The following is a 143,705-nucleotide window of genomic DNA, read 5'->3' as shown; positions in this document are numbered from 1 at the left end:
GTGGCTGTGAGGATGTGGCACTGAAATACCCACCTAAGGCAGCAGAGGTCACAGGGGAGAAATTTTAGCAGGGGAAGAACGAGAGGTGGTGAGAGAATGGGAAAGAAAAAATTCTTGGTTCTGGACAGAGCGGTCAGTCCCCCTAATTCCAAGCAAACATTCCATTGCCAAGCAACTATTCAGTTGCCAGGGGCAGTTGTGGTCGTTGGGGTGGCCACAGGGTCTGTTATGGTGGTTTGAGCAGCCATAGGGCCTGTCTGCAGGGCTTGGGTAGCCGCAGGGCCTGGAACAGGGGTTGGAGTAGCCTCAGGGCCACAGGGCTGCAGAAGCCACAGGTCACGGAAAGTCTCAGGAAAGCAGAGGGGCTCATCCCGTGCCCGGTGCTTCCCACGCTCCTCCGGGCCCTCAGGCTTGCAGGGCAGCTCCCGGGCTGACCTGGGAGAGGGGCACTGCCAGCAGGGCCTGGGCTCTCTCTGTCCTGCTGGTGGCTGCAGCCATGGATACCTGGAGCAATGGGAAGATGGCAGCCCGTTTCCTCACCCTGTACAAGGTGGAAATCCCATACTTGCTCAGGTGAGGGGGCTCTTCCACCAGCATCCACCCTCTTCTCCTGTCTTCTCCATCCCTCCTTTCCCTGCCATGGCAAACTCCCATCCCTTATCTCCATCGCTTCTGTCTCCTCCTGTATCTCCCTTCCCCAGCCCTGTTCCTCCCTGTAACACCCCCGTGCTCTGCCAGGGGGATCCCCACTGGGGAGGGGGGGGATGCCATACTGCCAGATGGGGTCTGAGATGGTGTTGGATTGCTCTGCCCTGTTCCCCCACCTGGGACACAGTCCAACACCCAGAACAATCCAACACCCTGCCAAGGAACCGGACCCAGCATGTAACCTTGAGGAAAACTTCTGTGGCAGGGAACTCAAAGTGAGAGAGGAGGAATCTCGATGTTCACTTATGCAGCTTCTGAAGACTAAGAGGGAAGCCCGACTGATGCAAAAGACTCTGGCAGAGAAAGATGAGGTGAGAAAGATGAGAGGGTGCTGTGGCATGGCTGGGAGGGTTTGTGGTTTTTTGGATGAGGGCACCAGCAGGCAGGTGACTGGTTCTGGGTGAGGGCAGCCGTGCCACCCTCACTCTGGTGCTTCAGACCTTCAGGGAGAAGATGAAAGTCATCACTGACCGATGGAGGGCCCTGCACGCCAAGAGGGTTCAGCTGAAAGACCACGTGAAGAAGTCTGGGAGAATTATACAGGTACACCAGATGACATGACCTTGAGCCACACCACCCACTTCTCCTCTCCCTTGGGGAAGAGAGTCTTGGGCCAGTACTCCTGTTCAAGCCTGCCTTGAACCTGGAGGTGTAAGGAAGAGGAATTGCATGGCACGAGGTTTTGTACCACAGACATGGAAAGCCCTGATAGGGCTTGGGTGAGAGAGAGCTTGTCCAGTACCATCTGAGGGCACCAAATGTCCCCCAGGAAGGCTCTCAGCCTTGTCACTATTTGTTGGCATTCAGCTGTCTTCCAGGAACAGATACAAGTAGGTCTGAAAATCAGAGTGCCCTCCCAGGCGCCTGTCTCTAAAACCAAAGGGTCGATGCAAGAGGGATCGCCCTGTGAAACAGGGAGGGAAAATATTCCTGGAGTGCTCCAGTACTGGTCTCTACTCTGTGAAAGTATGTCCTTCCAGTGCTGTTAAGTGATCCATCCCTATCTTTCCTTGCCTTCCTTTCCCTCTCTCTATATGTGAATGCATGTGTGCTGGTGGGGGAAACCACCAGGAAAATGAAGAGGTACGAATCCTAGCTCTGAAGATAGACAGCAAAGAGAGAGAGGAGAATATGCAAAAGGACAGTGAGCTTTTGAGGGCTAAGATGAAATTGGAAGACCTCAGAAAAGAGCACTGGAAACTCTGCAAAAAAGTACAGAAGTATTCTGTCTTCAAGAAATACCTGGAGGACGTGGTGAAGGTCTCACAGGTGAGTTTGGACGTGAGAGAGACAGGTCATGGTCTTGGGAAGACCCTTGCATAGGTGTTGAAACTAAAAGAGATAAGGCAAACCCACTGGATACTTGATCAATCCCAGAGACCTCAGATGGAATGGTAAGAGGTTCCCTGCAAACAAGGTGAGCCACAGGGAGGAGAGTTAGGGTAGGAGAACCAGACCGGGAAGGGAATGTCTTTGAGAATCGGACCTCAGAATAGTTAGAGCTGGGGAAGAAGTGAAGATCTTTAATCTGGGGGAGGTGTTGGCCCTGATAAGGGCAGGGTGCCAAATGAAACAAGCCCTGCAGCTCGTGAGGGGAGGGCATGGGGTTACTAACACCAGGAATCCTGTGCTGTAGTTTGAGGACATCCCAGAAGTCGCTTCACGGTACAAGTTGCTGGTGAGAACACACAAAGACCTTCTGCAGTCACAACAGGGGCACAAGGAACTGACTGAGCAAGACAAGCTGCTCCTGGAACAGTACAGGGCAGAGAAAGAAGCTGAGATGCTTCAGTACAAAAGGGAGCTGGTGCAGCTCAAACAACGTTTTGACCAGGCTCAGAGAGACATCCTCCTCTGGGTAAGGCACTGTGGGGTGGGCAGGGGAAGATCTACAAGGCCTGTCTCTGTCAAGACCGGCTGATGGCTCATCCTTCAGCCATGAGGTCATGGCAGAGCCCAGTACCATCTTTGTGATGGGAGGAGGTTCATGATTTCATCCCTCCATGGAGTTGCAGAAGGAAGAATGACAGACCAGGTCTGGAGCCAGTTTACCATCAGGCAAAGCTGAAAAGCACCTGGTCTGGGAGGGTGGCAGTGGCATGTGTTGCTGCCAGGGTATCAGCAACCCTGCTGAGGGTAGCAATGAATAGGGTCTGTGGAGAGCCAGAGTGAGGACTGCAGGAGTGGAAAAGAGACAGGGAGGTTCCTGGGGCAAGGAGCAGCTGTGGTGTTACCTGGGTCTGCCCCCATCACACCAGGCTGAACCACCTCCAGCACAGCCTGGTTTTTCCTAGGCAGGCAGATGAGTGTGGAAGTTAGGGTCTCCAAGCCAGGAGTCCAGTGCTGCAGCAGCACCTTTGCTGGGGCACATCCCCATGCTGTGTATCTCCTCTCCTGCCAGGAGGCTCGCTGGGCTGACATCCAGAACAGGACTTCCAGGAAAACCAGGAAGTTTTGGACCATCAAGCTGGCCATCCATGACCTTTTCCAGTCCACCAACATGCGGCTGAATGCTGAGTGTAATGTGTCAGCGGATGACAGCCTCAAACAGCTGGACATGGTAAGGCCAAGCCAGAGCCCTACTCCCTGCCCAGAAAGAGGAGCAGTAGTGACTCTCAGCTGCCCAAAGGAGGGGAGAGCCCACAGGCTCAACAGACACATTCCTGTCTCTCTCGGGCGTGGGGAATGGGCAGGGGATACCAGGCAAACCTGTCTCATCTGAGGAGGCAGAGCAAGGTGTGGAGCCAGGCAAAAGGAGTGGGAGCCAGGCAGGCTGGGGCAGGAGATGCAGGGTATGCAGATCAGGCCACAGCCAAGGCTGGGTTTCATTCACCCATGCCCTGAACTCAGACTCGCCTACAAAACTCCATTCTGGTGGTGCAGATCCAGCAAGGCAAATGCTTTATCCCCCTGTTCAGTTTGATTTGTGACATTTGGGGCCAACGAACCTCCCTTTGCTTCCTGTTCCCATCCCTGTGCTGAGCTCTGCCATCTCTCTTTCCCACCCTAGATAAAGCAGTTTATCCAGCACCTCGAAGACATCCATCTCTATGGGGGACAAGAAGAAGCACCAGTGAGCAGCTACACTGATGAAGCCAAAGGAAACCTGACTTGCCCTGACAAAGAAGGTTCAGTAGGTTGGGAAGGGAAAGAGGAGAACCCTAGAGATACTGTAGACTAAAGAAAAAAACACAAAGAAACAAACTGTTTTAAGGTGTCTCTTCATTTTCTGGGAGGATTGGACATGTCAGACCAACTCCATCCCACAGCTTCACCCCAGACACCATTGGGGTGCCTCCTCTGGCAGATGGGGTTCTGGTTGCAGGAGACAGTGTTCCTGCAAAACATGCAATATCATGAGAGCAGGCTGGGACAGGAATATAGGCTCCAACAGGGATCAGTACAAGTGTTCACATTTGGATGTCCCACTCAGACTAAGCTCTTTTATATTTGAGAGAGGTGTCACAACAGGGTGGGGAGACTGTGCTTCAGGAGACCTTCAGAAAGTTTCCACCACACCCAGCACATCAGTGAATATGGATTTCTCTGCACAGCCATGTGTTGTGGACTAAAGCTCACCTTCCCCCTCAAGGTGCTAGGGAAAGTGTGGAGAACAGACACAGGTGATGGATGAACCAGCCAAAGCTACCACACCAAGCATTTAGCTGTTCACCACATGTGCTCTCATGAGAAATGCAAAGTAAGAGGACTAGCAGTGGCTCCAGGGGCACACTGTGGAATTCAGGTCAGGCCCCCCAGCCTTTTGTGGAGGACCTTTTAATGGACCAAGGACCCAATGACATAAGCTTACAGATTTTGAGGCAAGAGACCATTGATCCCATGCTCTTGCTCTCTGCTCTCCAGTAGTTATTCCTGTCCTGAGACAAAGGATTTCCTGGAGGAAGAAGAGCTTCCAGGAGGAAATAAAATTCTCTGAGACTGGTGAAAGGTTGCACAGCGCAATGCAGAAATGATGCTCGGCTCTTCCCAGGCTTCGGGTGAGATTTGGGAGAAGGAGGTCTGGAAATGGAGCATCTGGAGATGAGTGATGGAGCTTTGCGGACATGTCTCCAAACACTCATTCAAAAGTTTTTCCATCTTCCTTATCCTCACCATGGCACAGTGTCCTTGCAATTTCTGGTTTTTTTAGGGCATGGCCTAGACATAATTTGGAAGAATTAAAAACTGGGGGGAAAAAAGCAATTCAAATGCTTCAGCATAGTGAGCATGAGTCCCAAAAGGGTGATCTTTTTAGCTAGACAGGTTCTGCCATCTACGCTTGGTTTGATCTTCCAAAATAACAGGGTGTGAACTTTGATATTTCCACGTTGTATGGCAAGAAATAACATGCCTGTAACAGTTTTAATCCTGGGTATTACCTCTCCTCCAAACTTCAGAGATGTACTGATATACACACCCTGCCTTCCCGCATGCGGGCGGGTAATTAGGAAGAAAAAAATCCTCTTTGTGTGTTGGTACACGTCCTTCTAAGCAATCCCAATTTCCATAGGGATCACATGTGGCTAAAATGCAGCTGTTGTTGGTATCCTGTGTGCTTTGCAGTGCGCTGTGCTCATAAATAAAAAGTGAGACAAATTTCAGTACCTGATGTTTTACACAAGAGAACTAGATGAGGGTTCCAGAGCCCTGTGCCAACACGGGAATGAATGTCTGACTTTCCTTACAGGAAATTTCAGGATGGTATAAATTTAATATATTGGATTGAATGGTCATGTGATTTGTTACCTTTGTGGCTTTTTTTTTTTTTTTAATCTTTTCGTGATAAAGGTAAAATCAACAAGTTAAATCCTTTAATTAAAATCCTCTTGGCTGAGGATGTGAATATTATGGAAATTATTTCCATTTTTTAACCAGGCTTTTAAAATGAGGATACAGAAATAAAGAACTTACACCTCCAAAACATGGCATTTCTTACTCTATCTTGACATCAGCCTGGTGCAGTTTTCTGCACCTTCCCGTGTCACACTGCCGTGAGTCAGGAAATAAAGCTTAAATCTAAGGTAGTTATAGAGAATCTTGTTTCTTGGGATTTATTTGGTTTGGTTTAGTTTGGTTTTTTTAAATGAATTCATAAATGTGTCTCTTTCAATTAAAAAAAAAAAATAAAGAAAAAGGAAGGAAAGAAAAGCCATGCACCTTTTTCCAGGTGAATATTGACTATTGACTGAGACAAGACAGTGTAATGCCTCTGTTTCTGCTTTAAATTATAATATAACTGATATAACTGAGTTTTTGTGACATTAGTTGGGTTACTAAGAGTGCTGGACACAGGCTGAAATCTGAGTGCATAACAGGAATCCATACAGTGGTTAAGGAAATCGGAGAAAAGTTATACTTGGAGCTACAAGGAAAGAATTCCAAAGTATCTTCACTGAAACTAATGAGTTTATTTTGGATTCGTTCACTTGTAAGTAGGAGGTTGGCAATAGCAGGGATAAGAAAGTGGCTTTCTCTGAAATAGGAGAGAGAAAGAAAAGAATGCAATCTAGGAAATGACACAGCATTGGTCTCTTAAGAAAAGCCTTCTCTTTCTATGAATTTTTTGCATTATTGGACATTTTTGGGAAGAAACAGCTGTAAAAATTAAATGGAGTGGTAGAGAGCTGTGTGTGAGGGAGACAAGGCTGCTTTGGTTAAACTTGGAGATTATTCATGTGATCTTCTCTGGTGACATCAAATTTTAAAAATTGGGAAAAAAGCCCAAAATAGGTGAGGGAGAGTACCCCAACCCTGTCTCCACCAGTCCTCAGCAATGCAGATCTTCCTCATGGATTCGGGCAGCCACTTGGATGGATCATGTACAAATGTAAGACCAACATTGCTGTTCCCAGGTTGGCCTTGGGGTCACTCTTCCATTAGGGAGCTCAAACCCTGGTGCGTGCAGCAAATCCTTCACTGTTACGGGGAATTGCAGCAAGCGCAAGTGTAACCCAGTCATTTCGTGTGAGTAAATCAGGATAAACTCCCAGGATTACTTTGATTACATGATGTTTATCTCATGTTACATCCTGGGCTGCAGGGTGAGGTGGTCCCAGTGCCCCACTACACATGCAGCTGTGCCCTGCTAGAGCCCCAGAGGTCTGGGGTTCCTGTGGGCCATGATGTATTTGGGGTGAAGCACAGCCTTTTGTGCCCCCCCAACAAGAATTCAGCTCAAGAATTCAGGAAAGGACAACTTTCACGTAATGCCAGTCTGATGGCTCTTGCTCTTCTAAACCACAGTACAGAAAGAGTTGAAGACAGGGTTGCAAAATTGCAAAAAAAATTCACAGTATCACTTTTGCATAATATCTTAATATGAGGGATCACAAGAACCTCTTGTTCTGGGGAAAGACTGATAAGAGACTAGAGTTTAGCATTCTGCTAGGCCTAAGGAAATAGTAGCTGTAAATTAGCATAACAAATATAAAGTTGCATAATGGTCTCCATTCTAATGTGTTTTAGGTTAACAATTTGTTACAATTTTCAGCTTTTGGTATGAAATCTTCCGGGCTGGTTTTCCAACTGGGAAAAAAGTACACAAATATATGTAAACTTACTTAAGACAAATACTACTAAATAATCTCTTCATCTAAGGAAAGATAGGAAGCTTTTCTCCCATTATTACTTCTTATAATTCCTTCAGTGAATGTTGATAGAGCAGACACAGCTGGTTTTACACATTGAACTGTGGGCTGGGAATGGTCCTTGCAAAGCAGTGTCTGTCTGTTACATGAGAATCACAGACTGACAGAATCATTAGTGATGAAAAAGACCTCTGAAATCATTTAGTACAACCATTAACCTAACACTGAAAGGTCTAGCACTAAACCATGTCCCTAAGTGTCTCATCTGCATGTTTTTTAAATGTTTCCAAGGATGTTGATTCCACCAGTTCCCTGGGCAGCCTATTCTGAAGCTTGACCCCCCTTTCAGTGCAGAAATTTTTCCTAATAGCCAATCTAAACCTTCCCTGGAGCACCTTGAGGCTGTTTCCTCTTGTCCTATCATTTTTTAAGAGTGCCATAAATCTTTTACGACGTTTTAAGTTTGTGGTGCAGTTAAGTTACCATCAGACAGCTGAGCTAGAAATGACTTCTGGAGCACAGCTCTTTACGTAGAGGCATCTGCAAAAAGCTCCTGTACAGAGCAAAAGTGCTTAAAAACTTGGTTTGTGCTGAGCCCGTGAAGGCTTCAGCCAAGGAAGGCTTGGTATTGATGCCTAGTGAAAAGCATAGTAATGTTGTTGCTGTAAGTCTCTTGGAAACCTCTGAGGTGGAGGGAAGAGATTCTTTCGAGGAGCTGAAAAGCTGAGCCCTCGTTCCTGACACATTATATAGGGTGAGTAGCTTGGGGCTGTGACAATATCCTTGCCTGAGCCTCTGCATGGGGCACCTACACCTTCTACACCTGCAAGATAAAGAGGAGCTTTATCTCATCTCCCAGAACTGCCTAGTGGGGGTCATTGTTTGCTGCATGAGGTAACCTGTGGGTGAGGTGGTCCTCAGTCCTCACAATAGCATGGCCAAACACACTTGATTTCATACCACCTATTTCTGTTCTTTTTGGTCTCATGATTTTTTGAAGGTTTTCTTTTTTTTTTTTTTTTTTCATTTCAGGTCTGCAAAGCTAACAAGTTTCATCAGACAAAACTCTGGTTTCAGAATTGCTTCAATTGCTCAGGGTTTTTCCTTGCTATTATTTATATTTCAAAGACTAACCCCAGGAAATTCTCGCCCCATTTCCTTGTGCCTCTGCTCCTCCTTTGGATGCAGAGAGGAGCTGCTGATCTGTCTTGTCCCAGAGAGGTCTGGCAGCCCTGTGGCACTGGAAATGCTCATTTTTGCCAGCTCAAGCTAAAAGTTTGCTTTATAACTACCAGCAACATGTCAGCAAGTAAGAAGAGACACAGAACTAAACTTGGTCACTGGGGTTGAAGGTGACCTTTAAAGGTCCTTTCCAACCCAAACTACTTCTGTGAGCTATTGTGTGTTGGTGGATTTGTTCACATGGCGCAAAAAGTTGTCTAATAGACACTGGAACCCCACTATGAGCCTCTACAGGTTACAGATACACTGACACGTATCTGGAGAGCTGACTGGAGAGGTGCAGGGTAGGAATACTGATGAAGCCTCCAGTTCTCATATGTTCTAGCTAAAAACCCTTTTGCTGGTAAAAGTGCTCACTGAAAGCCCTCCCTGTACAGTGTGTAGCCATGCACACAGCATGTCTGATGGGAGAGGTTTTGCTCCAAGGTCCAGAGCTTTCTCAGTACACACAGCATAGCATGTTTCTTTCTGAATCTCAAAAACAACAACAAAAAACCAACACCCCCCCCCCCCCCAACAACAAAAAAGTCAAACCCCAAAAAATCATATCCTGGAAGCTTGAGAGATCACCAGGCAGCTGTTAAGTGTCCTTCAGCTGCCCTGCAATGCTTGCACAGAGCTGCAGCCTGGAAGGGGACAAGCTGCAGGTGTCTGTCCATGCAAAGTAACATAAAACTTACTTAAATAATTGAATAATTCATGAGATTGTCAAAGTGCTGAAAACCCCAGCAACAGAGGCTTTCATAGGGATGCTCCTGGAGCATCCCTGCTGGCTGGACTCTGCAGCAGCCCCTCACACACCAGCTCTGCGTGATGGAAATCCCGATTCTGCACCCACAGCCAAGCCTTGCCAATGATGACCTGCTCGTTTTGCATTTTATTTTAAGCAAAGAATTTTTACAAAAAGCATTTGTGTGAGTTAATCTCCCATTTGACTACCTGGGGACCCATGTCCCATCGCAACCAAGTGTCAGACTGTATCTCTGCTTGCCTGTGTCCCCACATGCAGCAGAACTGGCATTAACTCATCTCCTGCACTGAGGCTCAGTGAGGCACTGAGGTGTGTGTCTGCATTAATATAAAGATAATGTCATTGTTCTGCTATAGTGCAGCAGATTTATGTCTGCACCAGGTATATTTTCCAGTGCATCATATCCAGTCAGAATTAATTTAATGAGTTTATTGCACTCTTAGGGCCAGAGTTTTAAACTATGATGTTCAAAGGGCAATGGTAAAAACAGTGAAAGCAGGTTTGAAATTCAGCCCCCTATTGCTTATATTGCATTTATATAGAGATCCTGATATTTGAGCCTGTGGAATTTTCCAGCGATACATAAAATTAGACCTTTGTATTTGTTTTTATTTTCTATCTGCCATTCATTTTGTTTGCCTTGGTTAAGTTTCCAATTTTCCTTTTATACAGACTCTGCATACTGGTTCAACATACTTGGTGGGAACATCCTTGCTGGTGCCTGGTTTGTAGGAAGACGCCTTGCTAAGCAGGACCTGCATGGATCCCAGACTGTAAATAGCTGCCTTCACTGGAAGCTTGGGATATATTTTCCCTCTTGGAATCAAGTCCACCAGCAAATATCACAGCCTAATATCACACCACATAGAGCTAGGGTAATAACCTGACTGCCCCGTTTAATGGCTAAAAATGCAGGTCTGTGAACTTTATTTTTTCCTCTGCCAGTGACAGTTTCATGCATTTCAACACATCATATACTTCCCTGTGCCCACTTGAGTGATGGGGATTCGTCTCTCCATGCTGACATGCACCTCATTTAGCTCAGCCTTGCACATCTTAAAATCCTCAAACAACTCAAAAAGCTGCTTCAGCACAGATCATGCTCCTACATGGCTGTTTTGATCTTCACAGCATCTTTTACTGTTGCTGAAGGTACTTTTTTTTCATAAGCACAAACTTTTTACCAGCTGAAAAATTTTGCTGTTTGGTCAAGAAATGGATTCTTAACCCCCACTGTAATATATTAGTGAAGCTACTGACACTGCAGGTGCAACCCTGCTCCTGGCCTTAGAAGCTCTGTTGGCAGAAGAAAATGAGCTTTGAGAAATAAAATGCTTGCTTCTGTTCTAATTATCTCATGTTCAAAGCCCAGAACTACTGCAGGAGTTCGTTTGAATGATCTTTATAGATTAGATAAAGCTGATCTTGGTTCCAATTCATATCTACCCCGTGGTGAGTGGATAGCAAGGATATTCCCAAGTGCTTGCACAATCCAGTGACTTTCCATTTAATTTGAGAGTGTTTTTCTGGCTTCTGATGTGCTCAGAAGCTTCTCTCATTTCCACTCTGAACATTAATATTCGTACAGTTTAATGTTTTATACAGATTGTGTCATCCATTCCTAAAAATAACACATCCATTTGATTATAGAAAGCTAATATGTCATTCTGGAAGATTACAGGTATCCTAATACTTTAGAGGACATGAGCTGTTTTCATGAAGAGTTAAAAGCAAAAAGGCGTTTTCCCCATTAAGGCAGGCAACCCTCTGCTCAAGGCAAATTCCTGGGGAAAGGAGGATTTTTCCCTCCAAACCAGCCCTGGAACCATCATGGTGAGCTGCAGTTTCATTCACAGAGGAGGTCAAACGACCAAGTAAACCCTTCTGTGCTTTAAGAAGTGTCCAGTGTTAGGGAAGCTGGGCTGTCAGTGCAGTAGGAGACTTGCCTGGCACCAGCTCCCAGCTGTGGGATCAGCGCTTCCTGCAGAAATTAATAGACTGGCAGACTTTGGGCAGAGAGCAGGCACCATCTGTAGGAAAGAGCTCCCAGCACTGCTAACAGGTCTGCACCCATCACTCAGAGTGCCACGGGAGATTTGCTTTCCACAAGTTGGCCCACCTTTCCCCTGGCAGCCATGGAAGTTATTTGGGGCGAATAAATAGCTGGAAGCAAGAACGGAAGGGAGAGGATGTGGTCAACTGATGGAGAGACGCAAGTTTTCATGGTAAAAGACATCAGAAGTAACTTCCTTGCAGGCAGCAGTACTGAGAAGAGCCTGGCACGAGTATTGCCAACCGATCTGTGTCTCAGAGTCCCAGATTCCAAGCTCTGCTTCAGCCACTCACCCCAGCTGGCACCTTGTGCCTGCAACCTGGGCACAGCATGGAGACATGGGAACAGCAGAAGGGGATCAGGTGCTTTTCTGCTAGGCTTTTTGCAGTTGTTTGTAGAAGGATGGTGGTCACCTTGTCAAGACAAGGGAGTGACTGTCTCATCCATGGGGTAACAGTCTATTCTTGTGCAGCATAAAGTAGATTTTGGTATTTGCTTAATGTTAGGGTATTGCCCTTACAAAACTTGAACCTGTATTGAACCTGCTGAAGGGACAGGAGAGTGATGGTTATCTGGCTTCAATGCTTAGGCTTTAAATCATGCATTTAGTAGGAGCTGTCCATGCTGTATAACAAATCTGGAGTTATGAGATTTGTCCAGCAAAAAACACTAGGTCTGTGGAAGAGAGAAACACCTGGGACATCTCTCCATGTGTTGGTCTTTCAAACCACTGAAATAAAACTGATTGTCCAAAAGATCCTGGATAGCTGGAAGTTCCCAGGGGAGCTGAGTGAGATGCCAACAGCAGTGAGGGCCCTTCAGCATGTCACCCCAGGAGAAGCCAAGTGCAGTCCAAACTGCACTGCAGTGTAAAAAGACCATAAAGATGTTTAGGGAATGAATGAACCAGTCATTCAGGTCTCCATACCTGTAAAGGGGTGAAACAACTATAAAAAATTACTAAAGCCACAGGAATGAAAAAGCTGAATATGATGACATGAGAAGGTCTGGTTAGTGCAGGTCATGAAAAGCATTTTCAATGACTGCTTTAACCAGGAAAGGGTTGTAGGCAAGGAAAAGCTTTGCTCTCTGTGTTTCATCAGTTGGGAAAACAAATAGAGGTGAGGGAAAGGAATGAGGTGGAGACTAAAGAGGGAGAATATTGTATTACGAGTAGGATGAGTGGCATGGTCTCATTTAGCCCAGAGCCTGGCATGCTGACCTCAGACAGAGGGCTGAGGGGAATCACCCTGGTAGGAAGATGAAGAAAAGGGAACATCATGATCACGAAAGAGTTTTTGCTTTTCCTTTTAGTGCAGGCGAAGAGAAGCAAGGAAAATGGGATAGTGAGTAATTAAAACCCAACAGGAAGGTAGATGCTTTCTTGCAGCATGAACCTGCTGGATCACAAATACCTATCCCTGCCTCTCATCCTGGCCTGGCAAGCGTGGGATAAAGCAAATCAGGAGCTGCACTGAGAATACTTTGTTTGCTCATATTTTGTATTCATTAATCCACTCATTCATTCATGATCTGCCTTAAGGTATTGCTAGAGTTAAATCCTGAAAAGGGTACACAAACAAAGCCAGCATGCAGGGCCCTTCCTCGAAGGGCTGTGCAGCAAGCAAGCCCCAGGGAATGCTGAGAGGAATGCAGCAATCAGAGCATAACTCACTCTGTTAGTAATTTTTTTGCCTCTATCTCACGGAGAGTTTATTTTGGCAACTGTGGAGCATGAAAAAACCTCAAGTGTTCCAGTTGTGAGTATTGCATATCTTTCCTGATCTGGAGAGAACTGCCTGGATGGGATAGGACAAGGTCATTCACCATGGATGGAGTCCATAGATGGAAGGACAAGACATTCCTGACAAAAGCAAGGGAAAACTTTCTAGCTTGACAGCAGGCAGAAAATTGCAGACAGGTATTTGCTAGTGGAACTAATCCTGGTGGAAGATCTGGGTAGATCTTGAGAGTGAATGTGAAGCTATATTCAGTTCCAGAAGGGATGGAGTTGTTTCTACAGGGAAATAACTTACGTGTGTCAGAGAAATTGCTGCAAGATCCTTTAGGAGACAAGGCACAGATGTGGTTTTTGGAGAGGCAGCAAGGAAAGGCAGCTGTGGGTTGGGTGATAATTGACAACAAACATCTACTCACCTACCTATCAGGTGGGAAAACCTGCAGAACGTAGTACAGCTCCCACCATACCTAGGTACTCATAAGGGACAAACATCAAGCTCAAAGAGAAATGCAACACCAAAATAATCCTTCTCTTACCACCCTTTATTGATGTGCAAAGAATGAGTTTCCTGCAAAGGTCTTTTGAAGAACCAACACAAACTAACAGTTACTTCTAGCATGTTGTTGCAAAAGCTTGTGGGAGTGCTGTGGAGACAGAATTATCTACTTTCCTCTTTTCATGTCCCTTTATGTGGCAAAGGAGTTGAGAGGGTGTTGGTATCAGCCCTGCTTGCTTGGGCCACAGTAGCACAGATGATGTAGCAGGAAGCATCCAACAGTCCTTTAGATATCCCCAGTGCATTTGTGCCCCTGGAGCAGGCAGGACAGGCCAGACCATGCCATCCTTTGTGTCAGGGACCAAATTATGAGCAAACCTCAGATTCTTTCTTCACCTGGATATGCAGCTCCATAGAGCAACTACATGACCTGCATGTCTGCAAATGTGTGTGCTCCTGCTCTACAACAGCAGGTTAACTTACATTTTCTGGTCATCTAACTGGCAGGTTCTATTGAAGTCCTTGAGGCTGATTAACCTCAACAGAGGAATAAAAGGTGGTGGGTTGAAAAGCACACTGTGGTCAGTCTGCTTGTCCTGTGAGTGATTGCATGCTGGAATCTTTGCTCCCCAAAGCTTGTCTTGAACCTGATCATGAGCTGGATCTGTGCAATCAAGACGAGTGGTGAGCTTGGGGTTGTGTGGTCTTCAGCCTGTGCTGGGTACCCAGCTGAAACACAGGTGTAGGACCTGACTGAAGGTACAGTGAAGCTAATGAAAATACAGATTCCACTGGTACTTAGTGTCCCCAGAAAAGACCCACGGGGTTGGTCCTCAGAGGAGAAGTTGGTTCGAGCCAGTGTCTCTTGATTTACCTTGCATCAGAAGTTGAAATTCATCAAGCCCACTAGATATCCCACTACAGTTAGAGATATTGCTTTACCTTAGGCTTTGGTCAGTGTGGAGAGCAGTTCCCATGGTCATCTTATTGGTTAAACTATCTCCTGCCCTAAAGCTCTCCTGCCCACCTTGTCCCACAGCCCTTTAAACCCTCAGTCTTGTAAGGCACATCGGCTGCAAAGAAGGAATCAATAATCTTTGCAGGCCAACTCCTTTCAGCCAAACTTGAATAACTGTTTAGTTACAGTCCTCTCCTATGACTGAGATATTTTCTTCTACAGATGGTCAGAAAATTTGTCCCCTTAGAAGAGATTTTGGCTGAGCTCTCAAGTAATTTTATTTCTCATGACTGCAGAATAAACTTTTGTTTTGGCAGCTGTGGTGTCCAGCTTTGTTAATTTACCTCTTGTGAGCTCTGAAAAGCTTGGATTAAGCTCCATTAAGTGGTGACCATAGCAAACACGAGAGAAGAGCACGTCTCTTGTTTTCGTCTTCCTTGTCTCTCTGATCCTGGGGGCTGCATCAGGGTTTGGTGCTGCAGAAACATCTCCCGCCCCCACGCAGATGTTCAAGCGATTAACCTTTCCTACTTCTTGTCCATGGAGTATCTGAGGATGGATGGAGATCTCCTATAGGGTCAGACCTACGTGTATTTCAGTCGTTCAGGCTTCTTCCTGATTTTGGAGGGTCACGGTAGGCTGAAGAGTACAGGTACACAGCAGAGGAATAGGCTACAAGAGGGATATAAAACACGAGAGTTTTGGTGGGCTTGTTCTGTTTATCATTCAATGAAACATCTGTTTCTTTTCAACAGTAGTAACCGGCTGGACGTTGCTTTGATCCTTTGCTGCAATTCCTATTTGTGTTATTGTAAGGGCTATGGTTAATGGTGATGCCTCTCCTGATCTCTCTGCAAGTTGTTGCTCTCTGGCCCTGACACCAGTAGCAAAACGTTCCAGTGTGACTGGCAAATCTACCAGATCTCCACTGCTCACAAAGCAGCTCTGAGAGCTGCCATCCCCTGGGAATGCCCACGTGCTTGAATTTATGGGGCTGCCTTGAATAAAGGCCTGAAAACGCTGCTGTGGAGAAGAAAGCTGTAGTTTTCTTTGAGATGTGTTTTGTGGTCTTATTTTTCTCCAACAGGGCAAATCCTGCAAGCCTCTCCTTATAATTTCTCTCCCCAGTGACTACGTTGTTTTGGCAGGAACTTTCATTTTGCCTTTTCTTGGCAATATTATCGTGATACCAATGCCATGAGCAAAGACTTTGGTGGAGAGTCACAAGGAGCACCGGCATCACTCCAGTAGTGAACAGCAAATGGTTAATTATGTTCAGTTTGCTTGTATGTTTTATATCAGAATAGCATGTTAACTGCCAAATAACTTATACTCCATGGACTACTACAATTGCACACAAAAGCTATAAGAATGCCTCTGATAAGCTTTATCTTGGTCAATGTTTATGCAAAGAAAGCCACTTCAAATGAATAATTGCAGGTTTCCTCCTTCCCTGAGTAAATTACTGCATTCACTGTAAATTAAGTCCCTGTGATTTTGAATGATTTGTGTTCCAGTGAAAAGATTTTTCCTCTGTACACTTTTTTTTTGTATTTCCTATGTGTTCAGAGGGTTCCTTTCCAGTGACTGGACTCACTCTGAACAAGTCTGTGACCTGTGATGAAAACTGATCATAGTAAATACTGAAATGGTTTCAGCTGTATTTCTCTGCGTGTGTTTATCCTGAACTTGGCTGAACATTAATACAAATGAAATGGAGATGGTTTGTTTTCCTTTGACTGCATCCATTCCATGGATACTTCCATGTCTTGTAGATTTGACTTTGGTGGAGTATTTTATTGAACTAAGAACTGATGAATGTGCTATTTTTAGAAGAACCTACCAAAGTAATAGATCATTGCATACACCCACATATGAAATAAAACCTGTGTTGTAAATACCACCTGTGATTATCAGAAACAAAAACATATTACAAATTTAATTAATTTGTTGCTGTTTAGTGCTATTATAATAATATATGTTTCTATTCTTGATTTTTGTTGATTATTGTGAACACCACAATAATTTGGCTTTACACAGGACAAGGAAACAGTAAAATGGAGAACTGTGCAATTTCTAAAACCTGTCATGAAAATACTTCCAGTCAGTAGTGGGTGGCCAAATAAAAAGATATTTAGTAAACTTGAAAACAATCATTTAAGGGCATGCCTGCATGCATGGATGCAAACAGATGTGAACTCCTCTCTTGCTCTCCAAGCCAGCTGGGCACAAGCCAGCTTCACCAAGAAGCCATGAAACCATGAAACCATGTTCATGTAGTGCTGGGCTTAAATATTCCACCCTGCCTGTTTTAGCTCCCCTCAAGTAGCCAGATAGCTCATGTGAGCATGGTATGATGCTGAAGCTAGCTCAAGTCAAGCTGGCTTGAAAGGCAGACAGAGGAGATCGTGTGTGTCTGCACCCATCTGTGTAGACATGCCCTAAGCCAGACTGGGTGAAATTTGGAACCTTAATTAAAAACTAAGCTAATTAATTCAATAGGCCAAAATTTTGTCTGCTGTTGGCATGGATCTCTATTGGACAAGAAGAATGTTTTTCCGCTTCCCAAGCAGACAAAATATTGGAGTTTCTATCTTTGAAGTTGGAGATGACAAAACTGACTTAGATTATTTCTGTTTGAAAATGTGTTTTCTTTGTGTTTTCATCTCAGGTTGGGTGCTCATGTGGTTCCCATCCCCACGGTGCCTGGACACCTTGTGTTCTTTGATGTACAACCATAACAACCCCTATGGGAAGGGAACATGCTGGTTTTCCCATTGGTTAGGTGGGGAACAGAGTTTCCAAGGAATGAAAAGGGAGATTTTCCAAGGCTACATGCTGCCTCATGCAGTGGCATCCTGGAACAGCTCCACCAAGGAGTCATGAAGGGTCTCCAGACTTTTTAGAACTTCTCTTTGGGTCTTTTTCATACAGCAAGTGTGGTGCCTTTGCTTTTCTAAACTCTGTGTCTAACAAGTCACACACTGACCTGGCAGCATGAGGTCAGCATGGGCAGGTCCCACTCTTCTGTGGCCACCAGTAGACACAAGTGGCCAAAACATGGCCTTGTGCCCTGGCCTGTGATCATCCACACAGTTTCAGTGTTAGCAAATTGTTAGCAAATTTCAGTGTTAGCAAACCTGTTAGCACAAATTTGATCTGCATTAACTCACACTCTCCAAGACAGTGCCTTGGCACCATCCGGAGAACACACGAGCTGTTCCCAGAACTCATCCTCTTGGGATGGGGAGAACATTCGCTCAGCCAGCTTCTCCTGTGTGCCTAAGTTGGGGGAACTGCCCCTTGCCCTGTTTTGTTTGGACTTTTAGGCATCATATCACTTCATTTGCAAAATGCCCCCATGGACTTCCTAGGGAAACGAGGACGCTGCTTGACCTCACTCTCGGGGGGGACAGGATGTGGGGAGGAACACCACACGGTGGGAAAACATGGGAATTACAAGCCCCTTTGGGGCTGAGTGACTTCATACTGATAACCTACGAGCAGCAAAGCAGGCTGAATTAGTGCAGTGAAGTATTAATTAGGAGGAGAATGCCATAATGTTACAAAAGCATTTCTGTGCTGTTTTTCTACCACTGCTCTCAGGGAAGCTGAACTATCAAGCCGTGCATCCTAGACAGGATTATGCCTTTATTCAGGTAAAGGCTGTGGACTGACACAGTTTTTGTGGCATTACACAGTGGGAAGAGCTGGGATGGGATGTGGAATAGCAGGGACTCCGACATTTGCTGTTGGCAAACAGGGCACAGGCATTCATCTCATCTCAGGCAGCACGGATGGGTCTCCAGTGCTTTGCAGGTGCAGATGGGAGGTGTGTTTTTAGGGCACTTCTTAATTCCCAAGGTAGGCAGATGTGCTTTGAAGCAGCTGAGGTTTCTGGGCTGTTCTCATGGCTCCTCCACTTGCCTAAGGACAGGGAATGGGGCTGGGCTTCAGATGATGAGTTGAATCCTGCCCTCTTTGAAGTCACTGGCAGAAATTCCCAGTACCAGCTATGAGGTCTGTGTGTCTGAAGGGGCTACAGTAAGGCAAAGTGCCTTGTCTCTGGCTGGTCAGTTTAACTGGAGAGCCTGGGTCTGCTTGGTCTCAGGGGACACTAAGGGGCACACAAGCTAGGTCAGTCAGGCTGAGGTGCAGCAAGCTTCATGAACTCGTGCCCAGAGGGCTCATTAAAGCACCCTGTTAGCATTTAATACAACTCATCCCTATCTGCTTCTCCCTTGAGAGTCCATACTTTACTGCTGTGACCAGCCCTGAGTCCCAGAGTGTATGGAAACAGCTTAAAGGGCTTCAGGCAGGGTTTTCTGAAAATCAGAAAAATAAAATATCTCATAGAAACAGAGCCAATTGGATCTGGAAGCCATGAAAGAGAGAAAAATGACATTATCAGCCTCTTGGCATGGGGATATCTGCATGTGTGTTTGCTTGGCTGTGCTTCTGATAGATGCCTTGGGCTTCTTCACATGGTGCCTGGCACAGCTGGAGCAGTGAGATGCAACAGTCAGAGAAACTCATGTGAGTAATAGTGGTTGACCTTGATTTTTTGGATAGGTAAAGTGGCCCTGCAACCTCCATCTGCTTCTGCAAGCTTGTCCTGTTCTTCAGTTTGCATGGTCTGACACAAAACTGTGTATAGGTGGCAATAGGCACTGAGCAGTGGGCTGCAGCCCTGACAAAATGGGAATCACAGCCCTGTGGATACATTCCACTGGCCTAAATGCATGAAAATGGTTGTAAAAATTCACTTTATTCTGTAGTCACTGGTGACACCAATCAAGCACTCCAGATGTTGAGCTGATCCCCTGGCTGTCCGCATGCCCTTGAATACGAAGGACACCAACAAGGTCCAGAATTGGATGCTACCCAAGTTTGCCCTCATTTCCCAGGGCTGCAATGGCACGGGCTGCCCTGGGTCCCTGCTGCCCAGCATTTGCTCCAGCAGCAGCTGTGTGCTAGTGCTGCTGCTGAGGGGTGTCTCTGCTTCATCAGCTGGATGGATGGTCCCAGCTGGCTTGAAAGGCAACACCATGGCTGCATGATGCGTCCAATTCTTTTTAGTTTGTTTCCCATCATGCAAAATTTCGGGCATATGTCTGATGCCATCTTACATTTAGACCCATACAGTAGATGTTTGCTGGACTGCAGAGTCTGTGAGACTGCACAGTGAGCACTTTGCCCTCTGCCTGTACGACTGCTGTTACTGTTCCTCTCCATAGTCTGTTCCTCCCCCTGCCAAGACAGATTTGCTGCTATCAAAGTCCTGCAGCTGACATATTTCTAATCATCCCTTCATTGCAGTCTGTCTTCTGTAAACAATTAGTGAACTCTCTTTGGGATTTGGAGTCATTGTGCTAACTTCCTAATTATTTAGCTTTTTTGGCTCTTTTATTGCTTGGCAGGAAAGATTTAGTGGCCAGGAGACATTAATACATTTGCTCTCCAAGTTCCTGGGATTTGGTTAATCACTCCAGCTGAAACCTGTTGACAGTGGATGATTTCTGGGACTTTACTGTGTGAGTCTTTGTAGTACATCTATCAGAAGCACAGCCAAGCAAACAAAGGAGTAATAAAAGAGCTTGGTGGCAGGCATACTTCTGTGATGGAAATTGCTTTCCCCTTTGGGACAGGACCCAAAGACCACTGAAATGAGTGAGATGCTTTGCAGGAACTCTGTAGGTGTTTGCTCTGGTTGCTGACGGAAGTTATTAGGAGGACTCAGTCACCTGTGGTTGAGACTCCTTTGCTCTCACTGAGCCCTTGGTCCTATGATGATCCTGGGCATGAGCTGCTGGTGAAAAGCCTGAGTTGCTGAACCTAGATCTCTTGGGGATGTCGAGATACCAAGTCAATGGGAGCTGTAATCAGTAACTTTGCTTAAGAAGTCCTTTTCCCTGAGGAACCTCAGTATTTTTTTGTTGTTCTAGACTAACTTGTACAAAGCAAAACTAATTTTATTGTTATTTTTATTCCCAGTGCGACTCTGGGAACTTGCACAAAACCAGAGCACAGCCATTAGCCAGGTTTGCTGCATAAGATTGCTCAAGGAATCTCCAGATCACATTTGGTTGATCTCAGGTACATCCACCACAACAAACTGATTCAGACTAGCCTGTTTTGACTGTGCACATTGCACACATTGGCTTTCTCCTTTTATCTCCCTGGGTTGTGCCATCATTATATCTACATGCTGAAAGCTTTCTTTGTTAAACTGGTGAAAACTAGTTACTCAACAGACTTGGAAAGGTTCTGCTGTCCTGTCCTGGCAGGATTCCACTCCAGGGCACCATCTTCTGAACTCTGAGGAAAGGGGATTCATCCCACCATTTTTAAGGCCCTTCAGTGTTAGCATTACATAATTCATGCATGTCCAAGCCATGTTAGCATTGCTCTTTTCCTTGATTACTGCGTATTAAAGTGCTATGTCAGCATATTAGTTTGTTTTCTTTCCCTTTATCTTCCAAGAGCTTGGCTCAGTCCTTTACATATGTTAGTGCTCTCATCTGGCCAGAGTTAAGGGTCACAGTGTGAATAATGTTTATGCACTGAAACCGAGCATCCACACACTGCAACGAGCATTGTACAAGGTGGTATTAATGAATTTCACAAGGGGAGAGGCTGAGGAAACACTGAGATTTAGTGCCCACTTCCTGCTTAGATTTCCCACTTCCAACCCAAGCCATTTGATGATTCTGTGATTCATCCCACTTTGTTTCAGCACCAGAGAATGTTCCTTGCTTTAGTACTCTGCTTACCAGGGATCCCTCTTCTCCAGAGACAGACCCTTCTGGAAGGAAATTTGCATCTTCAGTGGTTTATTTGCCTTCTGGAGAAGCTCATCGCTGGCCACTGACCACAGCAGAAGTTTAATGGGACCTTTATTGCCCTTGTCACCTCAGAGAAGTACCTACTTCTGCCTTTGGAAGTTACTTCTGGGTGCACTAGAGGTGTCTGTTATGACTGGAGGCCCAAAGCCTGGTCTGATGTGCAAGAAGAGTTAATCACTTCTGCCTGTTGAAGAGCTGGAGAAAGTGTAATGCTGTGCATTCCCCACTCCTCCTCATGCCCAGGCCAATAATTAAAGTATTCACTTGGGATATGGGAGACTCCCATGAGTGATTTTCCTCTGCTTGATGGGACTTGAACTTGCTTTTCTCAAAGAAATGTCCAAACACAGCTCTCAAAGCCTCTCCCAGACTCTGAAACTTTTAAAGATGTTCCCATTTGTATAAAATAATTAAATTGCAAGTGGAGCAGTTCAGGTCTCCCCCCTTCCCAGCTGAAAGCCCTAATAACAGGGTGTAGTGGTTCAGGAAACCTGCCCACACAATCTGTGGCTTTTGTTTGAAGGTCTGAGATCTCAAAGCTTACCTGCGTCAAGAAACCCTCTCTGTCCGGGTTTCCAACCCCCACCAGGGCCTGACCCTCAAACAGCAGGGTCTGTTTAGGAGGGGGTGGTCTTCCCTTCAAGCACAGGCATCATGGACAGCAGGTTAAGGCCTGCAGAGAAGTACTGTGTTCAGGGAAGTCACCTTGCCTGTGGGCACTCCAGGCAGTTTTCCATAGTGGATGGCACCCGTTTCAAGGGAAAACTTAAAATAAAGGTGCTGGTGTGGAAGGCAGGCTTTTCCCCACCTCAGGCTCAGAGGAAACTGCCTGGCTCAGCAGTCTCATGAGGACAAAAGGATCCCACCAGGAGGGTGAACTTTGTGTGCTCCATTTCAGTTTTGATTTTCAAGCTTGCACTCAGCGAGGCCACGAGTTTTCCAGACCCTCTGTGCCTTAGGTTTGCTCCTGAGGAGAGCTTGGTGGGCCATGAAGACTTAAGCCCATTCTGCAGCAAGTATAATATTTCACTCCAAATGATATTTTCCTATTAGCAGTGATATAAAAAAACAGTAAAAAATTTGTGTGTAGTCAGTAGAAGCACTGTATTTCATCAGCATTTGAACAGGGATTCATTAATGTTCTAGTTATATTTTAACACGTTTTTCTAAGCATTAAAAAAATCCATTTGCTTTGCAATAAAATTTTTTTTATTTTCTGGTTGGGGGTTTTTATTTTAAACATACACATTGTGTGTGAGTTTATATATTTTTATATACGTATGTATATGTATGTACCTAAAATATGGGCAAGTATGTGTGTGTATTTTATATAACATAGGCCTGTGTGTGTCTATATTGTATTTGGCTTGTTTCCACTCTGGCCTGACTGCCCTGATCTTAGAAACTGAACAGTTGCAGGATGGGCTGGTGCAGGGATGGGGGACCACCTGGGAACCTGGGTGCTGCAGGGACTGGCCAAGGAGTCGTGGTTAAACACGTGGTGAAATTTAGACCGCAAAAATTGCATGAGTGGAAAGACTTCATTTGGCACCATTTTTGCTGTTGAGCTGATGGATGGGAGATTTTTAAAATATATATATATAAAATATATTAAAAAAAAAAAATCCCTCCTCCTCATGGCTGGGTGTGGTGCCTTAGATGTCTGAACAGCAGAGCCTCCCTACCCTCCGGAGCTTACACTCTGAGGCCTTGAACCTGAAAAAATAAAAACAAATATGCTTAATAGTTTGCGTGTAAGAACTTGCATAACTGTTTGCAGGTCTGGGGCCTGGGGGAGGGTTCTGTGTAGGGAGCTGGAGCAATGCTGGCCCTGGGCACCTGGGGAGGCTTCAGTGTGTAGCAGGCTGTCCCCGTGTTTTTTTCTTTTCTGGCTTGAGCGTGGTGAAGACACCACCAGTGCTGGCACTGAGGAGGAAAGGCGAGTCCTTGGAGCTCCTTCTTCTAAGGACTGAAGCTGTTTTTACCTTTTTATATTTATATGCACATATGAGTGTGCCTAATGGGCAGCATGTGCACGTTTCCTGCCATCTCCTGCCCCTTTGCAGGCACCAGGGTAGGAGCACGGAGAAGGGGTGAGAACATCATCCCAGGAGGTTCAGTAGAAGTTTTAGAGAAGAGCTTTGCTTTGGTTTATATCATCCTGGAATGCCTTTTTCATTCCCTGCAGATAGGAGTGTGCCTTCACTCAAAGGAGCTGGGGAACAGCCTGTGAAGATGCTTGCCCTTACCAGTCTCTGGGATACTGCACGTCATCCTGTCACCTCTGGGGTCACTGGGGTGTGCTCTTGGGGATGCTTTCTGGAGCTGGGACCCATCTGCCACGTCTTGGTGAAACCTTTCGCACAACCTGCTGCCAATGCTCTGGCAAGGATGATTTCATACTATACAGCTCACAACTAGTTATTTATAGCTATATACATAGCAGGGGCCGGCCCCGGTGCTGTGTCTGGTGGGTTTCACCCCCAGTGCATTGCCTACAAAGGCCCCCTGGACAAAAGCAGAGATATGAATAAGGGCCAAGGATCATTACCTTGGGCAACAAAAGCTGTGCTGGAGAACAAAAATAGGACAGAAAGAGCCCACAAAAGGCAGAAAATCCTTCCTTCCTGCCAGCTCCTCTCCAGGCCTTGCCTCCAGCGCAGGGGAGTGCAAGGGCAGGCGATACCCTGGGCTGAGGAGCTCCAACAAAGAGCGCATCAGCACAGCCCCGGCCCCGGGCTACCTTCGCAGCCCCGCCGTGCCCTCCCCTGAATGCCGCCCCATTGTGCGGGGACACAATGGCGGAGAACCCCACGGTGACACTGAATGAGTTACAATGCCAACATCTGTGAGACAGTTTCTTTGCCGGGTGATGGAGAAGAGGCAATAAATTCCTGATAGGCTGACTCGGGAGAGCAGTCACCCATGGCAGGGCCGGGGCACGCAGGGATGGAGCCGCCTATTTAGGGCTGCCGCATGTGTCCCCAGCTCCCCGCCCGCCCCTGGAAACGGGGGGTCAAATGCTGCAGACCCCCTCTGACAAGGCGCTGGAGAAAGTCAACAGAGAATTAGGGACACGCAGCAGCCACCGAGCCATTTAACTCATCTTCTTGTTGCCGTCCGTTCTTTGTTCAGCTTAATGTGAATTGACCCAGTGATTGTTAGACTGTCTAATTCTTCAAGCCGGAGCCTAGATGCCTGGTTTTGGTTTCTTGTGGATTTTTTTTTGTCTCTCTATTTTAATTAAATGACTTTCTCCAGCTGCCTCGTCGCCTCTAAAGGAGTGAAGCAGCCTGCAGGGGTGATAGGAAGTATTGACAGTTTGAAGCTTGAGGAATGTGGGATGAAATAAAATTGAATGCAACTTATGTCTGGCAGTAAAGTGCAGATATTTGAGCTCCCCTCTGCTTCTGCACTTGGATATGGAGCAACAGGGAACGGATATTTTCTGTTTAAAGAACAGCTTTTCTTTACCTTAAAATGGACTTTATCTCCTTTTCATAGTTTTGCTCTCTGTCTAATGCAGGCTGTGTGGTATCACACAGTGACTTCTGCATCAGGGCCATCCCACCTGGCTGAGATACAGCAGCTCTTTAATAAGAATGTAAAATTTCAACTTTGGGCTGAGATTGTATATTCTTTTTCTGCCAAACGTCCATTTATTCATTATCAAAGATGAGTTGCCTACTAAAAATAAGCCCTGGCATTTACATTTACCAGTTTACTGAAGATCTTGTAAAGAACATGGAAGTTGATTCATGATCCTGTCACTGATTAATTATCAGACTTTTAAGAGGCCATGCATATACAGACAGCAGCACTATCCCATGTAACATTCTTTCTGCTGTATTATACATCATCCTCTTGGGACTACTCCCCATCTGACTTGGGAAGCATTACAAGTTTCAGCTCTTGCTTTTTGCAAAAACCAACCTCCCTTTTAATGGTTGGACCTGTATAAACTTGTGGGTGAGTTAAAACAAGTTTCCCTTCTGAATTGGAACGTCAGTATTTAGTGATGTGCAAAATTGTTTTTGGCAAAGTTCCTCTCCAGTCAACACGCTATCTCAAGTTAATTATTATAATTTGACCTAAGACTGTTACACATTCTGGAAACTCTCTGAGATTGAAGGGAAATCCTTTGAGTTCTTAATTCCTTAGTGTGCCATCTAAAACCAACTAAAAGCTGATGCATTGATCTGGCTTTTGATCTTTTCTCTCTGAGACTATAATAAAACTGCTGATCCATGATACCCTCAATTTGTCAGCAAAAACACTGCATATTTTTTTATTTGTTGTTATGTGGACCTTTAATTCAGCTTGGTCTCCCTATACCTCTTATCTCCCAGTAAAGATGCAAAAAGAATTGCAGAGAATTCAAAAATAAAAATCACTTCTAAAAAGTCATTCATTACTGAAGTTACAGCCAGCAGGACCAGGAGGGCCCATTAGATCATCCAGGCTCATCTCCACTAAAATACAGGGGTCACAGAACTTCACCCACTTACTTTTGTATTATGTTCAATCCTTTGTGTTTCACTGAATTGTATCTTTCAGAGAAGTATGCAATCTTACTGTTAACATGGCAAGAGAGAGATATTCCCCCTAGGTAAAAGGCTGAGCATGCACAGAAGGTAGAGATGAAAGAAAATATAACCCATCCATTCCCTTCTATTAATATCTAACATGTATTTTGTCTTCTTTCTTCCAGTGTCCATAAAATCTTCTGAAATGTGACTTCTTTAATTTTTCTTTGACAAATTACTCCATTATTAAAGGAACTCTGGAAAGAACAACTGATGTTTGGACTAAATGAGTTATAATTCATCCATTTACCCTAAAATGGCAGTACCTGTTGCTATTACTTTCATTTTATTGCATAAATGCTTATATTTGCTGTTCAGGAATAGGGGCCCCCTGCACTGTAGCGAAATTATGGAATGGTGGGGCCCCACAGGAGTTGCAGTCCCCCTGTACAGCAAAGGAAAAAGATGATCCTTGCTTTAAATAACTCATGCTGTATCATTTTCCTTATTCCACTCCCATAAGTTTCCCTTGCCTTGTCAGCAACTAGACCCTCAATCTACCTGCTTTGGCTCCACCATGTAGACACTGGAGAACACCAAGCCACACAAGCAGCATCTGAAGGGCTTGTTCAGCTCTACCCTAGGAGGCACAGCTTGGCCAGTTGTGCCCTTTGAGGCTCATCCTGCACCTGACACAGCTGTGTGTGATAACGGGGTTTGCCCCTTCTCATGTCCCAGAGTGGTAGATGAGCTGCTTTGCCTTGACACACGGACACAGAGATGACACACTGGCTTTGTCTTGCCTCCTTCGCACATTTTAATCCGTCCCTACATGGCTCAGAAGAACTGCTCGTCTCAGGGGAAGAAGTTCCAGTTATCTGTTTGAGTCACTGGACTTCTGGAGGACCAGTGTGACCTCCTGGGTGGGATTGGTGTTTGGCCTGACTAAATTACCTTCCTGCCACTGACCCACAGTGTATCGTGGTGTGAAGCTCACTCTGTATGATGCATTTAGGCCAAAAAACTCTTTGGAAACTGGGGCTGTGTTCTTCTGGGAATATAATCGATGTGTTTCAGGCTGCCTGGACACTCTGAACTAACGCAGGAGGTCAGAGTGTCTCATCATTCTTGGTAGGGAGGTGGTGCAGGTCTTCTGTCATCATGAACATATTGATGGGTTGGTGTCCATGTTCCAGCTTAGATATTCCTCCTGTAAGGATGAATGTTGGCCTGGATCCATGTCTGAGCTTGCACTGCTATATTGTTACATCTAGGCTCAGGTTGATGGCATGCTTAGATCCTGCTAGGTTTCATTTGCCTCTGAAAAATACATTTTGCTCCTAAAAGACTTCAGAACTGCTGGAAAGTGTTAAGCCCCCAGTACAATCACTGCCTGCTCTCTGAAAACTGCTCTGTGCGTCACCTTTACAAAATATTTCAGGGGATTTGGTGTCTGAGGCACTCGAGGTGTCTGAGTTCCATTAAAAGCACTGCAGTAAAGAACTGATGCTGTCTTATATTTTCCAAAGGGCTGATTTTTAAATTACCCTGATTTCCCTTTTCTTCGGGGCTAAGTACTGCAGTCAGGAGGCTGCAGCCAGCTCTTCCTTTCCTGCTCTCGTTTGTGATGGTCAATTGGCACTTGTCGGCTGCAAGGAGATCTGGCTCCTATGCTGGAGGCTTCTCCCTTAGGATTTTCCGAAGGATGGTGGTCGAAGCAGTCTCATGAGAGCAATATCTGAGTTCACTCACCCTGAGGATGGAGCTGAATCCCAGTTTGCTGTTCCTTGGCCCGATGCCATGGCTGTCATGGTGTTGAGAGTTTCCACCTCTCCTTTGGGATGTGTTTTTGGTGAAGGTGCCAGTGGTTGCTGTGCATCATATTGGCACACCATGTTAAATTGGCCCTGACATCACATGCTGGTAGAATTCCCTGTTCAGGGAACCTGTGTATCTCAAGTGGATTTGGGCAGGAAATTGTTTTTTCCTGTTTTATCCAAGGAGGGGAGAGCTCTGGCCCTGCACAGTAACAGAACTTTGATCACTCGCTTAAATATGATGAAAATGTAATTGATTTCAGCAACTACTTTTTCATCAAGTAGGAAATTAAAAACAAGATGTACCTTCAGAGTTACCCTGTTGTTAATCCAGTATTGTGGCAACACAATTATAGATGACCCAGTGTGGGGTCGGCACAGCAGGATCCGGATACCTGTGGCATAGAGAGTGGAGAGGAAGGTTAGGAGACCTGGCAGTGCTGTGCAGCAAGGCAGGGAAGGCTGCAATGCTTTTGCTTGGGAAACTATGAGCTAATGTAGAGACCTGGAGGAGCAGGCTGGAGTGAAAGCTGCGGTGATAGTAATTAGTGCTGATGCTAATAACCAAAGGGCCATCAGAACCATTCCTATAGTTCTGCTCACTCTGTACATGGTTTAAATATTTCTTTCTGTAACTTGTGGGTTGGAATACAGCTCTAGAAATTTGTCCTAGATACTGAGGCATTGACTTTTACCATTTATTACTTGTAACTCCATTTAGACTTCGAGAATGTGTTTAATAATCTTCCGCTTGAAGTGTCACACTGGGTTTGTTGTGATGGGAGTGGAACCATGGGAAATAGAGCAGAAATCAGAGAATCTCAATTCACAATGTCTTTGCTGCTGTTAGGTGTCTCTGTGGCTTGGGTTTATACCCATCTTTTTGTGCCAAATAGAGAGATAGCTCAAAATATACCAAATCTGATTGCAAGCAGCAGGTTGGGAGCTGGCTTGGGTATTTAGGCATGTCTGCCCAGAGGGAGTGTGGATCCAAGGTATGAGAGCTGTTGTGTTGGAACACTGTCATGAAAATAAATATCTCTGAGTTCCTCAGGGATCAGATTAACTGGTCCCTCGTTTCACATTAAATTGAATTTGTGTATTTCCCCTGCCTTTTTATTGTGTCTCTTCAGGGCTGTATCAGCAGCTGCTTGGGTAAGTGCCAAGTGAATGGGACTGTGTAACCACTATGCACAGAGAAAAACAAGCTGAACAAACCCTGCACTTGAAGTTCTGTCATAGATATTGATGGAGAGACACGAAGATGCCTAGGCTGGGTTTTGGCCTGAGTGTACAGGATCCAAAATGCCAGCTCAGATGCCAAAGCAGCTATAGCAGTGGGGACTAGCACAAGAAAAGCCTGAGCTCTTGGCAGGTGACCTGTTTCTTCTCTGGCTCTGACCACCTGGGTCCAGCTCCTGTAGGGGTCCCACTGCTGCTGAACCCAGTTTAGCTCCTACAATAGCATCAGCCTTAGGAATCCTAATGCAAAAAGACTATGAGGTCTGTTTCAAGCAAGGATCCTCAGACTTTGCGTGGAGCAGGTGTAAAAATGTCAGCAATTGTGAACTCCTTTCCTAAATCCCTTGGTTTTAAAAATGCTCCCATTAGGGGATAGTTGTTATGTCTCCCCTACCCAAAGTATTACAGCACTGGGCTGCCTTCAAAGCATGTTCCACCTCCCTCTCCTTGCTAGTTCATCCATTCTTCTCCTCCAGGGCTTGTCCAGACTTGGCACAAAGGTGCTAACACGCTTGTACTGACACATTTCCAAATGAAAGATGACATATTTTCAAATGAGCAGCTTTATCTTTTCCTACTAACACCTGCTAAAAAGCAGCTCCTTCTGTCCACATTGGGATTTGAAAACCTGCTTGTTCAAATATTTTAGCTGACACATTTCAGAAATGCTCTTTTTGCCGCCTTCAGCCTAGGCACTACACAGTGGGCTGTGTTCTCTCCCCACCTGGGAACATGGGGATAACAACAAAGCCTGGCTGATTTGAATAGTGCAGGATCAGGTTCAAAATGAGTGAAAAGTCTTGTTTGCTTTCACTCAGCATCTGGATTGGGGTGGGAGAGGAAAGCTTCACAAGCCAGGCTGTTAAGCTGCAAACACCAGCCTGCTGCAATTTTAACATTTCAGCTGAGCTTCTAAATGAGAACAATTTGTCCTGACATCTTTCACTTCTGCTCCTTTCTGATGGTGTCTTCAGCTTTGACTCATTTCTCCTTGCCCATCTAAGACTATCTAAACTTAATCAGAAAGATGATTATTTCTTTATTTTCAAAGGAACTGGCATCAGGTACCTCTGGCAAGGCAAACAGCCTCCCAGTCCAATTGGATTGAGCTCCTTCCTCCTACTTTGTGAGTCAGGTCAGGTCAGGATTACCTGAGGTCTCACCCCAAAAATCCTCCAACATCATACACAGGTGGAACAGCTTGTGTAAGTAAAGGAAGAGCTGTGGGAGTGATGACTGCAGTGCTGGGCTCACGAGTTTCAGGCCTTTTGGGTAAGGAATCGACATTCACTGTTTTCTTCACCAGTCACAGGAGTGAACCAGCAGAACAGCTCTGCTAACAAAAGGGGCAAGTTAAGGCTCAGTAATGATGTCCTGTCTGGGCTGAATCCTGCCTGAAGTGAGCTCACTGACAGCACCCCAGTCCTTGGGTGATGGTGTTGAAAGTACCAGGTCTCCTCCTGGGAATAAGGAACAGACCAATGTGAAGGAGAGTCCTGCCATTAGTTAGGGAGTGAGTAATAAGGTCCTCCATTGCTCTTCATGATGCATAACAAATGTAAGATACAAAGCTGGATCCTGGATCCAAAAATTTAGATTTATTTCTGGGTGAAATCTGGTAGAACCTTGTGCAGTTTTCCAGATTGAGCAACACCACCTCTTACCCTCTCCCTGTCCATGCTATGCCCAAATCCACATCTGCCAGGCCTTGCTTTGCTGGCCTGGAGCTGCAGAGCAGCTTGCTTTCATGGGAACTCTGCTGAAGATGAAAGGCTGGACTGGGAGGGGAACCTTGCCAGTGGGAAGTCACAGAATCACAGAATCTTAGAATGGCTTGGGTTGGAAGGGACCTTAAAGATCATCTAGTTTCAACTCCCCTGCTACAGGCAGGAACACCTTCCACACCAGATGAGGTTGCTCAGAGTCCCATCCAAGCTGACCTTGAACATTTCCTAGGATGAAGGTTTTCACAGGTCTCAGGGTAGGTGACAAATAGATACTTTGGATGGTGGGGCCAGGTGGGGTTGTATGTCACTCACTGGTGAACATACCTTCCTTTAAGCCACCCCTTGTATCCCTGTGTTCAGTAGTGGCAAAACACCCTTCACTGTGTAAAATCTACAAAGAGAACTTTACTTTCTTTTTTTTTTCCCCAATATATTTCCTTAAAGGTACTAATGTTCAATAATATTAATAGGGAGAGGAATGAGGAAAAAAAATCCCCTCTAATTACAACTGCAATGAGAGCTGACTGGCATTAGCTGGGTTTGTTGGCCCAGGATGAATTTTCTAACATTGTCCTCTACAGCTATTGATGTCAGCAGATAATTCTGATTAGGTTGTTCAAAGATAGTTTCATCTAGTTCATAGAAAGCTTCAAAGATAGTTTTTATTTTTCATTGGAACAGGATAGAACTGTTTTAAAGTGGTGTCCTAAAATGGAATTTTTTAACATTATTGTGTTTGGGTCAAAAAATTAATTAAAAAACCCCTTTCGTCATACCATTGCATTCCTCTCAAACAGAGATTCCTCAATCTTCCAAAAACTTTCTTCCCCAAATACATTGTCAAACCTGAATGTCTTCACAGGATGGCTGTGCTCTGATATGATGATACATTTTGTGAAAATGGAGATTTTCACGGAATCATAGAATATGCTGAGTAGGAAGGGACCCATTAGCATCATCAAGTCCAACACAGGACACCCCAAGAGTCACACCATGTGCCTGAGAGTGTTGTCCAAACACTTCTTGAACTCAGTCAGGCTTGGTGCTGTGACCACTTCTCTGGGAAGCCTATCGCAGTGCTCAAGTGTTTTCCTTGCAGCCTTGAAGTCCTTCTGTACAACGTTTGAAATCTCACCTCACAAACGTCTATTTCTAGCAAACTTATCCATGGCTCAGCAATCCCTGTGGAGATCCTTGGGTACATCCCCTCACTGGTTTCACTAATCCCTCCCTGAGAAACTGAATCTCTTCTCCTAAACATATCTTAAGGCTGTAAATCCAGTTTAGTCATTTAAAGTAGATCTACTCACAGAGTATATGCATTTTCCAAGCAGATTAATCTTAGTAGGATGACTGTACTCTAGTTAATGGAGCTAAGCCAGTTTGTCCCAGTTGGCCCCTGTTTTAAAATGAAGTGATGAAAATGGGTGACACAAATGGTAATTGCCTGTTGATTTTCATTGCCCTGAGCTCACTGGTTGTTCTGTGTGTTTTATGATCAAAGTGAGGCACGGATGGGAAAGGTCAGCTGTTCCTCAGGTACATTCCTCTCCCAGTTCTCGTGTTTGGTTGGCTTGTTACAGATGCCTCTTTGACTATTCACACCTCATTTCAGATCTGGACACAACTAGAAGTTTTTATTTGATGTGAAAAAGAGCAGCAATCACGGTGCTTGGAAGCAAAAGGCGCTGTTTGTTTTCTGATGCACACAGGGATTCCTGTTTCACAGCTATGATGTGCATATTTCATAGTGTTGCAGACAGCTTCTGTCAATTAACATGAATTATGGCTCCAGAAGCGTTCCTTTACCATGAACCTGCAGTACATTAACTCCTGAGTTTCAGTCCCTGCCAGTGGCAATTAATTGCAATGCAGATAAAAATCATTTTGAAACCTATGACTGGAAAGACTTTTCTCTTATGGGAGTGCTGTTTCTGATGCTGGGGGGGAGCTACCTGGGTTTAGCTCATGACTCTATTGGGGACACTTTGCATATCAGATTCAAGCTACAAGGTCCTCCTGAAGCATGTGGCTTCTTGTCTCCCATTCTGTTCCCATCTAGAGAGGGAAAATCCCTGCCCTTGGCATGGCAATAGCGGCACAGGATGATTAACCTGGCCTATCCATTTGAATGGAAAACAGCTGAAGGGCAAGGAGAGTCCCTCCTAGCACAGCCAGGGATCCCCTCACAGAAGAACCCAAGAGCCCACTCAAAGACAAACCAAAAGCACATCCAAGGATAGCCCAAGAGCTCATTTAGGACAACCCCACAGGTCACTCCCCTCCTTCCTTCCACCTCTGCCTATGTGGTCTTACAGCCCCTTCTGAGCTCTGGGACTTGCCAGCCCTTTCTTTCAGCTGTTCACTCCCAGCAGAGCAGGCTGTTCAAGAGGTAGATTACTCTTCTGCTGGTCAAGTGCATTGAATAGGCTCATGGAATAGTCTGTGTGTGGCTAGGAGATGGGAGATGGGGTGGGGGGTTGTGTGATGCCCCAGGGTTTCAAAGATCATGAGTTAAACTGGCTTCATCTTCTGGCATTGCAACCTGGGAACTCCAGTCTCTCGAGAATTCTGTAGACCTCTTGGTAACATTTGATATCTGTCAGGTGGGAAAAGACTTACAGGTGTAAACAAGAGTTAATCTTAGAGAGCAAAGGAAGATTAATGCCTGCAGGGACTGTATCCATGCAGATAACTAACCTTCTCTTGTCTTTTAATAGAAAGGAATGCAAGGTTTGCTTACCTTTACCAGTAGAAAGAGTTCACAAAGGTGTGGAGAGAACTTTCTCTCCTCTTGGGTCTGCAGATGGGATGCTGGTCTGTAGCAGTACAACCTGTGTGCAGGTATTCAGGCAGTGTCCTCAGGCACTCCACTATGGAGGGCAGATGGATTTCAGGTGAGTGTCCTGAAGTGGTGCTCAGCTGAGCTCCCATCTCCACTCTGTTGCAGGTCCTTTTAGAGTCTTTGGTCCTTTATCCAGTCTACCCAGTGTTTTGATTAGCCATCTTTGAAACAAAGGCAAGATCCAGGCTTATCTTTGCAGAGTACAGATCTTCTGCTTGGGGGGAATCCATAGAAGCACCTGGGGTGGCAAAAAAAGCAAAGGTTGAAACGCTGGTTAGAAATTTCTTCTGACTGTGAGGGGGAGGTAGTTTCTGATGCATGGGCTTTTCAGGCCCAGGCTCCTTGCAACACCATCTCTCTGGCTTTTCTCAAGCCAGAGTAAATCTTTCTGAACTACTGACTTCCATGTCTGCTCCCAGTGTAGAGCTTTCCAAGCAGCTGTAGGAGGCAGTCAGCCAGAGTAGCCATACCAGCTGCTCTGTTCCACTATGGCAATGCAAAGCAAACCAGAAAAACTGGCTAAGCTGCTAAGGGGAAGCGTTTCCATGGACTAGGGAATCCTCTGGCAGGACAGAGCCAGTGCAGGACGATTCCCTCTGCCAGCACGTGGACTGGATTACAGCTGGGTAAAGGGTCAGTAAGTGAAAGTGAGCTTATATAGCTGTAGACCAGATGATGACAGGAACCTTCAGAGACCTTTTGACACACTGGCTGAGTTGACCTTGCCAAAGCCTGTAGCTCATCAAGTGAAGCCCAAATGGATGCAATGGTCACCAGTTGGTCCTCCAGCACTGCTCTAATGCTGCTGTGCTGACTGACACTATGCTGACCTCTGCCATGGCTGAAGAATAGTTTCTTTGCTGCAATAAAGCACTGTTGTAGCTTTTACATCTCCCAAATGGGTCACAGAGTGGGTGTGTGCATTTTGGACCTAACAGGCACTTTTCAGTGTGTGTGTGTGTACGGCCTAAGGAGCAGCTTAAGGAAACATCTTACAGGCCCAGCAAGGTTTGTTAGCTCCTTCTGACCCAGAAACTATTCCTGAGTATGTAGTATATTCAATTGGAGCACTTGCACCTCATCTACTACCTGATTGAACAGGCCTGTAACCACTGGAGATGGGAGCTTATGCTTTTCAAGTGAATAATGTCAGACAGCATTTGCAACTGAAGCATTAACAGCACGAACTTTGAGAAAGCATGACCACAGTGTAAAGAGCACAGTTTGATGGAGACTGGGGTGCAGACAGTTGCCCCCAGGTCTGGAGAAGAGCACAGAGAGGAGAGCTGTGCTTGTGAGCACGGCTGCAGCACATGCACAGGCTGGTCTGGTGTCCAAAAAGCATTTTGTAGCAGCTGGAAACCAGCCTCCAGAAGTTCCCAAGACAGTCTGGAGCTCCCAGCAATGCCCTGCTCTGTGGAATTTTGCTGGGAGTGTACAGAGCTCCTGTTGATGCCAGTGGCAGGGTGCTATAGGGCTTGTTCTGTGTAAAACTACCCATGCTGTGAGAGGTTGCTGCCGGGGTGGGTGTTGACCCAGCCCACACATATATATAACCTCAGAAAGATTTTCATTTATTCAGTGACCACCAAGACTGGTTCCATTGCTATGGCTTGTCTGTTGTGGAGACTGCCTTGTGTTGGAAAGGATATTATCTTAACATGCCTTAACTAGCACTATATTAAATGCTGCTTTGCCCAGCTGTCCTTGTTGCTGCCAAAGGCAAAGTAATATTGAATATTGTGGTGGTGTTGATCTAATCATGCTAACGAATATATTTTCTAAGACGAACTTTTCCAAGATGAACTTTTCCACTGTAGACATAATCTGTAGTTCCAGACAAGTTAAAAAGTACAGAGCTGATTCATCTCTAGTTGGTGTCTCAGCTCATTATGGTTGTAACTACCAGCTGCTTTTACAGAGATTTTTGTCAGAGAGGAGAGCATTTGCCCATTTATCTCAACCACGGGTCAAGGGGAACAGTGGGGGAACTTAGAGAAAAACTTGCTGCTCCCTCAGTTTCTCTTCCAGCATCAGGGCAGGTAGGATGCAGGCATTAAGAAGGTTGTGAAAGCCATTGTGGGCAGAGAGTAAGGAGCTGAGAAGTGTGTTCTTGGCCCTTCGTTGCTTGTTTTGCTGACCTGACCTAGTGCAATGCATACACTTCTGAGGAACCTGGTAAATCTTGTAGCTTTTGAAAATTATTCCACAAAACTCTGACCAAGACCAGCACATGCAGAAGGGTCTCTATGTGCCTCTGCAGTATAAGTTGGTCAACCCACTTTAAGGCTGAAATTTCAGCATTTCCCAGGATGGAGATGTCGTGGATGTCCCATTCCTGGAAGAGTTCAAAGTCAGGTTGGATGGGGCCCTAGGCAACCTGATCTAATGAGTGGCATTTCTGCCAATGGCAGAGAGATTGGAACTACCTGATATTTAAGGTCCTTTCCAACCCAAACCACTCTAGGATTCTGTGATTACCACTCTGGTACCAGGTAAGCTGGAGAGATCCATGTGTAATTACCCATTTAATCTTACAGAGAAATTAGGGGGTTTATGGAGATTATTAAACGTGATAGAAACAGAGCTTGAACTGGATTCAAACACCTCGGTAACAGTTCACTCTTAACTCTCTCCTGCCAGCCAAAATCAGGACATCATTTCCTATGGGAACCACTCCTGAGAGTCACACAGGAAAAGTGTGGCTGATAAGGCTCTGAGGGTGACTGCCCTGTTCCAGGGCAGTCCCTCTGATCACAAAATGCTTTTCCTGAGGTCTGGAATTTGAGAAAGAAATACCCTCTACTCAGCTTCTGTTAGTGACCCAGGGCATTTCAGGAGCTGAAGATGATGGAACAGCGAGTGAGGCAGTTTGGCAAGGTCTGAGGTACCAACATCATTGTACCTGAATGCACTAACTGGTAGGAGACTGGAGGCAAATTTAAATAAAAACACACTGCACAATTATGAGAGATTAGGTCAAGCTGGATTAATTGAAGCTGCATGAGTGAAGGGAAGACATGCACTGCTGCAGTTTGAACAGGTTTTACAGAAGCTTTGTCCAGCAAACCTCCCTGACACTAAAGGTCCCAACAGAGGCAACTCTTGGGTAACCTTGAAGGTGGCTCAACAAATGACCCCGTTAGCTTAACGCTTGGATCAGTCGGGTAACTCTGCAAAGGACTAAGTAAAAGGGTTTGTAGAGATGTAACTAGAGGGGTCTGAAGGTCAGAGCTGGATTTTTTGGATCCTGGATTGCCTATGCTCACTGCCTGATTTCTTTGGTGCTGTCTACAGCCTGATTTTTCATCTCAGCTTGTGCCCCAGCAGCCATTTAGAGGACAGGGGTTGGGTGACATGTATTTTTACACTGCATAATGCCATGAGTTTTCAGCCTTGTGATACTTTAATAAAATAGTGAGATTAAAACCAGGAAGGCTTTCTGCCCATGTCTGCTCACACAGAGACTGTTGTTTTCATCCTGATGAGAAGGACACACAGGAACTGCAGTCTCAAGATGAGTCTCCAAAGAAGAATCATCAAATCATAGGATTAGTTAGGTTGGAAAAGACCTTTAAGGACATCAAGTCCAACCACTGACCTTGCAGTGCCAAGGCCACCACTAAACCATGTCCCTAAGGGCCGTACTTGTGCATCTTTTAAATACCTCCAGGGCTGGTGACTCCACCGCTTCACTCAGCAGCCTGTTCCCATGTCAGAGCACTGGATCATCTGAGAGAAGAAGTTTTAGCAATAAATCCAGCACAACTAGACATGAAGTGTTAAAGTATTACTCACTTGCTTTCATATGGCTGAAGATCAAGCATGAAGCACAGACATGACTGAAACAGCACCTCTCAGAGAGGTTTTAGTGGCCAGTCACCACCACACATCTAAGAGGCTGTTCTACTCCAAGCAGTGTCATCATCAGAGAGAAGGACAGAGGAGTGAGTGCATTCAGAACTGAGCCATTAGCTAGTTTTGCAAAACTTCTAAATATTTTCATGTCTGAAATTGTCTCTAAAAAGAATTAATTTTACATTACACTATCTTAATTGTGAGTGAAGAGCAGAGTTGATAACTGCTATTTGCTTCCTTTCTTTGAAACCTTAGGTCCTGAGGTTGTGATACTAAATAATGTTTAGATGTTGTGAAGAAAAGCTACAAGTGGACCTTGGAAAACACCTTCCAAATTAAACAATGAGAAGTCCAATTAAAAGATCTCCAACTGGTGACTTAGACTGAAAATAATCAGAATTGAAAGTCCTGCTTCTTTGGGCTGGAATTGTGAATGTGTGGGTCTATTAGTATAGAAAACTGCTATTAGTCCCATACCCTGCATCTGTCTGGCACAGCACAGTGTACTCTGCCATGACTACAGAAGCAGGACTCTTCCTCTTCCACAGAAATTCAGTCTTGGTGTCAGAGATGGATCGTCACCAGGGAGATAAAGAGAGTTGTGCTAGTTGGCCAGAAAGCTCATTTCACAAAAGCCAAGGTGGAAGTCCAGATAGAAATCCGTTCTCCAGGCTCTCACTGAGCATGGATTCACACTGGAGGGAGTGCAGTTCCTGGGGTGCTCTACAGCCACCAGGTCCTTCAGTCCAGTATTGACCTGGGTTAATTACCATAAACACTCTTTGAAGCATGTTATGGAGAGGGCATGGCAGATATTTCACCTGAACAGACTCGATTTAGCTTCTTTCCTTTAGCAAACTGTTTCCCAAAGCACAGGAGTGTTAGTTCGCTCCTCTTCATCCTGCAGTGAGAATAATTTACGAGGAACGCGTTTTCCCTCCTGTTAAATACTTTTTCTTAGCATGTCAAGCGTGTACATTGCTGCTGGCAAAAAGCAACCAGACTAGTAGAAAGAAAAATTTCTGAAGAATGTGTGGGGTGTTTGGGTGGAGCACAAATGAGCAGATGTTCCCACAGAACAACAGGGTTTTATGGTGAATGAGCAGAGGTAAAGCCCTGGCTCCAGGGCAGCTAGATGCTTTAGGTGTACTGCAGTGTAAGAGTCACAGATGCAGCAGGACTGCAGGAAAAATAACTACTGGGATGTGACTGAACCCTTGAAATGCTATGTCTGCTATGAGAGAGCTCGTTGGGATGGTTGTATGTGGGGTTACTGGGATAATCTGTGTCCAGTGTACAGCCTCGTCAATAGACAGTGTTTGGCTTTCTGAAGCAAACATTGACTAATGTGAGGTTTAATGTCAGGGAGTAAAATGCCTGTAAAAAGTTTCAAACCTGAGCAGTTGAAAATGAGCCAGCTAAATCCACATGTTAGCTGGAAACAGTAAAATGCCTTTTTTTTGTTTGTTTGTTTGTTTGCTTGTAATTACTTTATTTTTGTAAGTGAGTGGTTGAAAAACATGAAATACCTCTTTCACCTCACCCAGGCAAGACTGAGGAGCCCAGAAACTAATCCTCTACTGCGTGCCAGCGTGGTCCCCATGCGTCAGTTTCCAGGGCTGCTGCTGCAACTCTTTGCATGTACGATCAGATAGTTAATGAAGCTATTAATTTGCACCATATTGGAGCTCTCTACCCTTCTGAAAATAATGTGTCTTAGCTTCACCATCTGTAAACTGTGGTAATTAGCTGTAGAAACTCATCTTTCAAGTTTGACAGCTCTAGCACCAACCTAAAAGATTATGCAGAGAGCTGAAAAGCCCCCCCTGATGCCCCCACTTGTCACTGGACCCTGCCTACCTCTGTGTACCTGGGACACTTGTCACCAACTCACCCTGTTCCTTGAGCTTGAATTACTGTTTTTCTACTAAATTTGCAGAAGTCTTTCTTCTTCAGCACCTGTAAGATGTGAAGATAGAGAGATTAACGATTAACGTGACTGGTTCTGTGATTCTAATAATTTAGTTTGCTGCTGAAATTCCCACTCCCTGCACATTCCCACCCAAAATTTGTTTCATCGGTGCCTGAACTTCAAGGTACCTAAGATGAATGGCTTGAGTTACGCTTCTTGAGTGTAACTGAGAGCTTGGTGATATCTGATTTCCCGTTTTGTTTGTATCTTGCTCAAGCATGCATTCTGCACAGAAATCTGACAAATGTATAGCTGAACTAAACTGAGATGTTTCGCCTCATCTGATATTTAATGTGAACCACTGGCTCCTCTGAGGCTGGAATCAAGTATTAGGTTTCAGTCACTGTAATTAGCAGTTGTTTGAAATGATAGTTAAATCCATTTTCTGAGGCAAATGTATCACTCAGACACTGAGGAAAGAAAAATAAACACAGGTCAGATAGGCAGTGTATTTGATCATTTGGAATTATATGCAAATTAAGCTGGAAACTTTGAAAGGCACGGGGATGTGGAAGATCTGTTCCTTTGTAGCTGCAGATTCTCATTTCTCAAAGGGAGAAGAAAGGTCTCACTATAAGCCATGGGTTTGTGCTTGCCCAGTCCTGAGAGATGATGTGGACTTCATAAAGGAGTATCTGCAGGACCATTTTCAGGTGCTCCTGTGTTTGCAGGAAGAGGCAGTTGCCTGGATATGTGTCAGCTATGAGGAGCATCCTACATCAAGAACCACAAAGCAGCAAATTACTGAGTCAGTAGTGACACAGCTTTCCTGGGAGATGCTGAGTAGGAAAGGTTGGTCTGGTGATGTTTGCAGGGCTGCACAGGCAGTGAGGGGCACTCACCTCCCTAGTGCCCTTCTGCAGAGAAGGCAGGAGCTAAAGTCAGTGGTGATGTATTTATACTCTTATTTGGATGCTGACATCCAGAGTGAAACACTCTGTGGTCAGCTAAGTGACAGTATTATTTTAGGCTTAGTTCTCTCCTGCTGAGAGTATGAAGTGGCCTCCTGCAGCAAGGCAGCAGCCCACACAGACCTGGGGATCAAGGACAAAGCATGGGGCTGTGAGGATGGTGAAGTCTCAAAATGTTGCGCTTTTTTTTGCTTTCTTTTTTTTTTTTTCTCCCTTTGCAGGATAATCACAGGTTGATTTGTCACTGAACAAGCCCAACTACAGCATGTTTCACAGATCTTGGTTATTGCAGGGAGTCGTAGTGATGTGCAAACCCACCATGGAAGTGTTCAAAAGGCATGTGGGTGTGGCACTTGGGATCATGGCCTAGTGGTGAACACGGTGGTGCTGGGTTAATGGTTGGACTCGATGATCTTAGAGGTCTTTTCCATCCTCAGTGATTCTGTGACTCTGTGATCACTGACACCTAAACATCAGGAGGCAACATTACACCTGAGCGCTCACCCCTAACACCGCATTGCTTGACTGCTTCATTTCTCAACTTTAATGTTGCATAAACAGCTGGTTTTCTGCCCTCTACATGCTCACACAGGCACAGAGGCCTTGCTTCTCCAGTCCCTCCCACACAAGCAAGCCTCTCTGGGCTTTGCTGGAGACCTTGCCTAACAACTGAAGCGATGGCCTTTTACGTGGCTCCTTAAGGTTGGCCGTAACAATGAGGATGAGTGTTTCCCTTTTGGGCTTGTAGGGCTGTTATGTTCTTCTCTGTACATAAAATCCATGTGACACACCGACCTGGGCAAGGCAAATATGAGTTAGTACCACTGACAGGAGGATTGTGGTGCATTCAGAAAAATTAACTAGCTGTTGATCAGCTGACCAAAACTCTTTTGGATTCTGACAGCCTCAGAGCTACCCCTTTTGCCAGTAATTTCTTGCCTTTTCTCTACCCTGTAAAAATTTCTTAAATTCTATATTTAAGTACAAGGCTGATGGAAAAGCCATGACTCTTTCTGTGCCAATACAGCTTTGTAATGTTGTAATGAATATAGCACTTACCTGTTCTGTGAATATCCAGTAACAGCCTTGCTTTTGCAAACTCAGTTCCTGAAAATGTCATTAAAATCATTCTCCAAGACTGAAAGCTGATAGTGGGGTTTTGCATGAAATGGACTTGGTATCCAAAGGCTCTCAGTGGCTCATGATTCTTAACTTCTGTTTTGTTTTGTTTTGTTTTTAAGAGAAAAAAATGTGATCACCACAAATAAATAATAATTTGCAATGAAAATAGAATGTGTGTGTATGTCCTACGCTCTGAGACCTTCTCAGTGAAAAATCTCATCACAAGTAATTAACAGTGAGGGGGCACAGGTGGAGGTGGAAGAAAGTGCATCCAGAATGTTTCAGCCCATCTGGGACTTCCTCCAGTTTAAGGCAGAATTACAACCTTAGTGGTAAATACCAATAAAACTGGTAAGCAATACTAAAAGAACTCATTTTCCCAGAATTTTTACCTAAGAGCAGAACTCTTGCTATGCTGAAATTCTAACCAGCAAGCATGTAGATATAACTATGTATTAATAACTATGTATTTGTTAACCAGCAAAAAAAACCACTGTTGCAGAGAAAAGGGGAGTGATGCCCACCTGGCACAGCTCCAGGTACATTCTCCTTCCCTCTCCACAGACACTGATCTCAGAAGAAACACCATTTTTTTGCTATTATGAGGCTGGAGGAGTTCCAGAGCTTGGTCAGCTCCACTCATCCACCATAAACATCTTTGATCAGCCTGTACCAAGAGAGCTGGGAGCTCCTTTGCCTTCCTCCCTTACAGCCTGGACCCAGCATCCCTGTCTGGATCTTGGTGTTGGTTCAGCATCAGCCTCACAATGTACGTTATATTTTTCTAACTTTTTTTTTTTTCTTAATTTTATAGCTCCTGTGCTGCCCAGAAGCCAAGCATGGTGGTTCCAGACCTTGGTGGTTGCCCTGCCAGTTGAAAATCCCTGGTCATCAAGGCTATATTACACAGTCTCTCCTCTCTCTTGAGCTATTTGGAAGATGATAAAACTTGCAAAGGCATTACCTAATTTTCAGGTGTTTTTGTCATTCCTCCTGTTTGGATATGAATATTTCCTTGGGTATTTTGTGAAGGGCTTCTTGGCAGACAATTTTTATTATTTGGGTGTTTATACACCCCAGGCTGAGGTGATGAGGGTTGTTCTGAGTGGAATGGGTTTTTTGAAGAGGGAGAGTGTGCAGGATCTCATCAAGATGGTACAACTCTGGATTTTCCTGCTATTCTCCAAGAGTTTGGACATAAATGCCTTTGGGAGGTATTTAGAGAGGTTTTGCATGTGTAAGCCATAAACCTCCAACAGAAGCATTTTGTAGGAATGTATATACTAGTGAGGGTGTTTCCACAAGTGCATTTTACTATGCCAGATCAAACAGGCCTAAAATTTACCTCCTAAAAATTTACCTCCTGTAGGTTAGAGTTGGCTGCATGGTTTCTGTCCAAGAAAGAATATCACTCAAAAATCTGAATTACTTGTATAACAAGGCCTGAGATGACATTCAGACTACCCTGACATTGAAATTCTCACATGTATGCTGTAAATGAGTGGCCCTTTCTGACGGCAGCACGTTCCCAGTGTGTGAGCTCATAGGTCCCTGGAAAGGTATTCCATCTTTCTTAGTAAACCACCTGGCAGCTTGGTCCTTTCCCTCCTTTTTATGAAGATGACTCAGTTTTCACCACCCCTGTGCCTGTCTCTACTCTTCTTTGGTTTCTTTTACCAGCTGAACATCTCAGTGCCTTTATGCTGATGTGTTCAGCAGTGACAACTCAGCAGTTTCCTAAGGACCCAAGGTCCACAGTCCCGATAGAGGACAGGAAGATGATTGTTTGGAACCCTGTAATGTGCAATGAAAAACTGTCAGTGCTCTTTGAGTTTGTTTCCTCCAGAGTGGCCTCAGGCACCATCACCTCTGAGCCTGCCATCATCTGTGGGACAGACATGGCTGGGGGAGTTAAACACTGCAGGGGGGCATAGGAAGGTGAAAACAGATCTCCAGTCCACTGCAATATGAAGACATTACTTGTCACCTCTACTAAAGAAGGTTTAGTACCAGGACCTGCTTGAAAACATCCACAAAGTCAAGCTAATTTGTTGTTTGGGAGAAAATGGTCTCTGTCTGCCTCCTCTGTATTACTGGTGTGAAAGTGGAAAAATTGGCTGAAACCAATAAGTGCGTTTTCTCCTTGCTAAGCAGACTAGACAAGTGTCTAATGGAAGGTCAGCAGAAAGAATAATTTCTTGATCAAGTTACTGTCTATATTGGGAGAAAGATACTTGTGATACCCAGGAAAGACAAGGAATGATTGTTTTTGTGTTGGGTTCAGGCTTTTTTGGTAGGATCAGAGCCATCACATAGAGCAACATGCTGGCTCCTGGGAAAATGGCAAGCTACTGGCTGGATCCTGGTTGTCCAGGCAGCTATTTAGGCTGTGTAGGAACACGTCAGGAGTGCATGACAGCACTTCTCCACAGGGCTTCGTGCTGTGTCTGTGCAATCTGTGCAGTTATTCTCCAAAGCAGAGAATTCCTTGAGGCAGCTTCAGTGAGGGCTTGTAAGAATTCACTTGGGGTTTTCCCCAGTTCTACCAGTCTGGCAGAGCCCTCAGGGGATGAGCTATGTTTTATATTGCCTTTCTCAGCCTTGATCTTCTGCTGGCTATTGAACTTCAGGTTCTGCTCCTCTCCTCTTAAGAGGTCTTGTTGCTATGAGTTAAAAGTTTCAACACCCCTGCTTGCAACCTGCTCTTCAATACAGTCTCTGACACCTGGGAAGCCTCTGATTATTACACTTACATCCATGTGTATGGCCTTTGGCTCAGGGGTACTGAGCCCAGACACAGTGCCTACCTGAGATGTAAGGCACCCACCTTTGATGTGAGGCAGTGGTGCCACCTTCACCCCATCTCAGCCTTGAGAACATGCAGAGTGAGCCTAAGAGGCGAGTGTGCATGGCATTTAGCTAAATGCCAGTAACAAGGGTTAGACAGGGTGTGTTATCACTGGAGAGGCTGTGTGTTGATTATCCATGGTGATGTCTTGTTCTGCCCAGCTCTGGTTTTAGTTTGTGCTGCCTTATTTTCTGGCCAAACATGTAGGGAGTGCACCCCAGTGTTGTGGAGGTGGGAAGGTACCTGATGCTCTCCTGGTGCCAAATTTCCCCTTGCCTTCTCTGCTCAAGTTTGGGGCCCAATGCCTATTTTAATGTAGTGTTTGGTTGGAAGATGCACTTGGTTCTGTCCCTTTTCTCTGCTCTCCTCTCCCAGCTGAAGTCCTTTGTCCTTGATGGAAAAGCCACTCTTACCTGCACTGGTGAAGAACCTGGAGCGAGCCATGGTTGGTGGGTGATGAAAGCAGACTTTGGTCTTCAGCAAAATCGTTCCTGGGCAAATTCCACTCATACATTTAGTAAGATCTTTCTTCTGCTTACATGTTTTACCATCCCCTGCTCCTACCAGACACCACTACCACACCTGTCCCCCTCCCCTCTGCAAAAAAAACCCCCCAAATCAGGTCTGTGACAGGTGCAAAGCTCCTCTTTGGTGGGCACCAGCAGGAGAGCTGGTCACACAGTGGTGTGTGTGGGCACAAATGTCCCCACAGAGCTCAAAGCTGGTTGTATCACTGGGCACTACAACACTGATTTCTTTCCTGGGTTTAGACAATAATCTTGCTGGGGCAAGGCAATGCTTTTTCCGCTTGACGTGTTGCTGACACGCGAGCAGCTGTTTGTGAAAAACACCATGATGGTGATGAAACAGAGAAACTAAATCAGAGCTAACATAGAAAGTGGAGGGAAAAGAGGGTAAAAGGCAAGAGTGACAAACCCTTTCCCCTGTCTCTTGGTGAGCCCATGGTCCTGGGCCATAAAACACTAGAAAGCACTTCACTCCTGGCTTCTCCTCTAGCTGTTCCTTCATGCCCTCCCATGAGTTAGTAGCTCTGCTGTGTTGAGCAGAGCCATCATTCACCTTTTACGTTCCTTTTTCATGTCAGCACAACCCAAGTGTCACCATCCCTGGAAGTTTTTAAAAAGAGATTGGACATGGCCCTTAGTGCCATGATATAGTAATTAGAGTTGGATCAGGGGTTGGACTTGATGATCTTGGAGGTCTTTTCCAACCCAATCTATTCTATGATTCTATGATTCTATGATTCCCTTTTCTGCAGGTTATGTAACTCCTGGGAGGGATGAACTTGCTCAGAGGAGTCCATCAGCAGGAGACACCTCCGAGAGTTTGAAATGGCACCAGGAAACTTTGCTGTTTTGGTTTTAGTTGCCATCTCCTACTGACACCTGCAGGGCTTCAGACTTTTCTTCCTTTTGCCAAATCCTCCCTGCCTCACCATGGAGCCATGACCAATGGAAATAAATCACAATTTCAGGAATTTATTTGAATGTTGCTATGAAACAGGTCACGGCAGCCAGTGAGAGGCTCTATTTATGTAGTCACCCGCAGAGGAGAGGAGACGTTTGTTCTGCTTTGAAAAATAACTCTTTCATGTGGAAAGGGCATAGGGTTTGTGTGGAAGGCCGCAGCCGACGAAGGGGAGATGAGCTGCAGTGGGATGTTCTCTCAGGGACACAACTCAACCGAGCAACTTCGCAAATGTTCCTTGAGATTGTTTTGCGCGTTACTTGATGTGCATCGCGCGCTGAGCCAAATATTCATCCTGGGCTAAGAACTGGATGCATCGTAGAGCAATTAAAGTAAAATATTACCCCCTCCTCCCTAGGCCACAAGCAAACACTGCTGCGGGTGAAGGCCAGCAGAGGAAGAATGACATCATGAAACCCCAGAGGGAAAGCAAATACCACAGCAGCACCATGCGAGGGTCAGCGCTGCTCTGGGACAGAAACTTTCCTCTTTGTGACTTTGACTCTGTGCTAAGAGGACATTTTTTTGGGATATAAAGCACAGATATGCTACACACTACAGCTCACTGAACAACAATCTGCTCTGCTGCTGCTTTTCAAGTCCCGGAGGTGGCAAATGGTTGCACAATGTCCTCTCCACCCTGCCATGAGAAAGCAACTTCCACGAGCCAGCAAAAGGCCACTTAGCTGCACTCTGACTTGACTGCAGCCCTGGATGGTCAGGGCTTGTCCTCTGACCCATGCTCCTCCTACTCGGGCAGGGCTCAGGGCTGGCCATCAAAGCACGTCCTTAAAGCATGGAAACAACTCATTCAGATAGCAATACTCCTCCCACACCGCAGTGCATCTTAGTGGTGCTAAAAGAATGTGGGTTTTTTCCTACAGCAGCAGGGAAATGACCTAAATCCCATGCAATCTTTTATTTATTTTAACTTCTTAAATTCTATGAGGATGTAACAGTGGTGGTGCCAGTCCCAGTGCCACAGACTTGGATGCATGCCATTCCATGCCCAGCTACTTAAAACACAAGTGCTTGCTCTTGTAGGTAGGCTATACATAGCTAGACAAACTTGCATGTGAAAATCAAGGTGCATGGGATGCAGCTCAACACCGACACTTGTAGGAATCCGTTAATATTATATGAAAGTGCTGGTAGGATTGGCCCAACATTTCCCAACCTGCAACATCCCCCTGCATCGTCTGCTACTGTCTGAGTCATGATTTCCTGAGCCTGAATCCAAAGCCAAACTTGGTCACCCCTTGCTCCTTGAGAGCCAGGCAGGATGAGGTCCCTCGTGCCTGTCCCACTGGGCTGGGAGAAATCTCCCACTGGGAGCTTTAATGAGGAATTCCTGCCCTTTTACTACTGCTAGGTGCTTAATTCCATATGAGAGCAGGGGTTTAACACCTCTGTGCACACCATGGCTTGTGTGGCTAAAAATGTACTCACTAGCAATTAGTGAGTCCTTCAACCAAAATTGCTATAAACTTCTTATGAATTCAAAGCCTGTGCGAGCCAGGACTTGCAAAGCAGCACTATAAAAATTAAACACTCCTGGAACTACAAATCCCAGTGCCTGGAAGACCTGGTTTTGCAAAGGACCCTCACAACTGGGTGTAAATCCCAAAATTTACCAACTTATTTATTTATTAGTTTGGGTTTTTTGGGGGTAGAAGTAAGTTTCCCATGTTAACAAAAGCAGAATAGTTTTATTTAGTGTTCATCTCACACCTTCGACAGCTACAGCTGTCAGGCACAGAAATACAGTATTAAAATAAACTGAACAGAGTTGCTCATTGCAAAAATCACGCTATGCAAACCTGTGGATTGTAACATCAACAGTATAAAATGTAACAAAATTGGAATTTTTAATTTTTTTTAAGCTTTTAAAGATAATAGTCCAGGCTATAAAACTATATAAGCATTGAATAAGAAATGTTAAAGTCAACAAGTCTACAACAGATACATCTTGTAAAAACTCAATAAATTATATATATATATTTATAATATCTAGTAACATTTAAATCATGCACAGTTTTGTACATTTTCTTTTTTCAGTACAGGAAAACTCGATGCTTCGAGTACTTGGAATGTACACAATTAGCAGACATTTGTAAGAAAATACCAAAAAATTCTTTTCTTTTTATTCCAACAAAACAAAAATCTATAGAAATCTACCTTCTCAAACTTCCATCGAAGTAACCTCAAACTATAAATTATTTATTTTAGGATAAGGATTTTGTGGCTCTAAGAAGAAAAAAAAAATCTTAAAATGAGATGCTGTCATCCTGTTATTCTGCAACATTGATATGTAATATGCACCAGAGAAAAATGGAAAGAATGAATTCAGGATGCAATTTGTCTTGCCTCTTTGTGGTAGTACATAAAGTCTTCTGGACAAAAAAAAACCCCCACCCACAAAAAATCCTCAGCCCAAACCTCTCCCCATTGTCAGCCTGATCTGTGCTAACATTCCTTAGTTCAGTCCCGTGCTTTTAAACAGCTATCTGGCATTGAGGAACAGAACAGCACAGCATTTTAAACACCAAATATCAGGCGTCACCGGTATTTTTCAACGTGTTAGATGCGAAAGAAATACGCAGCTGTAGCAGCTCTCATGCAAACAGTGTCACTATTTTGCTCACATGGCATTTCTGAAACCCAAAATACAACAGTACTGGCAAAGGGGGGGAAAAAAAACCCTACCCCACATCATCCAAAGTCAACATTTCACTTTGCTCCATACTTGTTATTAAATTGACCACAAAGAATACCTTCATTTGAAAATAGAAAAATAAACACCCACACCCCCTTAATGCACAGTGGTTAAACTGATGGAAGAATTCTTGGCCTTGTTTTTCTGAAATATGTAAAAATCATCTCTCTGTTGCTATTTGTTTGGTTTTAACCACTGGTGATGTATTGAAAAATAAACTTACCTTTGCTCACTGCAATCCAGGATAAACTAATATTTTTTTAATGAATACATATATATATTTATAACATTAAATGTAATTTGTTAAAGGTCTGTACATCTATACATTCTTTCAATATTTCCCATAAACACAAAGGAAAAAACTTGATTAATATATTTTTTCTCCACTTTTAATAAGTTAAAAAAACACCCTTAAGCTTGGTGAAATTTAAAGTTTACAGTAACTCTATTGCTATTTAAACCAATGAACAGATATGTTAATGTCTATAAATAACTTTACAAATATACACGTTAAGGTACAATTTTTAAAACAAAACTGTGAAGATATAAAACAATCAAAAACATCTTTTCTTTTGCCCAGATCAGTATATCCTAGATTGCAATGCTCGTATTTTGAGACTCTCTCTCAGTACTGCTTTATGCTGCATTAGTATTATACATTCTTTTTTTTTTAATATATTTATTTATATATATATATACATGATATATTTATAGATATATACACAGATTCTCTGGAATAAACCTTTTTGATATAAGTTAAAGGCTCTTGCCTACAGGTACCCGTAACATCTTTCTCCGAGTCACTGCACGTAGATGGAGCCAAACCACTGGCATCGAGGGGTGGCTGGAGGAGCTGCTCCCCCCACTCACCCTTGGCAAGCAAAAACAGGCAAACCCCGAAAGCGAGATTTTTTTTTTCTTTTCCCCCCCAAAAAAATGGCTGTTCTCAGAGGTCAGGATGTGACTTGAGATGCTGTGTGGGCACCCAGGAGCCAGGTCTCAGGGCACCCTGCCGCTCTCAGATGGGTGGTGCTCTCTTCCCCAGGGACCCCACGGGGTCCCTGCCCATCCCTGAGGTCTGCTCCTGCCTTGGCACGGCCCCATCGCTCCCAGCCCAGTGTAAGGGCCAAAGCGCTGACACTTCAGGTGACTTGACCGTCTCTCTTTATTATTTTTATTTTCATTTCTCCGTGACAATTTGCATTTTACTTAATTTTGCTTTTTTTCTTCTTCCTTCTTCCAAAAAGGATTCCTTCTATGTAGCTGGGTAGTACGATCATGAAGCTATAAAAACGACGACAACAAAAATATAGATATTTTTATAAATATATGAATCCCTGCAGGCAACGTGGCTTTTCAGCTCCACCAAAAAGGTTCATGTACAGATTGCATAAGCCAAGAATTTCCACATTCTTTACACTTTTTTGCGTGTGTGTGTTTTTTGTTTGTTTGTTTTTAAAGGAAGATTTCTGGTTTTTTCTCTTCTTCGTATTGCAGGCACAGAACGGTTACTCTGGCACTCGAAACGCAAGCGCGGAGGCTGGGAGGTCAGCACCCCCCAGGTTCAACATTCTGCGTAGTAAAGATAAAAACCCCCAAAAATGAAAAGTAAACAGCAAAAAAAAAAAAAAAAAAATCATCTAGGATAGATCATCTCGGCAAGAGATTAGTTCCTTCAGGCCAAACAGTGCTTCTTGACTTTTCGTACAGCAATAGGGAGAAAAAAAAAATTTAAAAAAAAATTTTTTATAAAAAAAGTTAAATTTTTTTTTTTTTTTTTTTTTTTTTTTTTTGTTACCCTGAACAGCTTGTCAACAACACAAATCTCCGGGCACCATCACGCAGTTCCACTGGAAGATCCTTCACTACGGTTTCACCCTCGGCGCCCCACACTCGCGCCTCTGTGGGCACTCTGTCTGTCCGCCCGTCCATCTGTCCGCGCCTGGGGGGTCCTCACGTCCGGATGACGCCATTGCAGGGGGGATGCTTGGGCAGGCAGGGCTCGTCGGGCAGCAGGTCATGTGCAAAGACCGAGTCGTCCCCTGAGGAGCAGGTGCTGTGGGTGTCCTGGCCGGCCGGCGAGTACTGCTCGAAGGGCACTGAGAGGTCCAGGTACTCCTGCCAGGGTGACAGACCCGTCAGCGGGTGCCCCACACCGGGAACCGAGCGACCCCTTCCCGCGCCCGCCCCGCCACACTCACATCAGTGGACGTCACGGTGAGGACCCTGTCCAGGTCTTCCACCAGCTGCTTGAAGGTGGGTCGCTGTGACGGGACGGCGTGCCAGCACTCCCGCATGATCATGTACCTGTGTGAGAGCGGAGAAGGGACAGTCACCTTGGTGGGGCAGTGAGGCACCCACCGCCTGCCCACCCACCCCAAAATCGCCTGAGAGAAAAGGCCAACGCAACGCCAACCACGGTGGCCCTGGTGAGTGGCCGGCTGGGGGGAAGAGGAGCGTTTTGTGGAGCCGTGATCCTCATTACCGATCATCTCATGCGTGACTGTGCTCTCCAAGCAGGAGGAGGATCTGTCCTGAAGGTGACACACCAGGGCTACGCCCCCAACCCACCACCCGCCAAACGAGGGCAGGCGCCGTGTGCTGCTCAGTAGTCATGGGCTGAGCCAAAATGAGTTGGGATGGGTAAGTCTACCTGGAGATGGCTGCACAATTTTGCAGTGGGGATGTCTCAACAGCTCAAACCACACATCAAACAGCCCGGGACACTATTTGCCCACAGAGGGAAAGGGGAGTGGCGTGAGGAGCTCAGCCCCCACCACACACTCACAAATCATGGGTGCAGTTTGCAGGTTTGTCCATCCGATGGCCTTCCTTCAAGAGCTTGAAGAGTTCCTCAACAGGAATTCCCGGGTATGGAGACCCTCCCAAAGTGAAGATCTCCCATAGTAGCACTCCAAAGGACCAGCTGGAAACCAAAGAAAGATCTTTAAAATTCAATGAGGTTTTTTTCCAGGCATCCCCCCATATCCCTTTCCCCTGGCTTGGTTTTATTTCTGTGCAGCCATGCATAGCTAACAAAGTCATCAATAGCATGACTAATTGCCTAGGCCATTTTTACTAGTTACTTGGAGATCTCTGCTGATCCAACTCAATAGCAAAGAAATCCCAGGCACCAAGTCTGAAATTGAAATGAGCATTTAATCAGATAGGTGACAGCCCATCTATCACCCCCAGCTCTTTGTTAGGTCTTCCACCAGCTCCACTGAATGGAACAAATCAAATTATTCATGCACGGCTTCACTGAATTGCAGGCTTGGAACCACAGGCCACTAATTGTGCAAGCTGATACCAAAACTTGCTTGTTACAACACTCATTTCACTGGCCAAGTCGGGAGAAAAATACCCCAACAAAAATGAGCGGAGCACTAACGTTACACACTCCAGTCCTGCAGCTGTGCTCTGGTTAAAAGTCCTCTTTTTCAAAAATATCTTCTGCCTTCTTCATTTTCTTTTTAAAAACAGGGATTATCTGTCTCTGTTTCGCTTTCATGCACACTGCCTCTGCCGTTCTCTAGCTCTGATTTATCTGTCATGCCTTCTGCAGCATTACCTAAGCATGGAAACTATGATTTAAGATCAATAAAAGCCAAAGTATGGGAAAACTACAGAAATAGAAAAGATGCGTTTGTGCAACTGCAAGCAGTGAGCTTAGGGGAGCAGGCAGCCTGACTGTAAAAATGCCATTATTGACCAAATATTGCAATAAAAATTCCAGTGTGCATGTGGAGCTGCTTCAGCCCTTGCAAAATTCAGATGTGATACCGATTTACATGTAAGGCAGGCTCTGCTGCTTGCTTACTGTGCAGAGGCACTGAAAAACTACACAGGATTAGGAAAAATAAAGGAAATAAAAGTGGCAAAATTAATCTGGGGATATATTTGCTGAATACTCTCTGATCAATTCTAACAGCAGACAGAGCATTTCAAGCTCATTCCACATACTCGACTGAAGTATTAACTCTCTGGGGCAAAGCGTGGAGGATGGTGATTTTTTTTCATGGAGATTTTTTTTTCTAGTACAACATTTTCCAACTGCCTCATCTATAAGCTGGACAAGAAATGCCTGCCTGCTTTCCAATAATTTTTCAGCAGCTCACTAGAGATCCTCAGATGAAAGCAATCAGATAACGGCAAAATAAAACCACGTGTGTGAAGATGCAGCTTGGAACTGATTCCTGTGTTTTTGCATCCTCAGGTGCCCCAGGTCATGCTCAGCAGTTGTGTTTGTCTGTAAGATACTATAGGTGTCGATTTCCCTGTCATTTTAGTGTTTTTTTTTTAAAAGTGTAGGTTTGCTTACACATCACTCTGGTGAGTATAGACCCGGTCAAACAAGGCTTCTGGAGCCATCCATTTCACAGGCAGCCGACCCTGTAATTAGGAAGACAATGGGAACATCCCATCAGCATATTTCCCCAGCCACAACGGCACCATCTGAATCTTCTTTTCTAATCCAGTTTGAAACATTTTCATTAACAACCACATCTGCCTTCCCGGTCACTGGGCAAAGCAGCAGTGGCCACATATAAACAGATTAGAGCATTTGATCCCTGGATCTTCACTGACAATCTTTGCAGTAAATGCTCTCTGTCAAGGACTGTATTTCACTGCCAAGGCAGGTTTAACACATCAGTGCATCCAAATCTTTGCATGGGAACAGCATCCACTGCTCATGGATGCAGAGCATGGGACACTTTCTCTTTCTTTGGTTGGAAGAAACAGCTGATTACAAATCCAAACCCAGCTCAGGCTCAACTTGAAGGGAACTCCTAAAGAGTGAAGGCAAGGGCCAGATCCTCTAAGAAACAAATCCTGATCCTGCTGGAGGCTAAAAGAGGGAGTTCTGATCCCATCCTACATCAGGGTCATAAACACAGGCTGTCACATGTTAAATATGAAATGAGAAAGATTAATCATAATTCTCTGGGGCTTTGCTTGGCCCCTGGAGGGAGTCAGAAAGGACTGTGTCGTGTTTGAGCCATAATTTGGCTATGGGGGAACTCTGTCCTCCTCTGACCTACTGTCTGAGGGAGACAACTAGCAATGGGACACACGCAGGATAGACAAATGGGATTATGCTTTCAGCTGTTCAGCACAGCTCAAACAGGGAAAATCCATCTGATCTATGATTAAAATTCCCAAGAATTGTTATTAATTTATGATTAAGAAATCCTGGCAATTAAGAAAGATTTCTGATATACTACTGGAGGGGATGAGTATGGGCATAGTGGGCTTCAAAGGACTGCCTGGACCATCTTCTCACTCTTGGTAGGGGAGTCAAGGAACTTGGATGTAAAAAAGAGAGAAATGCATGAAAACCAGGTGCTCCAGGTATACAATGAGTAATGTTCCTCTGCCAAGGGCTCTGGTGAGACAGAAGTTGGCACCTTGGGACATTAAGGAACAGCAGTGGAGCAGACTTGAAAAGGCTCCATTCCCCTATGGGAGAAACTTCCATTTCTCTTAGTCTAAAGCTTTCTGGCCAGAGCTGAGACCTCACAACCCACTGCTGGCAGGAGCAGGATCTCTCAGGAAGAAAACAGACGGTGTATAGACTCCTTGGACCAGCCTATCTACAGCCCCTCACTAGGTGAGGTCCCCATCAGATTTCTTCCTCTTAAGCCCCTCTAGGAAGGGAGGTGTGGGACAAGGGCCACCTGCTGCAGGGATGACCGAGTTCCTCGCCAGGAGGAGAACTGCGTGTGCTCGGCAGCTCTGTACTTACATTGGTGGTTTTCTTGTAATAGTCAATGTTGTGAACGTCTCTAGCGAGGCCAAAATCAGCTATTTTCATCACATTATCTTCGGTGACTAACACGTTCCTGGCTGCCAAGTCGCGATGAATGCACTGTGAAAGGTGAGCAAGTCAATAAATAAGGGCTCGTTAGCTGCTCGTGCCTGGAACCAGCAGCACCGTGTGGTTTATGAGCTGCCGTTTCATTGACTCCTGAGCTCATAAAAGCTGTGGGCACTGCTTAACTCCTGGCTTTCTGTGTCACCGCCCCATCATGCATGCTCAGTGGGAACCACCTCTTAGCAACACCTAATCAGCAGCCCCAGCACTCACACAGCCACGCACGCGCCCTTTTCTCTCCAAAGGGGATGCACAGATCAGAAAGCCAACTCTCCCCTTCTATGGGCACTTACTGGGATGTGAAGCTTTCCTTCAGTGCTGCCTCCTCCAGGAGGAGGAGTGCAGGCTGATGTTCGAGGGGGAAAAAAATCCTTGCATTCAGATATCCCCAATACATCCAAAATACATTGAATCATGGAATGGTTTGGGGTGGAAGGGACTTTTAAAACTCACCTAGTCCAACCCCCAACATCATAGCTGTTAGCTGACAACCTAAATCAGCCAGCACTGTGCAGAAGAAAGGGAGTTCAAGGCCACCATGAGCCACCCACCCTGAACTGCAGGCAGAGGACAAACACATCTGACATCTGAAACTGAACTTGCTCTCGCCACAATGCTCCCTTGCCCACAGAAAGACCATGCCGGCCAGTGCTATCTTGGTGAACCAAAGCCTGATTCTCCACTTGCTGATGTCAGGGTAAATCAGGACTAATCCCAAGGCATGATGTAAGCAAACGCAGCAGCTGGCTCAGCACCAGCAAAGTGCTCCCCTGGGAGCATCCTGGGCACAGCCATGCATGGAGCCAAATCCACCGCCGGCTCTGCTCCCACTGAGCCTACACATGCTCGTGACAGCTGCAAACACATGAGCCTGCAGTGCTTTGCCTGAGGTTGTCCCCCACAGACACAGCAATGCCTGCCTTTGAACACGTAGCTTTGATGGAAGACTTCTACCAAACGATGTTTCTCAACTCACTTTCTGAGATGCCAAGTACTCCATGCCCCGTGCCACCTGGTAGGCGCAGGAAACCAGGTCCTTAAATGTCAGCTGCTCCTCGGGCAGCTTGCAGGTGTCGAAGGAATAGTCCATGCCAGGCGGGCGACGTGCCCTGAGGTATTCCCGCAAGTTCCCCTTTGACGCATATTCCACCAACACATAGAGTGGTCCTGCAAAGAAGGGCATGTCAGTGTCCAGTAGAGGAAGAGCTGACCACCAAAATCTCATCTGGGGTATTTTGGGCAACCAGTGAGTAATTACACAGTGGGGACAGCCAAACCTGAGCCTCCCATGACCCTGCGAGCACTGGGCTGCTCTGTTACGTACCATCCTGTGTGCAGGCACCGAGGAGGTTAATAATGTTTTTGTGCTTTCCAATCATTTTCATCATTTCCATCTCAGAGACCAGGTCGGAAAGGTCCTTGTCTGTGGCGTCATCTAGAGAAGGTAGGAGAGGAAAGAAAAAAAACAATGTCATGAAGAAAATAAGTGTTTAGGGAAACAGTTACTACTTACAGTAGTTAGAACTGCTGTGTAGCCATGTGGGGCTTTGGTGTGGAAACAATACTCAAAATATGGTTGTATTTGGTTTCATTCTACTTTGGGAAGAAGCAGCAAAATAAAACCAAAACTGACTACCACGAGAAACAAAAAAAAAAAAAAAAAAAAAAGGAAAAATAAAGGAGATAAATGTTCATATGGAAATCAATAATGCCTTTCATCTTCTGTTTCATCCCAGCAAGTACTACAGAAAAAAAGTCAGCTTTTGGTACCTGGTACCTGATTTTCTGGTAGTTTTCCTCCCTCAGCTCCAGGGGTAAAGAGTAAATGATGGTGGAAGGTAAGAACCTGGGAGAGTGGCTACAGGAAGGACTGTATTTTTTGTATAGAAAGCTGCAAATTTTCTACAAAAGTTGAAAAACCTTTCTACAAAAGTAGAAAAATGGGGGAAAACCTTCCCAAAAGAATGCTTTGATTTGGAAAGATGTAAATGTTCCTACTTGCAAACGCAGCTTCAGAATGGACTGAAGGAAATGTAAATTAAACAAATCCTTTTCTGGTAAGAAATATTACCTTTTTTTACAGTGTTACCCCATGTAACCTCAAGCCCAGGCTGCTCACTGCTGGAGCACCTGCCCTGCTTGCCCCAGCTGAACTCCTCAGGGTGATTTTGCCTGTGTTGTCTGTGGTTGCTGTGTCTGGGGGTAGGATGGGAAACAGAGACTTATCCAGAGGTGCCCAGTGACTCCCCCCATTTTTTGGTCTCCTTTTAACCTCTCGGGAGCTTGAGATCAAGTTTTTTCAATGAAGTTCCTCAAGAAGGAGTTTGTCAACCAAATTTCTGCGAACTCCATCTGAGATTGCTGCATAAGCTTTTGGTAGAACAGGCAGCGCTGGTTATGGGAGGAGCAAGGAGTGGGCTGATTCACAGAGCTGGCTAGAAGTGAAGGGGGTTCCCCTTCTTCTCAGGGATGCTATTACCCCTTGGCAGAGAACTGGGTTAATTCCCAAACCCTCTTCCTGATGGGATTTGCACTTTTACCTGCTCTCCAAGGACAGCCCTTGCCCCCAGGCTATGTGAGTGAAGGGGAAGAAAGGCTGTTCTTGCTTTCTTCTACTGTATCTGTTTGTACAAAAGACTTAAAAGAGGCAAAGAGAGGAAACCCCAGCACAATATGCTGTTCTGCCTTCTGTGGACTCCCCGTACCTTTTAACATCTTGACAGCAACAGTGACGGCCTTGTTGGGCTTGTCCTTGTCAATCCCAATCGCTTCTGCCATCACCACTTGGCCAAAACACCCCTCACCAAGAGGCTTCCCCAAGGTCAGGCTGCAGGGAGGAACAAACAGGCACGTTATGGGGGTACCGGAGTGGCGACACCACCAGCAGGCACAGAGACCCCGACCCGTGGGGCTGACTGACCGAGAACGTGTCAATTCCCACTTGGGATCTGGAGGCAGTTCCAGCTCGGAAACGTTGGCCAGCATTGGCCCATCGCTGGAGGAGAGACGCGTGATCCGGACCAGGGGCGTGTTGGAATTCATGGAAGAGTTGGACTCCAGCGACACCTGCTTGGGTAGAGCAAATGAAGTGTTATTGCCAACTGTATTCCCAGGGCAGGCAGTGCCTGAGATGGGACACTGAGGAGGTTTGAGTTCCCTTTGCCCGTGGACACGTTTCTGGAAATTTCTAACCAGGAAATGTCCCCACCCTTGCAGAAATGCACTCATTTAGGCACCTGTGCTCAGGTTTTTTAGCTGGCGGAAAGAAGGGACAGATCAGCCAGTGCCCTCCAGCAGCAGGAGGTCTAATCCATTCTAAGCCATTGTTCTGTGTGCATCTCCACAGCACATACAGGCTATGAAGTGACTTCTCCCATTCCGGCACTGTAAACAGCCACCATGAGCTGGCAGCCAAAGCTTGAAATCTGCATCCTTCACTGTGGGGTTCCACATGGTGTCTTTTGCTCCTGCCCCTCTGCAATTTCTCTAACTGCACAGAAGGACCCTCTGCCACCTCCATGAGAACTGCTCTGGGCTCACCAGTGATCTCTCTGAAAGCAGGAATGAGCACAATCAGACGTGCTCTTTCTCCTCAAATCTCTGCTCCATCAGGGAGCCTGGACTGAACTGTTCCCCTGCCAGATGTGCTTTCTGTGGCACCCACAGCTGCACTGCCAGCCCCTCTTGGACAAGGGCAGCAGCAATGCAGCTGGTTGGGGGCTGCTCATGAACCAGAGTCAGCTGCCACCACTCCACTGTCACAGAAATGAATAAAAGGGGGTTACACTTCTAGGCTGCAGCCAACTTATGTCCCTCTTGGGCAATGTTTTTCTGGTGGAGCTTCTCACCTGGAGAGAAAATTTCAAAGAGGAGGAGAAAAAAAAAAAAGAAAAAAAAAAAAAGAGGGGTACCATAGGGGGGAATAGGAATCTTGTATCTACTTTCTGTTACCTGTCTCTTGAGTGGAAATTTGGAGACTTTCTGTACAGTGGGGGTGTTCATGGCCTTTTTGTTTGGCATTTTCATCCTCCAGACAATCACCAAGACCAGCACCACGAGAAGGAAAAAAAAGCCAGTGCCATAACTGAGAATGCCAGTGTACACTGAGCCTGAATCATCCATTTCCATGAGCTCCTCGGCTGCAGGGTGACAAGAGATGGCAGTCAGGACAGGGCAGGCAGCTGCCCACAGGCAACCACACACATGCAGCACAAAGACTTTGGGGAGGACTTGCTCAGCTATGCCAATTTGCTGAGTGACTTCAGTGAGGGGATTTTCCCAGGCCAGTGGTTTTCTGCCTGCAGCTGTAGCTAAAACATTAGTTCAGTTTGCCCTCTTTGGGGTAATTTTACTGCTCTTTGATGCAACCCTTTGGTTTTTAAGAGTCTTCAGCCCACAGACTGAAAACCACTGCTCTAGGCTGAAGGCATCTTCACACATCTGTGCTGTCCCTCTGACCAGACTGTGCTTTCTCCACACATCCACACCATGTAGCTGAATGTGCAAAAGCTGCAGGACTGGGGTTTGCTTTGCTCTGCTGATTCAGATTCTCTAGCAAAGACTTCCACTGGACCAGTGCCTGCCCTGAGGGACCAAGGGGCTTAAAGAGCACCCAGCAATAAGGCATCACCCAGGGAAAAAGCCTCAAGAGAACAATCTGCTTGATTATTTAATGAAAACTTAGTTTTGCTGGGAAGAAGCTGCAAGGCCTGGTTCAGAGAGCCAGGAGAGTGATGGTATGAGCCCAGCAGCAGTGGCTACCTGCTAGCAAGACTTTTTGGAGACCAGCAAAGCTCAGTTGTATTTTCCTCCTTGTTCCTTTCAGGACAGGCATGTAGACCAGAGAGAGGGGCCATGGTAGGACTCGTTTTTCTGTCCCACAAAGGCATGCTGGCATCAGAGGAACAGTCAGCAGTGGGAAACTTTATAATGAAGTCATGCTGGCGTGGGCAGCTCACTGATGGACTGTGCCCATCACTGAGCAGCCCCTTCAGCAAGCAGCAAGAGCCTTTCCCTGGCAGCAGCAGGCTCCGTGTCAGGTCATGGATGGCTGTGTCCAGGGAGACATGGGGAAAAGGCTGCTGGTGACAGTGGGGGCTGCACCAGCCTGTGTGCCAGCTGTGGAAGGCCTGATCCTGCCAAACAGCCATCCCTTCCTGTGAGAAAGGGGTACCAGATCTCCTGGGATCAGGCACTACGGTTGGTGCCACAGCTCTGCTGCCTTGGCTCACACTGTCTTGCTCTCTGCTCCACATCCCTCCTCCCATAGAGTGGACAGGGGTTTACAAGCTGAGGTTCCCCAGATAGGCTGTATCCTGCACCCCCTCTGTGGGGGCCTGCTGCTGCACAGACGGCTGTCCTTCGCTGTGTCTGACTTCAAAATAAAGTTCTCCTTCAGGTTTTTTGGTGGGTTTTCTCCTGCTTAATTCTTTGATAAAATAAGAGGTGTAAATTCATACATTGTAAAGACAGAGCATCAGTCAGTTGAGACAATATCATGAGACTCTCAAAATAACAGAAACATTACTCTTCTAACCAAAGGAAATTATTTCTACTCCAGTGGATGTCAGAAGCAGAAACAGGATCAGATCAGCTATTATAGAGCTGGCAAATGAACAGGAAAGATCAGCAGATCCCACCAGCTGCAGGGTTGGCATGGAGGAGACCTTCTTAAGCCCCGGTAAAAGCGATTACACCCAAATCATCCGCACAGATAAAGTCAAGATTAGAAATGCCAAAGTTCCCAGTTCCTAAACACATCGTAAGATGGATGTGTTGTGAGATGGACCCAAATGTGGTCTATGACTGGGTGAGTCAGAGTGGGCTGTCCAGGATTTTGCATGCCTTTTCCATAAGGATCTATGAAACATCCTCCAGGTCTGTTTCTGCACTCTCTGGAAGGCACAGCACATATGAGATTCAATATGAATATTGCTAGTGCTCCTCTGGACCATGCTCAAGCCTGCCCTGTAGCTGGAGGCAGATTTGGCAGGTGAAGGGGCAGCACAGCCTCATTCCCCCTTTTGGAGAACAGATCCCTCTGTTGCGTATTCTGTGCTGGCTTCATTGTCAATAAGAGCTTTGCACATGAAAGGACCACAAAATTGAGGTCACCCTGGCCTCGGGTTTCAAGCCCACTGCAGCTTTCATCGATCCCAGCTGCAGCAGGCAGCATGCAATGCCCCTGGGAGCCAGGACTCCTGTGCTCTGTCTGCAGATGACTCTCCTTGACCTTCTGTTTGAGATCGCTATCTTGGCCTGCTCATCCGTGAAGTGGAAATAATGCTACGGGCAGGGAAGGGTGTACTCACACCAGACACTTATGCATCTAATTTTAGGTTAAGATATGAGGTCAGACAGAAAGGATCCCTCATAAGATGATCCACAATCCATGTCCAATTTAGGTGCCCTGGCTCATCTGATGGGGAGGCTTCTTTCTCCCACTGGTAGTGTAAGGAGACAAAGCTCCTTATTTTGGCACCTAATAGTCTGCTAACAAAGAGGCTGTGAACTCCCTGTTATCTAGATTAAAAAACAAACAATCCTGTGCATTTTATATCATTACTGCAATTATTTAAATTTTTAGATACAGGGCAAAAAGAGTCAGCTGCAAGTATGCAACAGAGGTCTGCAGAAAATCCCTCCCTGGAAAACAAGAGGAGGTCTGCGGGAACTTGGCATTTCTAAAGCAAAACATCAAGGCATCCTGGAGAGGGAAGGAGAAGCCAGCACAGAAGGAAATACCTGGTAGCACCGTCAGCCAAGCAGAGTGATGTGAGAACCCAATAGAATTCCCTGCGAGACAAGTATATTCCCCAGCATCCTCAAAAGTAACATTTCGCAAGTACAGAATCTCTAGCTCCTTATCCGTTGTGTTAACACCTGCCGTCTACGGGGAAAAAAAACACACACATATAGAAAGAGGGAAAACAGAGAACAAGCCACATTCCCAGCAAGTGTGAGGACACCACAGGCAAATTTCAAAAGCAGATTAAGGTGGGGTTTTTTTGGTTGTTTTTTTTTTTCCAATGGCCCATCTTCCACATTTATTTATTCATTCCCCTCTGCAACCTGCAGTCAAAAGCAAAAAAAAAAAAAAAAAGTTCCCTTCACCAGGTTCTTACTCTGTCCCACTAAAGAAGCATGCAAGCAAAAGCATCCAAATGAAAAATTACCCCCACAATATGACTGACTTTGGGTTAGTAGGGTGAGTATAGGGGTGGGGAAAGAAAGATAAGGAAAGAAGAGAGAGAGAGGAAAGACAGAAAGAAAGGAGGAAGGAGAGGAGATGTAGTGGGGAAAGATTCAAGTGCTGATCAGAGGAATATACAAACATTTTGGTTCATGAGTTCATAAAAAAATATAGAGCTTTATAATTTTTTATAATTTCTTCAGTGGGCATCTCAGAGCCATATGTTGATTACACAGCCCTTGATACTGCAGTATAATCTGGCCAACAACCAGAAGGTGCCTGTTAAGAACTTTCCTGCAGTGGCACTGAACAACACAGCAGCCAAACCCTCCAGGCTGGAGTCAAACCCCAGAGCCCACGAGATTGCTGCTGCTCTTTAGTTAACATGTTTGCTTGCATGAGCCAATGTTGATATTTATTTCTCCATTACTTCTCCAAGGGACAGAACTGATAATATCAGTTTAATGGATGAAAACCTCGAAACAGCTTGGATTTTCTGAGCTTTGAATGTCACAGGTCATTAACATGCAATTCTGTTATCAGCACTCAATTGTAAGGAAGGGAAAGGAACTGAAGTATGAAGAGTTGATAGCAAAATTTGACAGTCATTTTATTGTGGGAATTTTTCCATGGCAATTGCTGTATAGGCGTTACATTCTTGTAAAAAAAAAAATTAGCAAGAAAATAAGATAAAGCCATTCAGCGTCAGTTGACAGGGTATAATACAAAATGAATAGTAATTTTAATCACTAGATTCTTAAAAATGTTATAGCTCATTCTTGCAGTTGCCAGGGCCTTGGGACAGAGTCTGTGGTTTACCTGGTTTTGGTTTGCGAATGTGGAGCCAAAATGGCTTTTCGGCTATGCCTACGAAATTGTTGGCTCTACACAGATATTCTCCTTCATCTTGTTCTGTCACATTGAACAGATTTAGGTTAGCATCGGCTTCAGCGTTTTTACTGATCCAAGACTGCAGGAATAGACAGAAACCTGAACTTCAGTAAACCAAACAATACCTCCGTCGCACCTACATCAGCTAGGATTGACTGTGCACAGCAGGTTTCTTTTTGGCTGTGGCAACATCCCCAGCTCACCCTGTGGTGAGACACCTAACCCAGGACCTGAGTGATGAAGAGGAGTTGCATTTGGCCCCCAAACCACGTGCAGGTGAACTCCCTTCCCTTCACACATGCGATTTTTTTTCTAAAACAGAACAGTTTCCCCCTTCTCCATCTCCTCGGTTTCCTAATAACTCTGCAGACAGGAGCACCAGAGAAAGGGCTTAAGCAGAGACTTGTGTTTGCAACTCAGCTCAGCAAATACTGTTTCAATTATCAGATTCCAAAATAGAATTTGGAAACAAAATATAAGCAGTGGCGGTCTGAAACTCGCTGCTGACTTTGCCTTTCAGAAATTAGCTGTAATTTTTTCCACTGCTTATAGGAGCCTCTTCTTTACTAAATAAAGTGGTGCATATAAATCAAACAAACTTCAGACTCTTAAGCAAGGGGTTTATTTATCTTCTTCCATGCTGCCACAACAGCACATCAGTTTTTTCCCTAAACACCAAACAGTTGTTTTTATTTTGGCTGAAAATGCACAACTGTTTTAAGTGGCCTCAGAAGAAGCTTCAGTTCTGGAAATGAAAATAAAGCAATTCTCTTCTCAGTTTTGGTCTTACGCTCTCCAGCCCAGTCTTGATGCCTGACCCTGCCAATATGACTTGCGGCCCATTAAAATCATCAGGGCAGCCAGCTCCGATAGGTTACTAACTGAACCCAGAGGAGGCACCAGAGGAGCCCCAGTGTCCATGTCTGATGACAAACACCACTGATTTTGACCTGATCTCATCTCCAAAGCTTACGTGCTGGCAAGTCTGTCTGCCCTGACTAGCAGGGAAACGTGCCTGCCTGCTGTTGCTGCCTTGTTTGTAATTAAACTGGGCATGTTTCAATGCAGAATGTACAATTTAGCCTTTGACAAAGCTTGGGCACAGTGTTGCCAGCACCCCCCTGTAACTGGAATGCATTTATGCTCTTCTGCAAAGAAAAAGGGTTTTTCTTTGATCACAAATTAGCCCAGGCTTTCAGGAACTGATGCAGGTGATGGCTTGGTTTTGTCAAGCTGTTTAAAAAATGGGTTGAAAGTACAGCATTCAACTTATCCATCTGGACTGGGGTGGGGTTTGACCCCCCCCTTTATATGTGTGTGTGTGGGGGGAATTTCATGTGCTAGGCACCACTCTGTCCCCCTCGTGCGATGGAGACTGGGATATTCCCCATACATAAACTGCCCCACAGCAGCTCCTACACTCCACAAAATCTCCTGAAGGCAGAAGGGAAGGACAGGCTGATAAAAAATGCCTTATCTCCCTGCAGGCAGCACAGCATGGGGCAGGAGAGAGCCTGTTCTAAGGCAGCAATGGGCAGGGGAGGGCTGTTAACAGCACCCTGCTCTGGCAGCACGGCCAGGATGCTGGGGCAAGGCAGCAGCACTGCATGGCATGAGGGGAACAAGTCCATAAAGCCAATGAACTGCCCCCAAGATGACACTGAGATCATTTTATCAGATCTTTATTTATAAAAGACAAGCACACACACGTTAAAAAAAAAACCAAAAAACCTCCCTGCAAAGCTGGGCCTGACACAGCTCTGTAGAGGCCCAGTACTGGCTCACAAAAGATGCATCCCAAAATGGAAATGCTCCGTGCCCCAGTTCTGATGCCGGCATTAATACAATTCAAAGCATTCCTGATTAACCAGAAGTAGTAAATAGACGTGTGCTGGTCCTATTCAGCAAAAAAACATAAAACCAAACAAAACTTGTGCTTTCAAACGCCTGCCTGCGCTCCCCTTCGAGGAATGCAGAGCCTTTGCCGCTCACAGAAGAGAAGGTATTTGGCAATTCTAATTACCTAGCCACCCCGGTGCCGCTCCAACTTAATTTTAAAACACTATTTATACGGACTATTTATATGTTCTTTGCCACGGCAAAATGGGAGCTTGTGCTTGTGACACAAGGCACTGTTCGCAGCGGCTCTTGCAAACTTCCAAAAGGTAGCACTTTATCCCACGGGGAGACCACACACGGAGCTCAGAGACTATACGAGATGGCATGTGACACAACCAGCTATTCAGAGCTTGGTACTGGGCTGTGAAACCAGGGGGAAATTCAAATATGCATAATTCAAACACATTTGGAGAGATGGCGAGAAATAAAAAGTTTTATCAACTTGTGAGAAGCACATGTTGCCAGTCCTGAAGAGCTGTCTCCAACCATTTCTTCCAACCAATCTGTTATTTCAATCTGTGTAATTATTTCCAGGGTCTCTGGTTTTTATTATCATGTGTCTGGCTGAGTTACAGTTTTGTAGATACTGTCTGATAAGTGTTTGTTTTTTTTAAACTTCATGCAAAAGAGAAGAAGGGTGTGTGCAGTAGGATGAGCATGGGGAATGTCCACGCACAGGACAACCTCAGCTTGAAGCTGTAGAGATAAAATCTGCTTTCAGCATGAACTACAAAGCCAGAACAACTCCATTTTGCCCTATATATTTTAATAAACACCAACATGTGATGCCTTTAATTATTTAAAAAGAAAAAGGATTTTTGAAGTCCAATGTGCTTTTCACTCTCTATTCCCTACTTCTTATATTAACATTGGTTGAGGGGAACCAGACCCTCTGACTTTGTACTGGTTGTAATCCAGAAGTTCCCGTTCAAAAAAGCATTTTAGCAAAGTCTTACTACATGAGTTTTTATTCAATTAAGAAAAAAAAGGTTTCCTGAGCATGGATCATAGCAACGTTCACAAATGTTAGTGGGTGGAACAAGACTGTCTTGGCTCTCAGGTCAGCATTATTTAGTACGTGCACATTGCAGCGTGTTTATTTGGAAAAGGAAGAATGTGTTTGAGTTGGGAGATTTTTATTTTAATAAGCCCTGAAAATACCTCTATTGAAGCTGTAAAAAAAAGGTTATTTTTACAATTCTAGGTCAAGTGCAATCTGACAGCTCTTTTATTATGCTGCATTTCTCACAATTACCTCAGCTCTTTCAGCTACTTTGCTTATCTCTGCCACTACAGTAGTAGTGTTATCTCTGGCAAACAGAAGAGTTTAGAACATCGATTTTAGGACATTTTTGCTGTATCCCCTCCAAAATGCAGAGTGTTCCACGGCGCAGACTTAGAGAAGGACTGCCCTGAGGGGGAGAAGAAGGAGCATGTACCAACCTTCAGCACCGTGACATATGGGGTCCCATCAGGTCCATACTTGCTGCCATTGACTTCCACGTGTTTCAGCCACTGGATATGAGGCTGGGCATCACTGTAGACCTTGCAGTGAAACTCCACATTGCTCCCTACCACCACGGTCTGGTTGGCAGGGAGCCCTGCTTGCAGGATGGGTCGGTGGGGTGACCTTTCTGAAAAACAGAAAAGAGAAGAAATCCTTTTACTTGTCCTTCTTCCAGCCAGTATTCTCCTCTGAAACCTCTATCTCCTCTGGCTTTTCAGCAGAAAGGGTGCAAAAAGTTTTGTTTCCAACAGGTATCTTGACCACCGCTCTACCCAGTGCTTCTCAAACCAAACAGAGAAGAAACCACCACGGAACAGAAGAGGCATTTCAGCCCTGCCATTCCTTTTCTGTCCCCTCTGTAGACTGGCTAAGTAATTTACTGATCACAGAGCCGAGCCTGAATTATTGGCCAAAAAGAAGCTTTTGTTTCAGAAGACACGCGATCCAGCACTTTGAGAAAGAAACTAAGCTCCTGCTTCCCATACCCTACCATGAAGCTAATTCAACACCACCACAGATCAGCTGTAGAGAGAAAAAAGTGAAATCTCACCTAATACATCAAGCTGGTACGTGTGCCTAATGTTTCCATATTTGTTCTCCACAACACAGGTGTAATTTCCTCGATCTGACGGCACAACACTCTCCATCACCAGGCTCCACTGCTGGTGTCGCAACTGGAAGAAAACAAACCATCAAGTTCGTGGTCAAGTACCCTCATCAGCAAGACCATTCAAACACACTTGGCCAGCATGAATGGACTCCAGAGAAGCCTAACATCACAAGGACCCATTACAAGGGTCATTAAAGTCTGAGAAAAGGCATTAAGATCAATGCAAAAATGATGCAACACAAGGTAACACACAGAGATTTCAGTGGGGACTTCTCTATGCTTCCACATTAATCACAATAATGAAACCAGTTGACAGCTGAACATGGCACTTCTCATTAGAATAACGACTTCAGAAGGCACCAGGTAAGATAACTCCAATCTGCTGGTCCCCTCTGCCACTCCATCAGCTAAAACATTGTACTCTCAGCTGTAGAGCTTTACCAACTCCTACATATAACCCATAAGAAGACTACGAACAATAAAATCATACTTCTCACCCCACCTGTAAAATATTTTAAAATGTGCATTCTACAGAGGCAACAGTTCATTGCGTCTGTCTGAACAGCAATGGGTGTCTAAAACTGAGTTAGTCCCCTAATTTCCCTATAAGAAACAGGAGAAAACATGTCCAGCCTCAAGTCTGGTCCCTAGAATGCTTGGTCAGCCCTTCTATTTTGGCACAGAGTTCTATACTAGTTGGTTTTCTGGATGTGGCTCATGGTAAGAACTGGTGGTTGTCCAGTAGCAGAAGGGAAAGCACAACCCATGTCTCCACCCTGACCTGCTGCCCTGTGATCTCAGCCAGAATGTTTGTCTCTAATGATTATAAAGGAAATAACGGATACAGAAAGCAAATCTTGAATTAATACAGAAAGCAACCAACAGTAACAAAGATGACTTCAGGGGGCATAGCATACAAAAGCTCTCCAAATCTCTGTATATTAATTTGATGCCTTCTGCCGCCCAAAGCAGAACATTTAACTTTATTAAACAATTTGAAGGTGACCCCAAGGACACAGAAGCAGGAGATTACAACAGCACTGTGCTACATATGTCAAGGGCTGATGGAAAAAACAAGGGTGTAATTGCTCCTGGAGGTTTCTTGCTGCAGCAGGTGAACTCAAATATGAAGTCATTTAACCTCTTTTGCTACACATAAATTGCATCCACATGCTTCCCTTTAAAGGGCCAAGTTACAATCAAAGCCAGAATTTTGCAAAGAAAAGGTTTAAAATCATAGGACTAGACAGCTTAGTTGCAAGATATGTAAGCAAAAGTCATTTTAACAGAGCTCTGTAGATCTCAGCATCCCTGAAAACAGCACTGCTGAGCACCCCACTTTTCAGAGACCACTGAATATAGCATTTCCTTTCATTTCAGGTTATAGGTAACAGGAGGCTGGGGCTAAATACTCTGTACAGACATCTCAGCTGTGGCAGATCTCTGGTCAGGTTTGACTGCACCTCTGCCCGCCCAGGACAGCACAAATGAAGGAGCTCAATGCAGAGCCAACATTACACCTTTTGTAAAGCAAGCTCCCATTTGCTGCATCTCTGTAACTGTGTGGCAATTACAGGGTAAGAGAAGCGCTGAGAACAGAGAGCCTGGACCCCGAGTTCACAGCTGAACACACCAGACTGTCCCGGAAGTTTCAATGCAAATTTGTGGCTGTTCAGTGGCTCATTTCCATACTGGCTTGTCTCACAGTTGTGTCTAAAGGCTTCTTTTAATCCACTTTTCAGCACTGCAAAGTGTTTGCATCTCGAACCCCTAGGAGCTTCTTCAAGGAAATGGGGCTCCAGACACATGGATGACTCCCTAGTCTGACCTGTATTATGAAGTCAGGTCCAAATTAGGTGTTTTACTAAGGATGCCCTTTCAAAGACACTAATATGACACTTTCAAAGAACTTTCTCAGGCTTGTGATGGGGACTTTGGATTCCGAACAGAGAGAAGAACCTGGGGGCACAGACTTATGGGGTAGAACTGTTTGGAAATGCTTCGAGAAGCAACAAATTTGTTTTTTTAAGGTTGAGAATGACAGCTAGACTTAAAGGATAATAAAATGGGTTGTTCCCAAGTTAGGATAGTCACTGCACTCGAAAGTATACTAGAAACATGAAGTGACTTAGTGTAGGCATTAATCAAGTGGGTGAGATACTGGAAATCCCTCTGGTTTATTTGGTGTTGTCATTCTTGGCTCCTTGTGAAACAAACATTTGCAGACACACTTGGAACCTTGTGTTTGCCAGACTGGTATGCAAGTCAGTGCAATGGTCTGGGGAAGGGATAATCCTCCATCTCCCCTCCCCCTCAATCTTCCCTTCTAGGGTCATTTAACACACACAGGCTTACGATATTAGAGATTCCAACAAGGATTTAACCATTAATGCTCTTTGGGAAATTTCATATGATAAGTCATATGAATTTCTTTTCTTTACCAGTTCAGGATGAACCGTAACAAAACTAGGTTATAGCCTGCCCTTCACGTTTTCAACACTCACCCTTCTCTCTTGCAGGCTTTACACCCAGCAGTCACACGGGGTCTAAATGCCATGTGCAAGCGCCAGACGTGGAAGAGTGGTCAGCTTTCATTTGCTGACAACAGACTTCTCACAATCAACATTTAAACTCTTCCACACACTGAAAACAAATGAGAACATTCCCAGCTCAGGGATTTCTGGGTTAAGACCAGACCTCGAGATGAAGTAAGCCAACCAAACTCTGCCAGATCTGGATATTGCCCATTCTTTTCAAGCTGCCTAATCCTGTTATGAAGTTAAGTTGTAACAGGGAATTTAAATCTTAAATACATGAGATACCGAGCAGGTTTTCAATCTCCTTTTCTGGTTCAAATCTCAGCTGATACCTATCAGTATATTTATACTGGATGAGATTTATACTAGACTACTTACATCTAACTGCAGCTCGTGAGCAAAAGCAAGGAAATAAAGGAAGGAAAATTACAGAGAGAGAAAGATATCTTTATATCAAGAATGGGACAAAGAACTACACCTAGACAGATAGAGAGCTTAAACCAATCTTCCTATAATTGGCCTGATATTGCCTTCAAAAGCTCTTTTAAGCATTGGCTTGTTGCTGGAACGTGTCCCTAGAGAAACAAAGCACAGCAATGCCAAAGACTCACTACCATGTTGCAGAGGATGAAACATGTCAATTTAAACTCAAAGATAGATTAAAACTCCTGGAAAGTGGGTAAGGGGAATTGCTTTCAGCTTCAGATTTTATTCTGCAAGCATAATTTAGTGCAGCTGATGTCACATAGTTTAGTAAAAAGCCGTTGGAATGGCGCACGCAAGCCTGAAAAACACTTCATGATGATCCTTACAGCCTGCAATTAGTAAAAGATGCTTGTGCTTTGTGCCTGTCATCTGCCGAAGAGCAGTTTACCCACAGGAGCTGACTCCTCACTTCTTTTCCCTCCGTAACTTTTCAGAAGATCCAAAGTTGAGCGTGCTCTCAGCCTCATCCTGGCTGGAGCAGGGACGGGATTGAGGAGAGAGCTTCAAAGGCTTCACTGAAGCAATCACAAAAGGCTCTTTCACGAACAGGTCTGAGCTAACAGGAAAGAAACAGCCCAAAACTGTGGGGAGGGAGGACTTTTTTGAATCCTTCTCTGGTTTCTGGAGCACGGCACGCTTTGCATGCCTGGTGCCCCTTCAAAACACTATGGAAGTGGCAGGCATCAGCACACAGTTATTCCAAGTACTGATGAAAGTGCTTTCCTGTAAGTCACCTTCTCTCCTGAGCAGCAGCCCAGGGATATGGCAGAGTGCTGACAGAAATTGTTGCTCAGGAGTCCCTCCTGCTATGATGACTTTGTTATAATCAGCTGCTGCCACTTTTGTTCTCCCCAAATAAAAGAGTATTACTGTCACCCTAATAATAACAACAACAAAATCTGAGGAAAACTGATTTTCCTTTTAAAATCCTGCCATAATTCATCACATACAGTAGTACAGAAACTTCTGGCTAATTAAACACTTCAGCTGAAGTAGGGTTTAGTGTCCCTGAGCTCCATCTATAAACATGAGCCAGAGCATTTTCCAGAACACCTCATGGTAGAAAGGAAGGAGGGAGCAGCCAAGGAGCAGATGCTATTACTCTGGTTACAAGGGAATCCAACACTTGACCAAGGGTCAGTGATTTATACCACAAGAATGTTAATGACTACCAGCACGAGTGTCCAGCTCTTTGGTGAGGTCCTTCCTATACCTTCAAAGGACACTGAATAGGTTTTCCTTGAAAGCTGGGAGTAACTACAGCTTGGTCTAACACATCTCAGTGCACTGGGATGATCTCCAGAAATTAGGACAGAAATTTCTGTTCCTGCACTTTCATCACTGTTCACAATGCAACCATAAACCCAGCCCCATTTCTACCTACTCCCTAATGACCACTGTAGAAAAACTCAGAAGGAATTAGCCTTCAATCCCAAAGGACAGCAGTCCTTTTTAAAACTCTGGTGTCAAGCAATTCCTAAGGGTGCAGGAACCACCCTTGTTTCTACACAGTCAGGACAGCACTCTTACACCTACCAATGTTAATCACTGTGAAATACAATTTTCTAGTTGTCAGAAAACTGCTAACAAAAACTGCTAACAAAAACTCCAAAGCAAGTCCTTACCTTAATGCCCCCAATCCTATGCTCCCCTTTGAACTCCTTGCCGTTTTTCAGCCAGTAGATGGAAGGAGTTGGGTTTCCACCCGCTGGGCATCGGAAGCGAACAGTGTTGGCGGCGGGAACTGCCAGCAGCTTCTTCTCCATCTTATCTGGCCGGGTCCAGAAGGGGACACCTGAGAAAGGAAAAGCCAAGTTGAACAGGCCCCTTTCTGCCACGGAGGATATCAGCTGGTGAGCAGATGCACTTGAGGAGGATTTGGCATGTGCGGAGTGACAGTTAAATTGCTACCTGCTGCAGTCAAGATAAAATGACACAGAAATGCTTTCGAGCTAAATGACTCTCATAGACATAGACACCGTGCCTGCATTTTGGTTTTGTGATGAAAGGTTCATGACCAGGTTCTTGTCTTGGTAATGCCAGTATAAATCTGAAGTGGCTGCTTTTAAATCAACAAGTAAGAGTTATCCCAGATCAGGATGAGAACCTGGCCTCAGCGTGTAAAAAGATACAGACAATAGTAGCCAAGAAGCATAAACAGCAGAGAGATGTTAGAACTGTAAAAGAATGCTGATGGGCCAGCAAGGGAGCAGAGAAAAAGTGTGAGCTCGGTGCACTGGAAAATGTTCCTCCTCAGTGAGTACAAACGTAGTACGGCCTCCTTAAGGGAAGAAAAAACGTGCCAGTGCCAAACTGGTTTATCATGTTTATGTTCTGTAAGTACCAGTGATTTTAGTTTTAAAGATTCATGTTACCTTTGAACAGGGATAAGTTTTAAAACACCAGTGTTAGCATGAGATACTTTTTATAATCTGCCTCAAGTACAGCTACGTTCCTTGGCTGTGTTACAAACATTACATATTAACTCCAAATTAAGGCAGCAGCAGCGGCAAACTCATTATACTGGGAAGAAAGAAAAAGTTTTTTTAAAAAAGCCTCCCGAGCTTTCATTTCTGCTTAAGGAAACACAGCAGAGCTGTACACGTTGTGTTTTCCCTGCCACATTGGGGCCACATCCAGCCTCCAAGATCTGTGCTCCACACCGAGGCAAAAACGAGATGGGGGCAATGTGTTTGGCAGTGGGGGGCAGTGTTTGGGCTATAAAATAGCAAAAAGGAGGCCAAGGAGGGTAAATGGCATCTCCTCCAGATGGGCAGGAAGCCCATGGAGCACCCAAACCCACCAACTGCAAAGACTTGTGTGCTTCTGGCCAAGACAAACTGAAGGATGCTGGCCCTTCAAGAACTGTCTTGGAGAACACGATGGCTGCCAAAGCTGTTGGGAAAGCATCACTGCTGGTCTCTCCTGCAGCAGTGACGATGCTCAGAATCACCACCACCCAGCCTCACAGCCCCATCTCAGTGTTATTCTGAAGCCTGTGTAATCCCCTTCCCTTTAATGACAAGTGCTGTACAATGTTTTACCTCTTGCTGAATCCCTCTGAGATGCACATGAGCTCCTCCTTTCTCCAGCACTCCCCAGGTGTACTTAGCCCTAGTGCATTTGGCTCCATGACACACGTCTGGTTGCAATTCCAGGTTAAGTCAGTGATGACCCCACTTTGGTTCAAGTCCCCAGTGTCCCCCACACAGGCTCCCTGCTGCACTCCAGCTCCAGGGATATTGCAGGCAAGGCCATACAGCTCAGCCAAGGCAATTTATACACCCACTCATTTTTAGCACCTGCGAACACCTCTTCTCGTGGTCCTCTCTCCTTGCGAAGCCCACTTGACCATGAGGACCTGGATGTCAGGAGCTACATCCAGAAGGCTCTCCACCTGCTATCGACATCGCTCTCATGTCTCATCTGCTTTCACACCTCTGCAACTGGACGTAGGTGCCTCAGTAACGCTGTCCCAGGGTTGGGACAGTACTCCCAGTACTGAGGGTTTGCATTTGCCCTCGGCCTGCCTTGCACAACGCTCCGTGATGCCTATCAGAGTCAGCCCCACGTATCAGAGGGATCTGCGCTCACCCATCCCGCGTACGCGCCTCATTTTTTAAACAACGAAACTGCTTAAGGGCCCTTTTCTTGCCAGGATGGCACCGGATACGGCAGGAGAACGGCTGGCACAAACAGCAACAAAAGGAGGAATCCCCGCAATTCCCATGCTCCTGCAAAATCCCAGCTACAAACTTTGCTGTAAACACATGACACACCCAGGGGAGGCCTCAAATACTGTGTGAAAATGTGGGCTAAACTGGGACATCATGTAGCCATCTACCATTCCAAATGGTAGAACTGCACAAAAACGGGAAATATATAAAAGAAAAATGTTAGAAGACTGGGTGCAACCCCTAAAGAAAGAGCAGGTCTTGATGGTAAAATGCTGCTGCTATCAGATAAACTGGAAAGGGCAGAAACCAAGCAAAGGCTGGGCAAAACCCCAGGCAGCAGCAGGGGAGTAAATGTGGAGGAGGACACTTGGGGTGGTGTTCTGAAGGCTGAAGAGGAGGGAGCTCCAAAAACCATGCTGGGAGATGTCTGGTCCCTGGTTTCTGAAGCATGGGCTGTTTTCTGTCTGCACACTTCCTTCTGGTGATGCACCCCGGTTTCCTGGGGACTTCACAGGGCTACAGGGGAGAGTTATGAGAAAGGCCAGGTATGGATGGAGAAGTCCTCCTTTGCTGCCACTAAGGAGGGCAGACAAATAACCTGCTGTTGGTTGTTTGATTAACATATCTGCCTACAATAAAATACATTTAATGGTGCTGGTGACACTCATCTGGGCACCAGGGTGTAACTGGATCACATGGTCACCTTGCCAGGACCAGGGCCCTCCTTGTCCTGTGCTTTTTGGGGCCCTTCCCCTTTCCACACCAGCTGTGTGCGCTGCAGGGTGATGTTTTACCACATTTTCTCACTCAAAAGATGAGTTTGAATCTCTCAGGAGACCCATCAACTCACTGGCTGCAAATGTTGTCACTGAAGCCAAGGGGGATTTTGCTATCAGACATCAGAGATGAGCAAGAAGGAGCCCAGGAAAGTTTCCAGCTGGGGATATTCTCCATATGGAGCAAAGGCAGGATTCGCTCCTGCCTCCTGCAATTAGACACAGCTTCTTCCCTGAGTGCTTTCCCTTCATTTGGGTGCTCTTCTGTCAGATTCAGGGCTTGCCAGGGCTGGGCACCCCTGGATTAATGTGCCAAGACTCAAACAGGGCACCGCTCTCAAGTCAAACTGGAACTGAAGAAAGCGTCTACACATTAAAAACAGTGCCTTTGTTCTCACTTGCAGGAGCAGCGAACAAAACGTCCCTGCTTTCGGTTTGCTCTGCCCCCTGAGTCCTTTCATTACCACTTTTTAAGGGGCTGAAAATGTTGCTAACTCTTCTTTTCAAGCAAAGCTTGCAAAGCTCCAGAGAGTTTTGGGAGCGGGAAAGGAGGAAGGATGAAAGACAGGAAAAATTTCTAGACTCACTCTCTCTAAATTAATTACCAGCAGCGGTTTTGCATGTGCAGGTGTGAAAAAAAAAAAGGGGGGGGGGGACCCACAAACATTATCACAGGCCCTTTCCCATCATCAAACACTAAGCCTGACGGTCTATTTTGTTCGTCAAAGACACCGGCCACCCATCCAACTGGAATGACCAATTAAAAAAAAACTGAGAGCGATACTTGGAATAATTAATACAACCGAGCGCTCATTTAGCAATTAGGAGCTGCCACCAAATTCTGTGGCAGACAGAATCAACCCTAATTGTGTAATTTCCCCAGCTGACGCCTCCTAGGACACAGCCAGATTTAATTGGAGATTATAGGGGCTCTCTGAAGGTGCTGGGGCTGCGCAGTGGGGGCTCCAAACAAACAGATACAGAGGGGTAGGGAGCACTGGGGCAGAAGTGCGGTGTATGAAAAGGGAGTTTTGTTTTTGTTTCAGGGCCAGGAAAAACAGCTGTAGAGAACAGAGGAATTGGAAAGCCTCTTTTTGCAAAGGCGGGTGGGTCATGGTTTGTGACAAGGTTGCAACAAACGGGCTGATGATTTGAAGGGGCTGAAGTTCCTCCTTATACTTTTCTGCTGCCCATCCCTAAGGGATGCCCTGTTTCTGTACTGCCCCTCAGAGAGGAAGCTTGAAGGAGGGTGAGCAGAGCAGGGCACTCCATGTGGAAGGCTGGTCTGCATGCTCTCCAAGAGTTTTTGAACCAAATATTAATTTCTTTTAGGACAAATTTCCTCTCATCCTCTTGTTTTAGTATTTCCAGCTCATCAAAACCTTACAATTTAATAATATTGGCTTCAAACTCATGACACTTTGGCAACCAGCTTTCCAAGCTCTCCATTATATGAGGATAAGAAACTCTCTCGAGGAACACAATTAAGACAGAAAATTAACTTATCTTCGCAAGGGGCCAGGACACAAGGATGTTATTCAGTGATGTACTGTATGGCAACACCCAGTGAGCCAGTCCTGGATGATTTAACTACCCCTAAACATGAAACACTATCAGTTATACTGACTATATGATCTTTAAGGTCCCTTCCAACCCTAACCAATTTTTTTTTTTGCATGAAAGTGTGTTTGTTGCCTTTCCTGTTGCCTTCTAACTACTGACTGGCTATGTCTGACGGCCATGCAGGGGCTCATTCACCTCATCAGTAGGGCACATTTTGCCACAGGAGATGGGGGATCCCATCTCTCTCTCCTACAGGAGATGGGCTGTCCAGTGGACATGGCACTGGCTACGCTGTGTCTGCCTGCCTGGGATGGTCCTGCAGCCCCTGTTCCAAGTGGGATGTCCCAACAGTGGTGGTACCAGGGTTAACAGCATGGCTGCCCAGATTGAAGAGATCTGCGAAGGTCAAGTGGAGGATGTGATGTCAAAGAAAGCAACATGAAGCGCATCCATGTCACTAAATGCCATGAGATCTCACCACACAGACGCATTAAGCTAATCAACCATTTTTAAAGCAGAAGAGAACCCAACTTTTACAATGACACCCTTGAGCAAAGCCAGCCATTGCCTTCAGGTCTAAAAAAAGAGACAGCCCGAAGTCAAGAAGACCCAGAAAACAGGCTATAAATACATGCAGAGAAACGTGTGTTTTTCCTTTTCAGTGAAGAAAAACGTCTTTCTGTACCATAAACCAGCTGATGTTTTGTGATACCTGTTGCTAAGAGATCGAGTTCTCTACAAACCACATTAAAAAAATGTACTGAACGATTAGTTGTGCTCATGAGGAGCTGCTCTGCAGCAGGAACAAATCCTGACCAAACCAGACCTTCCCTATGCCTGCATCTTGTTTCAGAAGGCATCAGGAGCCCTGAGCAGCTCTGCAAAGGTGCTTGTCACCTCCCAGGGGCCGGTCCTTAATTAGAAGCTATCAGAAAACCACTAACTGCTGCTGATGGGTCTCCTGGCACTGAAACTTATCATTACTGTCCACATACTGTATGACAGTGCTATGAACTCATTACATTTGAAAGAGTCCTGCATGTCCAACACTACGGCCAGGAGAGATTTTCCAGTCATGTTGAACTTTTGCCAGTGTACATAGCTGATTAGGAGTTCAAATACAAGACATTTATTTATTAAAAACACAGGCAGCTCACTTTGCAGAAATATAAAGAGCAGAATAAAATGCAATGCTAATGCCTCTGAAGCATGTAATGATCCTGATTAATGCTATTGCAGTTAAAGAATCCAGCAATAGGATTGAAAGAGATTCAGAGTTAAAGCACCGAGAGGCTCTGTCCTGGGACTCCCTTCCCCAGACGAGCAAAAGAAAAAGCCAGTAAATTCAAAGGGGTTGCTCTCTCTTACGGCATCAGTAAATTTGGCCCTTGACTAGTGTAAATTTTATCCTCTGACTCCAGCCAAGATGCTGGTAAGGACCAGAATCAGAACAGTTAAAAGTAAAGCAGTCCAAGGTTTGAAATGGTGCAACACGCATGTAATGTCAGTGTAGTATAAAAAAAAAAAAAAATATTGTAACAGGGTTTGTCTGGATTTGCATGCAAGGAGGATTAATAACTACTCATCAATTCAAATTTGCAGCCTTAAGGCTCCAAAATACACTACTGCTGCTGTAGGATTCCACAGCAGCTATACCACTCTGGCAGCTATTTCTAAATTTTTAGATAAACATCATCATGGTACCACCCTAAGGTCACTAACTTCAACACAAAGAAAGAGCTGCTGTCCAACCACACAAACATCCAGATGAGCTGTACCAGGTGGGAGCCACATCCCCTTGAAAGAAAAGGCCTCTGTAAGCCAGAAAAACAAATTACCTGTATCTTCTGACTCATCGTCGTCATCTTCATCATCACCCGACGAAGGGGAATCTGGGAGAAGACAGAAAAAGAAGTGAAGCAGAAAGAGGGTGGTATGTGGGGACATCATGCTGGATGACACTGTTAAGAGTCATGATGGGTTCCAGCAAGGGAGGACAATCAAGTGATGGGTCATCCTTCCCTGCAGCTTCACCAGCCTATCCCTCCAATACTGCCAATGACAGCTAGCCAGGAGCTTCCTGAACTGGGAGAGGCATCATGAGTTTGCCAGTGCTCTGCAGCCAGAAACCAGGGTCCCATGCCAAATACTTCTTTCTGTGTGAAATGCTCTTTTAATAAATACAAAAGATATTCCAAAATGGAAAGTTTCTTTTTGCAGAACAAGCTGTCTGACTGCCTTTTTTTTTTCCCCTCTAGCATTCACTCTGAAGACTTTTTATTTTGCCATGTCTCAAAGCTACAGGTCAGCATTTCTAATTCACTTTCCCTGCATTTTTCTTTTAACTCAGTATGCCCCTGCCATGTCTCCCTTCATGAATTCCTTGTTCAACCACTAAGACCAAAGCTTTTGAACTTCTCCTTGCAATCAAACCTCTTTCTCCATTGACATTTTGATGGTTACTCCATGAACCAGTTCCCTTGGATTATACTCCTCCCACAGAGGCACCTTGAGGCTGTAACTGAATACAGGTTAACAGGTGGGAATTTTCCAGCTGCATCTTTCCAAAACATCCTGAACTGTTTCTTTTAGTGTGGTCCAATATCTCACCTTCTCCAAGCTGTCCACAATAAAGTTTCAGTCCCTCTTCCCTTCACCTCAATGACTACTGTAAATGTAAATCCCATTATCAAACAGCAGCTTAGTGTTTGATTTCATTTACACTATTTAGTACAGTTCAGTACTGTACTCAATCTTGAAGATTTAACATCGCTGACTTTATATAATCTCCAGGAATTTCCCTTTTAAATAAAGGCAAAATGCTGTCAACCCAGCAGCCTTTATATTCTGAGACAGTGGTAAAAGAACTTGGCCTTAAACACTAGAAAACAGGAAGCTTTCTGGGTGCTCAACATGTGGCCAGAAATGTAAAGCACTACTTTAGATCAAGCCAGGCAGAACATCCTTTATTTTGAGATGCACTTGAGTTTTCTGCTGTTCTCCGACCGGCTCGGTGGAGGTAAAAATGCAAAGGGGAAAAAAAAAAAAGGAGGGGAGGTGAGGGAGGAGGAGGGGAAAAAAAGAAGGAAAGGCAACAACAAATACTTTTTCTCTGCAGAATCTGGAAGGACCTTCCAGACATATATTCACCATCCACAGAATCAAGCAACACAGGAGCCATCTCCCTGCCTTAGACTGCAGGGGTGCATCGTGCTTTGCACCTTTGGCAAAGTCTCAAAGACGACTTCAAGCACGTATCTTAACTGCAAATCCACAGCTGAGGTCCTGCTGGCAGCAGAACTAGGGAAATGCCATGGGGCTTGCTGAAAGTGAAGTGGATGTTTAGGTGTTTCGGCTGATCCAGCAGGTTTACTCAAGTCCTGGCGAAGGCAGACACCGAGCCAAATCCCCACCAGCACTGACAGAGGAACCAGCACATTCTCAGCTCTGCACTCTCAGATTTGGTTACCCATATATTAACATGTGATTAAAGTTTACTTCTGCTTTCCAATGAATCCATCATGACCAGGGAGTAGAATCAATTTTTTAACCTAATTCAAAAATATTTTCACAAGGTCGAGGGAAGTCTTTGACCCTACTTGTGTTTAAGATAAGAGGTGCAGCTTAAATGTTAAGACCAAATATCCCATGTTCATAGCTACTGTCCTATTCAGGTTACTGTAACATCACCTTTTTCAAAAGGTGACTAAAAATTATAAGCTATTTGTTTATCATTTACTTTAATAGCAATCTTTTGCAGAAGTTGTTGAGTATTTGCAAGAACTGCTAGATTATACTCTCAAAAGGGCATTAATTACGAACGGAAAGGGGCTTAATTTGTTTAGTCACCTGTTCTGTAATGTTTACCCTTGGGCATTTTGAAAGTCTGTTGGCTGGTACCAGCCTGCAGTCCGTGCTCATCACACGGATGCTGCTTTGCACTAAATCTAAAGGCTGTTCTGTGCATGAAATGGTTGGAGAAATGGAGCTTCTGCCAGCAGGGCTGGAGATCAGTTTGGGCATGCAGCCTCTACATGTGATCCTCTTCAAGTGCTCAGCTTTTAAGGGGACAGTACGTTTACTTTTGTAAACTAGCAAACCACTCAAGCCCTTGTCTGTCAAGGGAGGCATTTTAAAGAGACCAAAAACTTTAAAGAGGTTAATCAGCCTGGTTCTCTCAGCCCTGAAATGCCAGCTCCAGCATCTCCTTGCTCTACTTCCAGCATCGAGCATCTCACTGTGCACGATGAAGAACAGTCAATTTGTTGCAGACTCAGATCTCATGGTTCTGTGTAGGAAAATCCTGGTATGCCCCTGGTATCTGGAAGCATCTCTGAAAATGGAACTTACAGGTAGATCGCTATTCTAAACACGCCTAACCTAGTTTTACTCACTTAGGAAAACACATTAGAGCAATTCCAGTTTGTTAGTACAGATTTAAACCACTTTAACACAGAAAACAACTCCGGTCCCAAACATCGGGTATCCCCCTAAACACCCGACCAGACACCTGAGCTAATTGCTTGGCGTTACCTTTAAGAATCAGGAACACAAACCACAGATCTCCGATAACAATCTCATCTCTGCAGTGCCACACTGAGCAATCAATACTAATTATGAAGAAATATCTGAGCATATGAGAGGCGCCACTATTGCCACAGAAAGCAGGGCTTCAAAGTTTAAAACGAGTGCTGCTGACAGCTAAAACAGAGACTCCCACATTACCAGCACTTTGGTGGTAATGACAGTGGGCTAATAGAATCAAAGACTCATAATGCTGTCAGAAAGCAGGTTCAGGTTACTCTCTAGTTCTTAAGCTGTTATTAGCTATTATTAGCAAAGAGGAAAAATACAGGGGCTTAAACTTTTTAAAAGCAGAGGATTATCAGTCCTTCCACTATTAAAAACAATTTCTCACTTTACGAACTTTTGGGGCTGGCAGCTGTTTCATTTGAGCGTGTAACCAGCTGCCCTCTCCTGCCTCCCTGCTGCCCCTTGAACTCAAAAGCATTTTAATGTCACTTAGAAAAAAACAGAGAGAGCAACATTTCTAACAACCTGCAGTTCCTTGGATAGTTCCAATAATCGTACCTAGTTAAAGAAAGCCTTTCAAGGGCCAAATACTTCTTTAACCATTTAATTGATATGACCTTGAAGCATTCACAGCAATCTCCAGTAACATTCAATGAAAAGCAGATGTTGGTAAAGGCTTGCTGAAACAAGCTTTTATTCTCACGATGGTTTGATTCTCTTACACAAAATCCTATTGCTGGCACGAGAAAGCTCTTTATGGAGTGGATGCGATTCACAATCACAAACATCTCTGTGTTTGGTTTTCAGACAGAGACCATTACTTTTTGAGGGAACTCAACTTTTGGAGGAAAGACCTACTATTCAAGGATGCTTGAAAAAGCTCCCAACAGCACAAGGGCAAAGGAAGGTTTTCAAAACCTTAGATTCACAAGGGGCTAATTCTTCTGAAAACTCAGGCTTCTAATCCGTGTGATCAGAAGGTCTTCTATCTGCTCGCAGATGCAGAGTATGCACATGATGAGTATCCATCTACCAGTGCATCAGCCTGAAATCATGGAGATGACCTTAGCTATCTGGAAACCACAGATTTTTCTGGCACTCTCTGTTTAGTGACCCAGGCTTGGGCAGCTTGTAGCTGTTCTGCCCTATTGTCCTGATGATGAAAAATGCGGTCAAGCAAATGACAGCATGTGCTTTGCTAACACAGCACTTGTTTGCGGTATATGAATCCCAACAAGTAACTTTGATGAAGCACTTCTTTGAGATACACAGAGTTTACAGATAAGCTACTTCTGAAACAACTACCAACTTGTGATAACAGATGGAGGGAAGTTTTATCAGTTACAACAGAGAAACAGCTTTCAGGAACCCTGAGTTTTTACATATAATTCTGCCACTGATTTGTCACAGAAAGTGGAAAATGTCATTTAACCTTCCTGAGCCACAGTTCATTCACTCACAAAAGACTTCAAAGGCACATGTAGCATTGCATCTATTTGAGTGTTCAGGGGGATTTGGGGTTTAATCTGACTAGCCCCGTTTCTAAGTCTCTCTCAGTATTAACATCAAGCTTTAACATTTGGTATGGACACACAAGCATTCTTCAATTGGTTTGTCAGTCTAATCACTGTCAGGAGTTACCAAGAGGTAGAGACCTACCAAGTACAGAAACACCACAAATCACCATCTGTGCTGAACATGTGAAAGGGTGAAAATAAAATCAAAAATTAAAAAAAAATCAAAAATTAAAAAAACACTGAGACAGCTGTATTTCTGCACATACCTGTAACTCTGACTGTAAAGTTTCCCAGGACTTCGTTGGAATGCCTTGGCTTGCAACTGTACAGCCCCGAGTCATCATATGACACATTGATTATCTTCAACAGTTTTTGTCCAATATGAGTTCTGTTGGTAGGTGAAATCCCAATACCATCTTTAAACCAGAAAACAGACACAGAAGAGCCTTGGGTGTTACAGGAAAGTTCAATGGTATCTCCATTTCCAAACACCAGCTCTTCCAGAAAGGCGGTCTCGCTCCTCAAGTATTCTGCAAATGGAGAAAGAAATGGAAATGAATAAATAAGAGCAAGTATCAAGAGACAGAAAGAGCATTTAAAAAAGAAACATCTTATATTTGCCCTACTGATGCTTCCATGGGCCCAGACCTTCTCCTTGCCAGAGGTGAGCCTTGCCTGCCCCAGGCAGGTAGCAATGGCAAAGTGGCAACTGTGACACTCCAGTCAGGTCTCTGCCTGATCCGCAAGGACGGATTTACCCCTGCAGTGACCAAAACATGGCCACCCCACCAGGTGCATCACAACAAACAGCACAGACCTCTGCACAGGGTCACCGCAACACCCAGGGCTGTGTGTGGGGAGAGGTGATCTGGCAGAAGTGTGTGCTGACAAGTTCACAGCTCAGCCTCTGGACCTCCGTTTGTTTATTCCGGTCAACCTGTCTACAAACCCTGTGAGGCCCAGCAAGGAGCAGAACTGGGGACAAACCAAATTTCTCAGCTGACTCTGGGTGACCCAAAGGCAATGCCTGTGGGCTGAAGAAAACGTGGAAGGCTGGACAGAAAACGCAGGCTGGAATAGGTAAAACAAATGAAACCACCACTAGCTACCTGCTAAAGTTACTCTCTGTGCAACAAAGAAGTGCAGAACCAAAGACATATTCATAGGTTATAATTTTGCTGTGAAATCAATGCAATTACAGCAGCTACGAATACCTGAGGATGTATTATTGGCTTCAAGCTGCTCTTTTGCCTTGAAGTAAAAGAGCTGGAGCATGCTATAAGAAAAAAATGTACTGCTTTTCTTGTCATGCACGTTTTTATTCTTGTCTAAATGCAAAGATTAAAAATATTAAAATGTTTCAGTCAATAGCATGGAAGGGTAGAAATAAAGAATTCTGGGAGCCTGAAAATGTGGTATTTCATGGGAGGTATCGTCTCGCAGGAGGCAAAGCCCACACTCATTGGGGTTACAAAGAACCTTTCCTCCGATACCTCGGCAGCAATTCCAACTCAAATATTTTAGGGTTTGGCCAGGATTTTGAGGTATTCATACAGTCAAAGGTTTGGAGTATTGGGTTTTGGTTGTTGTTTTTTGTTTTTTTTTTTTTTTTTTTTTAACACAAAATTTTCCCTGAAAGCATATGCTTTCAGTAAATCAAAAAAGAAAGACTGAGCTTCATCCAGCATCTCCTTCCTATCAGACCAGCACTCATTGCAACATTGAGTGTTCACCCATGGTGTCTTCCCAACTGCGCTATATCTTTGGGGAAAATATGGTTGAGAAACATTCTGGTTTAACTGTTCAAGCTTTTTCTTCCTTCCTCTAGACTATACAGATTTTTTCACTGCTACCAACTTTGGCTTCAAATTAAAAAGCCCTGTGTACAGTTTCACACTTGCAGGACTCGGTACTGTCTAACTTTGTTGACTCTGATGGAACTTCTTGCTAATTTCATCTGCTAGGAAACAAACCCCACACAGCTGCACAATCCCTCCACCCTAAACACACCGTTTTACCAAAGCCGTTTGCCAAACGATCAAGACTTGTATATTTTGGCTTTTGTATTATAAACCTACCGAACAGGAACAAGCCCAGACGAAGCACAAGCCAGACTGTACTGCTTAGCCATTTAAAAGCAAAGAACTCTTTCTTTAAAACCATAGTTAACCCTGGGTTAATGACAAAGCAACAAACTATTTTTATAAAATGTATATAGGGAATGCTGAAACGAAGAGGAAGGTCACTTTAGACTCAGCAGATGAACTGGGTTCTCAAGCTTCTTCTGTGGAATGAAGCATCATCTCTTGTTTCTGACAAGTTTATTTTGGCATCTCTACCCTCAATGGTCCCAGTTATGTCCAGCAGATACTGTGATGCAAAGTTCGGTCTTTGTGCCTTTACTCCTACTGACCAGAAATAATATCTGGAAATATGTAGCGGTGAATTAAAAGGAGAATGGGTTTAATCTGACTTCTCTAAACTGTCTTTCAAATTTCAGTTTATGTGTCTATACCTTAAAAAGTAAACAGGACCTAAACTGGAGACCTCCACAAAGTATTTAAATGTGCACTCAAATGCTTTTAAGCACTTTGCCCAACTGTGACCTTGGAGAACAAAATGTTACTGTCATTCCTTATATAGCTTTCAAATACAGAGATAAATCCAAAAGCGTAGACAGTCTCATTTCCATGCTGAAAACAGCTGGAGTTTAGAGCAGGGAACCAGAGCTCACATCTCTCACAGGGTGCCCAAAGTCCAGCACCTTCTTCCTGCCTTCCAGCTGCAAGTGCCTCATGTTTCCCACACCTTTTCCCCAAGAGACACCAAGACATGAAGGAGCCATGAAGTTGCCCCCTCTGAGGTCAAGTATCCAGCTACAAGGAACTGGAAGGGGACACAGCCAGGACAGCTGGCCCCAACTGACCCAAGGGATATTCCAGACCATATGACATCATAAGGCTCAGCAATAAAACTGGCTGATAGAGGTGGAAGGGTATAAATAACCAGGGAGTTAACTCATGTAGGGGTTGCAGGAGCCCACTCTGCCACTTACCAGCAGAGCAGGGATTAACATGTTTGCAGCTTTAACGGGTTCTTTGAGAGAAGGTAGTAGTCTGGGTTATGGGCTTCCAAGATATGACTAAAATTTAACCATTTATTCATTTAGTCAAGGTAATAATGAGTTCAGAATCACCAAGAGACGCATCTGATGAAGATCAGCTTTTGCAGCATCATCACTGCTGCTTGTAGCAAATACACTACAGAAAAAGAGGCAATTTTTAAGCTGTTCAGAAGAGCAAAAAGGCAGCAGCCAGCTGGAAAACACCTTCCACAATGAGGAGCCGTTGGCCCAGTAAAGCTAAAATGTTTTTGTATGTATTCACTTATAAGGATAAGATACTTCATCTCTGTAGCTGCTTGGCTCATCCCAGCGATAATTCACTTTCTGTGTGGTTTGCAGCTCCAAGTCCTTAAGTGTGTCAGTATTTCCATCAGCTGTCTGCTCCTCTTGACATCAATACTTGATTCTGGCTGAGCCTGGAAATGTTTTATTTTTATTTTAATGCATGCAGCTACGCAGCTCTCAAGTTTATTTTTCAGGCATGAAAGGATGAGGAGGTGGAGGGTGGTGAGCTGGGCTGCTTATGGCCCCAAAAAACTCTAAATCAACCTAGGGCCTGGTTGGTGCCCTCCTCAGTGTTAGGGACTGCTTCCAGGTGCTGCTGCACTACTGCTGCTGGGGACTGCTCGGGGGCAGCAAAGGCCCATAGTGCCTCTGGGAGGCTGGGTGGGGTGAGGGGTCCAACGCCACCTCACAGGGTGATGGCCACAGGACATTCCATCCATTTGTTTCTCTTCACCTGTGTTTTTTCCCCTGCAATAGCCTCCCACAACCCTGCTTTGCAAAACACCAAAGGGTTCAGGAGCCTCCCAAGGAACTGCTCTGGTGGGCTGCATGCATCCCCCACCATCATCCTTCTCCTTCATCCTGCAGCAGTGGAACATTCACCACACAACTAAAACCCCACTGGGACTCTCCTCCACTGAGGGCTCGAGGCACATGACTTTCAGTACCACCAGTAAGAGATTCCTCACACTACCCTGAACCCTGGCAATCCCCGAGAGGCTTTTCAGGGTTGCTTCACAGCCCAGTCCTGGAATGGACTCAGGCTCATTTCTAAGCGGATCATATTTTTCCCTTTTCAAGCTGGACAAGCTGTATTTGGCATGTTAACAAGCAGAGAGACAGCAGTGCTCCACGCATTTCTCTCTTCAGGTTAATTTGAAAACGTTTCTTGTTCTATGTATTTTATTGCACCAAATCCACCGTGACAGGATACATTATAGGATCACAGAGCAACAGCCATGCCAGAGAATTCTCCTGTTGAGCTTGTTACCCTGTTCCCAGGGGGATCACGGGAATTCAGTCACTGAGCTGGTGAATAATTGCTGGAGGGGTACAGAAATCTCCAGCATCAGTGGGATGAACACAGTCATGACGGCAAAGAACATGCAGGCTATCTCCAGGGCCAGACCGGCACTGCTTTATTCTACATAAGTGTCCTACCTAGCCCACAGAATTATTCACTCAGTGAATAATATTCAAGTGTTTTTTTCACAATACCTGTGTGTCTGTTCCTGGGATGGAGCTGCTTCCCCACCTCACATTGGGACTTCTGCACTGGGAAGTGCAAACTCCAAAAGGGAAATAAAACACTTTTTTTTTTTGCCAAACATTGTTCATTTTGTACCAGTTTAAATTAAAAAAGCAGCCAGGAAGGGCGACAAGTGGCCCCAGTGCCACCTCCCCACAAGAACCATGCCATGAATGGGAAACTGTGCCACAACCCCATTCCCTCTGTCTCCCCAGAGAGGCAGACGGGCCCCGGAGGAATATTAAAAACCACCAAACCAGCCCCAGGCCCTGCACCACTGCAGCCCCTGTGAGAGGTGGGCATGATAAGATCGTGGGATCACCTGTTTACCCAAGAACCTGCCTTCTCAGGGCAGATAAGACCGAGGGAGCGGCCTCCAAGCCAAGAGAGCTCACCTGAAGTCACTGCATACCCTCACTGCACTGCGGGGAGCTGACAGGGTATTTTTTTTATATGTACTTTTGGCAGTACTTTAAGCAAGGTACAGCTTCCCCTCCTTCCTGCAGCAGCTATGATGGTGCCAGTGGTGGAGCATCCCTGCCTGGCTATGGCCCTGTTGTCCCAAAGGGCATCTCATAACCTGGCACAGAAAAATATAATATATAAAATACATACATAACATTATAGATTTTGTGTATATTATATGTTACTAGAAGTATTTGACAAAATACACATCCTGTCTTCTCTCTTTCCCCCATTTTCTTCCCTTCTGAGGTCAGGACCCCTCTCGCAGCACACTTCCCAGAGTCAGGCTGCAGCTGTTCTGGGAAGAAGGGCTCTGGCAATCCCAGCAGCACAGGAGGATGCTTTGCAGAAGCAGTATCATCTCCCAGAATGGTGTTCTTCTGGGTTATCTCCCCTGCTCAGTGGGGTTCACACCCAGAAATAAAATACTGCAAAGAATAAAACACCTGGCTGTATCTGTAAAAGCCTAAACTGACAGAAGAATGTGTCTTTAGGAAATCGTATCTTAAAAAAGGGTTTGCGTCCATTATTTCACAGAACCAGAGAACCACAGAATGATTTGGGTTGGAAGGGACCTCCAAAGATCATGTAGTTCAACCCTCCTGCTACGGGCAGGGACACCTTCCACTAGACCAGGTCACTCAAAGGCACCACTTCATCTTTCACCTATTGCAGATAATTGCTTGGAGGGAGGCAGTTTTCCTAGAAGAGCTTAAAATAGCTTTCCTAATAACAATAATAATAATAATTCAAAGAAGACTGTCTATACTGTATTACCACTGCAGTAGCCTATGCAATTGTTACAGGACAACTTTTCTTCCAGAAACATTAACAAGTAAGTGTGCTGCTCTGCATTACAACCCTGTGGGGGGGGGGTTCTTAAATCTGTTTTAGGAGAAAAGCAAACTTTTTTCCTAGAGAATTAGCAGAACAATAACCAGGTTTAGTTCTGTCATACGCAGCTTTCTTTATAAACAAGAGATTATGGAAAGGAATAAAAAAAAAAAAAAAAAATCTCTAGTGTTTAGCTTGGCTATCCCCGACAGAGACTTTGGAAGAGCTTCCAGAATGGAAAAAGCAGATGTTGCAAATCTGCCTTATCTACAGAGCAACTGTTGACTCTGTTGTGCAAATCCTAATTTACATCTGCATGAAAGGTTTCAGAGATTAAATGGCATTCAAGAAGGAATATTAGCTTTTCTCCCTCCCTCCAGCCCTTCTTTGAATGGATTTACTACTGGCAATTAGCTTTCTGTTCCATCGGCCAAGTAGAAAACAGGATTCATCAGGACTCTACAGTATCCTCCTTTTAATGGACTGTTTTCTCAGATCACCCAATTCAGATGCTGAGAGTTAGAAGAAATAAATCGTCACAAAGCTCAAACAGTTACAAAAACACTTTGGCCAGAAGGATTTCTCTCTGACACTTAGAAAGTCCTCAGCAGGACAAAAAAACCCGCCAGAGAACAAATCAAAGGGGTCTCCTGGCTACACCTAAAAAAATGAGAATGTAAACCCCCCCAAGAGGCACAAAACTTTGGTTGCTGCTAAGAGGCCAGAGCCAGTCCCAAGCACAGCCTTCAGCTGGAACTTTGCTGCCTTAAAGGAACAGTGATGGGGAATTTTCCTTAAAATCTGTCCAGACTGTATAATCACTTTCCTTGGTTCCCCACTCAAGACACGAAACAGGGAAGCAACCACCACTCATACATACCTAGGTAGCTCAGAGTCCTGCACGTCATTTTTTTAACAGAAATAAAAGAACTGATATGAAACGTTCTGCACTTCATCGGTGGTCCCTGAAGACAGGGAGCAGCAGGTGGGAGGCAGCATGGGGACGGCTGAGGTCCCCAGGCTACGAAGTCTTTGTGCTTTCCTCCAGGAGGGCAGTGATGAGCTGCACCAGTTCTCAGCAGCCCACCCTCACGGCAGGGATGGCATCAGCCCCAGGCTGGCACGATGAGCACATCCTTGCAGCTGTTTGCCTACATCTCACACAGCCCACCTCACCCAGCCGCGGTGGCCAAACTGTGGTCAACCCAGACCGCTCCCTGCTCAAGGCAGAGTGACGGGACACCCGCTGGGGCTGGTCCTTGGTGGAGCACAGGAGACTGTGTTGTCATCCTTTTGGTGTCTTCCTTTTGTTGCTTCTGGAGAACGGTGGCCAACTTGGCCTCAGCTTTTGCACAGCACAGCAGGGGCATCCCAGCTTGATGCTGACAGACAGATCCCACCACAAAACTGCCGGTGTTTTACATTCCTGCTGCACATGCCTGAAGAAGTCCAAAAAAACCTCAAGTGTTGCAGCAAGCAAGCAGCTACCACAAGCCCTTTCAAAGCCAGTGGTGGCAGCTTTGGAAACTGAGGCACGGAATGAGGTTTCCCAGCATCCCAATGGATTGGGCAAAGCTTGTCCCCAGACTCCATCAGAGCAGAACCTGGTCTTGCTAAACTGTGGAGGCCCTGAGATCTTCAGCATCAGTGCACCACACCGTCCCTCCTGCTTCACCGGGCCAGGTTACCTGGAGGGGTTTTGTAGGTGAAGTGCACCAAGAAACCAGCAAAGTTCGAAACAAGGATGGCAGCCTACACAAATGAGTGCTCCACAAAGTATAAGAAAAGGAAAGCAACTTTACCTTTGAAAATACTTTTAATAAAAGAATAAGCACACTTTTCTGAATAATTCTTTTGAGTTATTTTTCCTGGGATCTTCCTCTACGCTCTCATTTGCTTCCTAAGAATCCTTCAAAAATTAAATATTGTTGGAGTTTTGACCTCCAGAGTGGGTTTCCAGCTATTTAATGAATTCTACCAAAGCTTCACTACCTCTTAAGTGCTCTTGCAGATGAATTTTTAAGTAATACGTAAGTTCACCAGGCCCAGACACTTGGGTTTACCTCAGAGTAACTTCTTAAGGGATGCAAATGCTCCTGTTCCCTTTACAATTCCCAGGCTAGCTTTGCCCTGGCAGCTACTTGTGATGCTTCTCTGGTACTTGTGACGCTTTTCTGAAGTGGGCTTTAAGATCACATGGCACCAGAAAAAATTTGCCATAAAGCCCCAACCTTTCCCCTTCGGTTCACAGCTATGCAGCTCCCAAATCCCAAGTCCTCTGCATTTCCCTTGCACTTTTAATGTGCACTCCTCTAATCTTCATTTAATGCAGGCAGCTGGCTGCAAATACCCCCAAACAATGACTTTAATCCTAAGTATCCTGAAGCCCCCCCTCCTTGCTTCCCGCACCAAAACTGAAGAAAAAAAAATAAAAAGAACAGCCTCAAGACAGCAAGATGGAGAAATCCAAGCTATCCACCGGGCCAAAGGAGTAGAAAGACACAATGAGCTAAATTTTGCCTGGTTTGCTAATTAAAAACGGAAGCTACCCCACTCCGGAGCCAAGGCGGGGACGTGGGGGGAGTTTTCATGCTATTCAAAAAATCGGCTTCCAACTGGGACCATATTCACTCCACATTAATTGTCATTCCAACTACGAGTGTCCTAGTTTCAAAATGAAAACTACTCTCCAGTGTAGCTAGTGAAAACTAACACCAGTTTCGAGGCATTAAACAAAATTTATTGATTGCATTTTCCCACCCACTAAAACTTTAATAAGCATTAAACCTCAAACTCCTGGCCCCGTTTCCTCCCTCTACCCTCTCTCTCCATAAAAAGGGTCAGGCTCCTCTATATGGAGATTAGGACTTAATGTTTGGTATTTGTTTATGAGCCTATCAATTGCCTTTATTTTGGGGGGGGCAGCGGGGGTTAGAGTTGGGGTTAGAGGGGGGAAGCACATTTAAAAAAAAAAAAAAAAAACCAAAACCAAAAACCTCCTCTTGTACATGGATTAAGAGAGGGCAAAGGTTTAGGGTAGTTTGGATGTTTTTCTTCCCAACTGATTGTGGAGTTTAGATATATGATGGATCATGTTCATGTCAATGAAAATAACTAAATATTCTCCTTTTTACGAGTTTCCCATGAGTAACATATAATGCTATTTTTCAAAGAACCTTATTTCTCAGTAACAAGATGCAGAACTTTCAAGTCTTCTCTGCTGGCTGTTTTCAGCTGTGTAAAAGGGAAAAATAATAATAATTTGGGGGCCACTCGGTCTTCATACTTAGTAAAGAAAATAAAGGTCAAACATTTGAAATGCAAAGGTCGGTGATTAAGCCCAGAAATCCATATCTAGGCATCAAAATGAATAGCCAGATTTTGAGAGTACTTAAGCAATTTAAATGCAGAGTCTGACCCGGCTCAGCACTTTTTAAAACCAAGCTTGTTTTTTCAGAGTCTCAAGCGAGATTTAGGTGCCAGGTACCTAAATTGGAGAAATTTAACAGTAATCTCCTTTTGAGAAGTCTGATCCACTTTAATCTGAAGTCGTGAATGACAAACAATTTTGTTACTTATAAAATACATCTAACTAGAGCTGCAGCACTTTGTCCTTGTGCTAAACTCAAATCTTATCCTTCAGCATTATTAGAAAGAGTTGAGAGAGATGGCAAAAAAAAAAAAAAGTCAAAAATTCTTTTATTTCTCCTCTTTAAAGAAGGCTGCTAAAGGGATTAGACAGCTTTGAGTTCACTGCTCTGTTAAATCAACCTTACAATATTTTTTCAGCTTGTTTGACTTGCTGTTTGTGTATACATTTGTGTTTTCACCTTTCTGCATTCAAATCCCACCCTTAGCGTTTGTTCTGAGCTTCTCACAGGAAACTTAGTCAGTTCTTTATTTGTATTAAGTCTACGGAGTTATAGAAAACAGACTTGGAAAACAATCCCTAAATTAGCAGGACTTACCGGCTTCCATGCATACGCGCATACACACAGAGCATCGCATGCCATCCCACCCCGGTGCAGAGCTTTATCATTTCCAGCAGCAACACAAGGGCATCAGGTTCACCAGAACAGACCTTTTAATGGTCTCCTGCAACCATATCTATTACACCAGGGTTTGGACTCCACATTACAAATTAAGAGAGAGTTCAAGGAAGTCATGCGTGTCTCAGTTCCCACTGCCTTCAAGCAGTTTTAATGCCCCCGAATAATCATCTTCTACAAACTGAACTATGTTAGGATTCAGTAATGCCAGAAGCAGGTGAGACACCTCTTTGCAAAGCTGTTTTAATGCTGCTGTAAGGAAATGCAGACCCCTCAGCAGAGGGCCATTTCCATCATCCTGCCAGAAGACATGGCTGGCCCTACCTGCATGAACAAGGGACCTTCCTACAGGCACTTTGGGATATCTCCCCCATTCTCCAATCCAAAGTCTGATTTTCCCACCTTTTCCCTTCCTTTCCCCACCAGAAACATTTCTAAAATCTCCTTCTTTCTGTGAATAAGTATCTAAGTGTCCAGGTGAGATTATGCAGTTGCAAGAGAAAGGATGGCTGCTGCAGCAGGCAAGCCAAGAGAGAAAGAAAACAGTGTCTTCTCTCTAGTAGATGGAAAATAAAGATGATAGAAACTGAGCCCAGCAGCCACAAAAGGGCTGGATTTGTCTTAAAGTTGGGAACCAAAGTTAAGCTCCTGGCATGCTCCCTTGGGTGGGATGAACTACCACCTTGTGCCACTAGTGAACACAAAGTTAGACAGCCTCCCTTGATATATAACCCCAGCAAGAGCTGCCCACAGCATTTTGGACCCTCCACTCCCTTTCCCAGGGTGGGTGGCTAATTCAGGGTCATCTCTTCTTCCTGCCTGCCCTGAGACACCATATATTGCTCCTCCAGCTGCTCCTTCTCATCCCTAAAACAGCCAGGATCGAGTGCTGGGTGAAGTTATTCCTGCAAAGACTGCACCACTTGTCTGTGTTTTATTTGCTATGCACTGGGAGGAGGGGGGGGGGAAAACCTCTACTTCAAACATATTTTGAAAGCACCTGAGGAGGTTTCAGGACCTTTTTCTGCCACAGCTAACACATTCCATCCACAAGATGACCTTGTTCAGAGCATTCTGATGGCTTCTTACAGGCAGGATTTGCACTGCGAGGGGTCACCAGATCCAGGATCAGGTGGGCAGGGCAGCCCACTTTCTCAGGCAGCGACCCACCACTGAGACCAGAGTGGTGGATACAAACCTGCCCCTTTTTGCCCCTGCACCGAGGGAGACAGGGTAAAGGAGAAACCCTGCTGCTCCCCTCTGCCACCTCTGTGCTTCCCATCCATTCCAAAGACTTCCATGATGGAGAAGCCTTCTCAAATTCCAAGATGCCAGCATGCCTACACATAAAAGTGAGGCAGAAATCTCATTCTTTCACTGAAAAATTCACAAGTTGAAGGCCCAGTACAACTCAATAACACTTTCCAGGCACTATTTTCCTTTTCAACTGGGCAGATCACAGAGCATTTCTGTGGTAGGAGGCTTCATGTTTGTGTTTCCTTTGCCTCCTAGTTCAAATAATGGCAATACTAATTGAACCACTGGGTAAAAGAAAATTGAGTGTGATGCTTTAGTCAATACTCTGTGGCTTCCCATTTGCTCCTGCATCTCTCTGCTCCATCTGGAACAAGGGCAAGAGAAGGTGCTGCTGTTGAGACGCCCCAATTCTGAGATACCCAAAGCTGAAAGAAAGTCTCTGTAACACATTATCAAGGCTGTATGTACTTAAACTCCACAGTATTTACAATATTTACAGCTACTAGGATAGCAGCTGGGGGTGCAGAAGGGTGGTTTTACTCATTATCTTCAAGGCTAATGCCAGTACCCCCCAGTAGCCACTTACACTCTTCTTCCCAAGCCAGGGGAATCAGGAGCCTGGAAAAGCTGAAATATATTTTTCTTATGCTTAATTACAGATTTCAAGTGCCTGACACAGGGCCCTCACTCATGATGTTTTGACACTGACGGCTTTGGGCTGAGATGGAACAAATGCTTTGCGCTCACTCATCACTCATTACATCCACCAGTGTGGTGGATGTAACTCAAAAGAAGATGGATTTGTAGCAACTTTGGGCAGGGATGCAGAGAGGACACCATCTGCTGTTTCTTACTTTCCTGCCCCCCCGCCCCCTTTCTGTAATTAATCAATTCACAAATCAGGAGACAAGAGTTTTCTCGTGGGATCACCCCTGCGAGGCAAAGGCTAAGGACACGGCAGGGTGGCTGCAAGGTCTAAGTGCTGCTTGTGGAGCATGGAGCAGCTTTCTGGCCGGTCAGTGGGAGCACTGGGTTCCCAGCCCTGTGGCTCGTCCCACCCAGGGGCCTCTCAGAGCCCAACCCACCACATGCTGGAAGAAAGAGGCTTTCTGAATTTTCTTTGGGAAAAAAAAAAATAATGCTTTCACAGAAAGCTGTGAAATCATGCATAACACACCGGCTGTAAAAAATGAAAGCATTTTTAATTTTTTTTCCCCCCTAACTGCATTCAGCTCATCTCTTACACAGTCAACACTGGAGGCTGGAACTAGGTGATCTTTAAGGTCCCTTCCAGCCCAAACCATGATTCTATGGTTCTAAATACCAGCTAATTTATGTACCTCCGTTTACCAGACCCCCTCACTTCTGCATGAATCCCCAGCTTATTAACATAACTATTTAAACTGGACATGTTTTCTTAAACATTTTTCTTTCATAAACTGCCAAGTGACAGTTGTTTACTGTCAACAAGCCTGGGTACTCCAAGACAGGGAGAAATATGCCCTTTCAAAAGGCAGACATATCGGCTACCAAAGGAAGATTAAAATCTGGTGTTTTTCTTTTCTCCCTCCTCAAAAATGCTTTATTTTTACAGATACTCATGATACAGATCAGGAGAGATAGCACTATACCTAATTCCAATCATTCTTTTAATTAAAGACAGGCTCATGGAGGATTTATCTTCACTTGCACATGCTAGTTGTCAGGGCACACTCAGAACTCCCTAATCTTCCCACTGCAACTGGTTTTTCCTCTTCACTTTTAGCTGTGATACCCCCACCTCTCAAGGCACATTCTCGGCTCATCTCACACAGATCCTGCTACCAGCTAGAAACAAAACGCTTGCCTGGGGGAATCTATAGAGAGAAGTTAGAAAAAAATTTAAACAAAAATGAAATTCACCAGTTGGTTCAGGCCCTACAGTCTCCAAACAAGTGCTGAAGTATTTTGCTGGGAGGGAATTGCTTGTACTCGAGTCTTGCACATGAAAGTCGGGATATAAAAGGGAAAAAAAAAAAAAAAGCAAACAACTAAACCCTATGTATGGGAAAACTTTCCCCGTACTCTCTCTGCCCATGAAGCACCAGGAAAGGTCCTCTGCTGGCTCCTGTTTGGTGCAGAGTCCCGGGGGCTCAGCGCTCATCCCCCAGCCCCGGCTCACCCGCAGACCCCCGCGGGGGATTATTAACACTTTCCCCGGCGCATTGTGCGGCTCGCAGCTATTATTAGCCCTGGGGCTAATGCCGGCCGACACCGATACAATGGCAACGAGGATGGGGAACGAGGAGACGGCGTCGGGAAGGCGGATCGACCCCACCGGACCCGCGGCAGAGCCACGGGGACCTGAGTGGTGGCCGCCACCGCCGCCTCTGGTGCTCGCGTTTGGGCTGGGATGCTGCCGCTGGCTCGCATCGAAGCTGGAGTTATAAAAAGCAGGATGGGAAGTGAAGGTCTGTGTTACAGCCAGTTAGAGAGGAATGGGAGGTCACGGAAAGCCAGTCCCAGGGATCCCCACCCCCAAACCGGGAGCCCTTTTACTCGCCAGAGTTTCCTCTGCTTGTTAAAATGTTTGGGTCATTAGAAAACTTTCCAAACAATCCCCGCTTATGCTAAATAGCTGCTCCCACCACGATCTGTGAAGGGCTTCAGCCTGCTCTCTTGGAAATCAATGGGGGCTTTTTTTGCCTAGGATACAATAGGCGCAAGATCAGGACCTCATTATTATTTTTACAGGACTACAAGCAGCAGAGAATGGTGAAACCCCTAAAGAAAGCAATGACCCTCAGAACCGGGAGCCAAATTTGCTATGAAGGATCTTTACAAGCTCTGTCAAGCATCAAAATAAAATTAAAAATCCAGTTCTTGGGAGCTTTTCAGTTTTTTGACAGGGAAAGCGTAAGGTTGAGAAACGCTGGCCTCATCATTTGGATCCAGGGACACCTCCCGTAGCTCCCTTTTACTCAAAAGAAAAGCCTTCATAGATGTGTATTTTACCTTCCCCAGGGGGAGCGAGCAAGAGGGGACAGAGCTGCCAGTTCAGGGTGATGCCAGTTACGCTGTGGTGCCCCATGGAACAGAAACACCTTCCGGGGTTCACACGACCTCCTCTGCCACACGCCACAATGAAACCCCCCAGTAAGTCCCCTCTGCAGAGCCACCACCAGCAACACAGGAGGATCAGAAGGCTCCAGGGACATGAGTCCTGCTGCAAGGACCATGCCTGCACCCTGTCTCTTCACAGAGGCCAGGTGTCACCTGCCTTTTGTGAGAGGAGCCCCAGAGATGCTCCTGTCCTTAGCACCCTCCTAGGAGCTCTCTGGCAGTCAAGTTCTCCATTTCTTGCCTGTTACTTTACATCACTCCTCCCTCTTGGCATCGGTAGGAACTCACCTACGCACCACATCACCACCACAACGTTTGGCCCCTAAGCAATACCCAGCTATCTTGCTGACTCCCCTCCACCCAACTCACCCCAAGTCAAGTCCAAAATGCTTCAAATCCATTACTTTTGAGTACTAGATGAATTCTTATAAACTAGCAGTCTGGTCTCCAAAGCTTTACTGATTTAACTACATCAACTGATCTAATTTAGTGAGTTTCCTTGCAAATAGCACAAGATAGTTCAGTGCAATCAAGACACTACAACAAAGCACTCCTCTTCCCAGGGCAAAATCATTAGATGAAGATAAACTGATGAACACTTTCATCAGTTACCAAGCAGCAGCAGTTGGGAATCCACCCGTGAAAGTTTCTGACATGCCACGGTGCACTATCACTGTCTGTTCCCTAGAAGCCTTTATACTCAAGTTAAGGAACATAGTGATGGCTTGGCTTCTTGGGCAAAAAGGAAGAGAGGGTTAAAAAACCCCAAACTGACACCCTGCCATGTGCCAGCGTGACATTTGCAGGTACTTCAGTAGCTCAGAGTACTACCACTGGGTGCAAACACCAGTGCTGCGGTCCCGGGGCTGTGGCGTTCCCAGGGAAGAGCCTTCGGCACACAGGACAGCCTGCAGAGCTGAGCCTGCTCCCAGAGAGCGATCCTAGGCTGTGTCCTTTCCTCACCCGAACACTTGGAACCATTCTCACTTGAGTCATTAATTCTTTTAACCCCTCGCAACCTGCAGAAATGGCTCAACCCCAAAATCTCACTGATGCTAAACATGTAAGCACATGGCAATTGTTTTGCATACAGTTCTGCGTGATAAAGAAATCTGCTTCCAAGTTTTAATAGAACCTTTTTTATTTAACCAACTCATTATCTTCCCCTGCTCTCTGGATATGAGACAGCAAGGCCAGCACACCAGACCTACCTTCCCCTCCACAACAAATACTTTTTTTAGATTAATACATCTGAAACTGAAGCAGTTGCTGGAGAAATGTTTTCTTACTTGACTGTGCTGCTATTCTTCAAAAATAGGACTGCTACATTGTGAAACCTGAGTGTCACAGCAAAAAAAAAAAGAAAAAAAAATTGATTTAACTACCTCCTGCCTAGTTCCTATCCACCTGAACACAACAACCCCTGATAGCCTATCAGAATAATAGGGCTGGTTTATGTCTGATTACCTTTCACATTTTAACTATTAAGTTTACTAAAGGTTTCACTCAGCCCGTATCTCACAGTTTTTGTTTGCTTTTGATACTACAGAAACTTCCTGGTCATTCAAGCCACGGGGCAGATACTTTAGGGGTAAGCACACCAGGAACACTGTATTCACCACAGGAATAAAAGCCCTTCTTCACACATATCTATGGCACTTGGCAACTTGAGCTGTGAGCATATGAGAAAGGGGACACTGGAGGAGTCAACTCTGCTTCAGAGAAAAAGTGTATTTTTCTTTACAAGATCACCAGATAAAGATCCAAAAGAAGGGCAAATGCTAAATTGATAAGCTGTGTAGGAGGCCAAGGAAAAAAAAAATCTGGGTGTAACAAGGTATTTTCATGTGCTTTTGGCATTGTAGGCATCTTCTGACATGTTTGTAGCCCAGTGTTTGCTTAGGGGTGCTTTCAGATTTACTCCTCTAACAGCTACCAACCTGCCCACTGTCACATACCCTGAACAGCTGTGCCGAACCACAGTCCCACTTGCTGCAAAAAAAGGGCAAATTTTTACCAGTCACCGTCCTCTCTGGCATACAGCCTGGTACATGGAGAATAAAGTTTATTACTAACCACTACTAAAAGAGACGAAATGGCAAACACTGAAGCAGCTACTTCAAATCACTTCTTTGAACAGCTTGGAGGATGCTGAGTCAGTGGACAATTTCAAATTTGGGGGTTTTTAAGGGTCAGAAAAAGAAAAGAAGCAGGTATACAGAGCCAGACACCGTCCCAGAACACATGAAAAGAGAAAAATATATTCAAACAAGGAAACAGAATAAAAGTAAAGTCAGTTTCATTGTTTATCTGTCTATCAGGTTCAGCCTAGCTGGGAAAAACTTGTCAAACTGGGACGGAAATGTCAACCATATTTACAGCAGGAATATCCAAATTTGTTATATTTGTGCTGGGTCTACCTTATATATAGTAAAAACTGCAAAAGCTAAACTATGATGCCAACACAGCCAATTCTCCATGAAGCCTTGAAGCTCATGCTCAGGCTCCTGCACTGAATCCTACGCACTTCAACGACCAGCCAGCAAAACCCACCAGCAGGCCATGCCCTAACCTTAGCTAAAACTAAGGTTCAGTAAATGCCTTCAGTCACAGCTCTTCGGGCCAGCTGATAGATCACTGTCAGAAACACGGTTGGGCAGACACTTTTGTAAACAAAAATTTTATAAACTGCTCAGAAACTGATTCCCTATCTTTTTTTTAGGGTCTCTTACGTGAACAGCAGATGTACAGAGTAAGTGTTCAGGGAGGACAGCTTTCTAAGCATGTAGCTGGATATCAAAGTTCACTTTTATTGACCATATTTTAAAAGGAAAAGTTTTGTTTCTCAGCCTTATTGACAGGATGGGGGGAACCTCCTACAGCTGTACAAAAAAATTTCAGCTTTGTCCAGGTAACAGACTGGGTCCCACTGGATGGAAATGGTCCAGAAACAGCGGGAATGCCACAATCAAAACTTCTTTAGTTTTCACCTAACTTCAAAACGCACTCTCAGTCAGGTTTCAGGAGAGATATGCTTTCCCAACAGCTCTGAAGATTTTTTGGAGGGAGTCATAAAAGTTAACGCGCCAGTCAGAGTAGCTTACTTTAATTACATGATTTAATTAGCAGATCAACACTTTGTTACACAATTTTCAGATTTACTTTTATCACATTTCCTACTCAGCGGTTGCTAATAAAGTCTTAATTAAAAGAAGAGATCCTCAGATTTAATTGGAGTGACCCTTGTCAATATGTGTAGAAGACCCGACGTTATACAGCTAGTACTGAATACACTGAGTCCATCTCTGCACTGGAACAGACTTTCTAGTTCACTATTTGCCAGGTAATAAATAGATTTTTTTAAAAAGAAGCCGTATTTCATCATCTTTTACTTGTGTCCTCTTATTTCATTGGTTAGTAAAATATTTCTAGTCTCAACATTAAAGACTTAATTAGCTTTTGTAGCATGCTGTTCATGAGAACAAATGGATCAACTTTTAATCTCAAAACTATCTCTTACCGCTGCTGCACTAAATCTAAAATATTTCTGGTCTAGGGCACAAAGTAAGCAGCACCATACACGCATGAGAGACTCTTTGTAGAGGGTTTGAACACCTAAACCCCAAGGCCAACTCCAGCAACAGTCAGTGCCATTTGGCACTCACTTCAATACCCTTACAATTTCAGGATGAACTTTGAAATGCTCAGATACACAAAGCAGAGCAACACAGATCACAGTACCCTACACCTTGGACCCCTTGCTGGGCACAAGCTGAAAGGCCACAAGAGCCCAGTTGCCCATCAGCTGCACGGAAAACACCTCAACCAGCGCATAACCAGTTCTTTCCAAGCAAGAAAGTCTCAGGAACTGGTACATGCCCTCCCACTCAATTTAAACAAAATCCCAAAATGGCCCTTCTCGCCTTCTTCTGGACTAGAAAACTGCCTGTGCAGTATTAGCTCTGGGTGACAATTCCACTCTGGTGCTGAACAAGGAGGCTTCGGTTCTCGCTCCTGACAGATTGGGAGAGCTCTCCCCTCCCCTTCCTCCACAAACCCGATCAAACATTAGCAGCTCTCTATACAACTCTTTCAATGCCTGTAGACAGCTTCAGCAGTTAACTAGTGCAACACAAATCCTAAAAAGCCCAGAAATTGCCTTTTTCGCATATACCCCACACAGACACACGCACACACAAACCAGCTACAGGAGACAGGCTGTTATCAGAAGTTTTTAAAAGTGAAATGCTGCTGTTTCAGTTGGTCTGCTCTCTAAGCAAACAGCCAGTGTTACTTGACATTCACAAATCGTACGAAGTAATATCTTTATCTGAATACTAATGCAAATTGGACGGGCTTTTTTATATTGATGTCTATTCTGTGGTTGCTGAATAGAGTGACCGCATGCTCAAGGCTGCAAAGGAGTTCACTGACCTCCCTAATCATCTCTGTCATAGCCCCTGAATGACATACACATTCAATCCTGCCTTGCCTCTCTACTTTCATTCATAAAAAAAAAAAAAAAAAAAAAAAGGAAGGAGGGGGAAATTTGACATTGTTCTTCCTGCAGCAGCCCCAAGAACGGGAGAGAAGAGAAACTCGGCCCAGATGAGGCCCCTGGTGTTTTTAGTTTAGCTTCTATTCAGCAACAGCCCCGCCATCTGCCTCCTTCCTGCCAACAGCCGAACACCTCCCTGCGGAGATGTTAAAACCTGCACCCCCTCCACCTCCGCTAATAGCCAGTATTCATATTAGCAAACATACACATACCTCGAGAATGCCTCCCTTCAATGTGTGTTTTATGTAGCTGAGTATAGGCACAAAGCAGTAGCTGTTATAGCCTTCACAGCCCCGTGTGGAGAATTAGATCACTGGGGAAAAATCCTTCCAAGCCCCTTTATGGAAAATAAGGCCTTAGACTGTAAATGCAAAGCCCAGCGAACAACAACCCTCAGTAATGAGCCAATACCCCATGGCCCATTTGACTAGGAGAAAGAATTTGCTTTTTACCATTCAATTCAAAAAGACTGAAAAAGTAAAATGTGTTTTTACTTGGCTCTGAAGGTTTATATTCTTTACAGTTTCTTTTGCACAACCTTTTCCCCCCCCAGGTCGGACAGGCAGCGGGTGCCCTCGTGGTCACGAAGCCACTGGCTCTGGCACAGAGCTGGGCAAGCAGCACCGGCTTCCCGCTTCCCGATGCACATGGATGGTGATGGGAGAGCCACTCGTATTGCAATGTCCTCTCTGCCCTTGCAGCATCCCCATCCATGGGAGCTTTCAACAGCTCATAGCGATGGGGAAACTCGTGGAGACTTCGCTAGGTGTTGGGGTTGCCGTCCCGGGTTCAGGGACAAATCCCGCTCCCAGGGAGCACAGTGGGCGTTGGCAGTGACACCTCTGCTTCAGAGAAAGCTGTCCTGGTGGTAAGAGAGACTGTCTGGAGGCTTTCCACTGGAGGCCCTGGAGATCCCAACCCATCGCTCAGCTCAGCTCACAGTCATCGCTGCAGGGATGTTTCCCTCTGTGTGACCTCTGAGTATGCCACTTGCTACGATTCCAACAGCATCCCAAAGCTTTAACTTGCTAAAGTGTCTTAGAACACGTGAAGGGTTTAGCACCACTTCAACACATCATCAACCCCAGCTACAGTCTGAAGGTGTGGGTGGAAGCCCAGGGACCACCGAGGCAGTCACCGAGGTTTCTCCTCGCCCCCATGTGCCTGAAGTGACAGCACCAATACATAATTCAGGCTAAACCAGAGAGAACTTGGGACACTTTGCTTCTGTCACTCCCACCCAGCACAGGCTGCCCGCTGCCTCCCGCACACCGACCTCATCTGCTCTGACCACGTCCCTGCGATGTTGCCCCATAAATCAATTCTTTTGGCTGTGAAAAATGAGCCAAACGAGTTACACTAAGAATCTGGTGTTTTATTAGGACTTTCTTGAAAACAAAACCAACTCCCGGTGTGATTTATAGCTTTAACCAAAAGGGGTATGAAAGTAATGCCCCCACCCCCCAGCCTCCACGAAGTCCATTTATTCCCCTGTCACTTTTTTGGCAAACAGGCTTCAAACCCTTTCCTGAACAATGGAAACTTTCTGCCGGGTACATGCAAGCCCGAGGACAGGGGGTTGCGAAGGGGCTCCCTTCCATTAAAGAGCTTTGAAAAATAAACAGGGACTCAGGTAGCAGCTGAGGCGGATCAGAGAGGCACGATGTTTCAAACCCACTGTATATTACTTCGGAAAAAAAAAAAGAAACGGAAAAAACCTCAAGAAACAGCTTTCGTCGGACGTGTTAACTTTTTCTCACTTGCAACTGCGGCGCTGCCACTCGGGGGGAGACAGATCATCACGGGCTTCCCCGAAATTCAGTTCCCTTCTCAGCACAACCGCTCGTTCAGCTGCAACCCAGCGTTTGCCTACGCGGAGCTGTCGCAACTCCACTTTTGCTCAAAAGATGTAGATATAAATGAACTTTCCTTACTTTTCCCACCCGAACACAGAGCAGTCAGAGCATTTCCGACGCGCGCCGAAGATGCGCAGCTACACACGCACGGAGGCATCTTCCCTTCCCAACCGCTGTTACACACAGGGTGTAACACTGGGAGAGGGCTCCTGGCAGACAGGGGATCCTCTTAAAAGCACTTTGTCCCTCCTGGGCGCCTCCGCGGCTTCCCCGAGCCACGGCGAGGTTGGGACCACACCGTCCCGCTGCCACCGCCCCGCGTTCCTAACTCCCTCTCCACAGCCGGCCCCGGCGGTCTCCATCCATCCGCCCCCCTCCGCTCGCTCAGGGAAGAGGACTCGCAGAGCCCTCGTAGATCCCGCCGGAGCCGTGCCCCCCGGAGCACGTGTGCGCGGCCGCGCAAGCCTTACCTGCCGGCTGCCCGCCGCTCCTCGCCGCCGCCTTGCCGCCGCCCCGCCGCGCCGCCGGCATCCCGCCGACGGCCGCCGCCAGGCACAGGCACCAGACGGAGCCCCAGGCCGCCCGCATGCCTCCGGAGCGGCGCCGGGGCAGCGCGGCCGCCGCCGCACCGCCCGCCTCAGACATCCCCCGGCCGCCGCATCGCTGCCGCCGCTCACCGCTCCGCTCCGCCGCCGCGCTGCCGGGAGAGGGAGAGAGGCGCTCAGCGCGGGGAAGGAGGACGAGGGAACCCCCCCTCACCTCCCCCGCCCCCGGTGCCCACGCGGAGGGGTGGAAGAGGAAAAAATGATAGTAAAAAGGCGGAGGAAAAAAAAAAAAGTGCTGGGGGCAGTAAAAAAGTGAAGGGGTCCGCGCCAAGCCCGGTGCCGAGCGGCGGCGGGGCGCCCTACCTGCGCAAGCCCCGCGGCCGGCCGCGCACCTCGCATCGAGCGAAGGAGGGAGGCAGGGAGGGACGGAGCGCCCGCGGGAGCCGCCGCAGCCGCCCGCCCGCCTGCCCTCTCGCCGCCGCGGCGCTCCTGCGTCTGCTCGGCGCGGAGCGGGAGCGGAGCGGGCCGGCCGCGATGTCCCCGCCCGCCGGGCCGGGCCGCCCGCCCCGTCCCCGCCGCCCCGCCCCGTCCCCGCAGCCGCCGCCGCCGCGGGGCCGCGCCCGCCCCGCTCCGCGCCCGCCCCCGGGGCTGCGCGGGGGGGACAGGGCGGGGTGCGACCGCTCGGGGCCGCTCCCGCCGCTGAGCCCCCGGGGTGGAGCGGGGCACCCGCTTCCCACCGGCGTGAGGTTGAAGTTGGCTCAGCGCTGCCGTGGTGGATTCCCGAGTGGCACCGTGCGCCGCGGCACGCAGCAGCGTGTCCGCTTATCCTGGCCCCGGAACGGCGCATTTTCTGGAAAGAGGGGCTGAAGGGGCATCCGTGGGTCGGGGGCAGCTCTGTGCGTGCGGCACTTCGGGTCAGCCTGGGACTTGGGCGGCAAATGGCCCACTCACCCATTCCCCCCGCAGGGCTGCCACAGTGTGCCCCGAAGTGAAGCCACCATCCCCGAGCACCCTGACTTCACCCACCCACACTCATCACCACTGATGAGAGTAATCACAGCCTCCACGCAACTCTGCGTGTTTGCTGCTGCCAACTGGACTTGCTCTGTGTTAATAAGGACTGATTAAATGTGTCTAGTTACAATTACGATTACAATGATCTAGTCATTATCGCAGTAATGGTTTGGGATACTGTGATCGTCTCAGAGACCCCCGACACGGCTGAGTTGCTGAAGTGACATGCATCAGTTACTGCTGACAGCGAGCTGAGCTGCCTCATACAGAGAAGTCACAGCTCTGTTTTAATCCCACTTGACATAGCAGCTCATTCGCCGAAAATAGACGCAAATATTATCAGAGCTGAAAATGCTCTGCTAGAAGGGGCCCAAAAAACCCAACCTGCATAAGAGTCAAGCTGAGGGTTGGTTTGGGTCAGGGGAAAAGCCGGGCAGTGAGGAGGTTTGGCTTTCAGCGAGGGCAAACAGTGGGGACCGCTCGTGGCCGCTGTGGCGGGCTCGGAGTTCGCACTGTTGTCGCTGCAACCGGGATCTGTCTTGACACCTTTATCAGGCGCAGAGACTCTGACATCTCAATACTGCTGCATTGTGTGGGGAAGCATTGAGATGGGGCTGCGGCGAGGAAATCCTACATGTCAGCGGAGACCCTCGCCAGTGACACCGACACCGTCGGTTTAAATGAAAACAATGGGGGGAAAAGCAGACATATAAATAAAATGTGGTTATTTCACCGTCACAGAGGAGGCTTGGCAGCACGTCAAGCTGCACGATGTTTGCCCTCATAACTGCTGTGCTGGAGGTGCCAGAAAATCGCTAAAAATTAAAACAACAACAGCAGCATAATTATAACACTGGACGAGGAGTCGTTGGCGTTGTTATTTTGAAGGCAAAATTGCAGAAGCAGGGCCAAATTTTGCGCTCAAGTCACCAGGGTAAGGTTGTTGTTGTAACGATATTGTTACTGTTGTTACTAAGTGTTATTAATATTGTTGCTATTACGAACCCAATTTTCCAAGCGGAGATGCTGCAAAGGAGGATCAGGAGCTTTCCTGAGCCTGCACCTGAAATAAAAACATTGGTGAGGATTCGGTGTGGTTTCTCACACTGTGGCTGCACTTTAAAAGTGCCACAGTGACTGTTCCTCTGTGTCACGTAAAGGCAAACGTTTTCATGATGATCCTGGAGGAACAGGATGGAAATGGCTGATCCAAACCTGAGGAGTTTTAAGGTTGCTGGGACATCTAAAGGTCTGCACCTCAGATCAAGTCAGCTCAGCCCTTTAATGGCTTTGAACTGGTTTTCATTTGGACAAAAACTAAAAGCTTATAACATTTGGAAGCCTTTACAACAGGAAATCAAAGGGGTACTGAGATAGTCCTGTATGAAGGACTTCAAGGTTTGCAGTTTTCCCTAGGGTGGGATATTTTTAGGTTTCCCGTTTATTAACCTCTGGTGCAGCACACTCATGTGGGACTGGGGAGCACAGACCCCACTAAGCACAGATTTTCTGATGCTGCTTCATCACTGTGGTGGCCACTGTAACAGAGCCTGAGATGTAGTGCTGTGCAGCAAAAACTGCAGCTCTGGACTGTGTCTCAGGCACTTTCTTACTATTAAAAAAAAAAAAATCAACATAGACTAGTAAAACCTGCACAACACAATTGTATTTATTTTAGCACTGTTATGCCATAAGCCATATATTACCCCCAAAGTTTTTCTTCCCCTCAAGATAGAAGTGTGCACCCCCTTCTTGCAGGGATACTCTCTCTGCCAACGTTTGTTCTCCTTTTACCCTTTATAAACATTCCTTTCCCAGAACTTTATATTTGTTTATCCCCTTAATATCCAGAGCTGTCAGCGATGAAAATCAACTCCCTTTCAGCAGCTCAGGGATGGTGAGTGCCTACCCTTTCCTGAATAAGCAGCTGAAATACAGCATGGTCAGCAGTGTTCTCAGTGTCCAGGCTTGTCACTGTCATGCACTTCCATTGCCTGGGCCCCACTGGGGACTTAGCCACTGAGAGTGACTGTCCTGGGAAGGTTTTCGGATAAGCCTTGTAGGCTCTGGGGGCACTGGCATGGCTAAAACCCCTCTCTGCCTTCACGCCTCTGCAAAGCCCTGCCTGAGTGGGAAACTGCTAATCTCTCTCTGTGGAAGTGCAAACTTCTGATAGTCTTAGAATAATTTAAATGAAGGCTACTGGCAGCAAAGTTGCTCCAGGTGTGAATGCTGTTAGTAGTTCCTTCTGCCTCTCTTCCAGAAGATAGGGACAGGACAGTCTGTTAGATGCTTGTCCCAAAGCCCTTGGGACGGAGGCTCTGGAGAGGCATGAAGGGAGAGAAAGGTTTTAGCCATCTCAGTGAGTCACTTTTAGTGACAGTGCTGGTAGAAAACGTGCAGTGAGACTGAGTGTGATGCCATGAGCCACTTCCCTTTCCCCTGCAACCCCTCCGGTGCACTGTGAAGGCTCTCCCCTGCACACCTGAGCTGTCAGGTGTAGTATGGCAGGCAGCAGGGCTCAGGCACCACCCTGAGCTAATGCAGCAGTGCTGGGCTCAACAAGGACCTTGCACAAATGACACTGGGGACTGCTGCCCCCATTCACCTGATAGTCACAGAAGTTGCTTCCTTTGCCAGCAGAAGGCTGCATTCTCGCACCAACTTTATTCACAGTCTTCTTCAGCATGATGCTCCAAAGGGCCATGGCAGACCTTGATGATGAAAACGGTGTCTACATTCGATATCGTACCGATGGGAGCCTTTTCAACCTAAGGCTCACACTAAGACCTGGTAAAACAAACACCTGAAGAAAAGTACAAAGATCAGCGTTTACAGAGCCGTTGTACTGTCTACTCTTTTATATGGGTCTGAATCATGGGTCATTTACCGGCACCACTTGTGTCTCTTAGAACGCTTCCATCAGCGCTGCCTCTGTACAATCCTAAACGTCCACTGGACTGACTATGTGACCAACACGTCTGTCCTTGAACAGGCAGCAGTCACGAGCATTGAGGCCATGCTGCTGAGAACACAGCTGCGCTGGGCAGGGCACGTCTCCAGGATGCAGGACTACCGCCTCCCTAAGATTGTGCTCTATGGGGAACTTGCCACTGGCTACCGCAAGAGAGGAGCCCTGAAGAGGAGGTACAAGGACTCCCTGAAACAATCCCTCAGCCTTGGCCATATTGATCATCACCATTGGTCTACCCTGGCCTCCAATCGGGAGGCCTGGAGACACACCATCTATAACGCTGCTGCTGCTTTTGAGAACACACGCAGGATCACTCTCGAGGAGAAAAGACAACGCAGAAAGAATCGCGTCTCGTCTGTATCACCTGGGGAGTCTTTCTGCTGTGCCTTCTGCAACCGGACTTGTCTATCCTGCATTGGCCTTTTTAGCCATCAGCGCTCTTGTAGCAAGCGTGGGTAGAGCCCTTCTCAAATCTTTGTTTGCGAAGCCTAGCCATGATGACTTAGTAGGAGCAAAGCAATGGGGTAGGTGAAACTTAATCCAAATTTTAATATGCTGGCAAGCCTGATCAGAGACACAGTCAGGTAAGCTGCCAAATCGTATCAGATTAGGTACACACAATAAATATTGCCAAATATTTCTTATCAAAACCAGGACTTGTTAGCCAACTTGTGAGCCAGACTGTGTTGTGGCCCCACAATGCTGTAATGAATTGTTCTTTCAGCCCAGCTGACTCTTATGAGACTGAATTAAAATATTGGTTCAGAGATCAGTTGTCAGTGTGCATGAGTAGAAGTCCAATCTGCCCATCCTCAGCATCCAAGGGTTAAAAAGCATCAGTGGATGCTGACACTGGGGTACATTTTCCAGAGCTCATGTCACTACCCATTTATATCAATAAGGTGCATTGGAATGACTAAACCGCTTTTTATTAGCTAGCCAGCCCAAAGGACTGTAATTCCAGGCTGGTTTATTGAATTTCAAGCTGAAAAGTCATTGTTGCTAAGATTAAGGATCCAAATGATTGTCAGGGTAAACACTCCAAGCAGTTAAGCACCCTGTGAAGGCTCTCTCTGTGCCTGCACCCCCTGCGAGCTGGTTCCAACACAGCCCTGCCCTGTGGGATTTGTTTCCCACTGAACAGCATGAGGAATAGAGGGCTCTGCAAGTGGTGAGGTATTTATTGAAGAGGAATAAGAAGAAATGAGTGAACTGGAGAGACACTCTGAGTCTCTTCTGCAAGACCTGCACAATGGGGTGGTGCTGCTAGAGGTAAAATTATCTGGCAGCCTGGAGAGCAAAGCAGGTGATTGGAGAAAGTGGGGAGAAAAAAACCCAAAACACTGGAGCAGGCCTGTGGAGGGTGTGAGAAGCAAGGATTTCAAATCAGACCTTGAAATGATGCTGACTTAGCACAGCAGCTGCGTGCACAGCCTGGACACTGCACCAGGGCTCTCGGAGGTGTCATTGACCCTGGGTGTTCCCTGTCCTTGGAGTAAACCAAGACAATGCTCTGGAGCCTGGAGAGGAGAAGACAGAGATCACTTCTGATTGCCAGACCTGTTCATGCTATGGCCACACAGGACATTTCAGGCAAATGTGGGTGCAGCAGGGTTGCACTTCTGGGTGTAGCAGGACACCTTACTCTGAGGGGCGTTTGAAACAAAGCCACAACCTGTTTAATCCGTACCTCCTACCCACCCCCCAGCCTGTGCAGACTGCAGCCCATAAGGAGAAATCACACACTGCCCAGATGAGCTTCTGAGAGTCCAATGGCTGTTCTTGAAGTCCTCTCTCCTGGGTGTGACCAGAGACCATCAAAGGGCACCTTGGCTGCTCACCTGCAGCAGGGGGTTACAGAAACCACCCTCACCTGCAGCCCTTCGGAGATGTCACTCCTTGGGCTCTTCCCCAGGTCCTGGCCCTGATGTACTGACTGGTAGCCACATCCTTACTCTCCTTTCTCCAGGGTCTTTTCCCTTGCTCTGCCCCACTCTGAGGTAGGGAAAGGGATGAGTAGTGAGAGGCATGGGAACTTTCAGATAAAATAAATATGAGCTGAGGTCTTTCATCAGTTAGGGGCAGCAGAATTTTAGTCAATATTAGGGCATCATTACTATGACTTTTAGCTCTTTCTCAGTGGAACATTGTCTTACTTCAGGGGAAGCTAAAATACAGGGACAATTCAGTCATTCTTAATTCTGCTTTAATACAGGCTTATGCTGCCCCAAGCCAGTGCTGACACAGCCCTGTGTCTGACACCAGTCCTGACACATCTAGAGTCCAGTTTGTACAGATGTTTTGCAATTTCCATGGTAGTTTTATTTTTCCAAAGACCACTGTAGAAGCTCCATTCTGGGTATATTCTACTGCAGAGACAGGGTGAATGAATCAGACACATATTGGTATATTAATTATACAGTACATATTACAGAACTGGGTGACTCTATAGCTTTTACTGGCCTTTGAAATAAAAAGCAACAGACGTATGTATTCCAGATTCAATGTTCATGCCCAGCAGCTCTGCAGTGGAAAAGCAACCAAGGGTCTTTACAAACAGAAATAATTCTGTAGGGGATAGTTAAGCATTATTATCCCTGTGGTACGCTAGCTCATTCCAAAGCCCAGGAAGGTAAACTGCTTTCCCAAATACCAGCTCCTGGTCTGCAGCTTGGCTTGTGGGACCACATCCAACTCTGTCACAATAAAGTGATAAGTACCTCAGAGATCTTGTGCTTTTGCAGAAATGTGATTCCCCTCATGGAGCGTGCTGGATGTGCAGATCAAACATGGTGAAGAATGCAACCTGTGGTCAGGGAGGTTTGGCCTCCATCAGCCCCAAAAGGCCTCTGTGTAGTAATTGTGGCATAAATAATTTCATTCATCATTAAGAGAAAAACATTTGTGGTGTGGAAAGCAGCAGTTACATAAGAAATTGGATAGGAGGCAGGTAAGCACTGACTCTAAGACATTGCATGGAGCCAATGCCTTTAATCAACAAGGGAAATGTTTGAACGTTAATAGAACTAACAATGAAACCAGAGTTGTGTTTTGACAAGTATTTCCAAACATTCCAGGAACACTGTGATGCTCTAGCAGCCTCTTTCCTAGGGAGGGAATTGATTGCTGGAGTTATAGCACACTTTGCAATGTGCAAACAGCCTTGCCAGCACCCGTGGAGCTGGGATGACGCAGTGGGCAGGGGCAGGTGGTGGTCTCGGTGGCACTGGGGGAGATGGGCAAATGAATATTTTTAATAAATGAGAGCACTTTCTTCCTAACCTGGACAAACATCCTGTAGGCTTCTTAGAAGAGAAGTGTACTCTGAATACTGGGAGTTCTTTCTGAGGCAGAAATTCTCTTCTTTATTATCCTTTTATATGAAGAAATTGATCATGTAGCATTTTTCCAGAACATGGTGATAGCTCCCTCCTCTACCGCATTTTGCCCCCCCCACACCTTTTTTTTTTTTTTTTGCATATATTTAAACATGTTGGCTCTATCTGTTCTGAATGGAAACCCTGAGTCATTTAAAACACAACCAGAGAAGTGCTGGGGGACAGATGTATTGTTGAGAATCAGCCCTGCAAGGTCTGCATGGATTTTTCATGATTTTCCCAGCTAATTTTGCCTTAGGTCAATGGATCAGATGAATCATTAATAAGCATTTGGAAACACTGGGTGCCAGGTACTGCTGATCCTGAGCACCTTGTAAAAGATTCACTGACAGGTCAAAGGTTTTTATTTATGGAGAAGACCCAAGGTTTACCCCCAGATTTGCCATTAACTGTGTGACTCTAGAAACTCTCCACCCTCTTTGAGCATCTCCTGTCTCTGCAACACTTTGTTGCCCATGTCTACTTAGGCTGAAACACCCATATAACTTCAAGTGAAGTTTGCAAACACCTGAGTAAGGAACTGCACTGTCCCTTTGGTCATTGAGAACTATATGCCTCCAAAATATGACTTTTTTAATTTGTATTTCATCTAATAGTGCCTGTCTCTCTCTGCTGATAATGGAGGGATCCTGGATGCCCAGCTGATGAAGTGGAGTTGTTTTCATCCCATTTTAGCAACCTCCAGTGTTGCTTTCTGATGGTGGAGGGAGATTCAAGGCTCTGCTGTGGGGGTGTAAAGAGAAAAAGGATTCCACTGCACTGGTGGAAGTGCCAGAGGTGGTCCATGGCAGGAAACCCATGATCTCTGAAGGCTTGATTTCTCCAAACTAGCACCTTGCTGGAGGTCAGGACGTGTGGCCTCCATTTCACACAGCACAATTTCCCATTTGTGCATCATCATTAAATCAAAAAGATCACAATTTCTTTGCAAATTGCACTCAAATATGTTTTCAGTACTAGTGAAAGGTAAATATATGCTTCTGAAGGCACTTTTACAGTATAACTCCAGTCTTCCTTTAAAAATAAAATAAAATAAAATAAAAAAAGAAGCCAGCCAGAATAGCCAGTGGTTTCCAGTCAGTGGTTTTCAATCTTTTTCATTTGCAGACATCCACATTTTTTACCAAATGAGCTTCAGCCCCTTATACAGTTAAATTGCAGCCTACTGACAATAGGCTTATTTTTCCTGTGAAGTTTTGTAGACCGTTCAGAAATCAGTGCACCCTGGAGGCCCACAAACTGCAGTGAAACCAATTGAAAACTGCTATCTACTTCTGTAACTAAATATGATGAGGTTTTGCCATGTATTTATGCAAACTTTCTACTTCAGTATCTATAGTGTCTGGAATCTGTGGGCTTGCTAGTTAGGAGGGAAAGAGTTTTGCTCCAGGGCTCCAATCTAAATGTTATTTATCTATTTTCAATTATTTAGTGACATCCCTATGTGGAGTGTGACTAGGACTGTAGCTGGGAACTAATATAAATGGACAAAATCAAGTTAATCCTCTTAATCACCAGTTTCTGAACCTGTTGTAATGAAGGGAGAAAAGGCTTTAAATGAATCAGAAAAATAGCAATTATTGCCAAAAGGCTTAATGTAGTTTACCCCGAAATTGCTTCTTAATTGCTTGTGGTGGGCTCGCAGGAGACATCATGCAAACAGTGCAGATCTTTGGAATCTCTCTAGCCTGGTGTTGGAGAGCAAACCCCCTTTTCTGGGAGGAAAAGTTCCCAAAGCTGGGCACTTGGGAAACTACAACAAGGAGGTGGCTGCAGTATCCGGTCTGGTCCATACGAGTCAGTTGATTGTGACAGCAAATTGGTGTCCCTCTCCAAATTTTAGGCATAGTATTAATCATATGCCGTGGTAAGACAAAAGGGTTGCATGTTGCCAGGAATATATTAGCTCCTCTTTCAATTGAGAACACAAGTAGGAACTTGGTTGAAAAGGGCATATTTTCTCTGTGGCTGTTGATGCCTCAAACCATAGAAATATGAAAATATTTGTAATAGTTTGTATCTTACTGCACAGTGGAAGGGGGATAATCACTGTCAGGCTGATTTCTCTGCAGACAGTTGTGCATCTGCTAACAAGGGATATTTGCACATGTAAAAAGGATACCAAAATCAAGCAATCTAAACTTTGAAAATATATTCCTTTCTGCAGCTGACAGTGCTGAAGTTAACCCAGGAGCCAGAAAGCACTCTGTTTCTGCAAAGAAAATTAAAATCACTGTTTGCTTCCAGCCATCTGACTGGCTTATACAGTAATAAGAAAGACAGGGACACTAGAGCAAAGTTGTAATTTTTTCTCGAAGGCTGTGTGAAAAATTTTCAGTCATGTCTTTGCCAAAATAGTCTTGTAAATACTGGAGATACTTGATTCTATCCACTCTGAATTCATTGAAATGTTGAAGCATGTTCTCACAGGTAGCCAGAGTTAATCTGTGTAATCTTGAAATGGCTTCCAGCTTTTAGAAGTTTACATTAAGTAAAGATTATCCAATTATAGTTTTCTTTAAAGATAAGAAAGATAAGGTTGATGGAGAGACATGCTAGATGACTAAAGTACGCTGCTTATATTTCATACATTTTTTTCGCAGTATGCTGTGAGAGGCTTCTAAAATTAAAATACTGATTTTGACTGTGTGGGAGTGTGTGACATGACACAGTAATTGAAGCATAAACACAACAAATGATGACAACCATGGTCATCATTGCTGATATCTGAAACACACTGTGGCACTACAGATATCATCCAGAGTTACACATTAGCTTTCAAAATGCTTCACTTTGTGTTTTTATTTCTGCCAATAAATTACCTGTGGCCTGACTCAGCCACCTGAAAATAAATGTTTACTTTTCAGGAAATTGTAAGCATTACTGGAAGGTCTGAAGTCTGATAAATGTCTGGTTATGGATCGTTTTGTGGGAGGAATACTGTGTTCAGAGAAATTAAAAGAGCATTTGGGAGTTTGGTGACAGGAAATGGACTCAAATGCTAACTTTGACTTCTCTCAGTCTCTTACAATGTGTGAAATATATTGCATTTGCTTCTACCTCACTTCATCTTTGAAAAATACTCCTTTTGTAAGCAGGTTTGGACATATTCTAGAAACCTGTTGAATATTGGTCCTGATAAGATCAAACATTAAATTAAATCCATTTCAATTGTATCAGTAAAGTGTTTCATGGAATGATTTGAAAAATAAATATTAGTGTAATGTGTCAATGTGGTAATAAACACAATTTAAAATAAGGTATTGTGGCTTATCAAAATGAACCTCCCAGCTTAAAGTCAAAGAAAAGCCTACCTGCAAGTGAAAATACAGGATATACCTAAGGGAAATGGTGTTTCACTTGTTCCCAGGTGCACAAGAAGGTCATTGACATCCTGTCTTGTATCAGCAACAGTGTGGCCAGCAGGACCAGGGCAGCGATTGCCCCTCTGTGCTGGGCACTGGTGAGGACACACTTCAAGTGCTGTGCCCAGGTCTGGGTCCCTCACTGCAAGAAGGACACTGAGGAGCATGTCCAGAGAAGGGCAAAGGAGCTGGGGAAAGGTCTGGAGCACAAGTGTGATAAGGAGCAGCTCAGGGAGCTGGGAGTGTTTAGCCTGGAGAAAAGAAGGCACAGGGGAGACTTTGTTTGTCTCCACACTTACCCGCAAGAAGGTTGTGGTGAAGTGGGGATCAGTCTCTTCTCCCAAATAACAAGTGATAGGATGAGATGAAACAAAGCTGTGCCACAGGGCATTTAGATTGAATATTAGGAAAAATTTCTTCCCTGAAAGGGTGGTCAAACAGTGCAACAGGCTGCTCAAGAAAGTGGTGGAGTCACTACCCGGGAAGTGTTCAAAAGGCTTGTGGGTGTGGCACTCGAGGACATGGTTTAGCAGTGAACACCCAGCAGTGGTGCTGGGTTAACATCTGGTCTCAATGATCTTTGAGGGCTTTACCAACCTTCATGATTCTTTGATTCTTTGAATTCTGGAGCATCATTTCCACCCATGGAGGGCTGTCCCAGCAGCGGGGTGTACCTGCTGTGGGGCATCCTGGAGGAAAGCTGCCTGGGTACTCCCCTGAGGCCACCCTAATCTGAGAACCTCTGTGGGCTGTAAATACCTGAATTCAGTAAGACAAACAGCACACCAGTGGCATGTCTAGTTGTAAACAGCAGCTTAGGGCCATGATTTCAGTCCAACATTGGTCTAAAAGGCAAAAAATACCGATCTCCCATCTGCATTCTTTGCTCTTTCCCCTCCTTTTCTTCCAGTTCTCCGGCTTCCCTTTCTGACTCACACTGAATTGAGGAGGCTGTGTCCTTTGGCAGTGTCATGCTGGTGTCATGCTGTGTGTTTTGCAGGTGGCTAAAAGGTTTTTTGTGTTCTCCGAAAAACTACTGCCTCCCTGTTTGCATCCAGGGAGCCCTGGTGATGGCCAGTGCCTGTTGAGCAGAGCTGAGGCAGTTCCACCTCCAGACAGCCTGCCAGTGGATGCTGAAATGCTAACCATATGCTCAAACCTGAGAGTGAAGAAGGAAAATTCCCCAAATCAAACAGTCTCTTGTATCACTCTTAACATCACAAGTGTGTGTTGTGAGGTTTGTTTTGTTTTGTTTTGTTAGTTTTGGTGGGGTTTTTTTTGGTTGATGATGCTGGAAAACTTTAAAAAAATCTGTGAAATTTAACTGAGGTCAGTGAAATTTTCAGGGCAAAATTCATTATGCCAAGAGACTGTGACAATTGCTTGGGAAAAAAAGAGAAACATTTTGACTTTAGCTTTTTCCTTGTCAAAGATGGAGAAAGACTGAAAAATGTTATTTTTCCTTTGGCTATTGTGTGCAATAACCACTTGTCCTTATTCTGGCTCCTTTTATTTTACTTCACTTAGTCTTTTTCTCTGCCTGCATTTGAAATGCCTCAACCTCACTTGTGTGTTTGCAATGGCTCATGTGAAAGGGAATAAAAAGGTTCTGCCATTTTCACACCTGCAGACTGATCTTTATTTATGTAAAGCTTCTGTATTTTGGGAGCTGGCTGTGCTCTAACACCACAGGTCACCACTGGCAAATCCAAGTTAGAAGATGTGTGTGGGGGAAAAAATATTCTGGATGTCATTTCCTGTGCCATGGCAGTAATGAGCTGAGAGGATTCTTGAGGACTGTTATGAGAGAGGATGGATCTGGGGTAAGAGTTGTGGGAGATCCACACGGAGTTCTGCAGATGTAGAAGAAGCAGGTGGCCTCTACAAAGAGACTTACCCAAGTCACCTGGTGCTACTTTTGGGGTACTTGCTGTTTGTTGTCTTTCCCACCTTGCTCTGTATTGTAAATTTTACTTTCCAAGAATGCTAAAACTTTAAAGGGAAAGCCCAAGGACTGCAAGCCTGTGAGAAGGAGATGAAAGGTAGCCCTTCTCTTCCCTGAAGCTGCGTATATGGCCTTTTCACCAGGGCAGAAAATAAAAGTGGTGGTCTCAAGGCAGTTTGGGACAGAATTGGTGCAAAGTTAGTTTTCACTTCTCACCTCTCCATATTCACAGTGAGTCTAGAAATTGCCTGCATGAACTTTATTTTTAATTTCAGATGAAAGGCATTGTAGACGAAGAAACCGAGCCGAGGGTGAGTTTCTCAGAAATGAGAGAAGGTGCAAGAAAACAGGGATTGTGGAGTGAGGGTCTCTGCTTACATGATCTTTACAGGGATCATTTCTACCAATGAATGCAATGCTACACCTTGGCAGTGCAACATGCCAAGGGAATGCCAGAGGTTAGCAGAAAGGCAAGGATTGTGTCCAGAGTGAGAGCAAATGTGAGGAGAAAACAGCACAGGCATCAAACTGCTGCGGTGCACAACTCCATCCTGGGTGTGTGATTCTTCAGGGCCTTGTAAAGCAGCCAGCAAGTGCCTCTGCAACACCGGGTGCCCTTTGCCTACAGATCTGCCTCATGAAGTGGAGACCAGTGGAGATCCTGTTGGTCTCTGACTTGCTGCTGTGACCTCCTTCAGATGCTGTGAATCTTCTAAGCAAAAGAGGGTTTGGTCATGTTTGTTTGCAGTTCTTTTTACTCTGCGGCCCTTCCTCAGGATTTTGTTAGCTTTGCAAATTCCCATTGCACAATCAGCATTCTTCCAACAGACAGACAAAAGCATTCGAAACTAGCTGCATTTATCACTAGTGCTCGAGCTGGATGAAAGATGGCTGGATCCTCAGGCGCTGGGGGTTACGCCATAACTCCATCCACCCCGGGGGAGCTGCACTGATTTACCACAGCTGAGTATCCTCTGGGTGGAATTTAATCTTGAGGGGGTTTTGGTGATCAAAGGCAGCCTCTGCTGAGGCCAAATTCAAAAGGCTGAAGGATGGAAACTCTATGCTTTTGGGACATGCTCTACTCTTCCTTAGGAGGTGGCCAGGAGAGTCCGGCTCAGCCTGTTGCACAGCAATGCTGTTGCAGATAACAACCATCTGCATACTTGGCACTCGCTCTGTGGTTGCATGTCCACCCCTGAGGCAATCCCTGTCCCTTGGATGGCCTGTTAGACCAGGTTTAGGCAGACTGATAAGATTAAAGAGGTGAAAGAAAAGATATGGCAGAGGCAACATTTACCCTTGGAAGTGCCTTTGCTGAAGGGCAGTCACACAGAGCGGTGTTGGGGAGGACCTTTGCTCCCAGCTCCGTGCCTGGGCAGCCGGGTACACCTCGAGGGATATGGTGAGCAGGACCAGGCAGGTTGCTCTAGCAGCTGGGAGCAGGGTTGCATCCATGCAGACATGTCCTTGGGGGGCCAGCAGGTTTTAAACTCTCAAACTAGTTGCAAATAAGCAGCTGGTGGTGATGTTTTCAAGAAGCAGGCTGGGTTTTGGTTTGGTTTGTGTTTACCCAGCTGAGCTTCAGACACTTAGTTTCAGCTCTGAAGGCAGTGAAGGACAGTAGTGGAAACAAGCTGGAAAATGAATTATTTCCTTTTGTCTTCAGCTTCTGCTTACCCTCTTACAAGACTCTGAGGAAACAATTTGGATGCTTCCCTCAACCATAGGGTACTTAAGGCAACTTCTTGGTCATCTCTGTCTAGCTTGAGCTGCTCTTTGTGTGTCTTTGCAGTTGCTTAAACCCCATTCTTTCTTTCTTTGCAGCCATCCCCATCTGTGCCTCCTTCCAGTTGCCTGGTGGAAGGACAACATTTGCAGATGCTCTGCTTTCAATTTTGGCACATGTCTGCTGTGTGCCTCTCTCTTACTGGGTGATACGGGATCTCAGATCTGGTGAACTCTGAGTCCATTCTGCCATCACTGTTGTGGCTGAAGGATAGAGCAGATTAGTTCAGACCATGTATCTTTAGCAGCAGTCAGGTTCAAAGTAGTGGCAAAACCCACCCAAAGAATAGGTAAGTACGTGTGTATTTACTCCACTGTGCTGCTGCTTAGACTGCTGCTGCTGCTGAAATGTTTAAAGCTGCTGCAAGGTATGTCTACAGGTTATCTCCACTACAGGGGAGCCTTTGATCAAGTTCTGCACTGTCTGAAATAAAACCATTTATTTAGATACATAATTCTTCCCAAGGAATTTGCATCCAAAGTCCTTTGGCTGGCTCTCTGGGCCTTCTGAGAGTTTTCTGGTTTTCTACCCATTTGTTAACATGGGAATAATGTATGAACTGGAGCCTGAGTGATGGCAATTTAAGCTGTAGATTTTTGAGGCTCAAATCTTGGTTAGCACTGCTGTGCTGACTGTGGATGTGATTTCCTTCCAGACATTCCTACTGAGCTGCACATTGCTGCCAAGATATGTAAATTGCCTCACTTAGATTCCTTTGCTTTCTAATATCACATTGAGTTAGGCATTACCTGGCTTCTCGTTCAGTTTGCTTTTTTTAATAGCTAATTATTTAACTTCCTTTTTCTGCTGATCTAGACAACATTTTGAACTCTGCTTGTATGTCAGTACAGCTCTCATCTGAAAAACTGTGCTTCTAGTAAAATCCAAGTGATGTAGGGCACTGCTACTGACCCACATCAAGCCTGTGTTGCGTCTATGATACATTTTCTCTCCTGGGGAAGTTCAAGGCAGTGCCAAGGAGGAGAGGTGAAGGAAAACATCCTTGTGTGACGTCAGTTGCCTGTGTGAAGGCATTTAACTATGCACTCTGCACCTTGATATAAAACATTAATAATGCTTATTCATTTTGCTGGCATAGAGAAACAGGGTGAATCACCACAATGGCATCAGCTGAGGCAAACAAAGTGTATTTAACAAGTCCTCAAAACCAGTGACCTCTGCAGACACATCACAGTCAGTACTGCTGGTCATATTTTACTAGCATCATTCCTAGAGAGAAGTGTCTCTTTCCTTAAATAGATCAGCTGACTTCAGGAAAAGAGGCTGGAAGAGTAAAACCTCAGTAAAGGTTTGAGGGTGAAGCTCACATGGAAACAACTGAGCCAAGCACCTCAAAGCCTCAAATGGGAATCAGTTCAACCTAAAACTGACCTTAAGAGATTGTTCTCCAAACCCTATGTTGCAAAGGTGTTAGCTTTTCTTGACAAAAGGAAGGTAGATATTTGATTACAAAGCTTTTTCTCAGTTGTTTAATTAAGAGAATTAATGATTAATTTTATCAGCAGTTTCTGTTTTCTTTGTCAGTGTCCTGTGGCTGAAGGACAGTAAAGCTTTTTGAGGCTTTGGCTCAAAGCATCTCAGTGCTGGGAACCTCCACAGTTTATTGTGTATTTTGCATTTGTCAGCATTTCCAATAATTGAACCAATTTCTGATAGGAATTACTCACCCTCCCTCTTTGCCCAGCAAATCAATATTTGCAGCAGCTTGTTTTTTTGGGGTACACTGGTACTTTCCTGTTCATTCGGGTCCCTCTGGACTACATCTGGGCCACCATGGTTTGGTTCTTCAGAAGGAACTAAAAATGCAAATCCAGGATGTACAGATGGTTTTGGGCTCTCTCCAGTCTTCAGAGGCTGTAGATCTGCTTGGAAGATATTTCCATCTGCCATTTGTTGTCGTTTATGGAAGTTGTATACTTCTGGGCTTCTAGAAAGATAATCAGAACAAGAAATGGTGCTGAAATCTCTGGTTTACTTGGAGTTCACTATCATGTCCAGCTTTGAGCACTTTGGAAACTCCTCACCTGATTGATATAAACTGAAGGTAAAACATTTCTGTAGGCAAAGGTACTCAGGAACGCAACATCCCTCAGCCGAAGGCTCTGTCAAAGCTCTGTCCTACAAAAGTGTCTGAAGCTGTACCCCATCACGGCTGCAGGTTTATTTTCATTGGGGAGCATGGGTGAGTTCACCTGTAACTATATAAACTACAGGCTTGTATCCAAAAATGCATTTGAAGAGTGGAATGTGTCTCACACAATTCTGAGTGACTACAAGTAGGCACTTTATATGGATAACAGGCATCCCCTCAAAGGGATTGGAGCTGGTGTCCCCTGCAGGGTGAGCTGCAGAGCTCCTGGGACCTGGTGAAGGGGGATTTTCAGGCTCCTCTGATTCATCTGGGGAATGTCCTTGACTGAAACATTGCTGGCTTTAGGTCAAAAAGCTGATTCAGTAGAAGTCTAAACTTCTGTCCTTATGGTGTTTAGGAAACATCCTGATTTACTTAATTTAAACAAAGGCAGATATCCGGTTAAAATCCCTGGAGCTGCAGCCAATAAGTGCCTTATTTCAGCACTGTGCTTGCAAGGATGGCTACCCACCATAAAAACACAGTTCAGGGGAATAGAAGCATTAAGAAAATAAATGGATGTAATACTTGAATTAGATGCAGATTTGAAATGTGTGAGGAATGATGGAGCAAGTAGAAAAAGCTGACAAAGAATAAATAGACAGGACCTGGTGACAGCATGCTTAAGCCAGGCTGCTGCACAGGGTGTTTTTATCTTGTATTTGATTTCTTCCCTCACACTGAGTAGGTGAGAAAGGGGCTTGCACTGCCAGACTTGGAAATAGTCTGTGAAAGGGTGATGCTGGAAGGGTGTGGAGAGGGCATGAGGAGCTGAGAAAGGAGCTGCAGAAGAAGGCCTCACTGTTGTTAGTGGATGCACTGAAGAGGGTTGGATATGGGCAGATTAAGGGCAATGATGGGGTATATTTGAGACACATTAATGCTTTCTCCTCAGGTTACTCTTGCAAAGTGTCCATATCTCTGGTCAGATGAATACTTCAGGGTCTCCAGCACTATTATCTAAGTATCTAATTAAAAGGAATGGATGTCATGGTTCAATCCCAGCTGGCAACTCATCCCTGTGCAGCCACTGGCTCACCCCACCTCCGTGGGATGGGGGAGAGAATCAGAGGAGTGGAAGTGAGAAACTCATGGGTTGAGATAAAAGACAATTTAATGGGTAAAGCAAAAGCTTCACACACAAGCAAAGCACAACAAGGAATTAATTCACCACTTCCCATGGGCAGGCAGCTGATCAGCCATCCCCAGGACAGCAGGGCTCCATCACACGTAATGATGACTTGGGAAGACAAATGCCATCACTCTGAACAACTCCACCTTCCTTCTTCTTTCCCCTGCTTTATGTGCTGAACATGACACCACATGATAGGGAGTATCCTTTGGGTCAGTTGGGGTCAACTGTCCCTGCTGTGTCCCCTCCCAACTCCTTGTGCACCCCCAGCCTCCTCGCTGGTGGGGTGGGGTGAGGAGCACAAAATGCCTTGGCCCTGCGTAAGCACTGCTCAGAAATAATGAAAACATGCCCGGGTTATCAACACTGTTTTCAGCACAAATCTGAAACACAGCCCTATACCAGCTCCTATGGAGAAAATTAACTCTATCTGAGCCAAAACCTGGGTCTGTCAATACATATTATTGTGGGTTTGGAAAGGTGGGGAGAAGTTAGATGTCCTCCCTGGGCTCATACAGGAGATTTGGCACAGAGACCCAATCTCCCCAAAGTCGCGCCTTAATGAAACAAGTATATGAAACTCTAAAAAAAATCGTTTTGTAAAAGACCCTGAGAGGTCCTTCTCCCATCCCCTCCATTGCTTTGTGAAAATATTTGATCTTGCCCATCTGTTTGACAACGGCTCTGATTCAGGGAGGCGATGGGTGTTGATTCCTGCAGCCTTTCTGTGTGCCAAGTATGCTCTGAAAGCTGTGGCTGGGCATCTACCTACCTGGGGACTAATTATTTCTGCTCTTTAGCTGAATTAAAGCAGAGCAGCAAAGAAGATGCAATCTCTGTGGTGGAGATGGTGTTTTGTCCCTCCCTGAGAGACACTGGTGTTTCAAAAAGGTCTTGTGTCTTTAGAGCTGCTCCTTGGATGGGAACAACTTCAGACCAAGCCTTCCTTTAACCTGTCATTGACAGAGAGGGGAACAAATTCTCCCTGCTTTCAGAAGTGAAACTGGTTTGGTAGTCGGGTAGGGGGGAGAGTGCTTTCCTAGTTTATTTTCTGTCTCTTTCTAGTGCCTGGGGTTTTCTGAGGCACTTCCCTGATTAGGATATCATGTGTGAGAAAGCAGTCCGACTGCAGCCCAGAGTCACACCCTTGGTCACTGCTGTTGCTGGGACTGATTGTCAAGAGAGTCTCTGGGCCTGGTAACATGGCAGGATCAGACTCGGTGCCCCCTGCCTGAGTGCTTTGTAGCGACTTGAGCACTGTGAGACTCGAGTCTTACTCTTTTCTTAGCTTTAGGCTAATGATACTAGCTGGAGTCATCCTGGCTCTGAGGTTAGACTCATCTGGTATAAAAAAAAAGCGAGTTCAGAACAGGCCACCCTCAGACTCTAAACAAGAATGCTGTCGCTCAGCTTATGAATTCAAGATGTCAAGTTTTACATCCCGAGATCTATTTTCTGCTATGGTTTCTATTCAAGAAGGGCTGTGCCTGTGTAATGAGTAGCAGCTGATGAGGTCTTACAGCTCAGCATTACGCAACCAAAATCAATCACATGTATGCAGGAGCCCCTGGCATGACACAATGGCTCCAGTCCCATTTTGGGAGCCTCCACGTCTTTCCAGTGTCTGTCTGACATCTCTCATGTGTATGGACAGGGATGCTTTTGCTGCCTTCTCTCTCAAACAGAGGGCAAGCAGTGAAACCTGACCATCCTGATTTTCTTCCCCAAACCCCTAAAATCTACTCTGTCGGGATGCTATGGGACAGAGCTGTGCTTTAGCAGTGACCATGCCTCATCCTCCAGGCAAGATAAGTCTTGTGGGTGCAGAAAATATCTTTTATTAGATCTTTTATTTTGGCCTAATAAAAAATCTCACCTCTCCCCACATCTGGTTCGTGTCCTGAGGGCACTGTGGGTACCACAGCACCTAATCACCCTGCCTGGGATCAAAAAGCATAGACCCCACATCAACCCTCCTGGCAGCCAGCTCAATGTGGTCTCTCTTAATCCCCTTGATCTCCTTAATTCCCTCAAGAAAAGGGTGCCAGGGAGCTGATGAGTTGATCTAGGTAAACAATGGTGTTTCACGTTCCAAGAATGATAAATAAATTGCTTCAGGTCAAACCAAAACAAATTATTTGCATTTTCTTGGCAAACTGGGGGAAAAAAGGAAAAGATTCCTGTAGGGTCAAGAGCAAATAGTTTCTTCAGTCCAAACCCAAAATGTTTTATTACATTTATTAACCTTTTCATATAACTTTGTTTTCTTTTGATTTATATTAGTTTGTAAAACAAAAAGGCTGTTTTGAGACACGAATGTGAAAATGTTGAAATGAAACATTTTGGTATTTCAGAAAAAACCCAACCCATTTTGTTTAGAAGATGTTGAAACAATGTGTTTTGAAATTTTTTCAGAATTCCCCTCCCACTCTTTTCTCTTTCTTTCCTTCTTTTCTTTCCCCCCTCTGGCTGAAACTATTAGCTCAGATCACCCTGAATTTGCAAGGATATTAATCTTCCAAAATCTCTAATTTCTAGCTTACTTGCTTAGTGGAAAGGAAAAAAAGAAAGAAGAACTCTCCAAAAACCAACACAGATAAAAACAAATAAAAAATGCACCGCAGTACCTGTGAGAACCAGTTCTGGATGCTGCTGTGACTTGGATGGGGGAGGGAGGAGCAGCCTCTGAAATGGACTTTGCGCTGGCCCATGACATGGGCAGTAGACAACCCTGCCTTTAAAACCTCTGCTGCAACCATCACATCAAGATTGTTTTTCTCCCACTCTGGAGGATGTGAGTACCAAATTGGTGTTGGCTCCTCATCTCCCTCTTCAGCACTCCAAGCCTCCAGCAAACCTGGCTGGGAAGGTGTCTCTTGCTAGCTCAAAGCAAGGCACCCCCCCAGGGATGGTGGTGATGTGGTTGGTTAAGATTACTGCTCCATATCACCGAGAAATTCTTGGGGAGCAGCAACTCCAGCCAGTTTGTAAGTGCAGTGCGTTTGAATATTGAGCTTCGTTGCCCATTTGTAGAAGACAGCGTCATTCCAGCAGAGCCAGCTGCTGCTTGGCTGAAGGTGCCACATGGTTTGCAACTTGGCACAACATACACTCCCACCAGCATCAGCCGTGGCCCCAGACACAGGCAGGAGGTATTTGGGGCTTGATATAAATTGCAAGAAGTTTGCTGCTGCTGGCAGATGGAGGGCAAGGGAGGCTGTGATCACAGAATCGTAGAATGGTTTGGGTTGGAAGGGACCTAAGAGATCATTCAGTTCCAACTCCCCTGCCATGGGCCAGGAACCTTCCACTAAACCAGGTTGCTCAGACTGCCATCCAAGCTGGCCTTGATCATTGTGTTTAACCCATTTCTGTAAGCCATGTGGCACTCAGAGCCTGCCTGGCACTCCAGTACTAACTGCCTGGAGCTGATCCTGGCTGTTTGGCCTCTCTGTCCAGCCAAATGCATCTTTGAGGTTAGAGGCCCTGGGATGTCCTCGGAAAAGTGGGTTCCATGATGCTATGAACACCACAGCAAGCTTCACCATGTGTTATGCCCTGAGGCATGCAGCCCCGGGTTTTGTGTCTCTAAACAGGTCAGCCTTTCCCAGCAACACCCAAAATGGAGAGAAAAATAAGGAGGAGGAGAAGGAGCGGGAGCATGACCCTCAGTGACATCACTGTCTCATGTCGTATGGGCTACAAGAGACAAAAGCCAGCTTTGAAGATTACTGCTTTCACTCATATCCAGCTGCTGCTCAGACCTTTCCCTCTTCTCCTCTGTGCTGGTATTGCCCCTGCTCTGTTCTTACCCACAAGAATAATGACGTGAAATGTGAGAGCGAGAATAACAAAAAAAAAAAAAATATTCCCTTTGAATAAAGCAACAAAGTAGCCAACAAATCGGTTCTTTGAAACTGATGGGATGGAAGGAGTCAACTGGAAAAAATTTTTGCTTTATAGCCTTAAGACCTTCTCCCTGGCAAACAAGTCATATATTTTCTTTTGCATTTATAAACACCAAGTCGCCTTTTTATTTCAGTACATTTGGGCAAGTAAGAACAGATTAGTTTGTGGGGCAAAGGGTGGTGCAAGTGGTGGGGGATATAAGCATAGTTAAGGTTTTTTCACTGTGGTGTGAGAGAGGGCTCAGTGTATGCAAGGAAGGGTGTGATGGGGAGGGATGAAGATATGTTGTATGTGATGGTGTGGTGGAATATTTGAGGCTGCATCCTTGTTGCTGCCAGATTTCTGCTTATTGTCTCTATATTCATAGACCACAGCACCTTTTGCTACAAAATCAGCGAAGTTCAGCTACAAGCTCTGGTGCACTCCTATTGTAGGGGTATTTGATGGCTGTAGGCACTCAACATGACTGTGAGGACAGGGAGTGGTATTTTGTCCCTGAGAGCAGAGTTAAGAGTTCCACAGAGGCATTTAAGGAGCAGCCAGAGGGAAGATGCTTGGCTCAGCCGTGACACCAATGCTTCGCTACCTGCCAGTCCCCTGCATCCCGCCTTCACCAGTGATTTGGACCTCTGGATCTCTGCCAGAGCTCTGCCATCCCACCTTCTGCCGAAATTAAGTCACTCAACCAGGATCATGCAGGAAGTCTTCGGCAAGGGGGTGAGCCCAGAACCTCACTCCTTCCCTTCCCAGCACTAGTCCTTTTCCTTTAATTTGCTGATCCACATGCAGGACAGTGGGGCACACATGCATTCAGAGGGTCTAGGAGAGGTCTGAAGGAGGACAATGGAAGACATTTGGGTTTGGTAGCATTTTACATCCACTTTGCACCACTTGGCATAACTGCATGCAGTGCAAAGCAGTGGAGAAACAGCCTCCCTTACCATGGGACTATTATATTACGTATCCCATAAAACAAGCCCTTCATTTTGCTCATTAAAATCAGGCATGCTTGTTTGTTGGAGTTCAGCTGTACAGTATTTCTTCTATTTGTGGGTTTAGCTATAAAACAAAAAGAAAATTTTCTTACGGTTCATTTTCCTTTTAATTGCTCGTAGTAGAGTCCTTCTGACTCCAGACTATTTCTATAATTACTGGACCTCCATACCTCCTTTATGGGGTAGGAGCACTATTTGCTTCCCCTGTGTCCAAAATCCTTATTGAGATGAAGCTGTAGAAATGTAACCACAAATTAAGGCTCTCAGCTCTCCTACTCATGTGTTTGTTATTCCTGTTGCCAAGTTGAAAATGACTTTTTGGTGGTTTTTTTTTTCCTCCAGAAATAAAAAGAAACTTTTAAAAATCCAACCAAGACACCTTTCTTGCAGCCTGGGTCTGCAGTTGGGTGGAGAGGCTGTGCTCTGGCTGCAGTGACAGGATGGGGACTCTGAAGCCGTGGGTGAGAGTTCTGCTTTGGCCACCAAGTTGCTGAGTGGCCCGTGGCTCTTCACAGCAGGCAGAGCTTCATGGCAGTGCAAGGCTCAGCACACCAGCATTCCCAGGCTCCCTGTCCCAGCAGAGCTGCTCCTCTGTCCTGCTCCAGGCCATAAACCCTGACTGCATTGTCAAACCATCTGGGCAGTGTTTCACAGCTCTTTGTAGTTCAGTAACACCAAGCTGGTTTTCAGGGGTAGTTGGAGGAGATGTCTGCTCATTGGGGCACTCAAAGGACCTCATAGAAGGCAGATTTGGGATGCTTTTAATGTGCACCCCAGTGCAGAAAAAAAGCAGCATACCAGCTCCAACCTCAACTAGCTGTGCCTCTGCCTCTCATCAACCTCCTCTCCCCTTTTTTGGGGGCGTTGTTCATGTCTCAAGTAATTTTTCCCATTCTCCGTGTGCCAGAGGCTGATCTCTGCTGACAGCTCTGCTCACTACAGCGATGTGCAGTATAGGAAAAAATTGAATTTCACTCTCCACCTGGTGCACTGATGCTTCCACATGTGATCTCAGGGCATGGCTTCAAGACTGGAGTAAAACAACCCACAGGACTTGCACCTGAATTTTCATCAGTCCAAACTTCACTGAATCAAATTCCTCTTAGTCTGGCTAGGGGACTGCTGCCAGCAAGGTTGCAAAGGATGCCCCAGGGCTGAGAAATTCCTACCATGGCTCAGCTCAGCCATGAGCAAGTATGCCCAGCAGTAATTCGGGTGAAATGAGTTGATGAGCTCATATCAGCTCCTACCTATTAATTGATCTTCCCTATAATTACCAGAAAAGAACAGGTTTACCCTAGTGGCATAGCAGGTGGGACAATGAGGACAGACCCTCTCATAGCTCTGGAGGAACTGTGGACAATATCATTCCAAGAAAGCACAGTGAACCTCCATGGACATCTTACCACAGAGACACAGAAGATAAGGCAGGAACTAAATGCTTCACATGGTTTGCCCCAGCCAGAAGCAGCCTCAGTGTGGCTGGTTCTGGTGCAAAGGATGTGCTGGCCATGCTGGTTGGGTTGGTGGTAGGTGTCTCTGGCCACCCTGTGGTGGGACCCACACGCCTGTGCGGGGACAATGTCCGAGCTGCACTGCAGAGTTCTTTGGGCAGCAGTGGCTGCAAAGCCCATCTCACACTCGGCCTGGGAAGGGATGCCACTCCTCTGGGGGTGTGACACCAGCAGAGGACTCTGATGGTTCCCATTTTTCACCTTGGTCAGCAGCTCATCTGGTCTCAGCTGTGGGTCTCGAGCCGCTCTGCTTGTGCTTTTGCCATATGTCTCTGAGCTTGTGACAGCTTGGTTCGTGCTCCAGGGTAATGCTTATTTACTGGCAATAGGTTCAGTAGTTGCCAGGGTAGGCAAGTTATTTGCAGAGTTTCTATTTCCTAATAGTCTTATAATGCAACCCACTGTTGATAGTTTGTTTGAAAAGTCACTTTTCATATATAAACATGTTCCAGTCAGTTATTATTTGCTTTTTTAACTCCTGTTATCAATAGAATTTATTATTAACACCCCTCCCTGCTTCATTAGAAAATGTTGTTCTGGAATATTTGTGTGTCTGCGAATGATAAATATTGAGATTTCTGCTTTTTACATTTGTGAAAGGGCAATTCATTTATTCAAGTACTCAACTTTTGACCCGATCTTTGGAGTAGTCACTTCTGTTGGTTGAATTATTCATTGTGAATAAATTATCCCATGGATTTATCCCCCCCTGTTTGTGCAGCGTATGCTGAGTAATCCTGAATTCTGAGAACAGAACCATCATTTGCGAGAATTCACTGAATAGTTGCATACCCGATGCTTTCCGGGGCAGCCACAGTCTGCTCTCCTCCTTCCCCGTCTGCTTTCCTGGAGACAGCCAGGAGACCTGAAATGGGGGGGAGAAGATTAAATGAAAGACCCTCTTTTTGGGGGAAATAAGACAGCCCTACCTAGGTCAGCTTGAAGGGGCTGGGATTGAAATCCACAACCAGTGGAGCAGATCCTGCATCCCATCTCCTGTGCCTGCAGCTTCTCTTCCTCTGCATTTGGCCCAACATGTATAATTTAAGCCCTAGGCACAGGGAAAAAAAAAAAGAGCACAAAACCTAAATATAAATCCATTCTGCAGACAGCCATGCTTTCAAGCAAGGTCTTAAGGAATGTTTTTCGTCACTCCAAGTGAAACTCTAGGGCTTTCATCTCTAAAGGTTTGCAGAGCTGCAGATGAAAAGCTCTGACTGGAAGCACTTGGAGCTCAGCTTTTGATCTCTGTGTTGCTGCATGCTCGGCTGAGGAGTGCTGCTGCAGCAGCCTCATGTCCCTCTTACAGAAGGCAACAAGTGATTTCTTTCCCTCTCCTCATTTAATACTATCCCAGTTTACCCAAGTGATGGACAGTCCTACTTTCTGAGGGTCACATATTATGACAGGTTTGGATATCAATGTTCTCGCAGTACCTCCAGCAGCTGTCTTCCAAAATAACTTCACCGGTCCTTTTTAAGGATTACACTTTCCTAGATAGTTCAGCTCTGGTTCTTGCTGGGTTTTGGGAAGGGTTTTTCTGCAAAGGACAGGGACAGGAGCTTCATTTATTTTTTTCAGGAGAAAACTCTGGCTGTTGTGAGAAAGCTCTTAAATGAAACACAGAGCGTTGCCAATCTGTGGGAGACAAACAGCCTTGGAGATTCAGAGCTATCACTTACTGTTAGAACTTAGAGGGCCAAGGACTGAAAAAGTGAAGTAGCAAGGATTTTCAAGGAAAATCGTGTGTGTATGTGTATGAGATTCACGTGCTGGGAATGGTCTGGCAAGTGAGGGCTGCTCACCATCTTAAAGGTCTCACAGGTAAAATTAGGGAGGGAGGAGTCAATTTTCCACCCTTGTATATGGTGTCCTTTACTGCTATACAGAAATGGAATGTAAATCTTTGCCATGCCAGAAATCTCTGCTCAGGAGTTGGTATTTACACCCACTTAGCACTCAATTTGTGCTGGTTTAAACCTCTGTGTAAAGCAGTGGCAAATCAGGATAATTTTGTGGTAGTCCTGAACCAAGTAATAGTGTAATCAAGAGTAAGGACCATGGAGGATTGGCTTTTTTGTGTACATGCACTCACTGTCCCTCCTCAAAGGGAGTTATTGCAAGGAGGGACCGGCGGGTGCTCAGCGCATCTCCCCAACACAGCGATGGCTGAACAGATTCATCACCCCATGCTCTGATATATGTTAAAACCCTCCATAAAACAACCCTCTGCCTGTAAAAACAACCCTCTGCCTGTTCCAAAATAACTTGATGCAGAAAGCTGGTTTAAATTAGAAGGAAAAGTGTATTTTAAAAGCATTTCAGCTAATGCATCCTAAAGCCTCCCGTAGGGGGGGACAAGTTATATTTTCACACCTGCTGTGTTACTGAGGGGAACTCCCAGGGATTGCTCTGACTGGCTGATGTTAATGCACAGCTTTTATGCATCTTAATTAGGACTTTTGGCAGTTTTCACTAATACGTTGTATGCACTTTTAAGCCGTGTTTATTTAGACCATATGAAAGGGAGTAAACTGGTTACAGTGAGCTAGGACATGAGAGAAAACACTGCAGTGCCATGACGTGACTCTCTGGATACATTTTGCAAAGTGGTTAAAGAAAAAAGGAGTAACTTATCTTGCATTAGTTGTGCCATTTCTGAGATCATTCTGGCCGCACATCTGCTCACTCCTACAGGGGCTCCCACCTTTCCCTCACTGATGGACAAGACAAAGGCTGTAAGTACCCCCCTCAGGCTCTCCAGCCTCTCTCTTTATTCTCACACTGAGGCTTCTCCCAGGCTTCCCTGAAAGCCCTGCAAAGGTATGAGATGTTCACCAATATCCAGAAGAGTCAGTGAGTGAAATACCATAGAGTCAGCACAGATGTACTGCTCCAGCCACGAGCACCTGGTGAATGGGAAGGGCTGTGCTCGTCCCATGTCTCGTCTCACACTGAACCCAAATATAGTCCCCCTCCTTGCTGTGGGATTCCAAGCTCAGCTTTGAGCAGCCCAGTTCTTCTTCCCTGTTTTGTGAGTATGGCAGCACCATCCCTCCCCTGTGGGCTCTGAGGACACCCCAGGAGCACTTGGATGTTGCTGTTATGTCACCCACGTAATTCCTTGCACCCTCTGTGCACTGAAGGCCTGGGATAATTTTGCAGAGACAGAATCTCATTCCAAAAATTAATTCCATCAAGTACTGTGGAGTTTTGCTTCAACTCCGCTTTCAGACTTATAAGCCTGACAAATACAATTTTTTTTTCCCCCAGCTTGCTGGCCATCTGCTGATCCTCTATAAATATAGCTGATATAGTGCTTTGTCTCAAAAAGGAAGGAGACACACATTTGCACACACAACCTGTAAGGGTGTGATGCCAGTGAAAGGTTTTAGGATATATCATAGCTGGCCAGGACCCATGAATCACACAGAAGAGCAACATGGCTAAATGTGTGTGTGTGTGTGTGATCAATTTACTCTGCTAAGGGCTGATCAGACTTCCAAAACAGCCCGAGTCAGCCAGTAAAGGCCATATTGGTGACGTTTAGATGTATGTCCTGGTAGGATTTAGCATCCTCCTGAGTGGTTTGAACCAACACACCTTTCAACTTTCCAGCGAGGTGCTGTATGGCTTGAGGATTGTAACCCAAGTCAAAAAAAAGGGAGAAAGGAGGAAAAGGAAGGAGGGAGGAAGGAAGGAAACAAGGAAGCAAGGAAGGGAGGAAACACTCAGCAGATAAAGGGTGTGAGCCCTACAAAACAGGGCAGGAAGGTATCACATCCTGAAGGTTGCTACATGTTTTATAAATTTGTGTGCACAGACATGTCTTATCTCTACAGAGATGAACATTCAAACATGTTGGGTTATAAAATGGTCCATCAGCCAGGAATCAGCCCCATCACCATGCAAATACTCTCACACCCCTGCTTGTCCTCAGTCCTGGACAGTAAGTGAGACCCTGGCATAGAGATGTATATTCCTCTTACATGGCTCTCAGCTGGGAGGTGCCATTTTTGGATGTAAACATTTCCTCCTCTGCTTCTGGCCATTGGAGTTTTGAATGCATTTGCTCTTGGTTTTTGCAATAAAGGGAGTTCTTGGCATTTTATTTTCCCTCCCTGCCTTGTGAATTAACTTGATGGCTTGTGGGGGAGTCCCTGCAGGCAGACACACGCAATCGAGGAGCACAGCATGTCCCCAGGGCAGAAAGACATGTCCCTTGTCTGGTTTTGTAGCCTGAGAAATCATGGCCAGACCCTGCCAGCGGTTGGGAAGGACAGAGGATGGGTTTTTCTCCAGGGAGCTGGGGCTGTGAACACAGCCTGATGGCACCGGGCTGGGGCATTTTGAGGCAGCTTCTCTCCCCAGGACTTGCCTGAGCCAAGTGGGATGAGTGACAGGTTTCTCCTCTGAGAGCACTAAGGAATAAATCTTCCATTGCTGCAAAGCAGCCACAGGAGAGCATCTCCCTGACTGCTCCTCCACCCTGGGACCAAGAGCCTCTGCAGCTTTGTCATGCCTCTGTGTGAAGGTCAACGCCGGTGTCCCGGGCTGGGGAGGATCCCTCGCCCCTGCCCTGCCCTCTCCCCTCGCCTGCCCTCTCTGCACAAGCCCCTAAAGTGTGTGAGTGGGTGGGCAGATGTCCATGGCTCCCCCCGTCACTCCTCAGCGTCCTGAAACCCCCAGGCAGGGCCCTGTGTGCCCGTGGAGGGGGAGATGTGGCCATTGTGCATTGACAAGGACTGGAAGACAGTAAACAAATAAATCAAAAATAATTGAAATGACACCATGGGAAATAACTCCCTGGGGCTTGCAAGCAGACAACTTCTTCCCAAGGAAAGTTACTGGGGAGGCTGCCTTGGAGATGGCAATGTAATGATAACAAAAACAAAACCCACCCCAAACCAGGGAGCATTTTACTTTAACTAACAGGTCCCTTTTAAGTGTAGGATATTGACATTGTGTTTGAATGGGGGCACCGTAGGAGCCCAAACTTGCCATACATGTATTTCCAAACCTACCACCTTCTGTAGAAACATCAAGGGAATACATTTGAATGGAAATAAATTCAGCTAACGCCTATTGATGCAAATGGGTAATTTCAAGTGCATTAAAGAATGCGGCCAGAGACGCTTCAGCAAACAATCCAGATCATGTTTTAATTAAGGTATTTTCTTTCTTCTTCTTTCTTTCTTCCTTTTTTTGTCCCCTCCATTTGTAGTCACAATAGAAAAGAATCCTCTCGGTCCCTGAGAAGACAAAAATTACACCTAAAAACCAAAGCTGTCTAAAAACATGTGCTTTGATAAACATATATGGACATGAATTTAATTGTGCCCGTGTGCTTTCACTCTGCAAAGGTGACAGCTGAACCAATCAGCTAACTAATTAACATACACTGCAAACGAGATTCCTCTTTTCTCAGGACCGGGACAGATGGCCTATGCCACTCAGCCAGCTTCCTGCACCTAATCCCCTGCTCCTATTTGCTCCAGTGGCTGCAGATATTTGCATTCACTCAACAATAACCCATTGAAACAAATCACTCCCTTTTTTCTTGCCACCTCCAAGAAAGCACTACACACCACTGCCAATGTGGAAATGCTGCCACAAAAGAACCAATTATTATTTACGGAAAAATATCAGAAAAAGGAAAAACCCAAGATTGCAGCTAAAAATGAAACAAAGTCATTTAAAAAAAAAAAAAAAAAGGGTGGTGGTGGGGGAAGAAGTAAAACAATGTTTCTGAAAGAGTCTACTTCATAAGGGCTGCATTCAGAGTGCCTGGAGCAGGTTTTCATATTTTTTTTTGCCGGGCTCCTGTTGCCATTGAATTTGATAGTGTGCTTTGCTTGTTAACAAGCTTTATGCTTTATTTTGGACAATCGTTTTATGCCTTGGCCAACAATACAGATTAGGATTTGTTTTCTAACAGTCCCTTTTCCAATGGCCCACCCATTGCCAGGAATAAAAACGGTTGTAAAGCAAGATTTAGTCTCAACAATATCTTTTATCTAAGCACATCCCTAGATGCTCCAAGGAGAAATCCAGGGTGTGACTGGGTAGCCTGAGGCTGCCTGAGGTTTTGTGTGATGCAAGATGCTGGGGCTGCAATATCCCCAGCTGATTCCCACCAACTGTTGCTGTCCCCAGGGTGTCCAGGGTGGACTCTCAGGATTTTGTGAAGCATGGTCAGACCCTTGAGTGGGGTAATATAGCTGCCTTTAGTGATGTTGCTGGTTTTGGGGCACCCCACCCCAACCTATCCCACAGCCCAGGGTTGCAAAGGTCTGCTCAGGTTTCTCAGAAATGGCTGTGGTAGGTTTTTCTTGGATCCCATGGAAAGAGAGGTTTTAAAAATATGGCAGAGCACATACTGTGATGGTCTTCAGTGTGTTTGCCAGGATGCAGAGGCTTTGCCATGGCTGTGAGAAGAGTCCTCACTCAAGCACTGGAAGGAGGCAGCTTCTAGAGCCCTTTAGCAGTACAGAGCAAGGAGTAGGCAGTGGTGGGAAAAAAGAAAAAGTAAAACCAATGGGGCATTTGGGAGATGAAAAATAAAATAAATTGGGAAAATCCTTCAAACTTCACCCATACAGTCTAAGGATAAGATGCATCCAGAAGGGCTTCTTCAGTCAATCATTACTGCTGGGGTCCAAACCAAGACCACAGTAAATGGATGTTGGACTGAGGTCCCAACAATACACCAGTAACATGTCTCAGTGTTGGTAAAAAAACACTACCAGCTGCTTGGATCAGGTATGAAAGCATTGCTTTGGATTTTCTTTTTTTTTTTTTTTTTTCAAATGCAGAGGAAATTTAAAATACCCGACATCCAAAATTCTTCTCTGTGTTATTTTTGGTACAACTTTGATCAATTCCATCCCGTTTATGTTGTACTTTATTTCAGCTGACTGAGATGAATCCCATTGATTCAAGCACTGACTGATGCGACCAGTTAAGTGAGTCTTCTTTCCTGGGTTGTGAGAAATGGCTAAATCCACAAATGTCTGCTCTTGGGGGTGGCACAGTTGCCTGAATGGCTTAATGTTTAGCTATTGGTGCCTTGAGTGAGCCCTTCTGGGAAAAGAGAGGGCTTTCTGACATTCCTTTGCCCTGGTACAGTGGTTCACATGGTGGGATATAAATCCATGTTGGGTTAATACCAGCATTAAAATAGTAAGTACTGATCATACTCAAGGAGCTCACAGTGACAGACTGAATAGCTTCCTCTCCCTCTTGCTGTCCCAGTTCAGTAGAAACACCTGCACTCATTCTGGGGGATCACAAACCTCAGAACTGCAATGAAATTCCACAGGAATATACACTGAAAAACTTAAGATGATACTCCAGACCAAGGACTGGCAGGGAAACTTCTCAGCAGATGTTTCCAGATCCAACAAAAGAGTTGAATGCCTTTAGTTTGAGAAAATCTTTCCACATGCTTTGTGTCCTGACACTCAAGTGCTTTGCTGGTGAAATGAGGATTTTCACAGATGTGCACAGCCTGTCCCTATGGACAGGTAGGTGCAGAGACCAGGGCAATCTTGCCCCCTGGAAGGTACACCAAGAGTACATTTGTAACACAAAACAGAGCCTCACAGTGATCCCAAACCCCAGCTACTTTTACTTGTTTTCACAAGATTTATACTTTCTCTCTGTATGTTGTCAGATTCACATGGAGAGACCAAAGCAGAATAGGAGAGACTCTCCTCCATATATCTCCAGTTCAACCAGAGTGATGACAAGCAACCAACCAACATCTGAGCAGGCTGTGATGAAACTTCCTGCTTGGCTGTGCAGTCTTTCTCCTTTCACATCAACAGCTACACTACAGGGTCCTTATTTGACCTGCAGCTCCTCAACCTCAATCCTCAAAGGTTGGGTGGCCTAATTAAAACCAACAGAAAATGAGAATGCAATTTTGCACACTGCATCTCAGCCTACCAGTTGGTTTGATCATTCCTGTCACCTTTTCCACACTCCTAATGCCTTTTTTACATCTATCCAGTGTGGGAATGGTACAAGAAGCCCATTTCAGGGGTGATGGGACCACTTGCTATTCCCTCTTATCATTCTAACAGATCGAGTCCCTTCACAGAGGTAGGAATCCATCCCTGCTATTTTCCCCCCTGGAGCAGTCTCCTCCTCTAGTCATCGAAATGAATATGCAAGGTGGAAAGATTGCAGCCTGGTGAAAAGCTGTGCTCTCCTTTGCATCTTAAATAACCACTGATCTCTCTGTAAAAATAGCTTCTCAGAGGAGAGCACGAATTCACTGGCTGGTTTGCATGCAATTAAAAGAAACCCAACAACAACAAGAAAATCCCCTGTATTTTTAAGACAGAGTTATTTTTCATAGCAGATCTTTAAAAGTCCTTATAAATGCGAGATGCCAGTGGTTTCTCATGCAAACAAAAGATCCCGGGGCTTAGCCCTCTGCTGAGAGGGGAGGAAGCGCCAGGGTAGGAGTGAGAGAACATTGAATCGGGCTACTCTGACAGCTTTATAGCCCAGATACAATGGGCAGAGCCTCGGTACTGATGAGCCTCATTCCGGCGGCCCCGGCATCGCCCCCCGCGGCTCCGCCGATTCTTCTCCCCGGCCCGACCCGGCACAGGCGTCCCAGTCCCGGCCCCGCACCGGGGCCCCGCACACCTTTGTGATACCCCCGCCAGAAAAAAAAAAAAAAAAAAAAAGCGCGGCTGTTTAGCAAAACAAAAGGACTCCCATAATCTACTTATTGTGCCTCATTAGGATTGCGGGCGCCCTCTTCTAATGGGAAAGTTATAGGATCAAGCCGGCGGCGCGCTGCGGGGTTACCGCGCCGGGTAATAAAGACATTTTTTTCCCCGCTCATGTCCAAGCATGACAAGACACAGCGGCTCGCTCCCGAGAATCCACTTGACATCTTCATTGTTCTACCTTCGCCGCTAAACACTTCTTCCACCGTTTCTTGGGGTGAGCATCACGAATCCGGAGCGCGGCTTTTTCCAGGGAGAGGGGGTGTGCTTAGGCTTTATGTCTGCTCCCGGCTGCAGAAGCGAGCCCGCTCGGGCAGGATCTCTGCTCATTTTCAAAGGAGAGTCCTGGGCAGATGTTATCAGGGATAGTTTATATAAATCCGAGCCTAGGTTAATTCAGAAAATATGTCGTTTCTGCAACAGCTGTGAACCACACAATGTTATCGTGCTCCTGATATGCGGGCACTTAGATAACATGACAGTCCCTAGGTGATAGGGTCATATCAACCTTTGATGCTGAAACACATGCAAATTCCCCTTAGAGTTGGAAATGCAGTGCTTCTGGGGGCTGTTTAAAGAAGACATTGTTCAGATAGTGTTTCTCACTGAAGCTGCAGTTTCTTATTTCCAAAGGAGAGGAGCCAGCTCTGTTGGATATTACAGAAGTCCCTTAGAAACACTTGAGAGAGAGCTTAAAATTAACCATTATAGTACAATTTAAATGGATTTATGAAACATAAAATAAAACAAAAACTTGGCTTGTCTAAGAAACTGTAGAGTCAAAGATCTGATGTGGTCGGTAAATACAGCAGCCAGAGTAGTTCTGCAGAAAACATTTGTGAAACACTGAGCATTTGACTTTTGCTTCATATGTAATTTAACTCTAATGGACCATATTGTGTCATCAGTTTTGAAGTGAGAGTCCTTGATGAAGTCTTCAGGGGAAAGGCTTAGAAAAACAGTGACACGGTAAGGACACAAGGATTTCAAAGCCCTTCAGCCACCTAAAAAGGCCTCAGTCCCGAGCACTTTATTTAGGTGAAACACAGACGTTTTCAGCATCATAACTCAGACTAACCACACAGACTGTTTCAAAAAACATTTAAAAGTGGATCTCCCTTGTATGAAGCACATCTGTTATTTAAGGGTTCATGACAATGCTGTATTTCAATTTACTGAAACGCATTTGAATCAGTGTTGAGGACTATCACACCCGGGGGAAACTGGGGAGGGAATTTCGGGAGGTACAAGGTCATTCCCTGCTTTGCCTGAGATAAACCTCCCTCTTCCAAATCACCCTAATCTTTCCTTGATATCCCATTGCTTACAGAAAATCACTATGGCCTCTTAAAGACAATGAATGGTCAACATTTGCTTTACTTGAAGATTAAGTCAGTCTAAAACCTCATCTGAAGAGCAGCTATCTCCATGGTGGTAAAATAAAATAAAGTTTTAGACCATGATATTCACATTAGACCACTATTATATTGACAGTGTGGTAATATTGAGATGGATTTCTCTTTTTTTTCCCATACCTCTCTGAAGAACCCCTTGCACACACAGTCACTGGAAGTTGGTGTGTTAGGGTTTATGTGAGGAACTATGGTATTGAAAAGCTTTGCTGTGAGTGATGAAGAGCCCAGGTCTCTTAGCCCTGCTGCCAGGTGACACATAACCCAGCTCTTCTAACTGCATGCAAATGTTTGCTCTCCAATTAGTGCAGTTTCAAACACAGTCAGCGCTCACATGCATAAAGTACACCAAACCTTCGACCAAAACGCTGTAGCCAGAAGATACTGCCTTTCCAGGAATGCAAGGAGGAATGAAGAACAGTCACTGTTTTTGGAAGCATTTACTGAAACAGCCCAGCTGGGAGAGCAAAAGCCAGTGAAGAACTGCCAGTGAGAGTAACCTGGGAAGACGCTGCCCTTTTCAGGCAGAACAGATGTATTTTGCAGAGCTCTAGGCAGTGACAAGTTTTGGAAAGTCATGGGTAATGTTTCACCCAGTAGCCTGCAAGGGGACCAGTTTTCTTGGAAATAAAACATTTCTCATGAGTGTCTCATAAACAAATTTTTCTGGCCGCATCCACCGAGCTGTCCCTTTCTAGGAGAGCAAATACACAACGAAGCCCAATCAAAAATGAAGCCAAGCTACCCTGGCACTGAAAGAGTGATGCATGGGCTGAACCTGGAGTTATGCCATTTCCCTTGATCTGTTTGTAGGGAGGTAACAAATATCCAGTTTCTCTTGTGTATCAGCAGCTTTGAGGCCTCTTTGTAAACAGAGCTAAAGTCAAGTGCATCAGTAATGCCTGTTATTGTGGCAGACACCACAGAGAGAGCATTAGGAGCTCCCTCCTCACCCAGGGAACACAAACCAGGGTGTGTTTATAGCCCAATAATTGCTTGTTTGTATAAAGTAATGATGTCCCTGTTTGGCTTTTAGGCCAATTAGTAGAATAAAGGTGGTAAAAACACCAACATAATTAGTCTAATGACTATAAAACACTGACACTAAGTGTAAAATCTCTAGCCTTTTTGACACCCCAGTTTTATAGTGCAATATAAGGAGGGCAGTAACGTTAGGATGTGGAGGAGTTCCTCTGCTTTTGTAGCTGACTTTGAATGCCACTGCACGATCAGATGTGTTTCAATCGCCTGGGGTGGCTGACTGTGGTCTCGTATTGAAGGGAAGTTGCCTCTGCTAATTATTTCTTCCACTGCTTTCCTCCCTTGCTAATTAAGAATGGCAGAGAGATTTGATTATTATTTTTTCCTAGTAGTTAAAAAAAAAAGACAAGACTGCAGCCCAGCCCACCCCAGATCCCCAGGGTGAAGAAGATGCTGCTCCTTGTGTTCAGGGTTTCACTACTTTACCAGTGCATTACCAGCTTAGATTACTGGAGACTCACTATGAGAAGTTGAAGGCATCAAAAATCAGTCTTTTAGTGGCAGCCACAATGGAAGGGTTGTGTTTGGTGGGTGAACAGAAGAAGAGTTATCTGGATGTGCAGCTCCCCCTGAAAACATGAACAGCTTCACTGTGGCATTACTGCTCCCTTCCTGGTGCAGTTAAGAAAGGACCATTGAGATTGGGAAGGCCACGATTCAGCCTCGTATCATTATTCACCTGGAAGGTCTCTCCAATAAAGCAATGCAATTTCTTTTGAGGGTCTTTCCTGCTAGTGTGAAAGCCTCTTTGGTTCTTTCAGTGCCAGAGTCAGCCTGTGCTGTGCTACACCATCTGTTTGTGTTGCACCTATGGCAGGAAAACTGCTACTGCTAAATCCATCCTTCTGTGGTGAGCTGATTTCTGCTGGAAGAATCCACTTTTCAGTGCACAAGAGCAGCACAACTAGGAGACCTTCCAGCATCACCTGATGGCACTAAGTGCTCAGAACAATGAGGTTGTCCCAGGTACCTGCCACAGTGGTGGAAACTTCATCACAGTGCACATCTCCCAGCATAGCAGAGATTTTCTGATACGTTATTCAGTGTGTTGAATATCAGCGGCTGATCACAGGCTTGGACATTGGGTGGTTCTCTCAGTTTTTCCTCATGGATGTGGGGGATGCAGAGGCATTGTAGCCCCAGCCTCTCTCTCTCAAAGTCCCCAGATTTGCCCCTGATATCCTGGGCATGATTACCCTTACAATGCCTGCTTTTGCTCTACTTCTCAACACTTGCCCTGTGATTTCTGGCACAGCTCTCTGAGGAAGGGGGCTCTTGTGCATGTTTAAGGCCATGGGAGAAAACTGGCTGTCCCTTTTCAGGACTATGTGAGTGAAGCAATGGCTCATCTCAACCTGTTTTTTAGGTCTGACCCCAGAGGACTCTAAGGGCATGGGGACATCTGCAAACAGCAGAGAGCTTAAAAGCCAGCCTTTATTCCCAGACACTGGTTACTGCACCCACTGCTGGTTCTGCTGTCCAACAAGTGCGCCAGTAAGGTTTCTCCTGATCCATCAGGGAATGTGGTCTGTGGCTGCCTTTGCAGAGGAGCAGAATAACGAGTGCTCACATAGTTCCTACCCTTCAGCTCAAGGGATTCAGTGCTGAGCTGCAGGGACAGGGAGCCAAAGGGATGGGCAGGAGAGACCCTCATGCTCTCCTTCACCATGCCCTCAGAGAGACCTTAGAAACACACAGGCAGATCAACAGGGACCTTTCATGTGGCAAATGATGTAGTGATGCTTAAAAAGTATTTTTTTTTTCCTAAGGACACAGCTAATAAAAAGGAATTAAGGGGTGGTAGCATTTTGACCTTAAGTTTGAACTTCTCAACACTCAGGACTCCTGGAATTCAGGCTACTTTTGCTGAGTTTTTTAGATTTTTTTTTTTCATGGTTTCAACAGATGTAAAAAACATAACTTGTTGAATTAAAGATGATGGTAGAGAAGCTATGTCTTGATCAGGAAGCTCAGCTTTGGGGTTTTGAAGCATTTATCTTTTAGCAAGAGGTCCATCTTCCAGCCTCTGCTGAAGCTCAGCCTGCGTGCTCCGGACTGCTCTCTTTCCATGGGTTATCTAGGAACGGTTCTGCCTTCTTTCACTCTTTTCAGATCAAAGGGAACATTATCAGTTTACAAAGCATCCCCATTTCTTCCTGTCTCCCAGCACCTTTGTCTCACTAACCTTTTCTCCAGGGTCAAGGGACTGGGACCCAGGCTGCTGGGAGCCCTGAGCTCCCAGCTCAGGGTGGCAGCAGGGGTGGCTATGGAGGTCTTCTGCAGTGTGAGTCAGAAAATCATGCCTAAGTTTCCTATTCCCAGGAAAAGTTAAGTCTGATAATATGGGTCACCAAACATTTCTGGTGGAAGATCACTGAATGCAGGGAGTTCCCGAGGGGATCAATTTGACCCCCAGTCCTTGATTTGCACCAGCGGGGGAAGAAACCAATAAAAGGCATAAAAATGTAGGTTAAAGACAGAATGTCACCCTTTGCTTTGAATTTCCTGCCTTTTGTCAGGCTAAGCGCTCAATGCCTTTTAAATGCAAGGTTTCCATAGGAGAATCCTCCCCCAGCCAGGCTTTCATGGAAAGTTTTGCAGTGCCCATTGCTTTCATGGCTGCAGGTTTGGGGACAGTTCATCCAAAAATCGCCTGTCATCAGAGAGTTAACTCCACCTCCAGTTTGCATTGTAGTTGAGTGGTGTTTCCTTCAGCCATTAAAGGAAAGAGTGGAGGAAGCACTTCAGCCTCTGCCACTGACTGGTTTTGTCCTACAGTTGTGCTACTTAACCACGTTTTCAGTTTACCTGTCAATTCAATGGTCAGCAACTGGTGCTGTGGGGGGGATGTTACAAATCCATAACATTTCCAAGTGCCTGAACATCCCTTGTGGGTTGGAACAACTTCTTCAGAAATACTCTTTTGCTAATGGTGCATTTTTTCTCCTTGCCAAGATGGCCAGATGGCTTTTAGTTAAAAAAATAAAATTAATACTTTTTTTTTTGCTAGTCTCTCATTACAGTATGCTGCTGATAGAGCACTTGCTTCTTAAATATTTTCTCCCTTCTATCTATCCCACCCCTGTCTTGCCCCTAAACAGATTCTCAATTAACCACGAGAACAGATTCTCAATTAGGAATGGGCAAAACTTGCAAGCTCTCATTTTCACATATTTATATGGTTGGTCAATGTTCTTCTGTCTCTGATGATATTTCTGATTGGTTTTCAATTAAATAAAAGCATCTGCTCACTGGAAGAAATGCTTTGGCATAACTGAAGCTAAAAACGAGTATTGTTCTTCAGTGAAACATGTGCTATGTCTTTTTTTCTGTTGGTGGTGACCTAAGATTTTTACCTTAATTTTCCCCCTTAATTTTCCCAGCAGTTATTGAGTCCTGAAATTGCCCTACCATGAGGTAGGCAGCCTCTCTTAAAGCAAACACAGGAAACTGAGTATGCAGTTACTCAAGTGTAGACATGTCTGCTTCCAAATCCTGCATTGACTGGCTATACCTGGTTACACCTGGTTTCACCTGGAGAATACACACATTGTCCTTCACCTTTTATACTTTAGTGGAAATCCATAATAACTCCATCAGATCAATGGAGCTGTACCCGGAGAGGTCACACGATTGTATTATCGAAATGCCTGCCTGAGCAAATCGCTGTGATTCATGCCATGGCTTGGAAATCTAGTAGATGTGCTGAAGACCAGATTATCCCAGAAATACCCTCAAATGGCCTCCATGTCAGTCACTCATTCAGTCTAGTCTTGGCCCTGAGCACAGTCCAGGAAGGACAGAGAGAAATCAATTCACCTTTACCACTGCCGAGTCACGCAAAACCCACAACAAAGCTGGTTTCTTAGGAAGCTCAGGCAAAGAAAAGTTAATTTGTCTGCCCGGGTGAGACCATCCTTCCTGTCACTTTTTCTTATCTGAGAAAAACAGCCCTGGCCTAAGATTTAGTTTCTGGGTTTCAGGCAGGAAAACCCAATCCACCACTGGAGCACCGTGAAGGTGGGACAGCCTGTCCCTTGGTGCGGGGATCTGCGGCTGGGTTTAAGCACCGGATTAGCCAGAGAATAGCTAAGCTCCTATAAGGCTTGGGAAAACATGCTGCCCTTCCATGCTTAGTGGGTTTGCCAGGCTCTCCTGTCACTTAGAATGAATGGGGAAAGAAATCATTATTTAATTATCTGGGAAGCCCTTTAAAAGACTAATCAGCAAGGAATTTCACTCCAGTAGTAACAGCTGGCTCTCACACTATGAGTCACAAAGAGAGATATTAAAAGGCTGTTTTTCTCAGTTAGTGAACTTATTAACTGTGCTCTCCTCTTTTATAAAAATGCTGCATTGTTCTCTAACAATGGTCCACAGCCCTTGAGAAACATGACAGCACACTGAAGGGGATTGGGGGCTTACTGTAAATTGGGGTTTACCTAGTCCAGGATCTCACCCTTCAAACCCTAGTTATGCTTCTTTGGGAGGTTCAGGTGAGGTTCTTCCCTGCAGCCAGGTGGCAAAGGGGTCAGTCATGAGAGGTATAAAACAGAGGATGCACCAGGAAGGGGCACAGTGATTCCTGCAGTGACAGCCAGTGATTCACTTCCCTACTGCCCTTGCAACCAGAGAAAAGTGTCTCCCAGCCAGCTTCCCCCTGGAGAAGCAGCAGTTTGCCTCAGTGCTGTTGGGATGGTGGAGAGGAGCTGAGCTCAAGGCATAGGCTTGGGCAGGATGTGCTGAAACGTGTTTCTGAGTGTAATCGGGATGTCAAGGATAGAAAGAGAAGAGGTGTCCTTTCCAGGATGAAAGCTCTCAGTGGATGCTGCTACTCAGGGCTGTGAATTGTCACCAAGCTGGGAAGATCTGACCCAGCTCTGCTGAGAGCCTCTCTACACCAGCTCCCCTCATGCCACTGCTCAACAGTGGATTCAGGAATGATATCAGTCACAGGGCACCTTTTAAACCTCAGTGCAAGAAAGTGGTTTTAAGTTCAAATGGCAGCTTAAGTGGAAACGATGTCTCAGGCAGTGTAATTCCAGGCTACCTCTCACTATCTCCAGGTTTACACTTCAGGCACCAGGTTTGGTCTCCTCTGCAATCTGCAGCTGTGTAACGAGCACTTCAAAACTCAGCAGACCCCATCAGCCCCTCCAGGTCTATCAGTCAGACCCTTGTCCTTATCAGAGCTTTGCAGAGGGAATAGCTGCCTTCCTTTCCCGGGCCTGTCAGCTCTCCGAGGGTTTAAACACGTAGCTCTCCAAACACAACTGGCCCAACAGCACAGTCTATTTGCTTTGGGAGCACGGGATGGGGAGCAGATCCCTTCAGCAAACAGGGGCACAAATGACTGGAGAGGTGCTGGTTGTGTGGGAGAGCAGCTGGGCAGGGGCTGGGTGTCTCTTTGGCTCTAGCAGGGACCAGAGGTGTTGGAGTGTGTATATCTGGGTGAATATCTCTGTGGGTGGGAAGGAG

At 45.5% G+C, this 143,705-nt stretch overlaps 2 protein-coding genes across 7 annotated transcripts; one reads left to right on the top strand and one right to left on the bottom strand.

The window, feature by feature from the left end:
• The first annotated feature begins 496 nt into the window (after nt 1-496).
• On the top strand, nt 497-3,889 carry LOC126652037 (coiled-coil domain-containing protein 42-like). Its single transcript, XM_050338558.1, has 7 exons — nt 497-573; nt 914-1,019; nt 1,147-1,251; nt 1,780-1,977; nt 2,345-2,566; nt 3,110-3,268; nt 3,719-3,889. Exons 1-7 carry the CDS (start codon nt 497-499, stop codon nt 3,887-3,889), a joined length of 1,038 nt encoding a protein of 345 aa, XP_050194515.1.
• A 43,537-nt stretch (nt 3,890-47,426) lies between these two features.
• On the bottom strand, nt 47,427-103,302 carry FGFR3 (fibroblast growth factor receptor 3). 6 transcript variants are annotated; one of them, XM_050338193.1, is made up of 18 exons: nt 103,204-103,302; nt 102,766-102,992; nt 81,783-82,046; nt 77,305-77,358; nt 71,076-71,245; nt 66,368-66,491; nt 65,754-65,944; nt 62,340-62,490; nt 58,274-58,467; nt 57,249-57,394; nt 57,034-57,155; nt 55,653-55,763; nt 55,305-55,495; nt 54,200-54,322; nt 52,775-52,845; nt 51,242-51,379; nt 50,655-50,760; nt 47,427-50,571 (listed from the first exon to the last, which is right to left on the bottom strand). In XM_050338193.1, the coding sequence occupies exons 2-18, from the start codon at nt 102,938-102,940 to the stop codon at nt 50,407-50,409; spliced, it is 2,496 nt and encodes an 831-aa protein (XP_050194150.1). In that variant the 5' UTR covers nt 102,941-102,992; nt 103,204-103,302; the 3' UTR covers nt 47,427-50,406. The 6 variants fall into 6 exon arrangements, with proteins under 6 accessions (XP_050194150.1, XP_050194151.1, XP_050194152.1 ...); XM_050338194.1 differs by having other exon boundaries at nt 57,249-57,397; nt 58,280-58,467; XM_050338195.1 differs by having other exon boundaries at nt 58,280-58,467; nt 103,204-103,300.
• Nucleotides 103,303-143,705: the final 40,403 nt, after the last annotated feature.

Source organism: Myiozetetes cayanensis, unplaced genomic scaffold, assembly GCF_022539395.1.
Source record: "Myiozetetes cayanensis isolate MyiCay16 unplaced genomic scaffold, myiCay2020 scf7, whole genome shotgun sequence".
Taxonomy (NCBI): Eukaryota; Metazoa; Chordata; class Aves; order Passeriformes; family Tyrannidae; genus Myiozetetes; species Myiozetetes cayanensis.
The sequence above is the reverse complement of the archived record's forward strand: the minus strand, read 5'-3'. Positions and strand labels throughout refer to the sequence as shown.

Coding starts and splice junctions, on each gene's coding strand:
- LOC126652037 (XM_050338558.1), top strand. CDS start 497: ATGGATACCTGGAGCAATGGGAAGATGGCAGCCCGTTTCCTCACCCTG. Junction 574..913: donor GAAATCCCATACTTGCTCAG/GTGAGGGGGCTC, acceptor CTTCTGTGGCAG/GGAACTCAAAGTGAGAGAGG. Junction 2,567..3,109: donor AGAGAGACATCCTCCTCTGG/GTAAGGCACTGT, acceptor CTCTCCTGCCAG/GAGGCTCGCTGGGCTGACAT.
- FGFR3 (XM_050338193.1), bottom strand. CDS start 102,940: ATGTCTGAGGCGGGCGGTGCGGCGGCGGCCGCGCTGCCCCGGCGCCGC. Junction 77,359..81,782: donor CTTTACAGTCAGAGTTACAG/GTATGTGCAGAA, acceptor GTCTTCTCCCAG/ATTCCCCTTCGTCGGGTGAT. Junction 55,496..55,652: donor CGGTGCCTGCACACAGGATG/GTACGTAACAGA, acceptor CCTTCTTTGCAG/GACCACTCTATGTGTTGGTG.